This window comes from Aythya marila, assembly GCF_965140915.1.
Source record: "Aythya marila genome assembly, chromosome: W".
In the NCBI taxonomy this organism is placed as follows: Eukaryota; Metazoa; Chordata; class Aves; order Anseriformes; family Anatidae; genus Aythya; species Aythya marila.
The window spans coordinates 11,864,918-12,008,791 of record NC_139081.1 but is presented as its reverse complement, the minus strand read 5'-3'; the positions used below and the strand labels follow the sequence as shown (position 1 = coordinate 12,008,791).

Genomic DNA, 143,874 nt, shown 5'->3' with positions numbered 1-143,874 from the left:
TTTATGTTCCCCCTACTTGCGGTTACATACGGACATAGCTCCCTCATATTTCTGGCAGTTGTTTTTCCCCTTAGAAACCTCCTCTTCGACCCTCACTGTGTGGCGAGTCAGCACATAGCAGAGGGGCGGACATCAGGACCCTGCAGCCTGTCTGACGGAACCATGGAGGCAGCAGCGGCTGTGCTGCTTCACTCTGGCATTCTTTTTGTAAGAGGTTTATCTTGCAATGCAAAAAAGACTATTCGTCCCCAGATCGGTGTTATAACTATTACTAATGACGACTTAGCTCTGTTGCAGGGCAGGAGTGCAAAGACGCAGATTACACTGCCAAATGATCACCGGCAGGCTCTTTCACAAACCGCTTCTAAGGTTGCAACTGGCACTGCCTGCAGCCGTATAGCAGACGTTACACTCTCTTTCCTAACTAGTAATTATGTGTCTCATCCATTTGTGGTGAATGGTCAGTGGCAAAAAGAAAAGGAGGATGCCACTGACACTAACAGCATGGGTAATAGGAGTAGTATAACTGACACAGGTGACAGTGCAGGGCGGTGGCGGGCGCTGCCGCGCTGCGGGGCACTCTGCCTGCTGCTCGCCCTCGCCTGCCTGTGCACTGCTGCCGACGGTGCTAGAGCAAAATGTGAAGACTACTCAGATGGCAGTGATGAGAGTGCTTGTGTGAAGAAGATTTGTGCTGAATCTGACTTTCTGTGCAACAGTGGTCAGTGTGTGCCGAACAGATGGCAGTGTGATGGGGATTCAGACTGTGAAGATGGGTCTGATAAGAGTGCTGAGCTGTGTCATATGAGAACATGCTGGGTAAATGAAATCAGCTGTGGTCCTCAGTCAACCCAGTGTATCCCAGTGTCATGGAAATGTGATGGTGAAAAAGACTGTGACAGTGGAGTAGATGAAGAGAATTGTGGCAATGTGACTTGTAGTGCAGCAGAGTTCACATGCAGTAGTGGGCAATGTATTTCCAAAAGCTTTGTCTGCAATGGTCAAGGTGACTGCTCCGAACACTCGGATGAATCATTGGAGCAGTGTGGCCGCAATGTGACAGAGATCCTTATTGCAAGGATGGAAGAGATGAAATTAACTGCCCTTCTCGGACCTGCAGGCCAGACCAGTTCAGATGTGAAAATGGGAACTGTGTCCATGGGAGAAGGCAGTGCAGTGGTGTGAGAGACTGTCTGGATGGCACTGATGAAGCAAACTGTATTCAGTGCTCTGGACCTGGCAAATTCAAGTGCAGAAGTGGAGAATGCATAGATATCAATAAAGTGTGTAACCAGCAGAGAGACTGCAAGGACTGGGGTGATGAGCCCCTGAGGGAATGCAACATAAATGAATGTGACTGTCCAGCTGGGAAACTGTGGAGATAGTGATGAATGCCAAAACCCTGGTATCTGTAGTCAAATCTATATCAACCTGAAAGGCTATCAGATGAATCCTGCTACAGGAACCTGGAAAGGGCCATACGGCAAAGCAAATTAGATAACTGTTATTTAACTTGTCAGAAGATAAAAAAGAAAGTGTTTCAACAAGCAGCCACGGAAGGGAAGAATCACTGAACCCTCGATGTGAGGGACTGTACCTTGTTTTACTGACTACTGAAACAGCTGTGAGAACCGCAGAAAGGGACCCACGCATCCAGAATAAAAGGACCAGTAACTACTGAAACTTGGAGGGTTGAGTCCGCTCCTGGGAAACTGAAACTCAAACTAAGGAAGAACTAATGTTCTGGCAACGAGGCTATGCATGAATTAAGGATGCCAAATAAAGGGGACAAGCCTAAAGGGAGAAAAGGGAGAAGGCAAGACAGAGGCAGGACCCTCCACGGCGGTGTGTATGGTCTACCGAGGGAGGCAACCCCTATGGGTATTGACTGCCGAGTGAGAGGGCCTCGACCGGACTTCTCCCACACTAAGATCAGGTTGTCCAGGTTGTCCTGAGAAAATAACATAAGATCCTTTTTAAACCTATATAAAACTGTGATTCGTTTTTGTCCTGGTTTCAGTTAGAACAGAATTAATTTTCTTCCTAGTAGCTGGTGGAATGCTGTGTTTTGGCTTAGGATGAGAAGAGTGCTGATAACACCCCGATGTTTTAATTGTTGCAGAGCAGTGCTTATACTAAGCCAAGGACACCTCAGACTTTCGCTCTGTCCTGCCAACAGGCAGGCTGGGGGTGCAGTAAGAGCTGGGAGGGGACAGACCCAGGACAGGTGACCCGAACTAGCCAAAGGGGTATTCCATACCATCTGACGTCATGCTAAACAATATATAGGGGTGGCTAGCTGGGGGAGGGGGCCAGACTGCTCGGGGTTAGGCTGGGCATCGGTCAGCGGGTGGTGAGCAATTGCATTGTGCATCACTTGTTTGTACATATTATTAGTAGTAGTATTATTATCATCATTGTATTATTATTTTCCTGTCTTATTAAACTGTCTTTATCTCAACTCACGGGCTTCACTTTTCATTTCTCTCCTCCGTCCCAGAGAGGGAGGGGGGAGGGTGAGCGAACGGCTACGTGGTGTTTAGCTGCCAGCCGGGTTAAACCACGACAGTCTTTTTGGCGCCCAACGTGGGGCTCGAATGGTTGAGATAACGGCAGATCTGACCAGAGTGTGTTAAACTAAAATTGGTATAAGTATTAGACCTACTTAATAGTCACTTGTCATAATGCTGATTGCTTTAGTCTCAACTGTGCTGCGCCTGTTTTCCAAATTGAGTATTATAGCACGTTATTTTCCGTATTTGCTCTCTGTCATGTTGTTTATCCTCTCCGGGCCCTGGTTTCAGACCATTATGGTACTGTGTGTTGTATCAGTGGCTTATGAGATGATGAAATATCTGGCCATGACTCTAACCTGGTATTTGTACTCAGTAACATCTTCGATTCTAAACTTTGGAAACTGTATTTTGGAAACTGTTAGCAATTATATCTGTTGCCTTTTTTCATTAGGGAGTCAATCTGTGGAGGGGAAAGGGGAAGATAATTTTTCTTACTTGATCACTCTCCCTTTCTCCTTCACCACCCCTGTATCCTCCTTGATCACTCTCCCTTCCTCCTTCACCACCCTCTTATCCTCCGAGTTTATTACAATAGCTCTCCAAGATATTGAATATCCTTGGGATACTCAGACCAGCATAGTCCTGTTGTTCTGCCTCCTGAATGCGCTTCAGGTTCTGCTTAAAGTTAAACAACTGCTTAGGAAGCTGTCCTGGTTTCAGTTAGAACAGAATTAATTTTCTTCCTAGTAGCTGGTGGAATGCTGTGTTTTGGCTTAGAATGAGAAGAGTGCTGATAACACCCCGATGTTTTAATTGTTGCAGAGCAGTGCTTATACCAAGCCAAGGACACCTCAGATTTTTGCTCTGTCCTGCCAACAGGCAGGCTGGGGGTGCAGTAAGAGCTGGGAGGGGACAGACCCAGGACAGGTGACCCGAACTAGCCAAAGGGGTATTCCATACCATCTGACGTCATGCTAAACAATATATAGGGGTGGCTAGCCGGGGGGACTGCACTCTGCTGCTAGAGGGATGGAGAAAAATGCATTAGCGATATCAATTGTGGCGTACCACTTGGCTGCCTTCGATTCAAGTTCGTACTGAAGTTCCAGCATGTCCGGTTCCTGCAGCCGCTCCAGCTCCAGTTCCTGCAGCCGCTCCAGTTCCAGCTCCTGCAGCCGCTCCAGCTCCGGTTCCTGCAGCTGCTCCAGTTCAAGCTCCTGCAGCCGCACCAGTTCCAGCTCCTGCAGCCGCTCCAGCTCCGGTTCCTGCAGCCGCTCCAGCTCCAGTTCCTGCAGCCGCTCCAGTTCCAGCTCCTGCAGCCGCTCCAGCTCCGGTTCCTGCAGCTGCTCCAGTTCAAGCTCCTGCAGCCGCACCAGTTCCAGCTCCTGCAGCTGCTCCAGCTCCGGTTCCTGCAGCCGCACCAGTTCCAGCTCCTGCAGCTGCTCCAGCTCCGGTTCCTGCAGCTGCTTCAGCTCCTGCAGCCGCTCCAGCTCCTGTAGCTGGGTCAGAGAAACGAGCAGTAGCAGTGCAAGCTGCCCCTGTAGAGAAGGTGAAAAAATGGTATAGAGATTCAGGTCGTTTAGAACGCAGAGAATCTTCTGCCAAATCTAGGTATAGAGACGACGGAGACGACGACGACGCTGGGCCATCAAGGGTTCAGGAGGAGGAAGATGAGGATGCCGAAAAATCAACAGTAACTACCCGAAGCCTAAACGAGCGTGAGTTACGAGATGTGCGAAAAGATTTTGGTCGCTGTATAGGTGAGCAGCTTGTCACCTGGCTGCTCCGATGCTGGGACACTGGAGCCAATTGTGTGGAATTAGATGGCAGGGAAGCCAAGCGACTGGGATCCCTTGCTAGAGATGCAGGCATTGACAAAGCAATTGCAAATGGAGCACAATCTCACAGCCTCTGGAGGCGTCTCCTCTCAGCTGTGAGGGAAAGGTATCCCTTCAAGGAAGAACTTTTATGTCTACCAGGCAAGTGGACCACTATGGAGAAGGGAATCCAGTACCTGAGGGAATTAGCCGTACGGGAAGTGATTTATGAGGATCCAGACCTCAGACAAACATCCAAAGATCCAGATGAAGTCAGGTGTACGCGACCCATGTGGCGGAAGTTTGTACGGAGTGCACCATCATCATATGCCAGCTCATTGGCAATAATGGCCTGGAAAGAGGATGAGGAACCCACAGTGGATGAAGCGGCTAAACAACTCCGGCAGTACGAAGAAAGTCTCTCCTCTTCCTTACAGGCCTGCGTCTCAGCTGTGGAGAAACTTTCTGAAGAGTTCCACCAACTGGAAGAGAATCTATCTTCCTCCCCACCTGAACCAACCAGTGTCCACCGACCAAAAGAGAACACTGTGGAGAAACTTTCTGAAAAGGTTCACCAACATGAAGAGAGATTATTCTCCTCCGTACCTGTACAGAGCAGTGTCTCAGCTATCAGGGGTAGTCGTTCATCCACACAAGGAAGACGATATGGTGGGTACTCACCCCGTGCTACCCTGTGGTTTTACTTACGAGACCATGGAGAGGACATGAGAAAATGGGATGGAAAATCTACCGCGACCCTAGAGGCACGGGTACGTGAGTTGCAAAAGAAAACAATCAGGAAGAAGGGATTCCCTGAAAAGTTTGCTGCTCCAACTTCCAGCAGACAGTCCTTCAAAGACAGAAACGAAGAAGATTCCGACCAGGATTAGGGAGGCCCTGCCTCCAGCCAGGGGGAGGAAAGGGATAATCGAGTTTATTGGACTGTGTGGATTCGATGGCCTGGCACATCAGACGCACAGAAGTATAAGGCTTTAGTAGACACCGGTGCACAATGCACTATAATGCCATCGAGCTATAAAGGACCAGAGCCCATCTATATTTGTGGAGTGACAGGGGGATCTCAGCAGTTGACTGTATTGGAGGCTGAAGTGAGTCTGACTGGGAATGAGTGGGAAAAGCACCGTATTGTGACTGGCCCGGATGCTCCATGTATCCTTGGCATAGACTATCTCAGAAGAGGATATTGCAAGGACCCAAAAGGGTTCCGGTGGGCTTTTGGTATAGCTGCCTTAGAGACAGAGGGCATTAAACAATTATCTACCTTACCTGGTCTCTCAGAGGACCCCTCTGTTGTGGGGTTGCTGAGGGTCGAAGAACAGCAAGTGCCAATCGCTACCACAACTGTGCACCGGCGGCAATATCGCACTAACCGGGACTCCCTGATTCCCATCCATAAGCTAATTCGTCAATTGGAGAGCCAAGGAGTGATTAGCAAGACTCATTCACCTTTCAATAGTCCCATATGGCCAGTGCGAAAGTCTAATGGCGAGTGGAGACTAACAGTGGACTATCGTGGCCTGAACGAAGTGACGCCACCACTGAGTGCTGCAGTGCCGGACATGCTGGAACTTCAGTACGAACTTGAATCGAAGGCAGCCAAGTGGTACGCCACAATTGATATCGCTAATGCATTTTTCTCCATCCCTCTAGCAGCAGAGTGCAGGCCACAGTTTGCTTTCACTTGGAGGGGAGTCCAATATACTTGGAATCGAATGCCCCAGGGGTGGAAACACAGCCCTACCATTTGCCATGGGCTGATCCAGTCTGCACTGGAGCAGGGGGAAGCTCCTGAACACCTGCAGTACTTCGATGACATTATTGTGTGGGGTGACACAGCAGAGGAAGTTTTCGAGAAAGGGAAGAAAATAGTCCAAATCCTTCTGAAAGCCGGTTTTGCCATAAAACAAAATAAAGTCAAAGGACCTGCACGAGAGATCCAGTTTTTAGGAATAAAATGGCAAGATGGACGTCGTCAAATCCCAATGGATGTGATCAACAAAATAACAGCTATGTCTCCACCAACTAACAAAAAAGAAACACAGACTTTCCTAGGTGTTGTGGGGTTTTGGAGAATGCACATCCCAAATTACAGTCTGATTGTAAACCCGCTCTACCAAGTAACCCGTAAGAAGAATGAGTTTGAATGGGGCCCTGAACAACGACAAGCCTTTGAACAAATCAAGCAGGAAATAGTCCATGCAGTAGCCCTTGGGCCAGTTCGAACAGGACCAGATGTAAAGAATGTGCTCTACACTGCAGCCGGGGAGAACGGCCCCACCTGGAGCCTCTGGCAGAAAGAACCTGGGGAAACTCGAGGTCGGCCCCTGGGGTTTTGGAGCCGGGGATACAGAGGATCTGAGGCCCGCTATACTCCAACTGAAAAGGAGATACTGGCAGCATATGAAGGAGTTCGATCTGCTTCGGAGGTGGTCGGTACTGAAGCGCAGCTCCTCCTAGCACCCCGATTGCCGGTACTAGGCTGGATGTTCAAGGGAAGGGTCTCTTCTACGCATCATGCAACTGATGCTACATGGAGCAAGTGGGTTGCACTGATTACTCAGCGGGCTCGAATAGGAAACCCCAGTCGCCCAGGAATATTGGAAGTGATCCTGGACTGGCCAGAAGGCAAATACTTTGGGATATCATCAGAGGAGGAGGTGGGTCGTGCTGAAGAAGCCCCACTGTACAACCAGTTACCAGAAAATGAAAAGAAATATGCCCTGTTCACTGATGGGTCCTGTCGTATTGTGGGGAAGCATCGGAGATGGAAGGCTGCTGTATGGAGTCCTACACGACGAGTTGCAGAAGCTGCTGAGGGAGAAGGTGAATCGAGTCAGTTTGCAGAAGTGAAGGCCATTCAGCTGGCTTTAGACATTGCTGAACGAGAAAAATGGCCAGTTCTCTATCTCTACACCGATTCATGGATGGTAGCAAATGCCCTGTGGGGATGGTTACAGCAATGGAAGCAAAACAACTGGCAGCGTAGGGGCAAACCCATCTGGGCTGCTGCATTGTGGCAAGATATTGCTGCTCGGGTAGAGAACCTGGCTGTGAAAGTACGTCACGTAGATGCTCATGTGCCCAAGAATCGGGCTACTGAAGAACATCAGAACAACCAGCAGGTGGATCAGGCTGCTAAGATTGAAGTAGCTCAGGTGGATCTGGATTGGCAGCATAAAGGTGAATTATTTATAGCCCGATGGGCCCATGACACCTCAGGCCATCAAGGTAGAGATGCAACATACAGATGGGCTCGTGACCGAGGGGTGGACCTGACCATGGACGCTATAGCACAGGTTATTCATGACTGTGAAACATGTGCTGCAATCAAGCAAGCCAAACGGTCAAAGCCTCTTTGGTATGGAGGACGATGGCTGAAATATAAATATGGAGAGGCCTGGCAGATTGATTACATCACACTCCCTCAAACTCGCAATGGCAAGCGCCACGTACTTACAATGGTGGAGGCAACCACCGGATGGCTGGAAACATACCCTGTGCCTCATGCCACCACCCGGAACACTATCCTGGGCCTTGAAAAGCAAGTCCTATGGCGACATGGCACCCCAGAAAGAATAGAGTCAGACAATGGGACTCATTTCTGAAACAACCTTATAGACACTTGGGCCAAAGAACATGGTATTGAGTGGGTGTATCACATCCCCTATCATGCACCAGCCTCCGGGAAAGTTGAACGATACAACGGACTGTTAAAGACTACATTGAAAGCAATGGGCGCTGGGACATTCAAAAACTGGGATACGCATTTGGCAAAGGCCACCTGGCTAGTCAATACTAGGGGATCTGCCAACCGAGCTGGACCTGCCCAATCAAACCTGTTACGTACTGTAGATGGGGATAAAGTTCCTGTAGTGCATGTAAAAAATATGCTGGGTAAAACAGTCTGGGCTACTCCTGCCTCAGGAAAAGGCAAACCCATTCGTGGAATTGTTTTCGCTCAGGGACCTGGATACACTTGGTGGGTGATGCAAAAGAACGGAGAGGTCCTGTGTGTACCGCAAGGAGATTTAATACTGGGTGAGAATAGCCCATGAACTGAATTGTACCATGTTAATTACTATATAATACTGTATGTTACCATTACCATGACTACTATAGGTGACTAATTAGAATGTATGGAAAAGAGTGTAACCTGAGCATAACATAAATGGTATGGAATAAGGGGTGGATAGATGTCCTGGTTTCAGTTAGAACAGAATTAATTTTCTTCCTAGTAGCTGGTGGAATGCTGTGTTTTGGCTTAGGATGAGAAGAGTGCTGATAACACCCCGATGTTTTAATTGTTGCAGAGCAGTGCTTATACCAAGCCAAGGACATCTCAGCCTTTCGCTCTGTCCTGCCAACAGGCAGGCTGGGGATGCAGTAAGAGCTGGGAGGGGACAGACCCAGGACAGGTGACCCAAACTAGCCAAAGGGGTATTCCATACCATCTGACGTCATGCTAAACAATATATAGGGGTGGCTAGCTGGGGGAGGGGGGGACTGCTCGGGGTTAAGCTGGGCATCGGTCAGCGGGTGGTGAGCAATTGCATTGTGCATCACTTGTTTGTACATATTAGTAGTAGTAGTACTATTATCATCATAGTATTATTATTATTATTATTATTTTCCTGTCTTATTAAACTGTCTTTATCTCAACTCACGGGCTTCACTTTCCATTTCTCTCCCCCGTCCCAGAGAGGGAGGGGGGAGGGTGAGCGAACGGCTGCGTGGTGTTTAGCTGCCAGCCGGGTTAAACCACGACACTGGTGTGCGTCCTGGTGGAGCGGAGACTCCCGGTGCACCCAGGGCTGTTTGCTTACCTCTATTCCTTTATATTCTTTCAATAAATCCTATTTTTTTTTATTTAATCCTAATTTGAATCCTGAGCCTTTTATAACAATTTGGGGGCTCGTCCGGGATGGCTTTGGTTCCTGAATTCTGATTTAATCTAGGAGAGGCGCCCCACCATTTGGTGGCTCCTGTTTGAGTCAGATCGGGACTAATGCCATCCTGAACCTGAATAAAGGTAAGCAAAGAATTTGATTTTTTTTGAGCTCCCTTGCCGGCTGTTTTTTGCCCGTAATTCTGCGCGCGAAGATCCGGACGAAGACGTCAGGGTCGTTTGGATACTGTTCGGTTGGATTCCGGTGTCCGGAATCGAACTGGATGAAGACAACAGTCGTTTGTGGATACCGTCTGGTTCGATCCCAGACTAAGACAGCAGAGATGCTTGTGGATACCGTCCAGTTGGATTCTGGATGAAGACGACTGATTCGTAAGATACCGTCCGGTTGGGTAAAGGTGCGGTTGCCAGTTTCTGTGTGTGAGAGTGTAACTGAGACTTCTAAAGTCAGCGTGGAGGTTTTTTTGTTTTCTCACCGGTTCTAATCTCCTGTCGGGGGGGGCTGGGCCGGTGAAGAGAGGGATACGTGGGTGGGTGATAGGTCCTAAACCCCCTGCAAGACATTCTCACTGGGGGCAACCAAGGACTGTGGGAATTGCCACTAGTAAAATTTCCGGATGGGTCAGATAAAATCGAAGACCAAGGACCAGAAAGGGAGCAAATTACCAGATATATGACCAAAAAGTCCATTATGAATAATGATTAGAAATTGGAACAATAGGGGCCCCAGAAAATTAAAGAGTAAATTGAAAATGATCCAGTATTTTATGATAGAATGACCAAAAGAACCCTTAAGACCCCATGTATTTTGATCCACGGAGGACGGGGTCTGTCAGGCTTTGAACATTAATAATAGAATACCCGTGGATCCGGAAAAGAGCAAGCTGAAACATTGGAATTAGAAATTAGAGAGCAATTGATTAAGAATGAATATGTGCTACATTTGTGCCTGTGCTGCACTTATACCACCAGATAACAGGAGCCTCTCGGACCCCGAGAACCAGATCAAAAACAACCTCATGGTTCGGACTTTAATCAAGGGGTCTGAGATAAGGAGGACTGTTCACAAAGGGACAGGTTAGGAATATGTATAGGAATGTTCATGTATATGTAACTCTTTACTAAAGCAATTTGCCACATTAGGAGTGCATGACTTTGGTGGGACTACCCGCCCCGTGCTGCATGGAACTGAGTAAACATACCTACTTTACAATCTTACTGATTGTGGAGTCAGCTTTCTGTGAGTCATTTTGGTGAGCCAGGCAGGAGACACTCTGCTCGGCTGTGGGATCGGCTGCAGCGTGGACACCCCTAGGTGCACCCTGAGTGTTTTGCTCGGAGGGGACTCCACTCTCAGCTGCTCACCGCAGGAGCAAAGATCTCCTGAAACTGCAGACAAACGGTATGTTTTCGGCTGCTGGAGGGATACTAACTGGAGTGTTAATAATTGTATGTGTTTTTATGTATGTATTTTGTGTTGAAATTTTGTATATTGTAATATTTGCATATTGTATGTATTTTGTGTTGAAAGTATTTGTGTAAATGTAAGGGTTTGAAACAAAGTGTTACAAGTCACTTCACAAAGAACACAGTCAGAGACAATACTTGTTTGATTGGTTATCATTCTAAATTATATTCCTGTGGTATGAATGAGATGTGCTGGAGGCCTCCGTGTGCGATTGTGCTGTGTGAGTGAGACGCAGCGTTGCTGCAAAGCGAGTGCAGAGTTCCGATCCGTGGTTCTGTACTCTCCGCAAGGGGAGTGGGCAGAGATGAACGAAGTGCTTGACAGACTGAAAAGAAGTACTGTTTTATCCAAGTTTTGAGTGGTGGTGCCTAATATATGGGCCCGGTGTATCTTGTGTATCTTGTGTATCCTATTTTTTGCTCTTAAATGTTTTGACTGTGACAAGAAAAAGGCAGGAGCATGATATGACATGCTTCCTGCAACATACGAGGCCCGCACAGGCCGAGACCTGGACTCGCTGAGACCTGAACAGGCCGAGAGACCGGAGCGGCGCCGAGAGACTGGAGCGGCGCTGGGAGACCAGAGAAACTACGGAGGGACTACCGCTGGACGGAGAGAGCCCTGACGCTGCAGAGCCACGGACGGCTCTGAGAGACAAAGAATAGACCTGACAGAAGCTGCAAAACGCGAGGAAATTGAAGTAATTGCGGAACATCCGAGATCGAGTTGCTACGGGAGACCAGAGGCGTCAGTGGACACCGGCAGTCGACTCTCACCGTGAGGCGAGTCGGCACATAGCAGAGGGGTGGACATCAGGACCCTGCAGCCTGTCTGACGGAACCATGGAGGCAGCGGCAGCAGCGGCTGTGCTGCTTCACTCTAGCATTCTTTTTATAAAAGGTTTATCTTGCAATGCAAAAAAGTCTATTAGTCCCCAGATCGGTGTTATAACTATTACTAATGACGACTTAGCTCTATTGCAGGGCAGGAATGCAGAGACGCAGATTACACTGCCAAATGACCACCGGCAGGCTCTTTCACAAACCTAAGGTTGCAGCTGGCACTGCCTGCAGCCGTATAGCAGACGTTACACTCTCTTTCCTAACTAGTAATCATGTGTCTCATCCAGTTGTGGTGAATGGTCAGTGGCAAAAAGAAAAGGAGGATGCCACTGACACTAACAGCATGGGTAATAGGAGTAGTATAACTGACACAGGTGACAGTGCGGGGCGCTCTGCCTGCTGCTCGCCTTCGCTTGACTGTGCACTGCTGCCGACGGTGCTAGAGTAAAATGTGAAGACTGCTCAGATGGCAGTGATGAGAGTGCTTGTGTGAAGAAGATGTGTGCTGAATCTGACTTTGTGTGCAACAGTGGTCAGTGTGTGCCAAACAGATGGCAGTGTGATGGGGACCCGGATTGTGAAGATGGGTCTGACGAAAGTGCTGAGCTGTGTCATATGAGAACAGTGTCATGGAAATATGATGGTGAAAAAGACTGTGACAGTGAAGAAGATGAAGAGAATTGTGGCAATGTGACTTGTAGTGCAGCAGAGTTCACATGCAGTAGTGGACAATGTATTTCCAAAAGCTTTGTCTGCAATGGTCAAGGTGACTACTCCGACCACTCGGATGAATCTTTGGAGCAGTGTGGCCGCCAGCCTGCACCTCCGGTGAAGTGTTCTGTGAGTGAGGTGCAGTGCGGCTCAGGTGAATGTATCTACAGGAAGTGGTGATGTGACAGAGATCTTTATTGCAAGGATGGAAGTGATGAAATTAACTGCCCTTCTTGGACCTGTGGACCAGACCAGTTCAGATGTGAAGATGGGAACTGTGTCCATAGGAGAAGGCAGTGCAGTGGTGTGAGAGACTGTCTGGATGGCACTGATGAAGCAAACTGTATTCAGTGCTCTGGACCTGGCAAATTCAAGTGCAGAAGTGGAGAATGCATAGATATCAATAAAGTGTGTAACCAGCAGAGAGACTGCAAGGACTAGGGTGATGAGCCCCTGAGGGAATGCAACATAAATGAACGTGACTGTCCAGCTGGGAAACTGTGGAGATAGTGATGAATGCCAAAACCCTGGTATCTGTAGTCAAATCTATATCAACCTGAAAGGCTATCAGATGAATCCTGCTACAGGAACCTGGAAAGGGCCATACGGCAAAGCAAATTAGATAACTGTTATTTAACTTGTCAGAAGATAAAAAAGAAAGTGTTTCAACAAGCAGCCACGGAAGGGAAGAATCACTGAACCCTCGATGTGAGGGACTGTACCTTGTTTTACTGACTACTGAAACAGCTGTGAGAACCGCAGAAAGGGACCCACGCATCCAGAATAAAAGGACCAGTAACTACTGAAACTTGGAGGGTTGAGTCCGCTCCTGGGAAACTGAAACTCAAACTAAGGAAGAACTAATGTTCTGGCAACGAGGCTCTGCATGAATTAAGGATGCCAAATAAAGGGGACAAGCCTAAAGGGAGAAAAGGGAGAAGGCAAGACAGAGGCAGGACCCTCCACGGCGGTGTGTATGGTCTACCGAGGGAGGCAACCCCTATGGGTATTGACTGCTGAGTGAGAGGGCCTCGACCGGACTTCTCCCACACTAAGATCAGGTTGTCCAGGTTGTCCTGAGAAAATAACATAAGATCCTTTTTAAACCTATATAAAATTGTGATTCGTTTTCCAGGAGCTGGATCACCCTGACAGGCCGAACGGTAACACAAGCCTGAAGTGACCCTGAAAGCGGGCCTAACTCCTTGACTGAAGGTGTTTGCCTATTATGATCCAGATACGTGGGCAGAAGACAGATCCTGGGACTATAGGACCCCAGTATATATACTTAATAGAATAATTAGGTTATTAGCTGTAATAGAAAGTTATAAATAAAAATGGAGATGCACTTGGATTAATTGCAAAGCAAAATACCAAGGTGAGAGCTGCTTTGTATCAAAATTGCCTAGCTTTGGATTATTTACTAGCACAAGAAGGAGAAGTCTGTGGAAAATTTAGCTTTAGTAATTGCTGTTTAAAGATTGATGAAAAGGGTGTTTCTTCCTAGTAGCTGATAGAAAGTTATGTTCTGGTTTAGGATGAGAAGAATGTTAATAATATGCTGATGTTTTAATTGTTTTTAATTGTTACAGAGCAGTGCTTACACCAAGCCAAGGACCAAGCCAAATTCAGCTTCTCACTGTCCTGCCAGCAGGCAGGCTGGAGGAGGGCCGGACTACTCGGGGTTAGGTTGGGCATCGGACAGCAGGTGGTGAGCAATTGCATTGTGCATCACTTGTTTCGTACACATTATTACTAGTAGTACTATTATCATTGTTATTGTTATTATTATTATTATTTTCTTGTTTTTATCACAGGCTTCACTTTCCCATTTCTCTTTCCCATCCCAGAGAAGGAGGGGGGGAGGTGAGCGAGCGGCTGTGGTAAAAATCACAACAGAAAACAGTTAGCTGGGTTAAAAAAAACAGTTAGCTGGGTTAAATCACAACAGAAAGAAAAAGAGAAAGAAAAGCTGTAAATGAACAACAGAAAGAAAAGCTGTAAATGAACTTGTAAAGGAAATGAGAAAATTGGCCCACGTCCCAGCACAAACCTGGAAGGATATGGAATGGAATTTATTTTCACGGCTGCCTGGTGGACCATGGGTTAAAAGAGTGTTATTTTTACTGTTATGTGGTGTAATGATGTTATTGCTTATACATTGTATGATACCTTGCCTTACATTATTAATACACCGGGTGATAAATAGTACATTAGTAATAACTTCATTAAAAAAGGAAGGGGATATGTCAATTATGATGTTTAAGAATTGGACCCTCCAAGAACGGACTGATGAAATCCAGTTATTAACAACAGAAGAGACACGAATTGGGGATATTAAAAAGAAGATAAGGGATTGTGAGGAATGTTTTAACAATTCGTGTCTATAAAGAACAGTCCTGTCTGACTCTGGGCCCTGCACTGGCAATTTAATTCTTGAACCACAGATGCAGTGTGTCCCAGTCTCCCCCTCATTCTAGTCCATTTATCAAGTCTTCAGAAAATACTCCTCAAATTTATGAACCTGTTTGCTTTTGTTATTTCGGACTTCTATTTCTAACAGTTACAGCCTTTTTTCTGTCTTCTTTGAGATTAACTTAAGACGGCTATAGGTGTGACTGTCCCTGTGAATGGCTGGTGAGAAATGTTTTAATTACTCGTGAAGTGTCAATAAGAAAGCTATTTGTGTTTGTATGAAGTCTTTGATGTCTGGGGGTTTCAGAACAGCTGATACCAACTAGTGACTGTTATGGGATACTATGCAAGCCTCTGGTATCTGACCAGGTGGCCAAGAGATTAAGAAGAAGAAAAAAGAAGCTGAAGGACGGCTGGGAGACAAGACCTGCAGGAGATGTTCTATAAACTTGACACGGTGCCAAGGGAGTACAAAGGGGAAGGACGAGAAAAAAACTTGGAGAGGAAGACTACGAGCCTTCAGCATGAAAGACCCCTAGAGACCCCCAGAGGGACCACCGGAGACTGATGCGCATGCTCCAGTAGGAGGGACTGGACCCCGGAAGCTAATTATAATAACCTGTTTTTTTAGAAGTAGTAATGAATATGTATTAGTCTAGGAGCATAAAACTCAGCTACTTGATGTAACTGGTGTGCGTCCTGGTGGAGCGGAGACTCCCGGTGCACCCAGCACTGTTTGCTTACCTCTATTCTTTTAATAAATCCTATTTTTTTATTTAATCCTATTTTGAAGATTGAGACATTTCTAACACAGGTGAACTACATGGCCTCCACTCTTTTACTTCCCCGCCTACAAGGAAAAGGAGGAAAAATATGATGAAAATAGCTCAAGGCTTGAGGTCGAACAGGAGGTCACCCACCAAATATCCGCATGGGTACCAATTATCATCACAGGCAAGGCAGACCTAGCATAGGCAGATTAATATATTTTATTGCCTATCAGTGGCGGACTACAACCTTGAGGAACTACAAGCAAACTAAAAACACCATTCCCCCCATCCAGCCTCCTGTAACTCCTTCTCCTGGGTGGAACAGGAGATTTGGGAATTGCTGTCAGTCCATGACATTGTTTCCACTGCTCCTTGATGGTCAATCTCTGCCCTCTCTGGGTCCCTCCTGTGGGATGCCCTCCTTCCCAAATGAATCCTGTGTGGGGCCATAAAGGGCTCAGATAATGACAGATATGACCAGATCATGTTAAAATAAAGTTGTTATAAGCAATATATCAGCTTCATAGTTGCTGACCACAATGTTCATTTTTTATTGGTGTAGTAGTTGTGTTTGGTCTCAGAACTGTGTTGGGTAGCACATTACATATTGTGTGCGCTCCCTGCTGTGCTGTTTATCCTTTGTGGGGGCTGTTTTATGGTTATTAGTTTACTCTACGGCCTAACACTGCCTTATGTTGTGATAAAATTACTGGTCATGAGACAAATCTGGTAGTTGTACTCAGCATTACTGTCACCTCCATGCTTGAGGAACGGTCTCTCAGAAACTATTTATAATTACCAGTCTTTACTTTTCTCCTCGGGGAGCCAATCTATGGAAAGGATGAGGGGGGGGACACTTCTTCTCCCCACAGCTAGTTACAATAGCTCTTCAATACTTGGAATCCTTGGAATGTTCAAACCAGCCTGTACGTATTGTTATGTGTCCTGAATGTGTTTCAGGTTTTGTTTAAGGTCAGAGTAAACTATTTCAGAATCCACACAATGATCTGTCCTGAGGCAGGACAATTATGAGGGGCAGGGTGTGTGGCAGGATATGGGCAGGCACCTAGAACTGTGGGCACCTCCAATGCTTTCTAACTTCACCCCCTGAAGAAGTGCAGAATCATAAAAATAAAAAAATAAAATAAAATAAATAAATAAATAAAAAGGCAGAATGCTTGAAAAAGGAGTGTCATCACCGTGGCGATTCCAAAGAGAGAGAAATCATTGCAATGTGCTGGGGCTTGGCCTATGCTTTCTGAGTTGCAATCTACACAACTCCAGTCCCTGCGACTGGGCCAGAGAAACAACCTGTGCCTCTATCACTCATACATACATATGAGAAGACACAGGAGAGACAAAATCAGCTTGTTTAGCTAGGAAAGAAGCTCCTACTCATACAGGGAAGGAGGAACAAGAAGACGAGGCATGCTCGTCCCAAGTAGAGCCATCACAGGAAAAGGTGGATGAAGACAGCTATAATATAAAAGGAGCAGTAAGCTCCTGATCACCTTTCCTTGGGGTGCTGTGAGATGTGTGATTAGATTTCAGCCATCATCTAGGCCAGCACATTGTCACCTGGCTGCTCCGATATGGGGATAACAGGGCTGGTAGCCTCGAATTAGAGGGCAGGGAAGCCAAGCAGCTGGGATCCCTCTCCAGGGAAGGGGGCATTGACAAAGCAGTTGGAAAGGGGGCACAAATCCTCCCTCTCTTGAGATAACTCCTGTCAGGTGTAAAGGAAAGATATCCCTTCAAGGAAGATGTTGTATGTCACCCAGGCAAATGGACCACCAGGGAGAGAGGCAGCCCATATCTGATAGAATTGGCCATGCTGGAGGTGATCTATGGTGATTTATGCACATTCAACAGTTTTCTACCTTGCCCGGTGCCTCACAGGATACTTCAGTTGTGGGGTTGCTGAGGGTTGAAGTGCCAGTAGCTACCCAAATGGTGCACCAGTGGCAATATGGCACCACCCAAGAATCCCTGATTCCCATATATATGCTGATTCATCAACTGCAGAGCCAAGGACTGATCAGCAAAATTTTTGTATCCTTTAATAATCCCATAGGGTCAGTGCAAACATGTAATGGAGATCTGAGACTAAAGGTGGAGTATTGTGTCTAGAATGAAGTCACACCAAATACAATAGATCATCTATAGTCTTCTCTCCTTATAGTCTTACCTCTAAGAGCAGTTAAATGATCTCTTACAGCACCTGAATGCTGCTGTCTGATTCCTTCCTGGGATCATAAGGAGCCAGTACCTCCAGGCCAGAACACTCTCCCTGTACCCTTGGATGCAGGCCCTTAGGTCCCATGGACTGTTAAGGGTGTAGTTTGCAAAGTAACCACTGATTTTATCCCTACCCACCACCTGTTGTACCCCTGCAGAGTCCTGCCTCAAGGCACAAAGGACAGGAAGACCTTGCTGGTGAGAGCTGAGGCCCTGTGGAGATGTCCGAGACACAACAGCCATTACAGCCAAGGGTCATTTAGAACAGAAAGGAAAAAAGAGAACATTTAAAAGAGAACAGAATAGGTTTAGCTCTCCCTGTGACACATGACTCCTTTTGCTCTGCTGACAGCCTCTGCAGGCTGCCCTGCACATAAGGAGTAGGGACAGGTTCAGTTGTCCTACATGTGGCATCTGCTGCCATTTCATTTACCCAAGGGAATGCCTCCACCTGACTCGCAGAGGATCAAGCACAAATTTCAGCAGGTATTTCCATCTGAACAGCTCCTGCCTGTCCTCCATCTCCACTAAGGAGCTATTGTGGCTCAGTAATTCGCATTAAAGTGCCTATGTTGTGGACACCTGAACTGAGACCAGAGGAATCCCAGCTCCTGTGGGTCTGTGGCAGGCATGGGAGGGAGCTGAGCCCCATTCCAAACCCAGGAATAACAACCAGTATGAGATGCATCGACTGGCTCTGCTGAATTCCTTCCTGAAGTGGGGATGATGGAAATCAGTCTCTGACTTCATGTCTAAACTGATACTGGGACAAGAAGATGTGATTGTTACACTTAATTGGTTATCTGCTAGGAGAAATGATCCTGCTGTCAAGAAGTGCGTGTGCCGAGGGGAGGGAGGGAAGCCCAGGGATCCCTTCAGGCTGTTTCCCAGCAGGTTCCCCTGCAGCCCCAGGGCCATGTGCAGGGAACCTGGTGGGGGGCAGAGCAAGGGAGGCCTTGGGCTGGGCCTCTGCTGCTGAGCTGGGCCGGGCTCCTGGGCCCAAGGGGAGCTCCTGGCAAGCGGGCAGCGCTGCACAGAGACAGCTCTGCCCAGGAGCAGCTCCTCTGCACAGCACAGCAGGACTGGGAGCACTGCCTGCAGAGACACAGTGCTTAAAGGCAGGCAGCAGTGGCAGGATGCCCAGAGCTCACTGCGGGAGAAGACTTCCCAGCCCTGCACCCGGTAAGTCTCTGGCTGGAGGGCAATGCAGCCGCAGTTCCTGGAGGCAGGAGAAGCCGGGGGTGCAGGCAGGGGTGTCCAGGGCTGTGGTGCAGAGCAGGGTCCCTGCTGTGCCCCAGGGGCTGTGTGCCGGGGCAGGGCCTCTGCCGCCTGCCAGGCTCAGCACTCAGCCTGCCCGGGGAGCTGCCCAGGGCGCTGTGGGGAGAAGCTGCGGGTGGAAGGAGCCCCCCCGGCAGGGCATGGTCCTGCTGCTGGCAGGAGGCTACTGCCTTGGGCAGCCTGCTCACAGCTCCACAGCTCAACCAGGGTGTATCCAAGGGGACTTTGTAAGAGGACAGTCAGGGCAGGGTTTAGCTGCTTCAGGCTCAGCTCTCCTGAATTTCTGCTTTCTTTTTTTTTTTTTTTTTGACTCACTGGGAACAGAAGTATACGCTTTCCTGCCCCTCAGCCCCTAGAAAGCTCCACCACCACTCGTGCAGTGTCAGCAGGGTCTGTTTGAGACGGTCTGTAGGACGTGCCCCCGGTGAGTTGCCCCTGGGCAGAGTCCTGCTGCCAGGAGGTGTCTGCAGGGCAGAGCTGAGCACTCAGCTCTGATGGGGTGGGATGGGGGCTGTGAGCTGCAGGCAGGAGGCGTGGGGACAGAGACCCAGCTGCAGGCAGGGACAGCTGCAGGCAGCAGAGCCCTGGTCAGGGAGTGAGAGTGAGCTGCTCCCAGAAACTCCATGGCAGGGGTTATTTGGGCACCCCCTGCTATCCCTGCAGTGAAGACACCTTTCCCAGAGCAACCCCATTGTCTCCTGTTCCACCCAACACAGACACTTCCCTGAAGGAGATGGGGACCGGATCACATTCTCAGCTGCCCAACCCCTGAAGATGTGAAATTACCAAATACCCATCTGTCTGTATATGTTCTGCTTCTCTCTTCTGCAGCCTGGGAGCATTTATCTGCTTCCTCTCCTGCTGCTTTTGTTCTTAAACTTGGACTCACTGGGATGGAAAGAGCAGGCATTCACCTGGAGTTCTGACATTGACCCTGTGGTTCCTGCCATTCAGAAGCGTACAGGGCACTGAAGCGTCCAAGTGCTCTCATAAACTGGATTGTCTGGATGATGTATATCAATGTATTATTTCTGGGGCAGCTACTGGGTTTGGCTCCATGAGAAGAGTCCCAAAGCTGCCCACATTTGATAAGAGCCAGTTCCAGGTGGCTCTGAAATGAACCTGGTGCTGTCCAGAGGTGAGCCAATGAGCAATGCTGCAGGTTCTCTCATGCAGATATGTTAATAGCAGAAAAGCATGCATGTTCCCTCCTAACTTTTGGGCCTCTGAGAAATGCTATGTTTGGAGCAAAGAAGGAGCTGACTCTTCCTTCAGGAAACTACATTTAAGGACAATTGACTTTACATGGGGCTTCTGCTGGGCCGCAGATGTCCATGCACAGGGGCACAGCTCTGCCTTAACAGCTCTGTGTTATCTAGCAGTCCCATGGAGAAGACAAATCACTCCTAAGGCCATAGAAATGCTGTTGGATGGCTGTATGCGGGCAGCTGCTATGAACGCTCTGTTTCCATGGTGAAGAACAGAGAGCTGAGATCTTCTTCAGGTACAATGAGGTGGGAGAGGGGTTTGGAGACCTGCCCTTTGAACCTGGATTCCTTTGCTCTCAGCAGCATCCATGTTCTTTTCAGGGGAACACCTGATTGTGACCATCCTCCAGAGGTGCCCGCACAGGGCAGCAGGGAATAGGACTGACGGATACCCCAGCTGTCCTCACTCTGCCCTGAGGGACAGTCCCTTTGCCTGGCAGGACCCCAAGATTTTACTTGGTGAGCAGTACAAGCGCCAAGCATTTGTGCCTTAAATACACTCCTCAGGTGTAGGGGGGACAAGTGTAAAGTAACAAACCAAAGCACTATGCACAAAGCCCTGCTCTGCAGTTGGGTGAATTTTGAAAAAAATGCTCCAAAACTCCTTGTTACATCAAACACGGTTCATTTGAGACCACCTCATGTTCCATTTACTTACTGTTCTAGTACAGACTTGTCTCCTGCAGAGTCTCTTGCCCCCCATAGAACAATCAGGCAGCATCACTTTGAGATCAAGTAGAGGACCAGTCTTCCCAAAAGCAGAGGCATTTTTTTATGGTTTCTACAAAACAATAGGCTAGGTTTACCTCACAGAGGTCTACCCTAACATTTTAATTCTCTTTCCTCCTTGAACAGGCCTCCCTATCTAGAGGAGCAGATTGCAGTTTCCAGGAGGATCAGATGTCCAACAGCAGCTCCATCACCGACTTCCTCCTGCTGCCATTCGCAGACACGCGGGAGCTGCAGCTCCTGCACTTCGCGCTCTTCCTGGGCATCTACCTGGCTGCCCTCCTGGGCAACGGCCTCATCCTCACCGCCGTAGCCTGCGAGCACCGCCTCCACACCCCCATGTACTTCTTCCTCCTCAACCTCGCCCTCCTCGACCTGGGCTGCATCTCCACCACTCTTCCCAAAGCCATGGCCAATGCTCTCTGGGACACCAGGGCCATTTCCTATGCAGGATGTGCTGCACAGGTCTTTCTGATTGTCTTCTTATTTTCAGCAGAGCATTCTCTTCTCACTGTTGTGTCCTATGACTGCTACGTTGCCATCTGCAAGCCCCTGCACTACGGGAGCCTCCTGGGCAGCAGAGCTTGTGCCCAGATGGCAGCAGCTGCCTGGGGCAGTGGGGTTCTTTATTCTCTGTTGCACACTGCCAATACATTTTCCCTGCCCCTCTGCCAATGCAATGCTGTGGACCAGTTCTTCTGTGAAATCCCCTCCATCCTCAAGCTCTCCTGCTCAGACTCCCACCTCAGGGAAATTGGGCTTCTCACATTTAGTGTTTTTGTGTTTTTGGGGTGTTTTGTTTTTATTCTTTTTTCCTACATGCAGATTTTCAGGGCTGTGCTGAGGATACCCTCTGAGCAGGGACAGCACAAAACCTTTTCCACGTGCCTCCCTCACCTGGCTGTAGTCTTCCTGTTTCTCAGCACAGGCATGTTTGCCTACCTGAAGCCCCCCTCCATCTCCTCACCATCCCTGAACCTGGTGATGAGTGTCCTGTACTCGGTGATGCCACCAGCAGTGAACCCCCTCATCTACAGCATGAGGAAGCAGGAGCTAATGAATGCCATTAGGAAAGTGATTGCATGGAGATATTTAAGGATGTGCTGAGGGAACTGGCTGGACCTTTCTGCAGCTATAAGCTGCTTATTTTCTTCTTCTTCAGATGAATTAGAGTTTATGTAATGATAGAGCAAGCTGTCTTAACTTCTGGATGGATTCGTTTTGTTTTTCATTTCCCCTTGTGATATTGTTTTCCACAAATAAATGCTGTTCTTCATCCCCTCGTACCAACATATCTTTTGTGACCCTGAGGCTTTGCATAAACGAGGAGCCAGACTCTCTGTGTATTTAAACAAAATAAATGAAGCCACAGCTTCTTTGTCTGAGACCCGCTCTAAGCTGATCAGGAAGTAATGAGACCAGCAAACCCTTTCTGTCTGCAGCAGCTCGGGCCTGGCTGCCCTGGCCCTGGCACAGCAGGAGCTGCCTGAGAAACCCCAGGGATGGCACGGAGGGACTGCAGGCTTCTGAGAATCTGCTGCTGAAGAGATCAGGGGACACAACAGGGGACACTGACCTCTGTATGCTTCTGCCTCGGATGTTCCCCTCTGTGGCACTGAGCCCTCTGTGCCCCCAGGAGCTGCTGTGGCCTTCAGAGGGGCTGGAGCTGTGGTGGCAGTGCCCAGAGCCCTGCAGCAAGCTGCAGTGGGCACTGTCTTAGGGTCACCCCAGCCTGGGCTGCTGGGCTGGGCTGGGCAGAGGGCAGGGAGGTGGGCAGAAAGCAGGGAGTTGGGAGAGTTGGGGGGAAGCTGGGAAAGGCTGGAATGGGTGTTTGGCCATTGCTCATATATCTGCCCACCAAGGGCACGTGAGATGCTGCTGTCCCTCACAGCCCTGCCTGTACTCTCTCCCTTCTCACACTGTGCTCTGTCATATCCAGCACTTTCCCATTGTTAGAAATGGCTCATTCTTCAAAATAGGATTAAATAAAAAAATAGGATTTATTAAAAGAATAGAGGTAAGCAAACAGCGCTGGGTGCACCGGGAGTCTCCGCTCCACCAGGACGCACACCAGTTACATCAAGCAGCTGATTTTTATGCTCCTAGACTAATACATATTCATTACTACTTCTAAAAAAACAGGTTATTATAATTAGCTTCTGGGGTCCAGTCCCTCCTACTGGAGCATGCACATCAGTCTCCGGTGGTCCCTCTGGGGGTCTCTAGGGGTCTCTCATGCTGAAGGCTCGGAGTCTTCCTCTCCAAGTTTTTTCCTTGTCCTTCCCCTTTGTACTTCTGTGGTGGTTTTACCGTGCTGGGCAGCTAAATCCCACAACCGCTCTCTCACTCCCCCTCCTTTAGATGAGGAGGGGAAGAAGTAAAGCAAAGAACAACTCACGGGTTGAGATAAGGATAATTTAATTAAAGGGAAATAATTATAATAATTAAATAAAGACTACCATGAACTAAACAATTTAACTAAGGGGAAATAAAAAGGGAAAGGGGAAAAGGGAAAATAAAAAGAAGGGAGGAAAACAAACAAACAAAATAAATGAAGGCTATATGGAAGTGCAGAGGAAAGAAATTACTCTCTACTTCCCACAAATGAGCGATGATTGACCACGTCCTTGAAGCAAGGCCTCAACACACGCAGCCGGTGTTCGAGAGGAGGACCGACGTCTTCCCAACGAGAGCCCACCCCTCCCCTCTTCTTCCTGTTTCCACCTTTTATTGCTGAGTGTGACATCACATGGTATGGAATATCCCTGTGATTGGTTTAGGTCAGCTGCCCTAGTGATGTTTCTCTCCTCACTTTTTGCCCACCCCCTAGGGGGGTTAGAGAAAGGCCCAATGCTGTGCCACTGCTGCTCAGCAGTAGAAACAACACTGGTGTGATAACACTGCTGTTCCAGCTACAAGTACAGAGTACGGCACTGTATGGGCTGCTGCTGGGAAAGTTAACATTCCAGCCATACCCAGTACAACTCCTTGGCACCGTGTCAAGTTTATAGAACATTTCCTGCAGGTCTTGTCTCCCAGCTGTCCTTCAGCTTCTTTTTTCTTCTTCTTAATCTCCTGGCCACCTGGTCAGATACCAGAGGCTTGCATAGTATCCCATAACAGTCACTAGTTGGTATCAGCTGTTCTGAAACCCCCAGACATCAAAGACTTCATACAAACACAAATAGCTTTCTTATTGACACTTCATGAGTAATTAAAACATTCCTCACCAGCCATTCACAGGGACAGTCACACCTATAGCTGTCTTAAGTTAATCTCAAAGAAGACAGAAAAAAGGCTTTAACTGTTAGAAATAGAAGTCCGAAATAACAAAAGCAAACAGGTTCATAAATTTGAGGAGTATTTTCTGAAGACTTGATAAATGGACTAGAATGAGGGGGAGACTGGGACACACTGCATCTGTGGTTCAAGAATTAAATTGCCAGTGCAGGGCCCAGAGTCAGACAGGACTGTTCTTTATGGACACAAATTGTTAAAACATTCCTAACACCATGCCTTGTCCCACAGGCTCCCGTCCCATGTCCAGCTGGCATCACTGCAGGGCAGCCCTCCCCAGGGCCCAGGCATCTTTCTGCAGATTCCACAGCTGCTGCTCTTGATGGCCTTCTGAGGCCTGCCTGCTCCTGGCCCATTGCAGTGTTGTGAGGAGGTGACCTCAGCAGCAGCACCCCAGCCATGGTGGCTTGACAGAGCTGTCCCCTGCCTGAGCTGCCCCTGGTGTCCCGTGGGGTTTGTGATGCAATCGATGACATCACCATCTCTGCCTGCCTGCCACCAGGCAGTCGGGTCACTTCAGTAGGAATGGCATCACAACCCACCTCCCAGCCGTGTCACTGGGACCTTCCTCCACATCTCCTCTGTCCCCACCTCCCAGCACTGCTGGGTTGGTTTCCTGATAGTTCAGGTGATGTAAAATCCATGATTCCCAGCCATTTGCCCGTCTCTCTCCCAGTTATCTATGTGTACACATGTAACTCTGTATATACATTTACCTTTACTTGCACATATAGCTGTAGTTACAGCTGTAGCTACACAAATATATGTATAACTATACAGACAGAAAATGTGAATATTTCCACCAAGAAAGGCAGATAATACAGATATATATATATATATCTTCCACTGTACTTGCATTGACAGAATTTCTCTTACGCATTGCACTTCATCTCCTCAGTCTTTGAGGTATTTCCATCTGGCCTTATGATACAGCCCATGCTGGAAATCACCTTTCCAGCAGAATGTGTGGACGTGTGCATCCTCTGCTCTTCTGCAGAGTTCCCCTCCACTTGCTCTTGCTCTTTGGTCATTCAGATACTTCTCATATTTGCAGTTGCTTCTAGGGAGTTTGGGGAGGGAGTTTGGGCCTCCTTTAAGGTACCTGTAGAGAGCGATAAGGTCGCCCCTGAGCCTCCTTTTCTCCAGGCTGAACAATCCCAGCTCCCTCAGCCGGATCATAGAGTCCAGCTCCTGGCATCACACAGGTCTGCCCAAAATTTTAGACCATGTGACTAAATGCACAGTCCAATTGCTTCTTAAACTCCAACAGGCTTGGTGCCGTGACTCTGTATCTGGGGAGCCTGTTCCAGTGTGTAACTACCTCTCAGTGAAGAACCTCTTCCTGATATCCAGCCTGAACCTCACCTGTCACAGCTTGACACCATTCCCTCTGGTCCTATCACTGGTCACTAAAGAGAATAGAGGGGTGCCTGCCCTTCCACTCCCCCTCGTGAGGGAGCTGTAGACCATGACGAGGTCTCCCCTAAGCCTCCCCTTTTCCAGGCTGAACAGATCAAGTGACCTCAGCTGCTCCTCATACATCGTCCCCTCTAGGCCCTTCACCATCTTTGTAGCCCTTCTCTGGACACTCTCCAATAGTTTCATATCCTTTCTGTACTGTGGTGCCCAGAACTGCACACAGTACTCAAGGTGAGGCCCCAACAGTGCAAGGTAGAGCGGGACAATCACCTCCCTCGACTGACTAGCAATGCCGTGCTTGATGCACCCCAGGATGTGTTTGGCCTTCCAGGCTGCCAGGGCATACTGCTGGCTCATATTCAGCTTGCTATCAACAAAAACCCCCAGATCCTTCTCTGCAGGGCTGCTCTCCAGTGTCTCATCACCCAAGGAACAGAGGTCCCCTGAAGGAGAACAGTACAAGGGGAAGGGTTTCTGGCACACTCCTGAGAGGCCTGTGGGAGCTGCAGGCCACACCAGTCTCTGAGACACTAAACAACTTTCCACCAAGATCCAGATCCCAAAGAGGCACCAGCTCCCAGGGAAACCTGGCCCTGATTTGTCCCCCATCATGAGGAGACATTGAGCCATGCCCAGATGAGCACTAGGGCTCAGGGCAGCCCTAGCATGAGGACCCAGGAATCCTGACTGTCGCATTGTTCCCTAAGTCCAGCGGGACTCTCAGGCTGGGCTCCCACAGTAGCCACCAGCCCTGTCCAGCCTCCCCCACAGCCCAGGACTTGCACCTTTGGACAGCTGACAGCCCCTGTGTCACTCCTTCAGAAGGAGCTCCTGACATCCTTACCTTTCGAGGAGAGCTGCAGGAGACCTGAGAACATGGCAGTAAGGGTGGAAGTAATGGTCACTCTCCAGGAGCCCTTCATGCTGCTGGCCCTCATCTCAGGACAAGGGATGCCTGCCCTGGCTCCTGAACCACAACTCCTCTGCAAGGTGCCCCTGCTCCTCTGCCCATCAGTGAGGGTTCGGCAGCGAGGGTTTTGTGACATCAGGGCTCCATGCACAACAGAAAACTGTCATTTTATTGGTGTAAGCCTGAAGATTGCCTACTTTTTTTTTAAGAATTTCAAAAATTTCACTTCAATCAGCACACTGCAATCAGCTGAAATGATTGAACACTTCTAATACAATATTTGATGTGTCCCATGAAATCAAAATGATCATATTTAATGATGTCTATTACAGCAGGACAAAAATCTTCCCTTGGCATTGCCAGAACTCTGTCTCTTGAGCACTGCATTTCATCTTCCCCGTCAGTGAATCATAGAATCATAAGTCAACGTTGGAAAATGCCTCCACGATCAGCTGGTCCAACCGTTGCCCTACTGCCAATGTCACCCACTAAACTGTGTTCCTAAGCACCATGTCCAACTTTTCCTTAAACACCCCCAGGGACAGTGACTCCACCACTTCCCTGGGCAACCCATCCCAATGTCTGACTACTCTTTCTGAGAAGAAATGTCTCCTAATTTCTAACCTAACCCCACCCCCGGTACAATTTGAGGCCCTTCCCTCTAGTCCTATCACTAGTTTCCTGTGAGAAGAGGCTGACCCTCAGCTCCCCACCACTTCCTTTCAGATAGCTGTAGAGAGCAACAAGGTCTCCTCTGAGCCTCCTCTTCACCAGACTTAACAACCCCAGTTCCCTCAGCTGCTCTGTGGGATTATTCTGGGTTGTGCCTGCGCGCACGAAGGGAGGGGTTTGGGGGTGCCTGCAAGCACAGTGGGTGGGGTCCTGGGTTCCTGGGTGGGACACTTTGGCGCTATATATTGTCACGTAGCAATAAATTGGGCTTATGGCACACGACGCTGGTCGTTGTGTCCATTTGTCCTGGGGTTTTTGGTCGGGTTATCCGACATTTGTTGACCCTGACGTGATACAATTCTCAACGTGAAACCGGTTGGCGCGAGTTAGGCGCGATGCGAGTTAGGCGTGGTGCGTACGTGCTAGGTACGCGGGTGGCCATGGGGCCTGGAGTCGATGAGGTGGTGAGTACTGTTAAATCCTTGGCCAAGGAAGTAGAGATAACACTACGAAAGAAGGACGTACGGTCCCTCTTGTTCTGGGCAACACGCCGGAATCTGGCAGGGTCTCCTGTCCATTGCTTCAGACAGACTGTTTTAGAAACGGTGGGACGGTATTTATTTGATAGCGCCTGCATCGGGAACAAAGAGGCGCTGACTTTATTTCCGACGTATGGGTCGGTGTGAGCGGTTTTGGAAAAGGTAGCCAACGTGACATGCCTGTGGACTGTTGTGTACCGCATGCTTTTGTCTGATGAGGACGGTGAGGATAAGCGGGCTCCTATGAAGCTGCCAGTAAATAACAATCTAAAGGAGGGGTCAGTGCAGGCGAAGGAGGAGGCTCTATCGGGGGATGAAAATAATGTGGAGCAGGAGAAAGAAGAAGGTGGGAACCCCCTTGTGGCCCCCCTGCGAGTTCGGTTAGATCATGAAAAAATAGCAGTACTCCCCTGGCAGAAGGGAACGCGGTACATACTTCATCGGACGGGTCCTTTTGGGGGGTAAATAAGAAGGGCTCCCTTATCCTATTCCCTGCCGGGGGTCCTGAAGGGGTAGGGGTGGCGTCCGGGCAGGCGCTGGCGTTTTCGGGCTCTCTCCGGCCGCCGCTGTATGCCCCTCCGGCGTTTGACCCTGGAGAGCGGGAGGGGGGGCAAGCGCGGGTGGAATCTTTTTCGGAGAAGCCCCTACCATCGTCCGTGTGTCGCATTCCGGTTCCGTCGGGTGCTGCGCCCCGAGAGAGAGAACGAGCGGATAGTGATAGTTCAACAGATGAGGAGTCACGGGATCCTAGACAGGCTACCCCGCGGCAGCCGATGCACATCCGCGAGGAGATGCAGAAGGCAAGGGCAAAATGGACTATTAGTGCGCGAGAATGTCTTCTCTCGGGTTGTGAAATAACACCAAGTCCTGTGCGGATAGGGTGCTAACCTGTTTTCGCGGGGTCTCAGGGACATCAGTGGCAGCCAGTAGACTATAAGATGCTGCTACATTTAAAAAAGGCTGTACAGGAGGGTGGATTCTCTAGCCCACAGACACAGGTTTTGTTGGATGCGGTGGCTTTGCAAGGGCCCCTGATGTTTGACTGGCGGCAGGTTGCCCGAGCCTGCCTGACGGCAGCGCAGGTACCCATATTTGAGTCGTTGCTGGAAGAGGAAGGCGAAGTCTTAATGGCTCGTGCATGGGCGAACCCCCAGGATCCTTTACATGGATTGCCTGGGGAAGCGTTATTGGGACGAGGGCGGTGGAATACTCCACAGGAACAATTATTGCTGCCGCAAGCTGTGCTTATTGCCGCCGCCGATTTGGGCCGCAGAGCATTAGAGTGGATGAATGCTGTAGTCAGCCCGACTCCCAGTTATCTCCATATTCGGCAAAAATCTGAGGAACATTTTGGGCACTTTGCAGACAGGGTGCAGACAGCTGTGGCAAGCAGTAATTTACCACTGGAAGCGCAAGATGTTGTTTTGAGGGAATGCTTAAGAACAGGAGCTCTGCCTGAATTCAAGGCCGCTCTTGCAGCGCTTCCGGCTTCAGCAAGCGCGGGTGAGCTGATCGCTTGTGGCTGTGCATTTGGCAAGGCTCAGGAATTGCAACCTCTTGCTATTGCTCTCAGTGCGCAGATGAGGGGGTTGCGTCTGCCTTCCAGGCATTTGCCCTCCAGATGCATCCTGGTGGTTGTTTTCGCTGCAGACAGCGTGGTCACATAGCTCGTGAATGTCCAAGGAAAGGGAACCTGTGGTCGAAGTCAGCCGAGTTCGTTGTTGGGTGTGTGGGCAGTCTGGCCACCGTGCTCGGGAGTGCTCACAACGCAAAGGGGAAGTGACAGAGGAAAAAATGGGGAGGCAGTCCGGAGACGCCAACGCCGGGACGAAAAGGGACCTGCCGTCTCGGCCGCAAGCGTGGGTCCCAACCCCCATCGAGCAGGGGTGGACAGGTCCTCCGTCCAGTCTCGGGCCGGAAAACGATTGGTACAGGGAGCTATTATTGTTCTACATCAGGGCCAGCTGCAGCGCTGTCGTGGTTTAACCCGGCCGGCAGCTAAACACCACGCAGCCGTTCGCTCACACTTCCCCCTCCCTCTCTGGGACGGGGGAGAGAAATGGAAAGTGAAGCCCGTGAGTTGAGATAAAGACAGTTTAATAAGACAGGAAAATAATAATAACAAAATAATAATAATAATAATAATAATGATACAATGGTGATAATAGGAAAGTAATAATAATATGTACAAACAAGTGATGCACAATGCAATTGCTCACCACCCGCTGACCGATGCCCAGCCTAACCCCGAGCAGTCCGGCCCCCTTCCCCCGGCTAGCCACCCCTATATATTGTTTAGCATGACGTCAGATGGTATGGAATACCCCTTTGGCTAGTTTGGGTCACCTGTCCTGGGTCTGTCCCCTCCCAGCTCTTACTGCACCCCCAGCCTGCCTGTTGGCAGGACAGAGCAAAAGGCTGAGGTGTCCTTGGCTTGGTATAAGCACTGCTCTGCAACAATTAAAACATCGGGGTGTTATCAGCACTCTTCTCATCCTAAGCCAAAACACAGCATTCCACCAGCTACTAGGAAGAAAATTAATTCTGTTCTAACTAAAACCAGGACAAGCGCCTACTGCTTTTTGGCTACGTGTCTGTACCCAACATTGCGTTTCCACAATGGGATGAACTCCTTGCCCTCGCTATAGAGTGGGCTCGAACGAAGCGACTCCTGCTTGTCCTCTCCTTGTGCCCTGCAGTGTACGGGGGCTACTGGCAGGAGTATGCTGTGGGCTACCGGACTGCTCCGCTGTTTCCAACGCCATACGCTTACAACCTATGGTCTGCTGAGCCAGTACCCAACGGGATACTTCATGGGCTGTTCCTGCCTGTTACTTGCCGGGGAAGAAAGCTGACTACCATCCGTATCCATGCCACCATGCAGGCAGGTATCAATCTGACACATGAAACACACTTGTCATCGGACGGCACCACGCATGCGACGGAGGATGGAAAAGAAACCGTTCTGCCGGTGGCACAATTGTGCGGCTCCATTGACATTTGGGACAATGGGACAATAGGAGATGTGACCGTTCCGTCGTGGACAGTTAAGACCACGGTGCGCAATCAATCGGTGGTTGTGGGTGGGGCCACCGGGCCAAGCTCCTGCACTGGTGGACTTTTTCCCTGGGGATGTTTGGACTTTAAATAGCCATGCGACGGCCGCTTATCAATCGGTCCGCATCGCACATGTTTCGAATTCTGCTCATTGGCTCTTACCTAACCCCTATTGGTTGCTCTGTTCACAGAAACGTGCTTGGAAGGTGATCCCAGCTAACAGGACACTTGGTTTGTGCTCTATGGGTCTGATATTGTGGCCACATCGCTCTGTTCGCAGCCCACGAGCAACCCGAGGAGTCTGTAAAATTCCGGTGTTGTTAAAAATGAGAGATAAAAGGTCAGCTCAGTACACACAGCAAGCAAGGAGCAATCAAGAGGAAAATTTAATGATAGGGTTAATTAGAGATTTTGCAAAAATGCAGAATGCGAGTCAAGTGACCACTTGTTTACCTATACCTAAATCCACAGGTGATCCTATACCCTGGGGCATAATCACATCACCGATACCCCAGATTGAGAAAAACAAAACAGTCCAATGTGAATCGGAAACAATCATAGAGACAGAAATGCTGGGAGGGTATTATAGAGAATGTCAAATTCGCCGTTATCCTTGGTGTAAAAAGGAAAGAAATTACATATTTACGGACCTAGAAAACGAGGATGGATGACTAGGGATGTGTGAGTATGATGCACCACGCACACGACAAAAGGAAAAGGTTATATGGAAGTGCAAAGAAGGTAATGAGATAGGTGGATTAGAGGGTTGGGAGTCAGCATGGGCATTAAGTATACTGCAGAAATACCAATATGGGGGGAATACTCCTTGGTGTTTGCAATGGGTAGGAAGGACAAATAGTGACCAGAGTTTACTATATGAGATGGCTCAGAGGGAGACTAGTAGTCGGGAGAAGGTGAAGGCAGTCCCATGGTGGAATTGTACACAAATATTCAATTGTGACACTGCTTTAGAAACACTATCTCTGCTCCCGGTAAAGATAGCCTTAGCCAACGGATGTGCATGCAGAGGTCTACAAGTTAACATGAGTATCACCAATCGGAATATAGCCAGCCAGACCGGTAGGAAAAAGGTCTTAGTGGTGAGCAATTGCATTGTGCATCACTTGTTTGTATATATTATTATTATTTTCCTATTATCGCCATTGTATTATTATTATTATTATTGTTATTATTACTTTTCTGTCTTATTAAACTGTCTTTATCTCAACTCACGGGCTTCACTTTCCATTTCTCTCCCCCGTCCCAGAGAGGGAGGGGGGAGGGTGAGCGAACGGCTGCGTGGTTAGCTGCCGGCCGGGTTAAACCACGACAGTCTTTTTGGCGCCCAACGTGGGGCCCGAAAGGTTGAGATAACGGCAGATCTGACCAGAGTGTGTTAAACTAAAATTGGTGTAAGTATTAGACCTGCTTAATAGTCTCTTGTCATAATGCTGATTGCTTTAATCTCAACTCTGCTGCGCCTGTTTTACAAATTGAGTATTATAGCACGTTATTTTCTTTATGTGCTCTCTGTCATGTTGTTTATCCTCTCCGGGCCCTGGTTTCAGACCATTATGGTACTGTGTGTTGTATCAGTGGCTTATGAGATGATGAAATATCTGGCCATGACTCTAACCTGGTATTTGTACTCAGTAACATCGTCGACTCTGTACTTTGGAAACTGTATCTTGGAAACTATTAAGAATTATATCTGTTGCCTTTTTTCATTAGGGAGTCAATCTGTGGAGGGGAAAGGGGAAGATATTTTTTCTTACTTGATCACTCTCCCTTTCTCATTCACCACCCTCTTATCCTCCAAGCTTGTTACAATAGCTCTCCAAGATATTGAATATCCTTGGGATACTCAGACCAGCATAGTCTTGTTGTTCTGCCTCCTGAATGCGCTTCAGGTTCTGCTTAAAGTTAAGCAACTACTTAGGAAGCTCATCCGGAGATCTGCCCGGAGGCAGTATAGTTGTGGGTGGCAGGGAGTATGGGAGGATATGGGCAGGCATCTAGAGCAGTTGGCACCCCCAGTGTTTTGGAAATTCACCCCTGAACAACTGCAAAATCCTCAAAAACTGGCAGAATGCTTGAGAAAAAGGTGTCATGATTCTGGCAGTTCCAAAGTAACACAAATCATTGTAACATGCTGGGGCCTGGCTCATGCCTATCGAGCTGCCATGGATACTGCTATCAACTTAGTGACAGACCCTGCTGCCACTCCAAGTCCTGTGACAGATCCAATGGCCACTGTGACCCCTACGGTGGACTCTGCAGCCGCTGCAGTTCCAGCTCCTGCAGCCACTCCAGTTCCAGTTCCTGAAGCCGCTCCAGTCCCAGCTCCTGCAGCCGCTCCAGTCCCAGCTTCTGCAACTGCTCCAGCTCCAGTTCCTGCAGCCACTCCAGCTCCTGTGGCTTTGTCAGAGAAACGAGCTGTAGCAGTGCAAGTTGACCCTGCAGAGAAGGTGAAAAAATGGTATAGAGATTCAGGTCGTTTAGAACGCAGACAGTCTTCTGCCAAATCTAAGTATAGAGACGACGATGACGCTGGGCCATCAGGGATTCAGGAGGAGGAAGATGAGGATGCCGAAAAATCAACAGTAACTACCCAAAGCCTAAACGAGCGTGAGTTACGAGATGTGCGAAAAGATTTTGGTCGCTGTATAGGTGAGCAGCTTGTCACCTGGCTGCTCTGATGCTGGGACACTGGAGCCAATTGTGTGGAATTAGATGGCAGGGAAGCCAAGCGACTGGGATCCCTCCTTGCTAGAGACGCAGGCATTGACAAAGCAATTGCAAATGGAGCACAATCTCACAGCCTCTGGAGGCGTCTCCTCTCAGCTGTGAGGGAAAGGTATCCCTTCAAGGAAGAACTTTTATGTCTACCAGGCAAGTGGACCACTATGGAGAAGGGAATCCAGTACCTGAGGGAATTAGCCGTACGGGAAGTGATTTATGAGGATCCAGACCTCAGACAAACATCCAAAGATCCAGATGAAGTCAGGTGTACGCGACCCATGTGGCGGAAGTTTGTACGGAGTGCACCATCATCATATGCCAGCTCATTGGCAATAATGGCCTGGAAAGAGGATGAGGAACCCACAGTGGATGAAGCGGCTAAACAACTCCGGCAGTACGAAGAAAGTCTCTCCTCTTCCTTACAGGCCTGCGTCTCAGCTGTGGAGAAACTTTCTGAAGAGTTCCACCAACTGGAAGAGAATCTATCTTCCTCCCCACCTGAACCAACCAGTGTCCACCGACCAAAAGAGAACACTGTGGAGAAACTTTCTGAAAAGGTTCACCAACTTGAAGAGAGATTATTCTCCTCTGCACCTGTACAGAGCAGTGTCTCAGCTATCAGGGGTAGTCGTTCATCCACACAAGGAAGACGATATGGTGGGTACTCACCCCGTGCCACCCTGTGGTTTTACTTACGAGACCATGGAGAGGACATGAGAAAATGGGATGGAAAATCTACAACGACCATAGAGGCACGGGTACGTGAGTTGCAAAAGAAAACAATCAAGAAAAAGGGATTCTCTGAAAAGTTTGCTGCTCCAACTTCCAGCAGACAGTCCTTCAAACACAGAAATGAAGAAGATTCTGACCAGGATTAGGGGGGCCCTGCCTCCAGCCAGGGGGAGGAAAGGGACAATTGAGTTTATTGGACTGTGTGGATCCGATGGCCTGGCACGTCAGATGCACAGAAGTATAAGGCTTTAGTAGACACCGGTGCACAATGCACTATAATGCCATCGAGCTATAAAGGACCAGAGCCCATCTATATTTGTGGAGTGACAGGGGGACCTCAGCAGTTGACTGTATTGGAGGCTGAAGTGAGTCTGACTGGGAATGAGTGGGAAAAGCACCGTATTGTGACTGGCCCGGATGCTCCATGTATCCTTGGCATAGACTATCTTAGAAGAGGATATTGCAAGGACCCAAAAGGGTTCCGGTGGGCTTTTGGTATAGCTGCCTTAGAGACAGAGGACATTAAACAATTATCTACCTTGCCTGGTCTCTCAGAGGACCCCTCTGTTGTGGGGTTGCTGAGGGTCGAAGAACAGCAAGTGCCAATCGCTACCACAACTGTGCACCGGCGGCAATATCGCACTAACCGAGACTCCCTGATTCCCATCCATAAGCTAATTCGTCAATTGGAGAGCCAAGGAGTGATCAGCAAGACTCATTCACCTTTCAATAGTCCCATATGGCCAGTGCGAAAGTCTAGTGGCGAGTGGAGACTAACAGTGGACTATTGTGGCCTGAACGAAGTATGCCACCACTGAGTGCTGCAGTGCCGGACATGCTGGAACTTCAGTACGAACTTGAATCGAAGGCAGCCAAGTGGTACGCCACAATTGATATCGCTAATGCATTTTTCTCCATCCCTCTAGCAGCAGAGTGCAGGCCACAATTTGCCTTCACTTGGAGGGGAGTCCAATATACTTGGAATCGACTGCCCCAGGGGTGGAAACACAGCCCTACCATTTGCCATGGACTGATCCAGTCTGCGCTAGAGCAGGGGGAAGCTCCTGAACACCTGCAGTACATCGATGACATTACTGTGTGGGGTGACACAGCAGAGGAAGTTTTCGAGAAAGGGAAGAAAATAGTCCAAATCCTTCTGAAAGCCGGTTTTGCCATAAAACAAAATAAAGTCAAAGGACCTGTACGAGAGATCCAGTTTTTAGGAATAAAATGGCAAGATGGACGTCGTCAAATCCCAATGGACGTGATCAACAAAATAACATCTATGTCTCCACCAACTAACAAAAAAGAAACACAGACTTTCCTAGGTGTTGTGGGGTTTTGGAGAATGCACATCCCAAATTACAGTCTGATTGTAAACCCGCTCTACCAAGTAACCCGTAAGAAGAATGAGTTTGAATGGGGCCCTGAACAACGACAAGCCTTTGAACAAATCAAGCAGGAAATAGTCCATGCAGTAGCCCTTGGGCCAGTTCGAACAGGACCAGATGTTAAGAATGTGCTCTACACTGCAGCCGGGGAGAACGGCCCCACCTGGAGCCTCTGGCAGAAAGAACCTGGGGAAACTCGAGGTCGGCCCCTGGGGTTTTGGAGTCGGGGATACAGAGGATCCGAGGCCCGCTATACTCCAACTGAAAAGGAGATATTGGCAGCATATGAAGGAGTTCGATCTGCTTCAGAGGTGGTCGGTACTGAAGCGCAGCTCCTCCTAGCACCTCGGTTGCCGGTACTAGGCTGGATGTTCAAAGGAAAGGTCTCTTCTACGCATCATGCAACTGATGTTACATGGAGCAAGTGGGTTGCACTGATTACTCAGCGGGCTCGAATAGGAAACCCCAGTCGCCCAGGAATATTGGAAGTGATCCTGGACTGGCCAGAAGGCAAATACTTTGGGATATCATCAGAGGAGGAGGTGGGTCGTGCTGAAGAAGCCCCACTGTACAACTAGAGAATGAGAAGAAATATGCCCTGTTCACTGATGGGTCCTGTCGTACTGTGGGGAAGCATCGGAGATGGAAGGCTGCTGTATGGAGTCCTACACGACGAGTTGCAGAAGCTGCTGAGGGAGAAGGTGAATCGAGTCAGTTTGCAGAAGTGAAGGCCATTCAGCTGGCTTTAGACATTGCTGAACGAGAAAAATGGCCAGTTCTCTATCTCTACACCGATTCATGGATGGTAGCAAATGCCCTGTGGGGATGGTTACAGCAATGGAAGCAAAACAACTGGCGGCGTAGGGGCAAACCCATCTGGGCTGCTGCATTATGGCAAGACATTGCTGCTCGGGTAGAGAACCTGGCTGTGAAAGTACGTCACGTAGATGCTCATGTGCCCAAGAATCGGGCTACTGAAGAACATCAAAACAACCCGCAGGTGGATCAGGCTGCTAAGATTGAAGTAGCTCAGGTGGACCTGGATTGGCAGCATAAAGGTGAATTATTTGTAGCCCGATGGGCCCATGACACCTCAGGCCATCAAGGTAGAGATGCAACATACAGATGGGCTCGCGATCGAGGGGTAGACCTGACCATGGACGCTATAGCACAGGTTATTCATGACTGTGAAACGTGTGCTGCAATCAAGCAAGCCAAACGGTCAAAGCCTCTTTGGTATGGAGGACGATGGCTGAAATATAAATATGGAGAGGCCTGGCAGATTGATTATATCACACTCCCTCAAACTCACAATGGCCAGCGCCACGTACTTACAATGGTGGAAGCAACCACCGGATGGCTGGAAACATATCCTGTGCCTCATGCCACCGCCCGAAACACTATCCTGGGCCTTGAAAAGCAAGTCCTATGGCGACATGGCACCCCAGAAAGAATAGAGTCAGACAATGGGACTCATTTCCGAAACAACCTTATAGACACTTGGGCCAAAGAACATGGTATTGAGTGGGTGTATCACATCCCCTATCATGCACCAGCCTCCGGGAAAGTTGAACGATACAACGGACTGTTAAAGACTACATTGAAAGCAATGGGCGCTGGGACATTCAAAAATTGGGATACGCATTTGGCAAAGGCCACCTGGTTAGTCAATACTAGGGGATCTGCCAACCGAGCTGGACCTGCCCAATCAAACCTGTTACGTACTGTAGATGGGGATAAAGTTCCTGTAGTGCATGTAAGAAATATGCTGGGTAAAACAGTCTGGGCTACTCCTGCCTCAGGAAAAGGCAAACCCATTCGTGGAATTGCTTTTGCTCAGGGACCTGGATACACTTGGTGGGTGATGCAAAAGAACGGAGAGGTCCGGTGTGTACCTCAAGGGGATTTAATACTGGGTGAGAATAGGCCATGAATTGAATTATACCATGTTAATTACCATATAATACTGTATGTTATCACTACTGTCGTGGTTTAACCCGACCGGCAGCTAAACACCACGCAGCCGTTCGCTCACCCTCCCCCCTCCCTCTCTGGGACGGGGGAGAGAAATGGAAAGTGAAGCCCGTGAGTTGAGATAAAGACAGTTTAATAAGACAGGAAAAAAAAAATAACAAAAATAATAATAACAATAATAATAATGATGATACAATGGTGATAATACGAAAGTAATAATAGTATGTACAAACAAGTGATGCACAATGCAATTGCTCACCACCCGCTGACCGATGCCCAGCCTAACCCCGAGCAGTCTGGCCCCCTCCCCCCGGCTAGCCACCCCTATATATTGTTTAGCATGACGTCAGATGGTATGGAATACCCCTTTGGCTAGTTTGGGTCACCTGTCCTGGGTCTGTCCCCTCCCAGCTCTTACTGCACCCCCAGCCTGCCTGTTGGCAGGACAGAGCAAGAAGCTGAGATGTCCTTGGTTTAGTATAAGCACTGCTCTGCAACAATTAAAACATCGGGGTGTTATCAGCACTCTTCTCATCCTAAGCCAAAACACAGCATTCCACCAGCTACTAGGAAGAAAATTAATTCTGTGCTAACTGAAACCAGGACAACTACCATGACTACTATATACCCTACATGAAAATGGTGACTAATTAGAATGTATGGAAAAGAGTGTAACCTGAGCATGACATAAATGGTATGGAATAAGGGGTGGATAGATGTCCTGGTTTCAGTTAGAACAGAATTAATTTTCTTCCTAGTAGCTGGTGGAATGCTGTGTTTTGGCTTAGGATGAGAAGAGTGCTGATAACACCCCGATGTTTTAATTGTTGCAGAGCAGTGCTTATACTAAACCAAGGACATCTCAGCTTCTTGCTCTGTCCTGCCAACAGGCAGGCTGGGGGTGCAGTAAGAGCTGGGAGGGGACAGACCCAGGACAGGTGACCCAAACTAGCCAAAGGGGTATTCCATACCATCTGACGTCATGCTAAACAATATATAGGGGTGGCTAGCCAGGGGGAGGGGGCCGGACTGCTCGGGGTTAGGCTGGGCATCGGTCAGTGGGTGGTGAGCAATTGCATTGTGCATCACTTTTTTGTACATAGTAGTAGTAGTACTATTATCATCATTGTATTATTATTATTATTATTATTTTCCTGTCTTATTAAACTGTCTTTATCTCAACTCACGGGCTTCACTTTCCATTTCTCTCCCCCGTCCCAGAGAGGGAGGGGGGAGGGTGAGCGAACGGCTGCGTGGTGTTTAGCTGCCAGCCGGGTTAAACCACGACAGTCCACATAGCATCAATCAGGCTATGAGAAGTCTCTGGGAGACAAAGTGACAGGCCAAGGTGCAGGTAGACAGTGTCCCTTTCTTTCCCCTCCCCTATGGGTTCAGCAATCCTGTTTTTGTCCTTCAAGTGCCTGGAGGTGGCTGTGGAACAACTTGCCCCATCACCTTCTGAGGGACTGAGGTGAGGCTGACCAACCATAATTCTTTCCACCCTCTTTTCTCCTCTTCTGGAAGACAGGTTTGATGTCATTCCAAGTCTCCAGAAAGCTCTCTGTTCCCTCTGGCACATTTGCTGACATAGTCCAGGAAGGAAAGGGAAGGTGATGCAGCAGACAGGCAAGAACACACAAGTTTTTCCCTTGCACGCCCAAAGGCAGGGCATTGCAGTGGTTGTGGTGTCCCTCTGGCACCTGCTGCCTCTCCCAGATTCTGGGAGGCACCCCAGCCCTGCAGTGCATTGCCCTGCACTGCACTCATCTGAGATGCCCCACAGCATGAGGAATGGACACAGGCTGAGGGCATTTGTGCTCACTCAGGTTTACCTAAGTACACGCACAAAATGTACACACTGAAGCCTCATCTGTGCAAGGCATGCAGGTGGAGTTCTGACTGATTCATTCTGTGTCCTTCTGTGGAGGAACAAAACAACCTATCTGAGCTGGGTTAAGAGCCAAAAAAGTCATCCAAGACGTAACCAGGACAATATCCAGCCCTTGTTCTGTACTGTTTATATTATGACAGGTCCCAGACTTTCCAATAAGTCTTCATTAATCAGCACCCCGCAATTAAAACACAGATATCATTCCCTTAGTCTATGGGCCACCTCTCTGAAATCTTCATAAAATGTTCAAGGAGTCCATTTAGTCCATGAATTGGGTTCTATCTGTTGTTGTGACCCCAAAGGACAGGAGAAGACATATGTTACATGGAGTGACAGGGCACCAATGCCAGCTCAGGTTAGGTCACTGCTGCACTTGCACTGCTCCTTGTGAGGCTCCTCTGCTATTGGTTCGAGTGTTTCCTGCTGTGGAACATGGCTTCGTGGTGCTTATCTGCCTGCTGGGTTAAACCACAGCACAGACCAGGCCGCAGAATCTGACATTGCAATGAGCTCCTCCCCTCACCCCTGCTCCAGACTGGGCTCGTCCACCGGCCATAGTCCTTTAGAGGTGTATCTGTTCCAACACAGCCTTATTCATGAGCCACAGTCCCTTCAGAGCTTTACCTACTGTGTCATGGAATTATCAGCGGCCACGGATGCTTGCAGGTGTGCCTTCAGAGGTGTACACTTACCCATGGGCCACATTCACTTCACAGGCATACCTGATCTAGTGTGGCCTTTTCCATTCCAGAAGCATGATGTGGAGTTCTGTCCTGCAAATGTGGGTCTGGGACATACATGTATTGGCTGATAGAGGACCATTAGGATCAGGCATTGGAAGAAGCCTGATGTATTGTGAGGAAACCACGGGTATTGGTAAATCCTCAGAAAAATAAAGGGTTCTATTTCAAGATAAAGCCAGAAAGGATGGAGAGAAATTAGGACAGCTTTGGCAATCATGGGGTCAGAGTGAGCTGGGAAAGTGAGTGTGTGGTAATAGTATGCAGGGATGCAAGCACAGGTAGAGGAAAATTTGGGACAGGCTGTGGAGGGGGATGGCAAAGGGCCATAGTGGGGCTGGAGCCTCCCCAGTGGAACTGATGGCCTCAGGGCTACTGCTGCATCCTCTTCCACTGAGGCTTACCAGAGGACACTGGTCCCTTACTGCCCCAGGGCTTTGTTACCTCCTCAACCCCACAGAGCCTGGCAACTGTCCTACCAGTGCCCTACACTCGGAATTGCACACCCCACATCACATTGCCCTTGCCAGAGCCCTGAGCAGCCCAGGAAGTGCAGGATCCCCCTTCCCAGGGGATGTGCTCAGGCCTTGGCCATCCCCCTTGGTTGAACACATCAAGGGCTTTCAGAGTAACTTCTCCATTTGATTTTCCACCTGTAGCCAGTGTCTCTGATTTCCTCCTCCACCATCTCCCAGGGACGGGCACCTTGTCTGGTTATTTCCCTCGTGGTCTCTTCTGGGATGGCCCTCAGTGGGGCTGGCCAAGACCCTCCCTCAGACGTTTGCAGGCTTGCTTCTGTCTTTTACATCTTGCTCAAGCTTTCAGGATCTGCAGTTCAGGAACCTGGCAGCAGAGGGCAAATCAACATGCAAAACTCCCTCACAAGCCAAGGCTCTGGGCATAATTCTTCTGTCTTCAATTCTTATGGGGTTCATCAGGGAGATGCCAGGAGTCTCCTTAAAAGGACAGACTTCAAGAATAATTCAAACTATAGGAAAGGATTTATTCTTTCTGCTGTTTCTTTAGTTGTCTGCCTACAGTTAAAGTGATATCAACAATCTCCAACTGGTATTGATCCTGAATGTCTGCTAAGGGACTCTGAGCATGCAGGGAAATCAAGACCTTTTCTGCCAGGCAGTCTATGCACAGTCTTCATCCCTACTCCTCAGCCTCACCCTTTCTTTCCAGGCAGCCTCCTGGGACTGACACAGCTGCGATAAGCTCAGATTTTTCCACTAGCATTGCATTGGAATGTTTTCCAGCCCCTTGGCACCAATTCCCATCTGCTTTCCTCAGAGAATGAGCTACATGCAGGCACTAAAGGTAATGTCTTAATTGACAGCATTGAAAAATAAAAGACACAGTCCAGTAAAAAATAAAAGACACTCTTCAGCTCTATATTAAGACCTGTTCCAGTGTTTTGTCACCCTCTCAGTTAAGAACTGCCCTCTCATATTCAGACAGAACTTCCTGTATTTCAGTTAGTGCCGCGTTGCCTGAAGTCCTGTTGCTGGGCACAACTGAAAACATCTGGTTCCACCCTCTCGACACCCTCCCCTCAGATATTTATACACATTGATGAGGTCTCCCCTCAGTCTTCTCTTTTCCAGGCCAAACAGGCCCAGCACTGTCAACCTGTCCTCGTATGACAGGTGCTCCTCATCCTCTCTGTAGACCTCCTCTGGACTAGCTCCAGCAGTTCCATGTCCCTCTTGTACTGGAGAGCCCAGAATTGGGGCCACTGTGAGCCACTGTGAACCACTGTGAGCTGTGGTGCCAAGCGCTGATGCTCAGCCCTGGCTTTGGGGTCTCCCAGCAGGTGCTGCCAGTGCCTGCAGCCACCAGAGTCCCCCAGCCCTGTGGGCAGCACTGGGTCCTGTCCTGACCTTTGGGAGCTGCTCTGGCTGTAGAGGGGCTGCCAGGAACGCTGGGGCTGGTGCTGCCCACCCTCACATCCTGCTCCAGGTGTCTCTTGGTCCCTGCAGCCAAAACTGTGGCTGAGGGGAGAGGCCGGCCTAGCTGGGGCGTGGCAATAGTTTTGTAGTGGTGGCTGTGTGAGAACTTGCTGCAGTGCTGTGGCTCCTGTCCACACGTCTGACTCTGGGCTGGCCCAGCACTACTGCCCCACACACAGCCCCACGGCCCCTCAGTGTAGGCACGGCTTGGGGCAGAGGGCATCAGGGCTGGGAAATGTCCCCCTGGCATGGTCCCCATAACAGAGCTTGGTGCCTTGTCCCCCCACAGCCCTCCTGGTCTGGCTGCTTCCCCCAGTGCCAGCCCCCTGACCAGCCCCAGCCATGTCTCACACAGAGGCTCATGGACAGCCCCACTCTAGGGTCTGCTGGGGTCTGGGCATGGGTGACATAGCTGGTCATTCCCCAGTGCAGGCACAGATCCCAGCAGGAAGAAGGAGCCAGGCACATTTCCAGGACCAGCTCCCACCTGGGCAGTGGTGAATGGCCCTCCCTGTGCTCCCTGCAGGCCCGGAGCTGGCAGTGCTGCTCTGCTGTGGTGCCCATGGGGTGACTGCGCGTGGCTGTGCTAGTCCGGATGGGAAGCAGACCCTGCCAGCAGGGGGTCCCTGCTGTTAATCCCCTTCCCCGAGACCTGTGGATGTGGCAGGAGACTGAAGTGATGATGGTGCACCTCTCCTATGCAGAAAGGTTGAGGGAACTGGGCTTGTTTAGCCTGGAGAAGACAATGCTCCACAGAGTCCTCATTGCAGCCTTCCTGTACTTGAAGGGAGCGTATAAACAGGAGGGGAATGCCTGTTTACAGGTGTTGGTAGTGATAGGACAAGGGGGAATGGTTTTAGAGTAAAATGGAAGATTTAGGTTGGAAATTAGGAGAAAATTTTACACTCAGAGGGTGGTGGGGTACTGGAACATGTTGCCCAGAGAGGTTGTGGATGCCCCATCCCTGGAGGCATTCAAGGCCAGGATGGATATGGCTCTGGGTAGCCTGCTGTAGTGCTTGGCAACCCCGCTCAGAGCAGGGGGGGGTTGAAAGTAGATGATTTTTAAGGTCCTTTTCAACCCAGGCCATTCTGTGATTCTATGATTCTATGATTCAGTGTCTCTAGGTGTGGCCAGTTGGTACTTCACTAACAATGACATGAGTTACTGCCAGTCCTCCTTCCCTGTACCTGCTGGGTTCCCACTTTCTCCTCTGGGGTTGCATAGTCTTTGTTTACTTGTAAATACCTCAGATTAGAACTCACTTTATTCACAAAGATACCTGGATTTAGTACTCTCCCTTTGGTGACCCCACCTATTGTGACCTCTCAGTCTGTTGGGGCCCAGTCACTGCCCACCCCATGCACATGCTGTCCATAAAGATCCCCATGGGCTCTCAAAGCAAATTCAGATTCTTCTTCTGAAGAACATCATCTGGAAGTCACATGTGGCTATGTAATGCAGTGACCATTCACCATCTCCGCTGTCACTGCACACAACGGTCTTGTACCCAGCGATAAACAGCAAGTATTTAGGCCTATTGCTGGCACCATCTTTGGAGGAAGAGCCCAGCCTTCAGGCAGGACACTGAAGACATCCCATTTTATTACACAGCTGTCCTGGGAGAGTCCAGTCAGAGAAAGGTTTTAAGATAGACTTTGATACAGGCTTCAGGTGAGAGAATGCAAGGTCATTCCTCAGTATCAGCTGGAGGAAACCACGTATTTTTCTAGTAACAGCAAAAGAATAAATACTAAAATAAAGAATAAAACAATAAATAACATAAAACAATAAATAAATAAATAAATAAATAAAACAATAAATAATATCAAATACACAATTATTATTAAGGAAGCAATACCACACAAACCTGGAACAAGATATATTGGGAGTCATTTGGGAAGAGAGACAAGAACTTCATGAGCACTAAAAAACATTTATAAAAATACTTTCCAAATGACATTCTTGAGCTCCTGGTTCCTCTCCTGGTCCTATCCCCAGCCCTGGTCCGTTCCCCAGCTCTGGTCCCCTGCTCTGGTCCGGTCCCCAGCCCTGGTCCATAGCCCTGGTCCCCAGCTCTGGTCCCCAGCAATGGTTTGGTCCCCAGCCTTGTTTCCTTCACCTGGTCTCCAGACCTGGTCCTGTCCCCAACCCTGGTCCCCAGCCCTGGTCCCCAGCAATGGTTTGGTCCCCAGCCTTGTTTCCTTCACCTGGTCTCCAGACCTGGTCCTGTCCCCAACCCTGGTCCCCAGCCCTGGTCCCCAGCAATGGTTTGGTCCCCAGCCTTGTTTCCTTCACCTGGTCTCCAGACCTGGTCCTGTCCCCAACCCTGGTCCCCAGCCCTGGTCCCCAGCCCTGGTCTGGTCCTCAGACTTAGTTCCAAGCTCTGGACCCCAGCCCTAGTCCCCAGCCCTGGTCCAGTCCCCTGCCCCAATCCCCAGGTCTAGTCCCCAGCCCTGGTCCCCAGCCCTGGTCCTGTCCCCAGCCCTGGTCCGGTCCCCAGCCCTGCTCCCAGCATTGGTCCCCAAAACTGGTCCGGTCCCAATCCTGGTCCCCATCCCAGGTAACCAACCATTGTCCCCAGTCCTGGTCCCCAGCCCTGGTCCGATCCCCAGACCTGGTCCCCAGACTTGGTACGGTCCCCAGCCCTCGTTCCCAGCCGTGGTCCCCAGCCCTGGTCCCTAGCACTGGTCACCAGCCCTGATCCCCAGCCCTGGTCCGGTCCCAACCCTGGTCCCCAGACCTGTTCCCCAGCCCTCGTGCAGTCCCCAGCCCTGGTCCCCAGCCCTGGTCCAAAGCCATGGTCCCCAGCCCTGGTCCTGTCCCCAGCCCTGGTCCGGTCCCAAGCACTGGTCCCCCGTCCTGCTCCGGTCCCTAGCCCTGGTCCCTAGCCCTGGTCCCCAGCCCTGGTCCCCAGCCCTGGTCTGGTCCTCAGACTTAGTTCCAAGCTCGGGTCCCCAGCCCTGGTCCCCAGCCCTGGTCCTGTCCCCAGCCCTGGTCTGGTCCCAAGCACTGGTCCCCAGGTCTAGTCCCCAGGCCTGGTCCAGTCCTCAGGCCTGGTCTCCAGCCCTGGTCCGGTCCCCAACCTGATCCCCAGGTCTAGTCCCCCGGCCTGGTCTAGTCCCCAGCCCTAGTCCCCAGCCCTAGTCCCCAGCCCTGGTCCTCAGCCATTGTCCCAAGCACTGGTCCTAAGCCATGGTCCCCAGGCCTGGTCCAGTTCCCAGTCCTGGTCTGCAGCCCTGGTACCCAGCCCGGGTCCCCAGCCCTGGTCCTGTCCATGGTCCCCAGACTTGGTCCTATTCCCAGCCCTGGTCCAGTCCCAACACTGGTCCCCAGCCCTGGTCCTCAGCCCTTGTCCGGTCCCCAGCCCTGGTCACCAGCACTGGTCCAAAGCCATGGTCCCCAGCCCATGTCTTGTCCCCAGCCCTGGTCCGGTCCCAAGCACTGGTCCCCCGTCCTGGTCCAGTCCCTAGCCCTGGTCCCCAGACCTGGTCCCCAGCCCTGGTCTGTTCCCCAGACTTTGTTCCAAGCCCTTATCCCCAGCCCTAGTCCCTAGCCCAGCTCTGGTCCCCAGCCCTTTTCCTGTCCCCAGGCCTGGTCCGGTCCCCAGCCCTGGTCCCCAGGTCTAGTCCCCAGGCCTGGTCTCCAGCCCTGGTCCGGTCCCCAACCATTGTCCCCAGCCCTGTTCCCCAGCTATTCTCCGGTCCCCAGGACTGGTCTCCAGCCCTGATCCCCAGCCCTGAACTGGTCCCCAGCCCTGATCCCCAGCCCTGATCCCTGTACGTGGTCCAGTCCCCAGCCCTAGTCCCCAGTCCTGGTCCCCAGCCCTGGTCCGGTCCCCAGCCCTGCTCCCAGCCCTTGTCCCCAGCCTTTGTCCCCAGCCCTGGTTTGTTCCCCAGTCTTGGTCCTCAGCCCTGGTTTCCAGGCCTAGTCCCCAGCCCTGGACCTTAGCCCTGGTGTGGTCCCCAAGTCTGATCCCTAGCACTGGTCCCCAGCTCTAGTCCCCAGCCCTGGTACTGTCCCCAGCCCTGGTCCCCAACCCTGGTTCCCAGCCTTGGTCCCAAGCCATGGTCACAAGCCCTGGTCCGGTCCCCAGCCCTGGTTCGGTCTCCTGCCCTGATCCCCAGCCCTGGTCTACAGCCCTGGTCCCCATACCTGGTCCGGTCCCCAGCCCTGGTCCCCTGTCCTGGTCTGGTCCTCAGCCCTGGTCCCCAGCCCTGGACACCAGCCCTGGTCCCGTTTACTGCCCTGGTCCCAAGCCCTTGTCCCCAGACATGGTCCCCAGACCTGATCCCCATCCCTGGTCCTGTCCCCAGACCTGGTCCAGTCCCCCGACGTGGTCCCCAGCCCTGCTCCGGTCCCCAGCCCTAGTCCCCAGCCGTGCTCTGGTCAACAGCCCTGAACTTCTTGTCCTGAGAAACAGTCACCTCCCTTCTGCCCAGTTCATTCCTAGCAGTTCCTGGCCCAAAAACCAGGAGCATCTCTAAATTCTGACAAAGGCCACATAATAAAGGAAGTGGAGCGCTGGAGAAGTCACTGCTGTGTTCTTGCCTCAACACACCTGTGCTCTTGGGAGCCCTTCCAGGAAGGTGGGGTTTGAGGCCCAAACCGAATGTTTTCTCTTCCATTAATGTATCCTCCCAGCTTCCTCAGCAAATGGAAACAGAAAAGAGAGAGTCAAGAAAGCTCTATGTCTTTAAAATATTTGTTGCCTTGACAATGCTAATGAAAAACCTGTGGGAAATACCCTGTAGATGTGCTGTGTTGCTGTGAGCAGACAGCCTCAGGCCACAGCCTCCCACCAGCAGCAGGACCATGCCCTGCCGGGGGGGCTCCTTCCACCCGCAGCTTCTCCCCACAGCACCCTGGGCAGCTCCCCGGGCAGGCTGAGTGCTGAGCCTGGCAGGCGGCAGAGGCCCTGCCCCGCCACACAGCCCCTGGGGCACAGCAGGGACCCTGCTCTGCACCACAGCCCCGGACACCCCTGCCTGCACCCCTGGCTTCACAGCCTGCAGCCAGCCCGAGACAAGGGAACCCTCCGGGCCTGGACACTGACCCTTAAGCAGGGAACCTCTGCACTGGAGCTTGTGCTTTCCCACACTAAAGAAATACCAAGTGCATCTGGCCTGATCTTCTAAGGGAAGTTCTCAGTCTTGAAACCTTCCCTGATATTCCTGTGCACTGCACTGCAGAAAGAGACTTACCGTGTTATGTGCTAGTAAGAATTCTCCTCCTCTGAGCTTAGTATTCTCATATTCCACACAGCCCATAACCTCTCTTTCCCTTTTCCCCCCTCCCCGAGCCAACTGCAGGCAGTGCCCCCAGGCCTGCTGCGCTGTGCAGAGGAGCTGCTCCTGGGCAGAGCTGTCTCTCTGCAGCGCTGCCCGCTTGCCAGGAGCTCCCCTTGGGCCCAGGAGCCCGGCCCAGCTCAGCAGCAGAGGCCCAGCCCAAGGCCTCCCTTGCTCTGCCCCCTACCAGGCTCCCTGCACATGTCCCTGGGGCTACAGGGAAACCTGCTGGGAAACAGCCTGAAGGAATCCCTTTGGATCCCTTCCTCACCTGGCACACACACTTCTTCACACCAGGGTCATTTCTCCTTACAGATAACCAATTAAGTGTAACAATCACATCTTCTTGTCCCAGTATCAGTTTGGACATGAAGTCAGGGACTGATTTCCTTCATCCCCACTTCAGGAAGGAATTCAGCAGAGCCAGTCAATGCATCTCATGCTGGGTTTTTGTCCTGGGGCTGGAATGGGGCTCAGCTCCCTCCCATGACTGCCACAGACCCACAGGAGCTGGGATTACTCTGGCCACAGTTCAGGTGTCCACAACATAGGCACCTTAATGCGAATTACTAAGCCACAATAGCTCCTTAGTGGAGATGGAGGACAGGCAGGAGCTGTTCAGATGGAAATACCTGCTGAAATTTGTGCTTGATCCTCTGCGAGTCAGGTGGAGGCATTCCCTTGGGTAACTGAAATGGCAGCAGATGCCACATGTAGGACAACTGAACCTGTCCCTACTCCTTATGTGCAGGGCAGCCTGCAGAGGCTGTCAGCAGAGCAAAAGGAGTCATGTGTCACAGGCAGAGCTAAACCTGTTCTGTTCCCTTTTAAATGTTCTGTTATCTTTTATCATAGAATCATGGAATCATAGAATATCCGAAGTTGGAAGGTGTAATACACCATAAATATTTGTTCATTGTCTTTTTTATTATAAAAAATAAGGAGTTCTGTTTGAGGAGCGGGAGTTGTGAAAGCTCCCTGCTGAAGTAAGGAGCTGTATAATGCTTGGCTAGACACTATGAAAATTCTTTTGCTTAATGTAACAAAAAAGAGAACCCCCTCCCCTTCTCTCCTTCTGCATCTCAGTTGCCTCTTTTGTTCAAAGACACTGCTGCAAAGCTCATGTAACCATCTCCTGATAAGTTGCTAAACTAGTGTATCAACATCCTGCCTTCCTGTCTCACGCAGGGCCAACATGACCAAATAAAAAAAGAAGTTGAACCACAACACCGAGGAAGACTACGGCCTTCATCTTCACGACCACCAGAGGGACAGAGACGACCCCCTAGCAACAGTGCACGCAGTCGCAGAATATACCAGGATGTGCTGCATAATCCCGGAATTACCAAAATATAAAAAGGGACCCTGGCGGGGGTGAGGTGCACGCCGTTGGTGGAGCCGAGACTCCCTGGCCGCCCAGCGCTGTTTTGCTTGCTGTTGGCTTACCCAATAAATTCCTTTCTATGGTTAATACAGTGCTCTCTGAAAAATTAATTAAGGGGGCAACTTATAACAGAAGGGACCCATAAGGATCACAGAATCGCAGAATCACAGAATTGTCCAGGTTGGAAGAGACCTCAAGATCATTGAGTCCAACCTCTGAACTAACACTAACAAGTCCTCGACTAAACCATATCCCTAAGCTCTATATCTAAACGTCTTTTAAAGACCTCCAGGGATGGTGACTCCACCACTTCCCTGGGCAACCCATTCCAATGCCTAACAACCCTCTCAGTATAGTTCTTCCTAATATCCAACCTAAAACTCCCCTGGCACAACTTTAGCCCGTTCCCCCTCATCTTGTGACCAGGCACATGGGAGAATAGACCAACCCCCAACTTGCTACAGCCTCCTTTAAGGTACTTACAAAGAGTGATAAGGTCGCCCCTGAGCCTCCTTTTCTCCAGGCTGAACAAACCCAGCTCCCTCAGCTGCTCCTTGTAAGACTTTTTCTCCAGATCCCTCACCAGCTTCGTCGCCCTTCTCTGGACTCGCTCGAGCACCTCCATGTCCTTCTTGTAGTGAGGGGCCCAAAACTGAACACAGTACTAGAGGTACGGCCTCACCAGAGCTGAGTACAGGGGGACAATCACTTTCCTAGCCCTGCTGACCACACTGCTTTTTACACAATCCAGGCTGCTGTTGGCCTTCTTGGCCACCTGAGCACACTGCTGGCTCATATTCAGCTGACAATCCACCAATACTCCGAGGTCCTTCTCCACCTTGAAACTTTCCAACCACTCATCTCCCAGCCTGTAGCTCTGCTTGGGGTTATTGCACCCCAGGTGCAGGACCCGGCACTTGGCCTTGTTGAACTTCAAGCAGTTGACCTCAGCCCATCGGTCCAGCCTATTCAGATCCTCCTGCAGAGCCTTTCTACCCTCGAGCAGATCGACACACATACCTAACTTGGCATCATCTGCGACTTTACTGAGGGTGCACTCGATCCCCTCATCCAGAAATCGATGAAGATATTGAAGAGGACCGGCCCCAGCACCGAGCCCTCGGGAATGCCACTAGTGACCGGCCTCCAACTGGACTTGACTCCATTCACCATAACTCTTTGGGCCTGGCTATCCAGCCAGTTTTTAACACAACAAAGCGTATGCCAGTCCAAGCCCTGAGCAGCCAGTTTCCTGAGGAGAATGTTGTGGGAAACAGTGTCAAAAACCTTGCTGAAGTCAAGGTAGACCACATCCACAGCCTTTCTCTCATCCACCAAGTACTTCACTTTGTCATAGAAGGAGATCAGGTTCGTCAAGAAGGACCTGCCTTTCATAAATCCATGCTGACTGGGCCTGATCGCCTGCTTGCCCTGTAAGTGCCACGTGATAACACTCAAGATAATCTGCTCCATGAGCTTCCCAGGCACTGAGGTCAAACTGACAGGCCTATAGTTCCCCGGGTCTGCCCTCCGGCCCTTCTTGTACATGGGCGTCACGTTTGCTAGCCGCCAGTCAACTGGGACCTCTCCCGATAGCCAGGACTGCTGATAAATGATGGAAAGCAGCTTGGCCAGCTCCTCTGCCAGTTCTCTCAGTACCCTCGGGTGGATCCCATCCGGCCCCATTGACTTGTGCACATCCAAGTGCCGTACCAGGTCACCAACCATTTCCTCATGGATAGTGAGGGCTACATTCTGCTCCCCATCCCCTTCCACCAGCTCAGGGTACTGGGTATCCAGAGAGCAGCTGGTTTTGCTGCTGAAGATTGAGGCAAAGAAGGCATTAAGCACCTCCACCTTTTCCTCATCTTTTTTAACTAAGTTTCCCCCTGCATTCAGTAAAGGCTGGAGAAAGAAGGCTCCTTACTCCTCCGTTTTGCGTTGATGTATTTGTAAAAAAAAAATTTGTTGTCTTTAACGGCAGCAGCCAGATTGAGCTCCAGATGAGCTTTGGCCTTTCTAATTTTGTCCCTGCACAGCCTCGCAACATCGTTATAGTCCTCCTGAGTGGCCCGCCCTCTTTTCCAAAGATTATAAACCCTCTTTTTTTCTACTAAGCTCAAGCTGCAACTCTCTGTTCAGCCAGGCCGGTCTTCTTTCCCGCTGGCACGTGGGGACTGTCCCCACGTGCTTTGGGCACGTGGGGACAAACCACTCCTGCGCCATTAAGATTTCCTTCTTGAAGAGCGCCCAGCCTTCCTGGACTCCTCTGCCCTTCAGAACCACCTCCCAAGGGACTCTGCCAACCAGTGTCCTGAACAGCTCAAAGTCAGCCCTCCGGAAATCCAATACAGCAGTTTTACTGGTCCACTTCCTGGCTTCTCCAAGAATGGAGACCTCTACCATTTCATGGTCACTCTGTGTCCTGGTTTCAGTTAGGACAGATTTAATTTTCTTCCTAGTAGCTGGTGGAATGCTGTGTTTTGGCTTAGGATGAGAAGAGTGCTGATAACACCCCGATGTTTTAATTGTTGCAGAGCAGTGCTTACACCAAGCCAAGGACGTCTCAGCTTCTTGCTCTGTCCTGCCAATGGGCAGGCTGGGGGTGCAGCAGGAGCTGGGAGGGGACAGACCCAGGACAGGTGACCCAAACTAGCCAAAGGGGTATTCCATACCATCTGACGTCATGCTAAACAATATATAGGGGTGGCTAGCCGGGGGGAGGGGGCCGGACTGCTCGGGGTTAGGCTGGGCATCGGTCAGCGGGTGGTGAGCAATTGCATTGTGCATCACTTGTTTGTACATACTATTATTACTTTCGTATTATCACCATTGTATTATTATTATTATTATTGTTATAATTATTTTGTTATTATTATTTTCCTGTCTTATTAAACTGTCTTTATCTCAACTCACGGGCTTCACTTTCCATTTCTCTCCCCCATCCCAGAGAGGGAGGAGGGAGGGTGAGCGAACGGCTGCGTGGTGTTTAGCTGCCGGCCGGGTTAAACCATGACACTCTGCCCAAGACTGTTTCCAACCACCACATCTCCCACCACTCCTTCTCTGTTTGTGAAGAGAAGGCACCTCCCCTGGTAGGCTCACTAACCAGCTGCGTCAGGAAGCTATCTTCCATGCTCTCCAGAAACCTCCTAGACTGCTTTCTCTGGGCTGCGTTGTGCTTCCAGGATTTGTCCGGGAAGTTGAAGTCCCCCACAAAAACAAGTGCTGACGATTTCGCAACTTCTGTCAGCTGCCTGTCAACACCTCATCCATCTCCTCACCCTGGTTTGGCGGTCTATAACAGACCCCCACCAGGATGCTTGCCTATTTGGCCTTCCCGCTAATCCTAGCCCATAGGGACTCAACCTTATCTTTCCCAGCCTTAAGTTCCACGACGTCAAAACACTCTCTGATATAGAGAGCCACACCACCACCCTTTCTGTGCTGCCTGTCCCATCTGAAGAGCCTGTAGCCAGACATTGCAGCACTCCAGTCATGAGAGTGGTCCGACCACATTTCCGTGATGGCAACCAAGTTGTAGCCTGCCTGCCACACGATGGCTTCCAGCTTCTCCTGTTTGTTACTCATGCTGCGTGCATTAGTGTAGAAACACTTCAGCTGGGCCATTGCCTCATCTCCCAGCCTTGCCATTGCTACCCCTGTCACAGCTCCAACAAGCCTTGTTTCAGCCCCGCCCCCCTTCTTACCTAGTTTAAAGCCCTCTCAATGAGCCCCACCTGCTCCTGGCCTAGGATCCATTTTCCCCTTAGAGATAGGGACCCATTTGCAGCCATCAGGCCGGGTGCTGAGTAAAAGCGCCCCATTGTCAAAAACACAAAATTTCTGTGTTGGCACCAGCCTCTGAGCCACGTGTTTACCAGGTGGGCTTTCTGTGTCCTCTCTGTACCCCTCCCTGCCACCGTAGGGATAGCCGAAAACACCACCTGCACTTCCACTCCATCCACTAACCGTCCCAGTCCCCTAAAGTCCCGTTTGATAGTCTTCAGTCTTCTCTCTTTAATGTCATCACTGCCGGCCTGGACTATCAAAAGAGGATAATAGTCAGAGGGGCAAACCAGGTTGAGAAGCTTTCTGGCAATGTCCCTGACCCTGGCCCCAGGGAGGCAGCAGACTTCCCTACAGGTAGGGTCAGGCCGACAAATAGGGCCCTCTGTTCCCCTAAGAAGAGAGTCTCCCACAACAATAACCCTTCTGTCTTTCTTGGTGGAGGAAGTCCTGAGGCATGGAGTTGACCTCCTCACCCTAGGCATCCTCCTGGGAACACTTGCTACCTCTTCCTCACCCACCCGTCTTTCGAGCTCCAGGGCCTCAAACCTGTTGCGTAAGGGCACCTGGGAAGGCGGGGCAGGTAGGGGGTGGGTATCACCTGAGATGTTGAGCAGGGACCTCACTGTTTAGGTGCTCAGTGTTCTAGGAGCCAGCCCATATTCTCCCACACTCCCTGCCACTATGAAAAGTTTCCGAGAGAAGGGTCCTCAAGTATGGAGGTGACAGCAATGCTGAGTACAACTACCAGATTTGTCTCATGACCAGTAATTTTATCACAACAGAAGGCAGTGTTACACAGTAGAGTAAATTAATAACCATAAACCAGCCCCCACAAAGAATAAAAAGCACAACAGGGAACACACACAGTATGTAATGTGCTATCCAACACAGTGCTGAGACCAAACTCAACTACTACACTGAGATAAAACCAAAATGAAGACTATGGTCAGCAACTATGAAGCTGACATACTGCTTGTATGTCTGTGATGATAATTGGTGCCCATGACAATATTTGGTGGGTGACCTCCTGTTTTACCTCAACCCTTGAGCTCTTTTCATCATATTTTGTCCCCCTTTTCCTTGTAGGTTGGGAAGTGAAAGAGCAGTTGCTGTGGAGTTTGCCTGTGTAGCTGGGTAAAATCACCACATTAGGCATGTGGAAAGGATTCAGCACCAGGATTGTGGCCATCCAGGGATGGCATCTCAGCACCGAGGACATGCTCTGTCATCCTGGTGCAACAGGAGGGGCTGGTTCCCCTGAAGGAGAGCAGTACAAGGGGAAGGCTTGATTTCCAGCTCAGGCAGTTCTGGAACATTTGTGAGAGGCCTGTGGGAGCTGCAGGCCACACCAGACTCTGGGACACCAGAGGTCTTTCCTCCCAGAGCCACATCCCAAAGAGGCACCAGCTCCCAGGGAAACCTGGCCCTGGATTGTTCCCATCACGAGCAGGAGGCTGAGCCATGCCCAGAGGAGCCCTAGGGCTGAGGACAGCCCTAGCATCAGGACCCAGGAGTCCTGGCTGCCACATTGTCCCCTGAGCCCAGCGGGACCCTCAGGCAGGGCTCTCACAGCAGCCACCAGCTCTGTCCAGCACCACCACCACCCCGCAGCCCAGGACCTGCAGCTTTGGACAGCTGACAGCCCTTGGGCCACCCCTTGCGAAGGGGCTCCTGACACCCTTACCTTTGGGGGAGAGGAGTAGGAGCACTGGGAACAGGGAAACCATATCAGACGCAATGGTCACACTCCAGCAGCCCTCCATCTTGCTTGCTGCTGGCCCTCAGCTCAGGACCAGGGATGCCCGCCCTGGCTCCTCAACCACAGCTCCTCTGCAAGGTGCCCCTGCTCCTCCGCCCGTCAGCGAGGGTCGCCCAGTGCAAGCTTGCTGCCTGCTGACCCCACTCCTGGCCACAGAAGGACAGTGGTGGGGAGCACCCAAGCAGTGCCCAGCAGGGACCAGGCCTTGCAGGGAAGTGCCGGCACTGCCGCTGCTCCAGTGACGATATCCTGGTGATGCAGTGCACCCCCTGTGACATCGGCCCATGTCATTTGAAGGCCTATGAGGTCAGCAGCACGGAGATGGCACAGCCTAGGAGAGAAACGAGAGATTTCCCTTCTTGTCCTGAGAAACAGTCACTTCGTTTCTTCCCAGTTCTTTTCCACAGGATCCTGACAAATTTACCAGAAACATCTCCAAATGGTGACAAAGGTCATGGAATTTAGGAAATGGAGCAATGGAGAAGTCTCCAGTGTCCCCCTGCCCCAACATGCCTCTGCTGTTGGGAGTCCTTCCAGGAGGGTTGGGTTCAAGGCTTGTCCTGGGGCTGGGCTTTTTTCAAAAGGTGGGATGCAGCAGCCCCTCAGTGTTCCTGAACGCCTCTTCTGCACCAGTCTGGGATCTGTCTTGTAGCTTGACCAAGTCTCTCATTTCTGGAGGCCTGTGCTATGCTGAAGGCCAGACTACCGCCCCTGACTGTGCTGCACAGAGATACACGTGGTCCTGTGTCTATGCTGCCAGTGCACACTGCTGGGTCATGTCAACCTGGTCAGGGTGTCCAGGGCATGAGCTGCCATGTCTGCAACCAAAGCCCCAGAAGAGGAGAGGTGCATCTCTGTGGGCATGCTCCCCTTGCCTCTTGCATGACAGAGGGGTTGCCAGTGATTGCCCATCTGTGCCCATACCTGGAGGCTCTGCACAGCTGGGTGAGGCGCTCTGGGAGTTTTCTCTGACTCTTTGTCTTCCTCAGAGTGAGCACTGTGGTATTTCCCCACATTTCTCCACCTGTTCATCCTGTTCCTGCTATAGTGTTCAGGCTTCCTAGGGATGGGGGATTCAGGCACAGTTCCAAAAATGACCCTGAACATCCTGCCACAGATGTGTCAGCACAGCAATGAGGTGTTCCATCACCCATCTGACTTGTGGGGCCACAGTCAATGCAGTGCAAGGGGGTGTGCAATGTGCCAACTATCATTGCACAAGATGTATAGTGTCTTGTGCCTTTCTCCTGGGATCATAATGAACCAGATCATCCTGGTCACAACCAAGATTTCTTCAATGAAAGCCCTACTGTCCCATGCACTATAGGGAAGTAGTTTGCAAAGCACCAGTGATTTTATTCCCACCCAGCACGTCTTCTACCCAGGCAGAGTCTTGTGTCAGGGCATAAAAGGCAGATAGACCTTGCTGGTGTTGGATGAGGCCATTTGGACATGTCCATGACAAACTAAGTCTCAGAGAAGATGTGATTGTTACACTCAATTGTTTTTCTGCTCAGAGAAATGAGCCTGCTGTTAAGAAGTGTGTGCGCCCAGGGATTCCTTCAGGCTGTTTGCCAGCAGGTTCCCCTGCAGCCCCAGGGCCGTGTGCAGGGAGCCTGGTGGGGGGCAGAGCAAGGGAGACCTTGGGCTGGGCCTCTGCTGCTGAGCTGGGCCGGGCTCCTTTGCCGCTTGGGGAGCTCCTGGCAAGCGGGCAGCACTGCAGAGAGACAGCTCTGCCCAGGAGCAGCTCCTCTGCACAGCGCAACAGGGCTGGGGGCACTGCCTGCAGCTGGCATGGAAAGGGAGTGGGAGAGAGTTAACGGGCTCTGTGGAGAGGCAGAATGGTAAGAGCTCGCGGAATGAGGAGTGCTTATAGCCCTTAACAGGGTAAGTCTTGTAGCAGTGCAGTGCACAGGTATTATCCTGGAGGAATCCTATACCTGGAATATCCCATAGCAGATAAGGCTGGTGGCTCTTCATATTTCTTTATTGCAGAGAAGGATGTGCTGCAGAGAAGGGCTTCCCTGCTGCAGGGTCAGCAGCCAGACCCCGAGGGCTCCCTTGTTGTGGGCCGGCTGCAAGCTTTGAAGCCGGGGGTGCAGGCAGGGGTGTCCAGGGCTGTGGTGCAGAGCAGGGTCCCTGCTGTGCCCCAGGGGCTGTGTGCCGGAGCAGGGCCTCTGCCGCCTGCCAGGCTCAGCACTCAGCCTGCTCGGGGAGCTGCCCAGGGTGCTGTGGGGAGAAGCTGCGGGTGGAAGGAGCAGGGCAGGGTCCTGCTGCTGGCAGGAGGCTGCTGCCTGGGGCAGCCTGCTCACAGCTCCACAGCACATCCAGGATGTATCCGAGGGGACTTCGCAGGAGGAGAGTCAGGGCAGGGGTTAGCAGCTTCAATCACAGATTTTCTCAGCCTCTGCTTTCATTTTTTTCTTCTTTGTCTCAGCCAGAATAGAAATAGATGTTCTTATTTTCAAGAAGAGCCCGAGACTCCTTAAGCATCACTAGGAACATTATAAGGATCACAGCAAGTCCCTTTTCTGCCCCTCAGCCCATATAAAGCTCCATGACCACATGTGGCATCCTCCCCAATGCTGAACCTGGCGGCAGCAGTTCTGTACTCCATTTCGTGCCATCCCTGCACTGCAGACACCTTCCCCTGAGCAGCTGCATGGTCTGCTCTCCCATCCAGAAAAGCTTCTGCCCCCAAAATCATGGGGTCTCTAACTGTTACCCTTTGGCTGCCCAACCTTCAGAACAAGAGGACACTCCCAGTGCTCATCTCTCACTCTCATTCTTGCCTTCCTCAGCAGAAGCACTGCAGCATTTCTTTGTGTTTCCCCTCCCATTCATCCTGCCCTTACTATTCTCCTCAGACTCTGGACAGTGGGATAAAAGCCAGAGCTCAAACACCAGAACAGTGAGTCCTGCTCTGGAGATGTGTCACTGGGAGCAAAGTGCCCAAGCTGTTCTAGCCAAAATGTCTCAGGGCACTGCAGTGCATAGTGCTGGGAAGTGAGCTGACTCTGTTCAGGTCACTCTGGTTAAAGGTAATCCAGCAGTGTCCCTGAGGTTATCCTGCTGGAGGATGTTGAACGGCCTTCCTTTATTATAGGTGCACTACATCTGAACAAAAATATGTGTTTCAGAACTTCCCCTTCCCAGAACGTTCAATTCCTTTCCCAGGAACACACTGCTGTACAGAGCAGGTGGGAATGGGGGGGGGGGGTAAAGGATGGGTAAGGGAGAGTCCTTGAGAGCTCATGGGCATAGGCCACTGCTCCAAACAGTGCTCAGCCAGCCCAAACCAGAGCTCCAGCCAGAGAGGAGAATGAAGCTGCTTCTGAGAAAGCATGTGTTTGTGAGTGATAGGAACAACATCGTCACTGTTTGAGCTGCATTAGGGTTCATAATTCATATGCAGCTCAAACAGTGACGATGTTGTTCCTATTGCTCAGGTATATGCACGAACAAAAAGCATCCATGTTCCCTCCTAACTTTTGAGCCTCCAAGGTGTGTTGGGCTAGGAAGGAGCTCACTCTTCCTTCAGGACACCACATCTAAGGACATTTGACTCTTTATATGGGGCTTCTGCCGGGCTACAGGCTGCCATGCTCAAGGGCACAGATCTGCCCTAGCAGCTCTGTGTTATCTAGCAGCCCCATGGAGAAGACACGTCAGTCCTAAGGCCATACAAATGCTGCTGCATGGCTGAATGCGGGCAGCTGCTGTGGTCCCTCCATGTCCGTGGTGAAGAGCAGAGAGCTGAGATCCTCCTCAGGTACAATGAGATGGGTGAGAGGTTTGGAGATCTGCCCTTCGAACCTGGATTCCTCTGCTCTCAGCAGCATCCAGGTTGTTTTCAGGGGAACACCTGAGTGTGACCATCCTCCAGAGGTGCCTGTACAGAGCAACTGAGACCAGGACTGATGGATATACCAGCTGCCCCCACTCTGCCCTGAGGTACAGTCATGCTGAAACATTCTTTGATAGCTCAACTGTATTCTATCTGAGAAAAGCCCATGTTGTCATCTACCTAACTCTGTAGGGCAGGACTCCCTCCTCCAGAGCCCCTCTGATCCTGATGGCACCGTCAACCAGTACCAGTCACAGCTCATGAAAGGGACCTGCAAAGGCCTTCATGAAAGGGGAGAGGCAGTCTGTGAGGTTTCTGCAAGAAATGGAGTAGGGTGGATCACAGAGTTCTGGCTTAATATTTTCCTGTTTTTTTCCTCCTCAGACAGCTCTCCATACCCAGATTACTTCCCTAGCTCTGATCTAAAGGACAGAGTTGTTGCCTCGCAGGACCCACAAGATTTCACCTGGAGTGCAACCGAAATACAAAGGGTTTCCATAGTTGGCTGCTCCCAGTAGCACTCTCTGGCATCACCAAGCAAGACCCTAGCAAGACACCTGCAGAGGTCTTCCTGAAAGGGGAGCATCAATTTTGAGTTTTAAGAAGTGGGGTATATTTTTCTCACACAGTCTAGCCTAGCATTTTGCTGTATTTTCCTCCTCAGACAGGTCTCCATGCCCAGAGGAATCAAATACCCAACAGCAGCTCCATCACCGAGTTCTTCTTCCTGCCATTCGCAGACACACGGGAGTTGCAGCTCCTGCACTTCGCGCTCTTCCTGGGCACCTACCTGGCTGCCCTCCTGGGCAACAGCCTCATCCTCACCGCTATAGCCTGCGAGCACCACCTCCACACCCCCATGTACTTCTTCCTCCTCAACCTCACCCTCCTTGACCTGGGCTGCATCTCCACCACTCTTCCCAAAGCCATGGCCAATTCCCTCTGGGACACCAGGACCATCTCCTATGAAGGATGTGTTGCACAGGTCTTTTTCTTCTTTTGTTTGTTTTTAGCAGAGTATTCTATTCTCACCATCATGTCCTATAACCGCTATGTTGCCATCTGCAAGCCCCTGCACTATGGGAGCTTCCTGGGCAGCAGAGCTTGTGCCCAGATGGCAGCAGCTGCCTGGGTTACTGCTTTTCTCAATGCTTTGTTACACACTGCCAATTCATTTTCACTGCCCCTCTGTGGAGGAAATACCCTGGACCAGTTCTTCTGTGAAATCCCCCAGGTCCTCAAGCTCTCCTGCACAGACTCCTACCTCAGGGAAGTTTGGCTTCTCCTGGCTGGTTTCTGTTTAGTATTTGTCTGTTTTGTTTTCATCATACTGTCCTATGTGCTGATCTTCAGGGCTGTGCTGAGGATGCCTTCTGAGCAGGGATGGCACAAAGCCTTTTCCACATGCCTCCCCCACATCTTTGTGGTCTCCCTGTTTCTCAGCACTGGCTTTTTTGCCTACCTGAAGCCCCTGTCCGTCTCCTCCCCATTACTGGATCTGGTGGTGGCAGTTCTCTATTCAGTCATGCCCCCAATATTCAATCCTCTCATCTACAGCATGAGAAACGAGGAGCTCAAGCGTGCTATCAGGAAAGTGATTACATGGATTTTTCTTAAGATGGATACATTTTTCACTTTTCTCCACAAATGACATTGTTTGTTTTCCATTGCAGGCCTGAGTGGTACTTTCTTTCTCATTACTTTACAATTACCTTCTGTGTCATTTCCAATTACTACTTTCTTAGAAAAAAAAAAGTATTTATTCATCCCACGTCTCCTGAGGTATGAAACTGCTCTGTTTACTCTGGACATTATTTGACTACCTGTTTGTAAGCACTCTTCCTTGGCATCTGCTTAATAAAACAGGATCTTCCCCAATGCACTACCTGAAATCATGCCTCTTCTTTCAAAGGTGTTGCCAGCAATAGGGCAGAACATTATGGTGGTTTCACACTGATGAAAGGAGTGGTGGAGGCTCACCTCCACCATTCCTTTCACCCCCACTCCTGAAAGAAATAGATGGAGTTGAAAAGGACTCCAGGGTTGTTTTAAGGGACAAGCAGATCAGTCACCAATTGCAATCATGAGCAAAGCAGACCCAGTGTAGGGAGATTAAGATAATTTATTGAGCATTACTAACAGTCTGGAACGGTGTGTACTGGGTCTGGCTGGCACAGCATCAGGACTCTCTCTAACCCTCCTCCCAGAGCCAGCAGTCTGGGGGTGGGCAAAAAGTGAGAAAGGAACATCACCAGGGCAGCGTACCTAAACCAATCAAAGCGATATTCCATGCCATATGATGTCACACTCATCAATAAAAGGTGGAAAAAGGAAGCTGAGGGGAGGGGTGGGCTCTCGTTGCAAAAACGTCTGTCTTCCCGAACAGCTACGTTCATTGAGGCCCTGCTTCAAGTACGTGGCCAAGCATCGCTCATTTGTGGGAAGTAGAGAGTAATTTCTTTCCTCTGTACTTCCACTCAGCCTTTACTTTTTTTTTTTTCCCTCCCTTTTCCCCTTTCCCTTTTTTCCCTTTAGTTAAATTGTTTAATAATAATAATCTTTCCTTAATAATTATTTGTCCTGGTTTCAGTTAGGCTAGATTTAATTTTCCTCCTAGTAGCTGGTAAGGTGCTATGTTTTGGATTAAGATGAGAATAATGTTGATAACACCCTGATGTTTTAATTGTTGCAGAGCAGTGCTTACACCAAGCCAAGGATGTCTCAGCTTCTCTCTTTGTCCTGCCAGCGGGCAGGCTGGGGGTGCAGAAGGAGCTGGGAGGGGACAGGCCCAAGACAGCTGACCCGAACTGGTCAAAAGGGTATTCCATACCATCTGACGTCATGCTAAACAATATATAGGGGTGGCTTGCCAGGATGGGAGGAATGGCTGCTTGGGTATAGGCTGGGCATCGGTCAGTGGGTGTTGAGCAACTGCATTGTGTATCACTTGTTTCGTACACATTATTATTATTAATGATTATTATTATTTTCTGTCTTAATAAACTGTTTTTATCTCAACCTACAGGCTTCATTTTCCTATTTCTCTTCCCCATCCCAGAGAGGGCAGGGGGAGGTTGAGCGAACAGCTGTGTGCTGCCTAGCTGCTGGCAGGGTTAAACCACGACAGTCCTTTTGGTGCCCAACGTGGGGCACAAAGGGTTGAGATAACAACAGATCTGACCAGAGTATGTTAAACTAAAATTGGTATAAGTATTAGACCTGCTTAATAGTTGCTAGTCACGATGTTGATTGCTTTGATCTCAGGTCTGCTATGCCTGTTTTCCAAATTGAGTTTAATAGCACGTTACTTTCCGTATGTGCTCCCTGTTGTGCTGTTTATCCTTTCTGGGGCTTGGTTTAAGATCATTATTTTACTGTGCAGTGTGACACTGGCTTATGATATGATGAAATTGCTGGTTATGAGACTAACATGGTTCAGACCAGCATGTTCTTATTGTCATGTCTCCTGAATGTACTTCATATTTTGTTTAAGGTTAAACAACTACTTAGGAATGCCATCCAGAGATCTGCCCTGAGGCAGGATAGCTATGAGTGGCAGGGAGTGTGGGAAGATATGGGCAAGTTTCTAGAGCAGTGGGCACCTCCAGTGCTTTGGAAAGTCACTCCTGAACAACTGCAAAATCCTAAAAAACTGGTAGAATGCTTGAAAAAAGGGTGTCATGACTCTGGTAGTTCCAAAGTGACACAAATCACTGCAACGTGGTGGGGTCTGGCCCATGCCTATTGAGATGCAATGGATGTTACTATAAACCTAGTGACAGACCCTGCGGCCACTCCAAGTCCTGTGACAGGCCCAGCAGTTGTTCCAGCTCCTGTGACAGGCCCAGCGTTTGTTCCAACGCCTGTTTTGGGCCCTGTGGCTGGGTCAGAGAAATGAAATGCAAATTGCCTCTGAAGCCGAGGTGAAAAAAATGGTTTAGAAAGTCAGATCATTTAGAACGCAGAGAAACTCCTGCTAAGACTAAGTATGGAGAAGACGAAGCCAGGCCATCAGAGGAACAAGAGGAGGAAGATGAAGATGTCGCAGAAACGATAACTACCCAAACCCTATTCCAGTGTGAGCTACAAGATGTGTGAAAAGATTTTGGTCATTGTATAGGTGAGCAGCCTGTCACCTGACTGCTCCAGTGCCAATTGTCTGGAATTAGAGGGCAGGGAAGCCAAGCGACTGGGATCCCTTACTAGAGCTGCAGGCATTGACAAAGCAATTGGAGATGGAGCACAATCTCACAGCCTCTGGAGGTGTCTCATCTCAGCTGTGAGGGAAAGGTATCACTTCAAGGAAGAACTTGTATGTCTACCAGGCAAGTGGACCACTATGGAGAAGGGAATCCAGTACCTGAGGGAATAAGCCTTACAGGAGGTGATTTATGAGGACCTAGACAATGAACAAATATCCACAGATCCAAATGAAGTCAACTGTACGTGACCCATGTAGTGGAAGTTTGTACGGAGTGCACCATCATCATATGCCAGCTCATTGGCAATAATGGACTGGAAAGAGGATGAGGAACCCACAGTGGATGAAGTGGCTAAACAACTCCGGCAGTACGAAGAAAGTCTCTCCTCTTCCTTACAGGCCTGCGTCTCAGCTGTGAAGAAACTTTCAGAAGAGGTCCACCACCTTAAAGAGAATTTATCTTCCTCTCTACCTGAACAAACCAGTGTCCACCAACTAAAAGAGAATACTTTGGAGAAACTTTCTGGAAAGTGCCACCAAGTTGAAGAGAGATTTTTTTCCTCCGCCCCTGTACAAACCAGTGTCTCAGCTATCAGGGGTAAGCGTTCATCTGCACAAGGAAGACGATGTGGTGGGTACACACCCCATGCCACCCTGTGGTTTTATTTACAAGACCATGGAGAGGACATGAGAAAATGGGATGGAAAATCTACCGCGACCCTAGAGGCATGGGTACATGAGTTGCAAAAGAAAACAATTGGGAAAAGGGGGTTGTCTGAAAAGTTTGCTGCTCCAACTTCCAGCAGACAGTCCTTTAAACACAGAAACAAAGAAGATTCTGACCAGGACTAGAGGGGCCCTGCCTCCAGCCAGGAGGAGGAGAGGGATAATCGAGTTTATTGGACTGTGTGGATTCGATGGCCTGGCACGTCAGACACACATGTTAGGAATGTTTTAACAATTCGTGTCCATAAAGAACAGTCCTGTCTGACTCTGGGTCCTGCACTGGCAATTTAATTCTTGAACCACAGATGCAGTGTGTCCCAGTCTCCCCCTCATTCTAGTCCATTTATCAAGTCTTCAGAAAATACTCCTCAAATTTATGAACCTGTTTGCTTTTGTTATTCCGGACTTCTATTTCTAACAGTTACAGCCTTTTTTTTTTGTCTTCTTCGAGATTAATTTAACACTGCTATAGGTGTGACTGTCCCTGTGAATGGCTGGTGAGAAATGTTTTAATTACTCGTGAAGTGTCAATAAGAAAGCTATTTGTGTTTGTATGAAGTCTTTGATGTCTGGGGTTTCAGAACAGCTGATACGAACTAGTGACTGTTATGGGATAATATGCAGGCCTCTGATATCTGGCCAGGTGGCCAAGAGATTAAGAAGAAGAAGAAAAAATAAGATGAAGGGCGGCTAGGAGACAAAACTTGCAGGGGATGTTCTATAAACTTGATACGGTGCCAAGGGAGTACAAAGGGGAAGGACGAGAAAAAAACTTGGAGAGGAAGACTACGAGCCTTCAGCATGAAAGACCCCTAGAGACCCTCAGAGGGACCACCGGAGACTGATGCGCATGCTCCAGTAGGAGGGACTGGACCCCAGAAGCTAATTTTAATAATCTATTTTTTTAGAAGTAGTAATGAATATGTATTAGTCTAGGAGCATAAAAATCAGCTACTTGATGTAACTGGTGTGCATCCTGGTGGAGCAGAGACTCCCGGTGCACCCAGCGCTGTTTGCTTACCTCTATTCTTTTAATAAATCCTATTTTTTTATTTAATCCTATTTTGAAGATTGAGACATTTCTAACACACAGAAGTATAAGACTTTAGTAGACACTGGTGCACAATGTACTCAAATGCCATCAAGCTATAAAGGGCCAGAGCCCATCTGTATTTATGGAGTGATGAGGGATCCCAGCAGTTAACTGTATGGGAAGCTGAAGGGAGTCTAACTGGGAATGAGTGGCTAAAGCACCGTATTGTGACTGGCCCAGATGCTCTGTGTATACTTGGCATAGACTATCTTAGAAGAGGAAATTTCAAGGACCCAAAAGGGTTCCGGTGGGCTTTTGGCATAGCTGCCTTAGAGACAGAGGGCATTAAACAAATATCTACCTTACCTGGTCCCTCTGTTGTGGGGTTGCTGAGGGTCGAAGAATAGCAAGTGCCAATCGCTACCACAACTGTGCACCAGTGGCAATATCACACCAACCGAGACTCCCTGATTCCCATCCATAAGCTAATTCATCAATTGGAGAGCCAAGGAGTGATCAGAAAGACTCATTCACCTTTCAATAGTCCCATATGGCCAGTGCGAAAGTCTAATGGCGAGTGGAGACTAACAGTGCCTGAATAAAGTCACGCCACCACTGAGTGCTGCAGTGCCGGACATGCTGGAACTCCAGTACGAACTGGAATTGAAGGCAGCCAAGCGGTACACTACAACAGATATCGCTAATGCATTTTTCTCCATCCCTCTAGCAGCAGAGTGCAGGCCACAATTTGCTTTCACTTGGAGGGGAGTCCAATATACTTGGAATCGGCTGCCCCAGGGGTGGAAACACAGCCCCACGTTGGGTACCAAAAAGGACTGTCCTGGTTTAACCAGCTAAACACCACACTGCCGTTCGCTCACCCTCCCCCCTCCCTCTCTGGGATGGTGGAGAGAAACGGGAAAGTAAAGCCCGTGAGTTGAGATAAAGACAGTTTTTTAAGACAGGAAAATAATAATAACAACAACAATAACAATAATGATGAAAATAATACTACTAATAATAATGTGTACAAAACAAGTGATGCACAGTGCAATTGCTCACCACCCACTGACCGATGCCCAGCCTAACCCCGAGCAGTCTGGCCCCCCTCCCCCGGTTAGCCACCCCTATATATTGTTTAGCATGATGTCAGATGGTATGGAATACCCCTTTGGCCACTTTGGATCAGCTGTTCTGGGTCTGTCCCCTCCCAGCTCTTGCTGCACCCCCAGCCTGCCCATTGGCAGGACAGAGCAAGAAGCTGAGAAATCCTTGGCTTGGTGTAAGCACTGCTCTGCAACAATTAAAACATTGGTGTGTTATCAGCACTCTTCTCATCCTAAGCCAAAACATAGCATTCTACCAGCTACTAGGAAGAAAATTAACTCTGTCCTACCTGACACCAGGACAAGGACTTTCCTCAGCTTGGTACAGATCCATGCTGAAGAACATCTTGAAGAGCTGCTGTTTGTGGGGAGGTCATGTAGGATCAGTTTGGGAAGGATGGCATCCTATGGGAGTGACTGTGGTGGTTTTACCATGCTGGGCAGCTAAATCCCACAACCGCTCTCTCAATCCCCCTCCTTTAGATGAGGAGGGGGAGAAGTAAAGCAAAGAACAACTCACGGGTTGAGATAAGGATAATTTAATTAAAGGGAAATAATTATAATAATTAAATAAAGACTACCATGAACTAAACAATTTAACTAAGGGGAAATAAAAAGGGAAAGGGGAAAAGGGAGGGGAAAAGGGAAAATAAAAAGAAGGGAGGAAAACAAACAAACAAAATAAATGAAAGCTATATGGAAGTGCAGAGGAAAGAAATTACTCTCTACTTCCCACAAATGAGCGATGATTGACCACGTCCTTGAAGCAAGGCCTCAACACACGCAGCCGGTGTTCGAGAGGAGGACCGACGTTTTCCCAATGAGAGCCCACCCCCCCCCTCTTCTTCCTGTTTCCACCTTTTATTGCTGAGTGTGACATCACATGGTATGGAATATCCCTTTGATTGGTTTAGGTCAGCTGCCCTAGTGATGTTTCTCTCCTCACTTTTTGCCCACCCCCTAGGAGGGTTAGAGAAAGGCCCAATGCTGTGCCACTGCTGCTCAGCAGTAGAAACAACACTGGTGTGATAACACTGCTGTTCCAGCTACAAGTACAGAGTACGGCACTGTATGGGCTGCTGCTGGGAAAGTTAACATTCCAGCCAGACTCAGTACAGTGACCCCTCACTTGAAGGGGGGGAGAGTAATCCCGCACTTGAAAGGGGGAGAAGGGGAAGAGAGAAACATGGAGGGAGCAGCGGAGACGAAGCATCATGGACTGATGCCCCTATTCCTTATCACCCTGCACCTCTTGGCGGGAGGAGGTAGAAGAAGTGGGGTGGTGGTAAAGTTGCTTCTAGTTGTCTTTTAGTTGTCACTGCTCTGCACTGCTATGTGCTGGCAATAAATGATGTTAATCTTCCCCAAGTCTGTCCTGTCTGGGACAGTAGTTGTGAGCCTTGGTCCTTACCTCAGCCCATAAGTTGTTTCTTTGTATTTTCTTCCTGTATCCTGCTGAGGAGGGGTGTTGAGAGAGTAGCATGGTGGGCACCTGGGAGACAGCCAAGGTTAACACACCAAAGCTGGGCATTGAGTTTGGGAGTAATTTGGAAGTCCTGGCACAGTGGAAGCTTCCTGTACTGTTATTGCTTTATGTGCATTCCCCTCTGCAGGGTAACCAAACCCCACTGCCCCTCCTGTGGCTCTCTGGGACCTCTCTGCAGTCACCGCATGAGGCAGCATGCATGCAGGGGTAAGGAAATGTTCCCCCAGCACAGCCCCCTGCCAGCCCTCACTGCCCTGGCCCCCACTGCCCTTCTGTTTTAGCAGCCTCCCCCCTTCTCCCAGCCCTGCCCCAGCCCTAGCATGTCCCTCACAGGGATAGACAGCCCTGCCCTGGGGCCTGCTGGGCTCTGGGCTTGATGAGGGACCAGGCTGGGCTGGCCGTTCCCCCGGTACAGGCCCTGAGCCCAGCAGGAGGATGGAGGTGCTCACGTTTCAGTGATCGGCCATCCCCAAACCATGGTGGAAAGCTGGTGCTGGGAACTACTGGCATGAGGGGCTAGGCCTGGTGGTAATTTTCCTGGGCAGTTTCTCCTTCTTTCCTGCTACAAGTAGCAGAGCAAATCATGTCTGACCAATCTGGTGGCCTTCTATAATGGAGTGATTGCATCGGCTGACAAGGGAAGATGGCACCTAGCTGGACTTCTACAAGGCCTTTGACTCAGTCCCACATGACATCCTGATCTGCAATTTGGCAAGTGGCGGATTTGAAGGGGGGATCATTCAGTGGGTAATGAATTGGCTTGAAGGCTGTGCCCAGAAGTGTTGGTCAATGGCTCCATGCCCAGGTGGAGGCCAGTGGCAAGTGGTGTTCCTCAAGGGTCTGTCTTGGGACTGGTGCTGTTTAGTATTAATATCAACGACACAGACAGTGGGATCGAGTGCACCCTCAGCAAGTTTGCAGATGACACTAAGCAGAGTGGTGCAGCGATACACCAGAAGGAAGGGATGCTATCCAAGGGACCTGGACAAGCTAGACAAGTGGGCCCATGTGAACCTAATGAGCTTCAACAAGACTAAGTGCAAGGTGCTGCACCTGGTTCAGGCAATCCCAGACATGAGGACAGACTGGGTGAAGAACTCATTGAGAGCAGTCCTGCAGAGAAAGACTTGGGAGTTCCAGTGGATGGAAATCTCAACATAAGCCAGCAGTGTGTGTGTGCTTGCAGCCCAGAAGGCCAACTGCATCCTGGGCTGCATAAGCAAAAGATAATGGCAGGACAAGGGGGAAGGTTTTTAAAGGAAAAGAGAGGAGATTTAGATTAGAGATTGGGAAGAAATGCTTCACTCAGAGGGTGGTGAGGCACTGGAACAGGTTGCCCAGAGAAGCTGTGGATGCCCCATCCCTGGACGTGTTGAAGGCCAGGTTTGACGAGGCTCTGGGCAACCTGATCTAGTTGTTGGCATCCCTGCCCATGGCAGGAGGGTTGGAACTAGATGATCTTTAAGGTCTCGTCGAACCCAAGCTGTTCTATGATTCTGTGATTCTATGATCTCTGCCTTGAGGTATGCTGCTTGAGAACCCCTTGGGCATGGGGATGGTCGGCAGGGTCCCAGGACCTCCTCTGCCTGCTCCCTCCTCCCATGGGGCTCATGGAGGCTGCCAGCCCTGCAGAGGACCCAGAAGAGGGCTTGTCCTGCCCGTGGTCACAACTGGACCATGGCCCTCCAGATTCACCCCAGCACCTCCAGCCTTGCCCAAGGGTTATGTTTGGGGTACTGGGGTACTGGCAAGCACTGAGGGTGGGGAGATTGTCTCAAGGACATGTGCTCAGGACAGGGACTGAGGAACAGCATGGGTCCTGGGTCATGCTTGCCTCTTCAAGGCAATTTCCAGCCCAGATTATGCCTTCAGTCTCCATCCCTCCTCGGATCTTTTTGGATACTCCTGGTTAACTCTGTTCTGGCTGTTCTGGTCAGAGTGGGAAACACGCAGTGTACTGGGTCTGGCTGGGATGTTAGCTTTCCCTGCAGCAGCCCATACAGTGCTGTGCTCTGCACTTGTAGCTAGAACAGCAGTGGTATCACACCAGTGTTGTGTCTGCTGCTGAGAAGTGCTGGCACAGCATCAGGACTCTCTCCCACCCTCCCAGAGCCATCAGGTTGGGGGTGGGCAAAAAGTGAGAAAGGAACATCACCAGGGCAGCTGGCCTAAAGCAACCAAAGGGATATTCCATACCATATGATGTCACACTCAGCAATAAAAGGTGGAAAAAGGAAGTAGAGGGGAGGGGTGGAATCTCGTTGGGAAAACGTCAGTCCTCCTGAAAAACAGCTACTGAGGCCCTGCTTCAAGGACGTGGTCAAGCATCACTCATTTGTGGGAAGTAGAGAGTAATTTCTTTCCTCTGCACTTCCACACTGCCTTTACTTGTTTTGTTTTCTTTTCCCTTTTCCCCTCCCTTTTCCCCCCTCCCCCATTTTCCCTTTAGTTAAATTGTTAAATTAATAATAATATTTTATTTTTCCCTTTAATTAAATTACCCATATCTCAACCTGTGAGTTGTTCTTTCCTTTACTTCTTCCCCTCCTCTTCTGAGGGGAAGTGAGAGAGTGGTTGTGGTGGAGTTCAGCTGCCTAGCATGGTAAAACCACCCCACCCAAATGGATAGGAATGAGTGCTACCAAAACTCCTTCCCCAGGGGTCTTTAGATATGCAGGATGCTTGGAAGGATTATGGAGCATTTCCAAAGGTACTAGGTATGTTCAGATATGCCTGAGGACGACCTGAATCCCCCCGCAGTCTCCCTTGCCTGTGCCTGCTGCATCCCCATTGCTTCCACAGAGACTGCAGACACCTCCTTTACCTCAGATACAGAGATATCACACAGAGGCTATGAGAGAGTCGGCTCACACCCAGATACATACTTTATGTGGGCTCCAGGAGAAAGAGAGCAGGTTGATGCCTCAGCAGAAGTGGAAGGAATCCAAACAGTTGTGAAGGAACAGGGTAACCACTTATAACAAAAGCAACAGAAAAAAAATGTATTCGTGTATATTAATAAATCATACATATTATATGCATAAAAAAACAGTAACAGCAACTAAAAACAAACAGGTCTGTCATGGGACAGACTGTGAGTCATTTGTGGAGAGAGAGGAAAAGTTTATCACTTCTGAAAAATGTCCATGAAATCACTTTCCTCAGGGCATCCTTCAGCTCCTGGTTCCTCATGCTGTAGATGAGGGGGTTCACTGCTGGAGGCATCACCAAGTACAGAACTGCCACCACTACATTCAAGGATGGGGAGGACAGGGAGGGCGGCTTCAGGTAGGAAAAAATTCCTGTGCTGATAAACAGGGAGACCACGGCCAGGTGAGGGAGACATTTGGAAAAGGCTTTGTGCCTTCCCAGCTGAGATGGGATCCTCAGAACAGCCCTGAAGATCTGCACATAGGAGAGCACAATGAAAACATAACACCCCAAAAACGGAAAACCACTCAATATGAGGAGTGCAACTTCCCTGAGGTAGGAATTTGAGCAGGAGAGCTTGAAAATCTGGGGGATTTCACAGAAGAACTGGTCCACAGCATTGCCTTGGCAAAGGGGCAGTGAAAATGTATTGGTAGTGTGCAACAGAGCATTGAGAAAAGCAGTAACCCAGGCAGCTGCTGCCATCTGGGCACAAGCTCTGCTACTCAGGAGGGTCCCGTAGTGCAGGGGCTTGCAGATGGCAACATAGTGGTCATAGGACATGACAGTGAGAAGAAAATACTCTGCTGACATGAGAAAGGGGAAAAGAAAGACCTGTGCAGCACATCCTGAATAGGAAATGGCCCTGGTGTCCCAGAGGGCATTGGCCATGGCTTTGGGCAGAGTGGTGGAGATGCAGCCCAGGTCGAGGAGGGCGAGGTTGAGGAGAAAGAAGTACATGGGGGTGTGGAGGCGGTGGTCGCAGGCTACTGTGGTGAGGATGAGGCCGTTGCCCAGGAGGGCAGCCAGGTAGATGCCCAGGGAGAGCGTGAAGTGCAGGAGCTGCAGCTCCCGAGTGTCTGCGAATGCCAGCAGAAGAAGGAACTCGGTGATGGAGCTGCTGTTGGACATCTGGTGGTTCGGGGAATGGTGACCTGTCCAAGAAGAAAACAGAAGGAGATATTAAGACAGACTTCAGAGGACTCATTCCTGTTCACATTGGACTCATGGGGCTTCCTGTATGTGAAGGGAGACGTTTTCAGTGGTTGGGTCCCTGAATAGCATGAGTGGCATTTGGTCCATTGAGGGTTTTCCCTATTTAGCATCATGAGAGATTATGGCATATTGGTCATCAGCCAGTATATGGGAAGAAAGACAGATTCATCTCATCCTAGTTTACCCTCCTTCACAGATGATATCAGAACCAAAAGCAGGCTCATGAAGGCACAACTGGCCTAGTCATTTGCATACCTCTTTTTTTTGATAAGTTAGACTGTCTTCACATCAATTTCCCTTTATCACACCTTTTACCCAGGTACTGTATGTGTAATGGTATTTTAAAAGCTTGGAAGTACCCTTTCTGCCTTAGATGAAAGTAAAACTTCACTCTCTGCTCTCCAGAAGACAAAGTGCAACAAAAGTGTCTTCTTCTGTACCTCTTTAGGATTCCCCTGTAACATCAGAGAAATGGTAGAAATGCTTGGAGGCAAAATGCTCTGGTGTGGGGTGACTGCCCCAGAGGTTGCTCTGAAAAAGAGCCTGGACTGTGCTGAGTGAATGCACAACTCCTCTGTTTCCCTGCCCAGCTATGGGGAGAGGGAGGAGAGGGACAGGACGAGGCTCCTAATTCATGTGGCTGAAATAAGGGCTCTGAGAAATGCAAAAGGGCACAAAGAAGCAGTGCCCTTCTTGGGGCCTGTTGTAGCTTTCCAGGGATTACCTCAAGCTGACATCTCCTCAGGAGAATGACCTCATTGCCCAAACTGAAAGGACTGCATTGCACAGAACATGAAATTTTCAAAGGGGACTTGGACACCTGTGTCCAACGAAAACACCTCCAGGGCAGGGGCAGTGCCAGAACAGGAGCTTAACATCCCCCATCAGCACTGTTACTGCCAAAGAGTGCCACAGCGAGAACAAGAGCAGTGCACACAAATGGAGAAAGAAGGAAATGTACTGTCTTCCTCCAGCTGAGAGGAGACAGCCAGACACTCAAGAAAGCCTTCTCCCTAGCAGAGGCCCAGCCCAAGGCCTCCCTTGCTCTGCCCCCCACCAGGCTCCCTGCACATGGCCCTGGGGCTGCGGGGGAACCTGCTGGCAAACAGCCTGAAGGAATCCCTGGGGCTCCAGCCCTCACCTGTCACACACAGCACTTGACAGCAGGCTCATTTCTTCTTACAGAAAACCAATTAAGTGTAACAATCACATCTTGTCCCAGTATCAGTTTGGACATGAAGCTATGGTCAGGGACTGATATTTTTCATCCCCACTTCAGGATGGAATTCAGCAGAGTCAGTTGAGGCAGCTCATGCAGGTTATTCCTGGGGCTGGAAGGGGTCTCAGCTCCCTCCCATGTCTGCCACAGACCCACAGGAGCTGGGATTCCACTGGCCTCAGTTCAGGTGTCCACAACATAGGCACCTTACTGCGAATTACTGTGCCTTTATAGCTCCTTAGTGGAGATGGAGGATGGGCACAGGAGGGTAGACCTGTGACGGTCCAGGAGTTAGACATGGTGATCCTTATGGGTCCCTTCGAACTCGGGATATTCTCTGAAATACCTGGTAAAATTTGTGCTTGATCCTCTGCGAGTCAGGTGGAGGCATTCCTTTGGGTAACTGAAATGGCAGCACATGCCACATGTAGGACAACTGAACCTGTCCCTACTCCTTATGTGCAGGGCAAAAGGAGTCATGTGTCACAGGAAGAGCTAAATGTATTCGTTCCTCTTCTACATGGCCCTTGGCTGTAACGCTTTTGTGTCACGGACACCTCCACAGACCCTCAGATCTCACCAGCAAGGTCTCTCTGCCCTTTGTGCCTTGAGGCAGGACTCTGCAGGGGTACAAGAGGTGGTGGGTGAGGATAAAATCAGTGGTTACTTTGCAAACTACACCCTTAACAGTCCATGGGACCTAAGGGCCTGCATCCACGGGTACAGGGAGAGTGTTGTGGCCTGGAGGTACTGGCTCCTTATGATCCCAGGAAGGGATCAGACAGCACCATTCAGGTGCTGTAAGGTGTTGGGAATCGGCACAAAGGGCGTGGACACGAGTCCGTGGAACAGTTGTTCGATCTGGCTATTCGGGCAATAAAATGGAGCATGATCTGACTCTACTGGTGTCTGTCGTGCTTTCGGCCGTGCTTCTTGCAACGCGCTCTAACATATGGCGCCCGAACAGGCTGAGACCCGAACAGGCTGAGACCCACACAGGCAGAGGGATCGGAGCGGCGCCGGGACATCGGAGCGGCGCCGGGAGACCTGAGGCACACGGCAAGCCTACCACCGCACAGAGAGAGCACTGACTGACGCTGCAGGGCTACGGCCAACTACGAGAGACAAGGACAGACCTGGCGGACGCCGGAACACTTGAGAGACGTTGAAACACTCTACACACCGACCTGAACAACGGAACCGCGCAGGGACGCGGGAAAAAGGAGCCGTGGAAAACGCAGGGAATTGAAGTAATCGCAGTGCGATGCGGGACATCCGAGATCGAGTTGCTACGGGAGACCAGAGGTGTCAGTGGACAACGGCAGCTGACCCTCACCATGTGGCGAGTTGGCACATAGCAGAGGGGCGGACATCAGGACCCTGCAGCCTGTCTGACAGAACCATGGAGGCAGCAGCGGCTGTGCTGCTTCACTCTGGCATTCTTTTTGTAAGAGGTTTATCTTGCAATGCAAAAAAGACTATTCGTCCCCAGATCGGTGTTATAACTATGTTTCTGGATAACATTCCGTGGGGTTGCCACATTCTACGGATTACTAATGACGATTTACCTTTATTGCAGGGCAGGAGTGCAGAGACGCAGATTACACTGCCAAATGACCACCGGCAGGCTCTTTCACAAACAGCTTCTAAGGTTGCAGCTGGCACTGCCTGCAGCCATATAGCAGACGTTACACTTTCTTTCCTAACTAGTAATCATGTGTCTCATTCATTTGTGGTGAATGGTCAGTGGCAAAAAGAAAAGGGGGAGAGTAAGGGGCGACAAAGACAGAAACGGTACCAGGAGGATGCCACTGACACTAACAGCATGGGTAATAGGAGTCACAGGTGACGGTGCGGGGCGGCGGTGGGCGCTGCCGCGCTGCAGGGCACTCTGCCTGCTGTTCGCCCCTGCCTGCCTGTGCACTGCTGAGCTGTGTCATATGAGAACATGCCAGGTAAAAATCAGCTGTGGTCCTCAGTCAACCCAGTGTATCCCAGTGTCCTGGAAATGTGATGGTAAAAAAGACTGTGACAGAGATCCTGATTGCAAGGATGAAAGTGATGAAATTAACTGCCCTTCTTGGACCTGCAGGCCAGACCAGTTCAGATGTGAAGATGGGAACTGTGTCCATAGGAGAAGGCAGTGCAGTGGTGTGAGAGACTGTCTGGATGGCACTGATGAACAAACTGTAACAATGTTATTCAGTGCTCTGGACCTGGCAAATTCAAGTGCAGAAGTGGAGAATGCATAGATATCAATAAAGTGTGTAACCAGCAGAGAGACTGCAAGGACTGGGGTGATGAGCCCCTGAAGGAATGCAACATAAATGAATGTGACTGTCCAGCTGGGTTTGAGTTTGTAGACAAGAGAAACTGTGGAGATATTGATGAATGCCAAAACCCTGGTATCTGTAGTCAAATCTGTATCAACCTGAAAGGTGGCTACAAATGTGAATGTAGCCCTGGCTATCAGATGAATCCTGCTACAGGAACCTGGAAAGGGCCATACGGGTACAAAAATACAAATAACACCTGTGATTACAATGACGCTGCTAAGCAGAGTTTAGTGGTTTATAGCATGGAGACAAGGGGTAACAACTACAGTGTTTGGAACAATTGTACAGCTTTGGCCTTACCTCCTGATGTTTTTCTGATTTGTGAGGATAGGGCCTGGCAAGGTATCCCTGCAAATGCTATCAGATGTCCATGTTACTTAGATAAACTCATTGTATTTGCTTCTAGCTTGTTACAGTTGCATGAGATCACCAGACATAAATGGGCATTGCTTGCACTGGATTGTAATGATAATGTTGAATTATGTGGGGTTGCAGCTAGAGCGGCATTGGCAATTTTAGTGCCTGGAGTGGCATCTGTGGCCGCACATAACAACTGCTCGGCTGCGGGGATCGGCTGCGGTGTGGACGCCCCTAGGTGCACCCTGAGCGTTTTGTTTGGAGGGGACTCCACTTTCAGCTGCTCACCGCAGGAGCAAAGATCTCCTGAAGCTGCAGACAAACAGTATGTTTTCGGCTGCTGGAGGGATACTAACTGGAGTGTTAATAATTGTATGTGTTATTCTTAAATGTCCAGGTATTTTGTGTTGAAAGTATTTGTGTAAGGGTAAGGTTTTAAAACAAAGTGTTGCAAGTCACTTCACGAGGAACACAATGAGAGACAATACTCGTTTGTTTGCTTATCATTCTAAATTATATTCTTGTGGTTATTGCCATAGTGCAGGATATTGCCATAGTGCAGGAAGGAAGGTTGCCATAGTGCAGGATATTGCCATAGTGCAGGAAGGAAGGTTCCCGGGATATTGCCATAGTGCAGGATATTGCCATAGTGCAGGCTGAAATCATAGGAAATTAGTGCCAGCAGGAATCATAGGAAAATGGAGGACGAAGTAGCCTTAGATTTATTACAGCGCTTTTTAGAAAAACAGGGAGTAGACTGAAAACAACTAGCGGGACTAGTTGTGATCGGTCGAGCAAAATCATGTTTCACAAGTACGGAGTCATTGTTTGAAGTAGCCGCTTGGAGAAATTTAAGGGAATGTACTGTTTAAACCTTTTTGATCATAATGAGTCAATTCACAAATCCATTACTTTCCTGAAAGAGCACATGAGAAAGATTCAATATGGTATCAATCCTTTCAATCAATGGTTCACTGATTTGTTTGAAACAATGCATAGATGGTTACTGAGATTAGTCAAAGAGGGATTAAGGATTCTGTTTGCTGTGGTGTCACTCATCATTGCATGTGATATTGTGATAAATGTGGTTAAAAGGTCTATTGCAAAGTGTTTTCATGCTCTTGATTATAGTAATTGTAGTGTTAGCAAAGTGGACTAAAGCAGCCATAGAATCTGCACACGCCGAAGACGACCATGAAGAGGTTCCTGATAATCATTCTGACAATGACATGGGCTGCGATACCTCAAGGACTGCCAAGGACAGCCTTCGATTCAAAGGAGAATGTCTGGGTATCTCTAGCTAGGGAACTGAATAACACCACCTTCTGTGCAAGTCTAGCCAGCCCTAGCACACCTTCTGTTACATACCTTGGCAGGGTACCATTCATTGACTATAGTAATTGTAGTGTTATTAGGTTTAAGTTGTGTTACCATTAAGTGAGTAGGTTTAAGTTGTGTTACCATTAAGTGATTACAGTAATTGTAGTGTTATTAGGTTTAAGTTGTGTTATGTCATTGTAGTTGTGTTAGGTCATGTATTCAACATCTGATGGAAAACACCTTCGGCCAAGTACTGCTCGTACTAAAAGAAAAAGTGGGAATTGTTGGGAATCGGCACAAAGGGCGTGGACATGAGTCCGTGGAACAGTTGTTCGATCTGAGCTTGTTTTAAGCAACCAGGAGTAAGCCTCAGCAAATCCTATGGCTTGCTGTAGCTGAGCAAACCAAGCTACCAGGGTAACTATGAGAAGTTCCCATGACAGTGTTCCCACATCGCCCAATTGAGGAATTCAGAAAAATATTGTTACCAGCAGCTGGCTTCAAGGACAAGGTCTGCGTGACTGCTAATCACAAGGGGGTTGTTTTCTTGCAGGTGTGGTTGTTTTCTTGTAGTTGTTTGTCTGAGTGCTTTTGACCAATAATCTTGTGTGAAACACTGTCCGCCCCTGTTAAGTTCACTATAAAAGTTAGGCTATTCGGGCAATAAAATGGAGCATGATCTGACTCTACTGGTGTCTGTCGTGCTTTCGGCCGTGCTTCCTGCAACGCGTTCTAACAGTAAGGGATCATTTAACTGCGCTCAGAGCTAAGACTATAAGGAGAGAAGACTATAGACGATCTATTGAATTTGGTGTGACTTCATTCTAGACACAGTACTGTTAGTCTCAGCTCTCCATTACATGTTTGCACTGACCCTATGGGATTATTAAAGGTGAGCGAGTTTTGCTGACCCATCTTGGCTCCCCAGATGATGAGTCAGCATATATATGTTCATTAGGGAGTCTGGGATAGAGCCATATTGCCACTGGTGCACCATTTGGGTAGCTACTGGCACTTTGACCCTCAGCAACCCCACAACTGATGGATCCTGTGAGGGACCGGGCAAAGTAGAAAAATGTTGAATGTGCATAAATCAGCATAAATAACCTCCTGCATGTCCAATTCCATCAGATATGGGCTGCTTCTCTCCCTGGTGGTCCATTTGCCTGGGTGACATACAACATCTTCCTTGAAGGGATATCTTTCCTTTACACCTGACAGGAGTTACCTCAAGAGAGGGAGGATTTGTGTCCCCTTTCCAATTGCTTTGTCAATGCCCCCTTCCCTGGGGAGGGATCCTGCTGCTTGGCTTCCCTGCCCTCTAATTCCAGGCTACTGGCCCTGTTATCCCCATATCGGAGCAGCCAGGTGACAATGCGCTGGCCTAGATGATGGCTGAAATCTTTACACATCTCACAGCTACTCAAGGAATCAGGTGCTTACTGCTGCTTTTATATTATCCCTGTCTTCATCCACCTTTTCCTCTGATGGCCCTACTTGGGAGTAGCCTGCCTCATCTTCTTCCTCCTTCCCTGTATGAGGAGGAGCTTCTTTCCTTGCTAAACAAGCTAATCTCTCTCTCTCTCTCTCTCTTTTTTTTTTTCTTTTTTTTTTTTTTTTCTCTCATATATACATATGACTGATAGAGGCTCAGGTTGGTTCTCTGGCCCAGTCTCAGGGATTGGAGTTGTGTAGATTGGAGCTCAGTAAGCATAGGCCAAGCACCAGCACATTGCAGTGAATTCTGTCTCTTTGGAATTGCCAGGGTGATGACACTCCTTTTTCAAGCATTCTGCCACTTTTTTTAGGATTCTGTACTTGTTCATGGGTGAAGTAACAAAGCATTGGAGGTGCCCACAGTTCTAGGAGCCTGCCCATATCCTCTCTCACTCCCTGCCACTCATAATAATCCTGCCTCAGGGCAGATCTTTGCAAGGCATTATGAAATACTTTACTCTAACCTTAAACAAAACCTGAAACACATTCACAAGAAATAGGAATAGGAACAGACTGGTTTGAACATCCCAAGAACATTCAAAGTTTTGAAGAGCTATTGTAACTAGCCTGGAGGAGAAAGGGGCAGGTGAAGGAGAAAGTAAAAGGGAAGAAGTGGGGAGAAGTGTCCCCCCTCATCCCTCCCACAGATTGGCTCCCCGAGGAGAGAAGGCAAAGACTGTCAATTACGAAGCGTTTCTGGGACAAGATTCCTCAAGTATGGAGGTGACAGCAATGCCATACAACTACCAGATTAGTCTCATGACCAGTTATTTTATCATAACACAAGGCAGTGTTAGGCAGTAGAGTAAACTAATAACCATAAACCAGCCCCCACAAAGGATAAACAGCACAACAGGGAACACACACAGTATGTAATGTGCTATCTAACGCAGTTCTGAGACCAAACACTACTACACCAACAAAAAATGAACATTGTGGTCAGCAACTATGAAGCTGATAACTGATGAAATCTGATAACTATGAAGCTGATAATGCTTATAAAAAAATTATTTGAACATGATCCAGTCATATCTGTCATTATCTGAACCGTTTATGGCCCCACACAGGATCCATTCGAGAAGGAGGGCATCCCACAGGAGTGCCCCAGGGAGGGCAGAGATTGACCGTCGAGGAGCAGTGGAAACAAATGTCATGGACTGACTGCAATCCCCATTATGTCATGGACTGAGTGCAATCCCCATTCCCCTGCACTGCTTAGGGGAAGGAATTACAGGAGGCTGGATGGGGGGAATGGTGTTTTTAGTTTGTCTGTGATTCCTGATGGTTGTAGTCCATCGCTGATAGGCAATAAACTATATTAATCTGCCTATGCTAAGTCTGTCTTGCTCGTGATGATAATTGGTGCCCGTGAGGATATTTGGTGGGTGAGCTCCTGTTCTACCTCAAGCCTTGAGCTATTTTCATAATATTTTTTCCCCCTTTTTCCTGTGGATGGGGAAGTGAAAGAGCAGTTGCCGTGAAGTTCACCAGCGTAGCTGGTTAAAACCACCACAGTAGGGACATGGGAAGGGTTCAGCACCAGGGCTGTGGCCATCCAGGATGGCATCTCAACACCCAGAACATGCTATGTCAGACTGGCTGCACAGGAGGGAAGGAAGAGAGGTTCCCCTGAAGGAGAGCAGTCTAAGGGGAAGGATTGATTTCCAACTCAGGCATTTCTGGAACATCCCTGAGAGGCCTGTGGGAGCTTCAGGCCACAACAGTCTCTGGGACACTGGACGTCTTTCCTCCCAGAGTCAGATCCCAAAGAGGTACCAGCTATCAGGAAAACTGGCCCTAGATGGTCCCCCATCATGAGGACATGCTGAGCCATTCCCATAGTAGCCTTGGGTCTCAGGCCAGCCAGGAATCCTGGTTGCCACATTGTCTCCTGAGCCCAGTGGACCCTCAGGCAGGGCTCTCACAGCAGCCACCAGCCCTATCCAATCCCCCCAAACCCAGGACTTGCAGCTTTGGACAGCTGACAGCCCCAGGCCAGCCCTTGGGAAGGGTCTCCTGACACCCTCATCTTTGGAATAGAGCTGCGGGAGCACCGGGAACAGGGAATTAAGGCCACTGATGGTCACTCTCTTGCAGCCCTCCATCTCACTTGCTGCTGGCCCTCAGCTCAGGACAAGGGATGTCTGCCCTGGCTCCTTACCACAGCTCCACTGCAAGGTTCCCCGGCTCCTTCGCCCATCAGCAATTTGTCACCCAGTACAACCTTGCTGCCTCCTGACCGCACTGTGATATCAGCTCTTGTCATTGGAAAGCTTATCAGGTCACCAGCATGGAGATGGCACAGCTCGGGATACAGAAGAAAGATTTCCTTTTTTTTTTGTCCTGAGAAACAGTCACCTCCCTTCTGACCAGTTCTCTTCCAGCAGTTCCTATAATCATAGAATGGCACAGGTTGGAAAGGACCTCAAAGATCACCTAGGATCAACCCCCCTGCCAGATGCAGGGATGCCACCCACCAGATCAGGTACTCAGGGCCCCATTTCACCCTGTCTTGAAAACCTCCAGGGGTGGGGCACCCACAACCTCTCTGGGCAACCTGCTTCAGTGCATCACTACCCTTACAGGGAAGAATTTCCTCTCAATGTCTAATCTAAACCTCCCCTCTTTTAAACCATTCTGAGTTGTCCTCTCATTATCTGATTGTCATCTTCCATCTTTTTTATTAGTCCCCCTTTAAGTATTGAAAAGCTGCAGTGAGGTCACCTGGAGCCTTCTCTTCTCCAGGGTGAACATCCCCATCTCTCTCAGCCTTTCTTCACAGGAGAGGAACTCCAGTCATCTGATCATTTTTGTAGCTCTCCTCTGGACTCGCTCTCACAGGTCCACATCTTTCTTAGGCAGGGGGCCCCAAACCTGGATGCAGTACTCCAGCTGGGGCCTCACAAGGGCAGCGTAGAGGGGAATAATCACCTCCCTTGACCTGCTGGTCACGCGTCTTTTGATAAAGTCCAGGATGCAGTTGGCCTTCTGGGCTGCAAGCACACACTACTGGCTCATGTTGAGTTTTTTGTCCACCAGCAGGGCTGCTCTCAATGAGTTCTTCTCCCAGTCTATCCTCCTGTCTGGGATTGCACTGACCCAAGTGCAGCACCTTCCACTTAGACTTGTTGAACCTCATTAGATTCGTGTGGGTCCACTTCTCCAGCCTGTCCTGTCCCTTTGAATGACGTCTTTTCCTTCTGTTGTATCAATTGCACCACTTAGCTTGGTGTTGTCTGCAAACTTGCTGAGGGTGCACTCAATCCCATTGTCTGTTTCATTGATGAAGATATTGAAAAGTACCTGTCCCAAAACAGATACCCAAGGGAAACCACTCATCACTGGCCTCCACCTGGACATAGAATCATTGACCACTCCTCTCTGGGTGCAGCCAGCAAGCCACTTTCTTATCAGCCAGATGGTCCACCCTTCAAATACATCTTTCCAATTTAGAGATTACGATGTTGTGTGGGACAGTATCAAAAGCCTTACAGAAGTCCAAATAGATGACATCATTTGCCCTTCACTTGTCTACATTTGCAGTTACTCCATCAGAGAAGGCCACCAGATTGGTCAGGCAGGATTTGCCCTTGGTGAAGCCATGCTGCCTGTTCCGCATCACCTCCTTGTCCTGCATGTGCCTTAACATTGTGTCCAGGAGGATCTTTACCATAATCTTGCTAAGCACAGAGGTGATGCTCATCTGTCTGTAGTTCCCTGGGTCTTCCTTTCTACCATTTCAAAAAATGGAAGTGATATTTCCCTTTTTCCATTTAACAGGGACTTTGCCTTACTGACATGATTTTTCAAATATGATGGATAGTGGCTTGGCAGCTACATAAGCCAATTCCTTCAGGGATGCATGTTTTCAGGACCAATAGTGTTGCCCAGTCCCTCAGGGTTCCTCCATTAGAGCTTCCAGATGCCTGGACATACAACTGTCCCCTCACATATCACCAAGTGTTTGCAACCATCTGATTTTCTCCATCTCCATTAATCTGGAACTGACCTGCAGGTGCCCATGAAGTGGAAACCTGAAGTGAGGGCACAGGAATCCAGCCCCAGTGGGTATGCAGAATGGCAGGAGGGATCTGAGAACCCAGCTACCCTAGGACTAGAAATGCAGGATGAGATTGTTATATATGGAGTGGTAATTCATGTTGAGAAAATGGTTGATATTAACAAAGGGGGAGATTTGGGAGTGTGGCCATGGGGGTCAGCAAGCCCCATGGTTGATGATAACATTAGACTCTTAACAATGAGGCCATCAGGAATGTAAAAGAGTTTAGAGGGAACAAAGAAGGGTGATTCAGGAGATGCCATGCAGTCTCTAGTTGCTTGTTCTCCAGCCATTAAGGCATGGAAGTTTCTGGGTGTTTGCTGTTGCTGTTTTATGCAAAGTTGTTTGACCAATGAAAAGTTGTTTTTGAAAAGGACTGCTGTGGGGCGAAGGGTATAAGAGGGGAGCCTACCCTCAAGATAAAAAAGGCAACACAATATAATGAAGTTATGTAAGAAGAAATGAAAAGGAACAGGCTAGCAGAACAGAGACCAGGATGGGAACAGGCACTTTGATCTCCTCATGAAGATAGGTTTGGCTAAACTCAGCAAACCGCTCAAAGAGGCTCCCTCAGAAAGTCACTGGAAATACATGTAGGTGCACCGGAGCTGGGAAGAAGCTCGAGCTGAGAGAAGCGGACCCGCACACACAACTGCCCCTCGCTGGTAAGCAGTTGCGCATTATGGGGAATCATATGTCCTTAGGAACAAAGACTGTCCCGGTAACCTCACAACTTATTCTCCTTCTTAACAATCAGACAGTTTATGAGCCTGAAATATGGGACCAAACTGAGGTCAAGGTGTGGGACTCTGCAACTAAAACTGACAACGTTGCAGTGGGATTGCTCAGCACCTGGCAAGCAATCTCTGAGGCCTTAAAGAGCCCTGTGGGACCACAGTCAGAAACGTGTGGTCTGCCAGATAGTGAGGGTGCTGCGGGCTCCTTTACTGATCTGACTGCTACGCCATGGGCCCCTCTGCTGCTACAGCCATCAAAGGCTTTTGCTGTTACGCCCCCTGGTAACCTGGATGTGCCTTTTGACCCAGGCCTATTGGCCTTGAAAAGGAGATGGATATTCTTTTCTTCAATCTGGGAAGATTAGGATACATAAGGCCCGAAGACCGAGTTGCTTGACAAATTAAAGCGAGACATATTGTTCAAAAGGAATGGAAAATGGAGACTTGTTTGTAATCAAGAAAAGGAATGGAAAATGGAGACTGTTAAGTCATGGAACTTAAAGGATTGTTTGTTACCTTTTCTGATCGTGAATATGTATAGGTGTACTCGAGTTTAGTAAGTCATGGAACTTAAAGGATTGTTTGTTACCTTTCCGGATTGTATGTTTGTATAGGCATACTTGGGTTTAGCATGTAAAGCAATGTTCTATATATTTAGAATGTTTGATGTTCATGTGTGCATGTTGGTGGAGCGTAGACTCCCCGCACACCCAGCACTGTTTACTTGCCTTTTATACCTTTTATACCATTTATAAATATTCTTTTATAATTATTACTAAATTCAGATTGAGTTGAGACTTCATTTATAAAATCCACCATGACTTCATGTCCAAACTGACACTGAGGCTTAAAGATGTTATTGTTACAGCTAAATCATCCTCCGCTAGGAGAAAAAACACTGCTGGTGAGAAGTGTGTGCCCAGGGGAGGGAGGGAAGCCCAGGGATTCCTTCAGGCTGTTTCCCAGCTGGTTTCCCTGCAGCCCCTGGGCCATGTGCAGAGAGTCTGTCAGGGAGCAGAGAGACAGCTTTGCCCAGGAGCAGCTCCTCTGCACAGCGCAGCAGGGCTGGGGGCACTGCCTGCAGAGACACAGTGCTTAAAGGCAGACAGAAGTGGCAGCATGCCCAGAGCTCACTGCAGGAGAAGACTTCCCAGCCCTGCACCCGGTAAGTCTCTGGCTGGAGGAAGGAGAAGCCAGGGCTGCAGGCAGGGGTGTCCAGGGCTGTGGTGCAGAGCAGGGTCCCTGCTGTGCCCCAGGGGCTGTGTGGCGGGGCAGGGCCTCTGCCGCCTGCCAGGCTCAGCACTCAGCCTGCCTGGGGAGCTGCCCAGGGCGCTGTGGGGAGAAGCTGCGGGTGGAAGGAGCCCCCCCGGCAGGGCAGGGTCCTGCTGCTGGCTGGAGGCTGCTGCCTGGGGCAGCCTGCTCACAGATCCACAGCATAACCAGGGTGTATCCAAGGGGGCTTTGCAACAGCTGGGATAAGGTAGGGGATTTCAGCTTCAGTCACAGCTTTCCTGAACCTCCTGAACTTTCAATCTTCTCTACTTGCCTCAGTTGTAATAGAAATATATGCTGTTAATTTCAAGTGCCTGAGACTCCATAATGGCTGAGAGGTTACAAGGATCTTTTCCTTCCCCTCAGCCCCTAGAAATCTCCACCACCCCTTGCACAGTGTCAGCAGGGACTGTGTGCCCTGGGCTCTAGGACGTGCCCCCAGCGAGCTGCCCCTGGGCAGAGCCCTGCTGCCTGGAGGTGTCTGCAGGGCAGAGCTGAGCACCCAGCTCTGATGGGGTGGGATGGGGGCTGTGAGCTGCAGGCAGGAGGCGTGGGGACAGAGACCCAGCTGCAGGCAGGGACAGCTGCAGGCTTCACAGCCATGGGCAGGGAATGGTAGGACACTGCTAATGGAGTAGTCTGGCACCTCTCTGTCTGTGCTATAGCCCACAGGATTCAGGAATGTTAGCCAAGCTTAATCTCTGTCCAGGATGTTCCTGAGGCCATGCTAATTGGGAGCTCCTTATGGGCAACTATCCTGAGCTATAGAGGACTGTGCCTGAGACCAGAACAGCGGACAGATTGGCTGTCCTCACTGCACTAAGGAGAGTGCCTTTGCCTACTAAGACTCACAAGGTCTCACCTGGAATACATTACAATGCCAGTGATTTCTACCCTCCAGAAATGCTCCTGATTGTGACACATGCAGCTGGAAGAAAGTAAACCACCAACACAGTTCTTGCAGAGCCCACAGCAGAGACTCCCTCCTCCAGTGGTATTCTAAACCAGCAAAAAACAGAGGTCAAGCAAGGGAGCAACAGAAAGTTCTCAAGAAGGGGAAAGTCACTGGGGGGGGGTTCAATGAGAAGTGGAGTAGTTTTTCTCAGACATGTCTCTCCTAATTATCACTGTCTTTTCCTTCTTGGATTGTCCCCTTTGTCCAGGAGGATCAGATGTCCAACAGCAGCTCCATAACTGAGTTCCTCCTCCTGCCATTCGCAGACACGCGGGAGCTGCAGCTCCTGCACTTCGCGCTCTTCCTGGGCATCTACCTGGCTGCCCTCCTGGGCAACAGCCTCATCCTCACCGCCGTAGCCTGCGACCACCGCCTCCACACCCCCATGTACTTCTTCCTCCTCAACCTCGCCCTAATTGACCTGGGCTGCATCTGCACCAGTGTCCCCAAAGCCATGGCCAATTCCCTCTGGGACACCAGGACCATCTCCTATGAAGGATGTGTTGCACAGGCCTTTTTCTTTGTCTTCTTGATATCAGCAGAGCTTTATGTTCTCACTGTCATGGCCTACGACCGCTATGTTGCCACTTGCAAGCCCCTGCGCTATGGGAGCCTCCTGGGTAGCAGAGCTTGTGCCCAGATGGCAGCAGCTGCCTGGGGCAGTGGGGTTCTCAATGCTCTGCTGCATACTGCCAATACATTTTCCCTGCCCCTCTGCCAAGGCAATGCTGTGGACCAGTTCTTCTGTGAAGTCCCCCAGATCCTCAAGTTCTCTTGCTCTGACTCCTCCCCCAGGGAAGTTGGGCTTCTCACATTTAGTAGTTCTCTGTTTTTGGGGTGTTTTGTTTTCATTCTTTTCTCCTATGTTCAGATCTTCAGGGCTGTGCTGAGGATGCCCTCAGAGCAGGGATGACACAAAGCCTTTTCCACGTGCCTCCCTCACCTGGCTGTGGTTTCCTTGTTAATCGTAACTGGCATGTTTTCCTACCTGAAGCCCCCCTCCTTCTCTTCCCCATCCCAGAATCTGGCAGTGGCAGTTCTTTATTCAGTGCTGCCTCCAGTATTGAACCCCTCATCTATAGCATGAGGAGCCAGGAGCTCAAGAAGGCCATCAGGAAAGTGATATCATGGAGATATTTAAGGATGTGCTGAGGGAACAGATTGGACATTTCAGCAGCTATAGACTGCTTAATTTCTTCTGCAGATGAATTTTAATTTATGTCATGACAGGCCAAGGCTTTCTTCAATTTTAGAAGGGAAGAGGTTTGGTTTCATTAGTTTTGTTTCATTTTCTCCTTGTGATAACATTTTCCACAAAGAAATGCCCTTATTCAACCCTTTGTACTTGGGTACCTACATGTATTTTTTGAACTCGAGAGTTCATGGAAATAAGGAGCCAGGCTCCCACCCCATGTCTGGGTGGCATCACTGCAGGGCAGCCCTCCCCAGTAGCCCAGGCATCTGTGGTGCAGTTGCCTAAACTAGTAAACCTAGGGGAGAGCAGTGAGCCACCCTGCTCACGGGTATTAGCAATTCAATGGCTCTCTAATGAACATTCTGACCCTATCATTGCCATTCCTGTTGGACCATGATAAATATTGGTAAATTTTCTTATTGACACCGGGGCCCAAATGTCAGTAATTACACATGAGACAGCACAAACCCTGAGTATAACACCTGGTCGACACAGGGTTAAATTCACGGGAATCAATGGTGTGGAAAAACAATGCCATACCGCAAAAATTTCACTCTGGCTGCCAGAAGAAGAAAAATTAACCAGGGTAGAAGTATTAGTCAGTGCCACATATACTAATATTTTAGGATTTGACATACTGTGTGGCCGTATGTGGGAACTCCCTGACGAAACTGTGTGGAGTTTCGCGACACATCAAAGGGATTCAGGCACAGTAAGAATGAGTCTGTTACAAACATCTATAACCTTACCCCCCACTAAAATCACTAATGTTCAGCAATATCTGTTGCCAGCAGCAGCACTTACGGGGATTGACGAGGAGGTAACAGAATTGGAAGAAAGAGGCATTATTAAAAGGACTCATTCACCTTACAAATCACCAGTGTGGCCAGTAAAGAAACCAACCAGGCAATGGCATTTTACAGTGGATTACAGACAGTTAAATGCTGTGAGGAATGTTTTAACAATTCGTGTCCATAAAGAACAATTCTGTTTGAATCCTGTCTGCCTCTGGGCCCTGCACTGGCAATTTAATTCTTGAACCACAGATGCAGTGTGTCCCAGTCTCCCCCTCATTCTAGTCAATTTATCACTTCTTAAATTTATGAACCTGTTTGCTTTTGTTATTCCGGACTTCTATTTCTAACACTGCTATAGATGTGTCTGTGAATGGCTGGGGAAGAATGTTTTAATTACTCGTGTGTCTGGGAGTTTCAGAACAACTGATAACAACTAGTGACTGTTATGGGATACTATGTGGATCTTTGGTATCTGGTTAGGGGGGGCCGAGAGATAAAGAGGAAGGAGAAAGAAGCTGAAGGGCGGCTGGGAGACAAGACTTGAAGAAGATGTTCCGTAAACTTGGGATGGTGCCCAGTAAGTACAAAGGAGGAGAGGAAGACTGCGAGCCTTCAGCATGGAAGACCCCTAGAGACCCCCAGAAGAGACCCCAGAGGAGACTGCGCATGCTCCAGTAGGAGGGGCTGCACCCCGGAAGCTAATTTTAATAATCTATTTTTTTTAGAAGTAGTAATGAATATGTATTAGTCTAGGAACATAAAAATCAGCTGCTTGATGTAACTGGTGTGCGTCCTGGTGGAGCGGAGACTCCCGGTGCACCCAGCGCTGTTTGCTTACCTCTATTCCTTTATATTCTTTCAATAAATCCTATTTTTTTATTTAATCCTAATTTGAATCCTGAGCCATTTATAACAATTTGGGGGCTCGTCCGGGATGGCTATAGTTCCTGAATTCTGATTTAATCTAGGAGGGGCGCCCCACCATTTGGTGGCTCCTGTTTGAGTCAGATCGGGACTAATGCCATCCTGAACCTGAATAAAGGTAAGCAAAGAATTTGATTTTTTTTGAGCTCCCTTGCCGGCTGTTTTTTGCCCGTAATTCTGCGCGCGAAGATCCGGACGAAGACGACAGGGTCGTTTGGATACCGTTCGGTTGGGTTCCGGTGTCCGGAATCGAACCGGATGAAGACGACAGTCGTTTGGATACCGTCTGGTTCAATCCCAGACGAAGACGCTTGTGGATACCGTCCGGTTGGACTCTGGACGAAGACGACTGATTCGTAAGATACCGTCCGGTTGGGTAAAGGTACGGTTGCCCGTGTTTGTGTGTGAGAGTGTAACTGAGACTTCTAAAGTCAGCGTGGAGGTTTTTTTGTTTTCTCACCGGTTCTAATCTCCTGTCGGGGGGGGCTGGGCTGGTGAATGGAGTGATACGTGGGTGGGTGATAGGTCCTAAACCCCCTGCAAGACACTGTCACTGGGGGCAACCAAGGGCTGTGGGAATTGCCACTAGTAAAATTCCCGGATGGGTCAGATAAAATCGAAGACCAAGGACCAGAAAGGGAGCAAATTACCAGATATATGACCAAAAAGTCCATTATGAATAATGATTAGAAATTGGAACAATAGGGGCCCCAGAAAATTAAAGAGTAAATTAAAAATAATCCAGTATTTTATGATAGAATGACCAAAAGAACCCTTAAGACCCCATGTATTTTGATCCACGGAGGACGGGGTCTGTCAGGCTTTGAACATTAATAGTAGAATACCCGTGGATCCAGAAAAGAGCAGGCTGAAACATTGGAATTAGAAATTAGAGAGCAATTGATTAAGAATGAATATGTGCTACATTTGTGCCTGTGCTGCACTTATACCACCAGATAACAGGAGCCTCTCGGACCCCGAGAACCAGATCAAAAACAACCTCACGGTTCGGACTTTAATCAAGGGGTCTGAGATAAGGAGGACTGTTCACAAAGGGACAGGTTAGGAATATGTATATGTATAGGAATATTTATGTATATGTAACTCTTTACTAAAGCAATTTGCCACGTTAGGCGTGCACGACTCTGGTGGGACTACCCGCCCCGTGCTGCATGGAACTGAGTAAACATACCTACTTTACAATCTTACTGATTGTGGAGTCAGCTTTCTGTGAGTCATTTTGGTGAGCCAGGCAGGAGACACTCTGCTCGGCTGCGGGATCGGCTGCAGCGCGGACGCCCCTAGGTGCACCCTGAGCGTTTTGCTCGGAGGGGACTCCACTCTCAGCTGCTCACCGCAGAAGCAAAGATCTCCTGAAACTGCAGACAAACGGTATGTTTTCGGCTGCTGGAGGGATACTAACTGGAGTGTTAATAATTGTATGTGTTTTATGTATGTATTTTGTGTTGTATTTTGTGCTGAAATTTTGTATATTGTAATATTTGCATATTGTATGTATTTTGTGTTGAAAGTATTTGTGTAAATGTAAGGGTTTGAAACAAAGTGTTACAAGTCACTTCACGAAGAACACAGTCAGAGACAATACTTATTTGGTTGCTAATCATTCTAAATTATATTCCTGTGGTATGAATGAGATGTGCTGGAGGCCTCCGTGTGCGATTGTGCTGTGTGAGTGAGACGCAGCGTTGCTGCAAAGCGAGTGCAGAGTTCCGATTCCTGGTTCCATACTCTCTGCAAGGGGAGTGGGCAGAGACGAACAAAGTGCGTGACAGACTGAAAAGAAGTGCTGTTTTATCCAAGTTTTGAGTGGTGGTGCCTAATATATGGGCCCGGTGTATCTTGTGTATCTTGTGTATCCTATTTTTGCTCTTAAATGTTTTGACTGTGACAAGAAAAAGGCAGGAGCATGATCTGACTCTACTGGTGCTTTCGGCTGTGCTTCCTGCAACATATGAGGCCCGCACAGGCCGAGACCTGGACTCGCTGAGACCTGAACAGGCCGAGAGACCGGAGCGGCGCCGAGAGACCGGAGCGGCGCCGAGAGACTGGAGCGGCGCTGGGAGACCAGAGAAACTACGGAGGGACTACCGCTGGACGGAGAGAGCCCTGGGACGCTGCAGAGCCACGGACGGCTCTGAGAGAAAAAGAATAGACCTGACAGAAGCTGCAAAACGCGGGGAAATTGAAGTAATTGCGGAACATCCGAGATCGAGTTGCTACGGGAGACCAGAGGCGTCAGTGGACACCGGCAGTCGACTCTCACCGTGAGGCGAGTCGGCGCAGAGCAGAGGGGTGGACATCAGGACCCTGCAGCCTGTCTGACGGAACCATGGAGGCAGCGGCAGCAGCGGCTGTGCTGCTTCACTCTAGCATTCTTTTTATAAAAGGTTTATCTTGCAATGCAAAAAAGACTATTAGTCCCCAGATCGGTGTTATAACCATTACTAATGACGACTTAGCTCTATTGCAGGGCAGGAATGCAGAGACGCAGATTACACTGCCAAATGACCACCGGCAGGCTCTTTCACAAACCTAAGGTTGCAGCTGGCACTGCCTGCAGCCGTATAGCAGACGTTACACTCTCTTTCCTAACTAGTAATCATGTGTCTCATCCAGTTGTGGTGAATGGTCAGTGGCAAAAAGAAAAGGAGGATGCCACTGACACTAACAGCATGGGTAATAGGAGTAGTATAACTGACACAGGTGACGGTGCGGGGTGCTCTGCCTGCTGCTCGCCTTCGCTTGACTGTGCACTGCTGCCGACGGTGCTAGAGTAAAATGTGAAGACTGCTCAGATGGCAGTGATGAGAGTACTTTTGTGAAGAAGATGTGTGAAGAAGATGTGTGCTGAATCTGACTTTGTGTGCAACAGTGGTCAGTGTGTGCCAAACAGATGGCAGTGTGATGGGGACCCGGATTGTGAAGATGGGTCTGACGAAAGTGCTGAGCTGTGTCATATGAGAACAGTGTCATGGAAATATGATGGTGAAAAAGACTGTGACAGTGAAGAAGATGAAGAGAATTGTGGCAATGTGACTTGTAGTGCAGCAGAGTTCACATGCAGTAGTGGACAATGTATTTCCAAAAGCTTTGTCTGCAATGGTCAAGGTGACTACTCCGACCACTCGGATGAATCTTTGGAGCAGTGTGGCCGCCAGCCTGCACCTCCGGTGAAGTGTTCTGTGAGTGAGGTGCAGTGCGGCTCAGGTGAATGTATCTACAAGAAGTGGTGATGTGACAGAGATCCTTATTGTAAGGATGGAAGTGATGAAATTAACTGCCCTTCTTGGACCTGTGGACCAGACCAGTTCAGATGTGAAGATGGGAACTGTGTCCATAGGAGTAGGCAGTGCAGTGGTGTGAGAGACTGTCTGGATGGCACTGATGAAGCAAACTGTAACAATGTTATTCAGTGCTCTGGACCTGGCAAATTCAAGTGCAGAAGTGGAGAATGCATAGATATCAATAAAGTGTGTAACCAGCAGAGAGACTGCAAGGACTGGGGTGATGAGCCCCTGAGGGAATGCAACATAAATGAATGTGACTGTCCAGCTGGGAAACTGTGGAGGTATTGATGAATGCCAAAACCCTGGTATCTGTAGTCAAATCTGTAACAACCTGAAAGGCTATCAGATGAATCCTGCTACAGGAACCTGGAAAGGGCCATACGGCAAAGCAAATTAGATAACTGTTATTTAACTTGTCAGAAGATAAAAAAGAAAGTGTTTCAACAAGCAGCCATGGGAGGGAAGAATCACTGAACCCTCGATGTGAGGGACTGTACCTTGTTTTACTGACTACTGAAACAGCTGTGAGAACTGCAGAAAGGGACCCACGCATCCAGAATAAAAGGACCAGTAACTACTGAAATTTGGAGGGTTGAGTCCGCTCCTGGGGAACTGAAATTAAAGCTAAAGAAGAACTAATATCCTGGCAACGAGGCTCTGCATGAATTAAGGATGCCAAGTAAAGGGGACAAGCCTGAAGGGAGGAAAGGGAGAAGGCAAGACCGGGGCAGGACCCTCCACTGCGGTGTGTATGGTCTACCAAGGGAGGCAACCCCTATGGGTATTGACTGCCGAGTGAGAGGGCCTCGACCGGACTTCTCCCACACTAAGATCAGGTTGTCCCGAGAAAATAACATAAAAAAACCCTTTTTTTTAAACCTATATAAAATTGTGATTCGTTTTCCAGGAGCTGGATCACCCTGACAGGCCGAATGGTAACACAAGCCTGAATTGACCCTGAAAGCGGGCCTAACTCCTTGACTGAAGGCATTTGCCTACTATGATCCAGCTACGTGAGCAGAAGACAGATCCTGGGGCTATAGGACCTCAGTATATATACTTAATAGAATAATTAGGTTATTAGCTGTAATAGAAATAGTTATAAATGATGAGAACTGATTTAAATGAGTTTTAAAGATGAGAACTGCTTTGTATCAAAATTGCCTAGCTTTGGATTATTTACTAGCACAAGAAGGAGAAGTCTGTGGAAAATTTAGCTTTAGTAATTGCTGTTTAAAGATTGATAAAAAGGGTGTTTCTTCCTAGTAACTGATAGAATGTTATGTTCTGGTTTAGGATGAGAAGAATGTTAATAATATGCTGGTGTTTTAATTGTTTTTAATTGTTACAGAGCAGTGCTTACACCAAGCCAAGGACCAAGCCAAATTCAGCTTCTCACTGTCCTGTCAGCAGGCAGGCTGGGAGGAGGGCCGTACTGCTCGGGGTTAGGTTGGGCATCGGACAGCAGGTGGTGAGCAATTGCATTGTGCATCACTTGTTTCGTACACATTATTATTAGTAGTACTATTATCATCATTATTGTTATTGTTATTGTTATTGTTATTATTTTCTTGTTTTTATCTCAACTCACAGGCTTCACTTTCCCATTTCTCTCTCCCATCCCAGAGAAGGAGGGGGGAGGTGAGCGAGCAAACACAAACCTGGAAGGATATGGAATGGGATTTATTTTCATGGCTGCCTGGTGGACCATGGGTTAAAAGAGTGTTATTTTTATTGTCATGTGGTGTAATTATGTTATTGTATATACCTTGTATGATACCTTGCCTTACGTTATTAATACACCGGGTGATAAATAATACTTTTGTAATGACTTCATTAAAAAAGGAAGGGGATATGTCAATTATGATGTTTAAGAATTGGACCCTCCAAGAACGGACTGATGAAATCCAGTTATTAACAACAGAAGTGACACGAATTGAGGATATTAAAAAGAAGATAAGGGATTGTGAGGAATGTTTTAACAATTCGTGTCCATAAAGAACAATTCTGTTTGAATCCTGTCTGCCTCTGGGCCCTGCACTGGCAATTTAATTCTTGAACCACAGATGCAGTGTGTCCCAGTCTCCCCCTCATTCTAGTCAATTTATCACTTCTTAAATTTATGAACCTGTTTGCTTTTGTTATTCCGGACTTCTATTTCTAACACTGCTATAGATGTGTCTGTGAATGGCTGGGGAAGAATGTTTTAATTACTCGTGTGTCTGGGAGTTTCAGAACAACTGATAACAACTAGTGACTGTTATGGGATACTATGTGGATCTTTGGTATCTGGTTAGGGGGGGCCGAGAGATAAAGAGGAAGGAGAAAGAAGCTGAAGGGCGGCTGGGAGACAAGACTTGAAGAAGATGTTCCGTAAACTTGGGATGGTGCCCAGTAAGTACAAAGGGGGAGAGGAAGACTGCGAGCCTTCAGCATGGAAGACCCCTAGAGACCCCCAGAAGAGACCCCAGAGGAGACTGCGCATGCTCCAGTAGGAGGGGCTGCACCCCGGAAGCTAATTTTAATAATCTATTTTTTTTAGAAGTAGTAATGAATATGTATTAGTCTAGGAGCATAAAAATCAGCTGCTTGATGTAACTGGTGTGCGTCCTGGTGGAGCGGAGACTCCTGGTGCACCCAGCGCTGTTTGCTTACCTCTATTCCTTTATATTCTTTCAATAAATCCTATTTTTTTATTTAATCCTAATTTGAATCCTGAGCCATTTATAACAATGCTAACACCACACCTTTGACTGCCACAGTTCCAAACATGGCAGAGATAGTGAAAGCCTTCTGTGCATCTAACAGTAGCAATGGTGCTAACTACTCCCAAATATGGAAAGTCACATGGGAAGTCAAAGATTGCTATTTCACCTTCTTTCTAACCCTGCCGGTTGAGTACAGCCGAGCATATTTTATTTTCTTTGTGCTCATAGGAATCCTGAGTGAACTGCATGTGGACAGCTGGAGAAATGCAAACCAACAGTTTGGATTAATAATGCTATGCTTTAGCCTGACCTTGATGCAATTACAGACTTTAAAGGAAACTTAGCTACTGTGGTTGTGCATGGAGCTGAGGTGTTTCACCATGGCATCTAACCATGCATTGTCACAGTACAGTGCAATCATTGGAACATCTCAAAACAAAAAGGACCTAAACCTCTCTACTTTAGTTCTACATGGAAACAAAATATTTTCAAAAGATGAATGGAGTTGGAACAATTCTCTAAGAATGGCTGAACTTCAAGCCATGTCTGCTCAGACAATACAAATCAGTTGCCGAATAACCAAATTTTATTGCTGGTACAAATTTACTTTAACCAAACCTATAATTGTGTACTGTCTTTGGGGTTACAAAGGCACAGAATTGCTATTTGAATTTATGCAATACAGAAACATCCTCATCGACTACAAAGGATAAGAAGCCTCTGCCCCTGCAGATATTTGAAAATGAACCAACTCAGCCTCCCATTGGTCTAACTCCTTCCATCTTCAGCACAGGTCCTTATATGATAAAAAATGTGGAACAACAACAAATTCTCTTTCACCCTAGCTGGTCTCTAAAAAGGGTAGATGTTAAATAACTGCTACTACAGATGACCTAAAGAAATTGGAACGACCAATAAAATCATCCTTATTGGCCTTAGGAGCAAGTCAATGGCTTCTATCAGACATTTTACCCCATTGGGAACAAACTGAAGAAAATGATCATCAATTAATTGTAAACACCCTTGGAAAAACTCAAGGCAATACCTCCCTTGCCTTGAACTACATCCAAGCGCAGTTATGGAAACAATCTGTAGCAACAGCTATTATTAGAGCAGGAGAAATAGGAACTTTACCCACTGAAATTCAAGAACTGATTTGGGATAATGCTTCAGAATTTGAAAAGGAGTTTCAAGCATGGTAGCAATTAGTCAACTTTACCTAAAGAAAATGATAAAATTGTTGCCTTTATACTTACCATAAGTAATGCTGCCGCATACAATGTATATCCAATCAATGCATTACAACTCAATCATAATGGAACTATACTTTATCCTAAGGAGCAGAAAGTATGGGCCCATCAAAAGGGAGGAAAGTGGCAAACAATTGATGTAAATGCATGTATTTACAGGCTTCATCTGTGAGAGTAACACACTCGAATCCCAAGATATTTGTCTTGACACTGAACAAAATACATGTATTTGCCACTTTGAGAGAAATCCTAATGAAAACCTTGAAAGCGGCTGATGGAACAAGTTCAAGAAAATGGACAAAAGACTCTGATTACTGTCCATCATGATGTACAAGAAATACATTGAGTGATGGAAAGAGTAAAGAGAGATGAAAAACACCATTGGTGGAACACTTTGGATGGTCACCAGCTGCCACGGGAATCTTCAACAAGATGCTTCACCCTGTTGTTGTTCTGTTAATACTCACTGTATTATGCTTTATGCTGACAATTAGTTTGTATGTTAAATGATGGATTATGATGCAACATTTAGCATCCCTACACAATGTACATACACTCAATAAACCTCATCTTGAGAATATATGTGATATCCCCAACACATTCCAAATGTCATGAAGTTTAAGTGACTACAGTCATGGGATGGATTATGTGGTATAACTGCCTAAAGTAACTAGTAAAATAAAACTAATATTCACATTGTAAAGAAAATGTACAGCACTGAAGAGGCTTTCAGGGTCTGAAAAATCACCTACTGAAATCTGCAGGTGAATGCTACAGCTTCTTTGCACCAACGCCCAACTCCTTTTCACAGACAACTGGTTGCACACAGACTCAGTTGTTATTGTTTTGTCAACATTTAACACCAAACAAGCTAACAAGCAAACTCCACAGTCCTCAACAGTGAGCCAAATCCAAGTTGCTTCCAATAAGATGCACCTTCTGCAAGGGATGACTGTACAAGAAATGTTTGACATAGGTAGGAAATTATTAAATAGAAACACAATTAGAGTGTTGTCTGTAGCAAAGATGTGATAGAAAACTGAAATACAGGCAAGCTTGAAGGTCCCCCTAGTTCTGAGAACCAACTGTGTAAGTGTCTGTATAATCAAAGAGTAAGGGGAAGGCTAAAGCCCACCTAGAGATGAGACTTGCAAAAGAGATAAAGGATAATAAGAAGGGTTTTTTCGAGTATGTTAACAGCAAGAGGAAGACTAGGAATAATGTGGATCCCTTGCTGAATGAGGGAGGTGTCCTGGTCACGGGAGACGCTGAGAAGGCAGAGATACTGAATGCTTTCTTTGCTTCAGTCTTTGCTTCAAGGACAGTCCCCCGGGACTCCTTGCCCCTGGCAATAGGACAATGTGTCTGGGAAATGGAGGGCTTCCCCCTGGTAGACGTGAGAGTGGTTCGGGAGCATCTGAGTGGGAACAACGCACACAAATCCATGGGTCCCGATGGGATGCATCCGTGTGTGCTAAGGGAGCTGGCAGACGTGATCGCTGAACTGCTCTCTATCATCTTTGAAAGGTCCTGGAGAACAGGAGAGGTGCCTGAAAACTGGAGGATAGCCAATGTCACTCCGGTCTTCAAGAAGGGCAGGAAGGAGGATCTGGGAAACTACAGGCCAGTCAGTCTCACCTCTGTCCCTGGAAAGGTATTGGAGCAGCTTGTTCTGGATGCCATCTCCAAGCAATTGGAAGAGAAGAAGGTTATGAGGAGTAGTCAGCATGGATTCGCCAAGGGGAAGTCGTGCTTGACCAACCTTGTTGCCTTCTATGATGGCATCACCAGCTGGGTAGATGGGGGGAGAGCGGTGGATGTCATCTACCTTGACTTTAGCAAGGCTTTTGATGCTGTCTCCCATGGCATCCTACTAGCAAAGCTGAGAAAGTGTGGGATAGAGGAGTGGACAGTAAGGTAGGTTGAGAACAGGCTGACTGGCCGTGCTCAGAGGGTGGTGATCAGAGGAGCAGAGTCTGGCTGGAGGCCTGTGACTAACAGTGTTCCCCAGGGGTAGGTGCTGGGTCCGGTCTTGTTCAACATCTTCATCAATGACCTTGATGAGGGAATAGTGTCTGCCCTCAGCAAGTACGCCGATGACACAAAGCTGGGAGGAGTGGCTGATGCCAGAAGGCTGTGCTGCCATTCAGCGAGACCTGGACTGGCTGGAGAGATGGGCAGGAAGAAACCAAATGAGGATTAATAAGAGCAAGTGTAGAGTCCTGCACCTGGGAAGGAACAACCCGAAGTATCAGTACAGGCTGGGGGACGACCTGCTGGAGAAGAGCTCTGCGGAGAAGGACCTGCAGGTCCTGGTGGACGACAGGTTGACCATGAGCCAGCAGTGTGCCCTCATGGCCAAGAGGGCCAATGGGATCCTGGCATGCATTAAAAGGAGCGTGGCCAGCAGGTCAAGGGAGGTGATCCTCCCCCTCTACTCTGCCCTGGGCAGGCCTCACCTGGAGTACCGTGTCCAGTTCTGGGCTCCCCAGTACAAGAAAGACAGGGATCTCCTGGAAAGAGTCCAATGGAGGGCCACAAAGATGATACGGGGACTGGAGCATCTTCCTTATGAGGAAAGGCTGAGAGACCTGGGTCTGTTCAGCCTGGAGAAAAGACTGAGAGGGGATCTCATCAATGTGCATAAATACCTGAGGTGTGGGAGACAGAGGGATTTGGCCAACCTCTTTTCAGTGGTTTGTGGGGACAGGACAAGGGGTAATGGCCACAAGATAGAGCACAGGAAGTTCTGCTCCAACATGCAAAAGCACTTCTTCACAGTGAGGGTGACGGAGCACTGGGACAGGCTGCCCAGGGAGGTTGTGGAGTCTCCTTCTCTGGAGATGTTCAAGGCCCGTGTGGATGCTTACATGGGCAGCCTGCTCTAAGGAATGTGCTTTGGCAGGAGGGTTGGACCTGATGGTCTTTCAAGGTCCCTTCCAACCCCTTCAATTCTGTGATTCTGTAACTCTGTGATTCTGTGAATGGCTAAATTTCCTCCAATCATACCTGTATTATCTGCCTTTCTTGGTGGAAATATTCACATTTTCTGTCTGTATAGTTATACATATATTTGTGTAGCTACAGCTGTAACTACAGCTATATGTGCAAGTAAAGGTAGATGTATATACAGAGTTAGATGTGTACACATGGATAACTGGGAGAGAGATGGGCAAATGGCTGGGAATCATGGATTTTACATCACCTGAACTATCAGGAAACCAACCCAGCAGTGCTGGGAGGTGGGGACAGAGGAGATGTGGAGGAAGGTCCCAGTGACACGGCTGGGAGGTGGGTTGTGATGCCATTCCTACTGCAGTGACCTGACTGCCTGGTGGCAGGCAGGCAGACACGGTGATGTCATTGAGTGCATCACAAACCCCACGGGACACCGGGGGCAGTTCAGGCAGGGCACACCACTGTCCACCATGGCTGGGGTGCTGCTGCTGAGATCACCTCCTCACAACACTGCAATGGGCCAGGAGCAGGCAGGCCTCAGGAGGCCATCAAGAGCAGCAGCTGTGGAAGCTGCAGGCAGATGCCTGGGCCCTGGGGAGGGCTGCCCTGCAGTGATGCCAGCTGGACATGGGGTGGGAGCCTGTGGGACAAGGCATGAAAAAGTGCTGGATATGACAGAGCACAGTGTGAGAAGGGAGAGAGTACAGGCAGGGCTGTGAGGCACAGCAGCATCTCACGAGCCCTTGGTGGGCAGAGATGTGAGCAATGGCCAAACGGCACAGAGAGATGGAGGGGAGCAGTGGGGACCCTCTGGGCATCAAGTCTAGCAAAGGCATCCGTGCCCAGGGAACCCATGTGTGATGCCACTGAAGGCACAAATGACTTAGGCAATGGTATCTGAACTACCAAATGAGGGGACAGGTACAGCAAACCAGGGATCAGTGTGTGAAATATAGTTAGAGAGAGTTGATAAGTGGGGAAGTGACTATGGCCGAGAAAGGAAGGGATCAAAATGGATTGAGGAGGAAGAATCCTGTGGAAGAGGAGAAGAGGGGATGCACGTGGGCAGCTGCATGTGGACAGGGGGCTGGTCAGGGCTGGTCTGTCCAGACCCTGTGCCCAGTCACTGGGCTCTGTCCTGCCTTCTTATTCAGCTCTGGTGATGGCTATTTGCTGAATACTCCTGGTGTGTTGGGGATGAATGTATGTGCCTGCTTTGCTGGCCAAGCTCAGGTGAGGCTGGTTGGAGAAGAAGGAGAAGAGCTGGCTCTGAAGAGAGCCAGGGTTGGAGCTGCCAAGTGGGGAACAGCTCAGAGCCTGGGCAGGACATTGAGGTGGTCCCAAAGCCCAGGCCCACAATCAAGGAGCCGTGGGTGCGTCTGTGCCCATGGGTAAATGCTGCAGGGGATGCATGGAGTACTGGTGACCTTCACAGCAGAGCAGGCTGAGGTGGGGAAGGGGATGAAGCCAGGTGTGTTGCTCATGGCTCTGTGTGTGCTGCTGGTGGTGTGGTGGCTGTGAAGGTGCTGTTCCCTTATGGAGTTGGTTTGTGTCTGGTTGGCTGTGTCTATGCCTTATGTGCACATCTTTGTGTGTGGATGAGATGTGTGTTTGTGTGTTTGGACATGCATATTTTTGTGTGTTTGTGTGTATTTGCCTGTGTGCACCAGAGTGTTGAGACTTCTGGGGCAATTTCTCCAGGTTCCTGATGTAAGAAGAAGCTAGGCTGTATCTTAAGACTGAGGTTCATTTTTGAGGGCCCAATGGACATGGAGATGGTGAACAGGGCATCAGGATCTCTTATATAATCTCCCACCTCACATGGAGCATGAAGAGGCTTCCACCCATGCAGCAGTCCAAAGAGAGGGCTCATCCTTCCCGCGGTTATGGCTTTACTCCAGTCCTCCAGGTGGACCCAAGCTAAGGACTTGCTGAGGAGTTTTGGCCTCAGGTGCAGCACACAGGTTGGGGGAGACTGTCTCACAGACATGTGCTGGACATGGATTCAGGAACATTAGCAATCTGACATGGGTCAAGCTTCCCTCACTGTGTACTGGATTTACATGGCAAGGGTTTGGTAGCAGGGGGACTGCAGATTTGGGCTCTGCGAGAAGTCAGGAAGCTGCCCCATGTCAGATCAGAGCCAGTTCCAGATGGCTCCAAAAGGGACCTGCCGCTGACCAGAGCCAAGCCCATGAGTGATGTTGTTTGTGCCTCTCTGAGAGCAGATTTAAGGTGAAAAAAACCTTTCCCTTTCTTTCCCCATGGGTCTGTTTTGCCTGTGACAGTAAGTGGTGGGTGATCTCCATGTCCTTGTCTCAACCTTGAGCCTTTTTCTTCATATTTTCTCCTCCTTTTCCTTTCAGGAGGGGGACTGAGAGAGGGGTGGTGGTACAGTTCAGCTGTGTAGCAGGTGAGAACCACCATACTGTAATCCTGACACAGGGTCACAGCCTTGCTTTTGAGGCCAGGCTTCAGGAACAACAGTGGGCACTTTTCTTTCTTCAGCCACTGCCCAGGCCAGGTGATGCACCAGGAAACCATGGATATGTGGCTCTGCATGATGAGTACAAGTTAGGGTACCCACAGTCTGACCTTGTCTTGGATTAGGTGAGCACCAGTATTTGAGGCACCTTCCAGCCAAGCTCAGCTCCCATCTGATCTCTCCCCATCCCTCCTCTCACCTCTCCAGATGTTTCTGGCCATCTCCCCATGTTCCCCACAGGGCCCTGAGCTGGTGGTGCCATGAGTAGACCAAGCAGGCTGTGCTGCCCAAGAGGTGACTGCACACTGGCTGTGCTGCACAGGCAGGGAAGCAGACCCAGCTGGGTCACTGCTGCTGATGCCCCTCGCTGGGGTCAGTGGCTGTGGCACATACCTAGAATGCCTAGGGAACATTTCAGCCCAGAAATCCAGCTGTATCCTGGGCTGCAGGAAGTGTGCCTATCAGGGCAAGGGAGGTGACTCTCTTCCTCCACTCTGCTTTTTGGAGATCCCACCTGGGGTATTGCATTCAGCTCTGGGCCCCAGAACACAACAAGGGCATGGACCTATTAGAAGGAGTCCAGAGGAGGGCCACAAAGATGAACAAAGTTCTGGAGGAACTTTACTATAAAGACAGCATGAAAGGAGAGCAGTAATGAGTATAAGCCATATTTTTAATAACATGATATATGCAATTGATACTGAAGATAACCACAACACTCAGGAAAATGTAACGAAGAGCATGCCCACAAGGAAGTCATTCGTGGAGAAGTAAGGGAAATTTATCACTATTCAGAAATATCCTTGAAAACACTTTCCTAAGAGCACCCTTGAGCTCCTGGTTCCTCATGCTGTAGATAAAGGGGTTCACTGCTGGGGGCACCACTGAATAGAGAACTGCCACCACATAGTCCAGGGATGAGGAACTGGTGGGGGGCGGCTTCAGGTAGGCAAACTGTAGTGGGTTTACATGGCAAGGTTTTGGTAGCAGGGGGCCATAGGGGTGGTTTCTGTGAGAAAGATCTAGAAGCTGCCCCATGTTTGGGAAGGGCCCCATTGTTTTCCAGAGCTGAGCCAATAAGCGATGTTGTTTTGCGCCTCTGTGAGAGCATATTTAAGACAGGGAAAAAAACGCTGCAACACACAGCAGCCGGGAGAGTGAAGGGAGTGAGAAACAGCCTTGCAGGTGCCAAGGTCAGTGTAGAAGGAGGGGGAGAGGTGCTCCAGGCGCCGGAGCAGAAGTCCCCTGCAGCCTGTGGTGAGGACCATGGTGAAGCAGGCTGTCCCCCTGCAGCCCATGGAGTACCACGGTGGAGCAGGGTTCCACGCTGCAGCCCGTGGAGGAGACCACGGTGGAGCAGGTGGCCCTGCACCGACGGAGGCTGCCGCCTGTGGAAGACCCCTGCCGGAGCAGATTCCGGGCCAGACCTGTAGCCCGTGGAGAGGAGACCACGCAGGAGCAGGTGACCTGGCAGGAGCTGCTGCCCGTAGGGGAGCCAGGTTGGAGCAGTTTTCTCCTGAGGGATGGACCCCGTGGTACGGACCCATATCCGGAGCAGTTCTGGAAGAGCTGCTGCCTGTGGGAAGCCCACGCCGGATCAGTTCATCAAGGACTGCATCCCGTGGGTGGGACCCCACAGCACAGGGGACGAGAGTGACCGAGAAGGAGCGGCAGAGAAGAAGTGCTGTAGACTGACCATAACCCCCATTCCCCCGTTCCCCTGCGCCGCTCGGGGGGAGGAGGTGGAAGAGGGTGGATGGGGGGGAAGGTGCTTTTGTTTTTTTTTCTTTTGTTTCTCACTTCTCTAGCTTGTTAGTAATGAGCAATAAATCTTACTATCTTCTTATGCTGAGTCTGTTTTGCCTGTTACAATAATTATTGCGTGATTTTCTCGTCCTTATCTCAACCCTTGAGCACTTTTCACATATTTTCTCCCCATTCCTCTTTGAGGAGGGGGAGTGAGAGAGTGGCTGTGGTGGAGCTCGGCTGTCCACTCGAGCGGAACCACGACACAAACATGCCAGTGCTAATAACCAGAGAGACCACGGCCAGGTGAGGGAGGCACGTGGAAAAAGCTTTGTGCCGGCCCTGCTTAGAGGGCATCCTCAGCACAGCCCTGAAGATCTGCACATAGGACAGCATGATGAATACAAAACACACCAAAAAAACAAAAATACTAAGCATGAGGAGCCTGATTTCCCTTATGTAGGAGTCACAGCAAGAGAGCTTGAGGATCTGGGGGATTTCAGAGAAGAACTGGTCCACAGCATTGCCTTGGCAGAGGGGCAGGGAAAATGTATTGGCAGTGTGAAGCAGAGCATTGAGAACCCCACTGCCCCAGGCAGCTGCTGCCAACTGGGCACAAGCTCTGCTGCCCAGGAGGGTCCCGTAGTGCAGGGGCTTGCAGATGGCAACGTAGCGGTCGTAGGACATGACAGTGAGAAGATAATACTCTGCTGATATCAAGAAGACAAACAGAAATACCCGGGCAGCACATCCTTCATAGGCGATGGCCCTGGTGTCCCAGAGGGAATTGGCTATGGCTTTGGGGACACTGGTGCAGATGCAGCCCAGGTCAATTAGGGCGAGGTTGAGGAGGAAGAAGTACATGGGGGTGTGGAGGCGGTGGTCGCAGGCTACGGCGGTGAGGATGAGGCTGTTGCCCAGGAGGGCAGCCAGGTAGATGCCCAGGAAGAGCACAAAGTGCAGGAGCTGCAGCTCCCGTGTGTCTGCAAATGGCAGGAGGAGGAACTCGGTGATGGAGCTGCTGTTGGACATTTGATGTCTCTTGACCTTGAGGCCGGTCTAAAAGGAAATAAAAACAACATTTGTGTAGACATAATATATAAAGGAACTTTTCATCATTGTTGCAGAAATTCACTCAAGTGCAGGGCTTGGTGCATAATGTTTTGTGTATTTTTTTGTACTTGTCCTACACACCTGAGAAGTCCTTAAAGGTAGAAATCGTTGGTGTACTGCCCACCAAGTGAAATCTTGGGGGTCCTGCAAGGCAAAGGGACTGTCCCTCAGGGCAGACTGAAGGTGTATCAATCAGTCCTGGTCTCAGCTGCCCCGTGCAGGCACCTCGGGAGGTTGGTCACACTTAGGTGTTCCTCTGAATAGACCCTTAATGCTACTGAGAGCGGAGGAATCCAGGTTCAAAGTGCGTATCTCCAAACCCCTCACCCAACTCATCATATCTGAGGAGGATCTCAGCACTCTGCTTTTCCCCAGGGACACACAGGGATCACAGCAGCTGCCCATATACAACCGTTCAGCAGCATTTGTATGACCTCAGGACTGACGTCTCTTCTCCATGGCGCTGCTAGATAACACAGAGCTGCTAGGGCAGAGTTTTGCCCTTCTGCATGGCAGCCTGCAGCCCAGCAGAAGCCCCACGTAAAGAGTCAAACGTCGTCAGATGTGATGTCCTGAACAGAGAGCCAGCTCATTCCCAGCCACACAAACATTTCCCAGAGGCCCAAAAGTTTGGAAGAAACATCGATGCTTTTTTCATGGACATACCTGAGTGACAGGAACATCATCAGTGTTTGAGCTGCACCTGAATTCTCATCCCCAAAACCGCAGTGAGTACAAAGCAGCTAATAAAATTTCAATGACATTATGGCTGGAGATCTATGCTCGATGAGAAAGGAGACCAGGAGATTGCTAAGAGGAAGGTGTCTGCACTGCAGGGATGGCAGGGAGGTGCCCAAATCCCCCCTCCCATCTTGCTGCTGGGAGCAGCTCCCTCCCACCCGCTGGGTGCTCAGCTCTGCCCTGCAGACACCTCCTGACAGCAGGGCTCTGCCCAGGGGCAGCTCGCTGGGGGCATGTCCTAGATCCCAGCTCACACAGACCCTGCTGACATTGCAAGGGTGGTGGTGGTTACAAGGAAAGTGTCCTTGTAACCCTCACTCTGACAGATTGTGAGTCTCAGACTCTTCTTAGAAATAACAGCATCTATTTCTGCACTCATTGAGCCAAAGCAGAGAAGACTGAAATCTCATGAAGCTCAGGAAAGAAAAGACTGAAGCCAAAATCCCCTTCCTTCTCCCAGTTCTTTTAAAGTCCCCTTGGATACACCCTGGTTGTGCTGTGGAGCTGTGAGCAGGCTGCCCCAGGCAGCAGCCTCCAGCCAGCAGCAGGACCCTGCCCTGCCGGGGGGGCTCCTTCCACCCGCAGCTTCTCCCCACAGCGCCCTGGGCAGCTCCCCAGGCAGGCTGAGTGCTGAGCCTGGCAGGCGGCAGAGGCCCTGCCCCGGCACACAGCCCCTGGGGTACAGCAGGGACCCTGCTCTGCACCACAGCCCTGGAAACCCCTGCCTGCACCCCCGGCTTCTCCTTCCTGCAGGAACTGCGTCTGCATTGCCCTCCAGCCAGAGACTTACCGGGTGCAGGGCTGGGAAGTCTTCTCCTGCTGTGAGCTCTGGGCATCCTGCCACTTCTGCCTGCCTTTAAGCACTGTGTCTCTGCAGGCAGTGCCCCCAGCCCTGCTGCGCTGTGCAGAGGAGCTGCTCCTGGGCAGAGCTGTCTCTCTGCAGCGCTGCCTGCTTGCCAGGAGCTCCCCTTGGGCCCAGGAGCCCGGCCCAGCTCAGCAGCAGAGGCCCAGCCCAAGGCCTCTCTTGCTCTGCCCCCCACCAGGCTCCCTGCACATGGCCCTGGGACTGCAGGGGAACCTGCTGGCAAACAGCCTGAAGGAATCCCTGGGGCTCCAGCCCTTACCTGGCACACATGCTTCTTGACAGCAGGATCATTTCTCCTAGCACAAAAACAATTATCTGTAACAATCACCTCTTCTCACATCAGCTGATGGTGGGACACCTAGATAAGGTCATAGAAGTAGCTCCTTTAACCCCCTGCTTAGGGAAAGGGTTCAGCAGAGTCAGTTAAAACATCTCATGCTGGGTTTTTGTCCTGGGGCTGGAATGGGGCTCAGATCCCTCCCATACCTGCCACAAACCCACAGGACCTGGGATTCCCCTGCACTCAGTTTAAGTGTGCATAACATGGGCAGCTGCAGATGAGCTCCTTGTCTCATCTCCAGGAGTTAGAGAATATCTGGGGGTTGCAAACACCTGGTGACATGTCAGGGGGCAGAGGTACGTGCAGGCATCTGCAAGCTCTCATGGAGGAACCCTGAGGCACAGGGCAGCACCTGGGGGCATCCCCTTGGAGGCTGGTGAGGAATGCCTTTGGCCAGCTGAAATGACAGCAAATGCACCCATTTAGGACAACTAAACCTGTCCCTCCTCAGTAGGCTCAGTGCAGCCTGTAGAGGCATCCACCTGACCCAATGGAGAACTGTGCCACAGGGAGAGCTGAGTCTCTCTCTCCCTCTAGTTTTCCCTCCAACTCCAGGGACTGTAATGGCACTTGTCTCATGGACATCCCTACATTATCTAATGAAATTCGGGGCAGCTGCTCCATGTAATAGCCAATTCCAGGCCTGCAGTGCTACCTGAGATGCCAACGCTGCCCAGCACCACTGGAGCATGCAGCTGACACGGGCAGCACAGGACCCACAGGACACCTCTGGCCATCTACAGCTGGTACTTAACGGGTACCCCTGAAGGCATCTCTGACAGACCTGGTGCTTATGAGCAAGTGACCACTTCCCAGGGCTGCAGAAAGCAAAGGTTTATCCCTCCTCTATCCAGGCAGTGCATGGATATGAGGCACATCACACCGGGGTTTCCACTTGTGTCCTTTGGTTTGCAAACACTGCTGCTGCTTCTTACCCCCATCCCTTACTCAGTCAAGACACAGCCCAGTGATTTTCTGTGTCCCTTTATCACAGGATGTGCATAGCCAAGGACATTTTCAGCAGCCCCTTCTCCTGCCTGGAGATCAGCCCCAGCTCCAGCACTGGCCCTCAGGGCTGCACCAACACCACAAAAGGCCCTCTGCTGTCAGGGCAGCACAGCCCAGGCCTATTTCCTTCTGGCCTCAGGAACACCAGGGCGTACTGTGCTTCAGGCCCCTCATTTCATTCTCCTAGGGCCATCTGCCATCCACGGCAGCAGGTCTCTGTTGTGAAGGAAAGCCTCTTCATGCCCAGGCTCTTGGGTACAAGATCTGGGACAAGTCTGAGTTTGGCCCTTGTGCCACAGCTGAGGTGCTGCAGCCCAGATGTGCCCCAATGCCCTCAGGCTGGGGCACAGGCAGGAGGAGCTGGATCCCCGCCTGCTGTCACAGGGCTGGGACATTGATGGAAGAGCTGCTGAGGTGTGGGGGGACAGGTCCCTCAGCTTGGGGTGCTGTGCTGGATGGGGGCAGATTCTTCAGAAGAGAAAGCCAGGGGTGATCAACAGGGGGTTGCCCTCCATGTGAAGGATATGTCTGGATGCATGGAGCTCCTCTATGGGATGGGCAGTAGAGTGGGGGAGCCCTTGTGGGTGAGGGTCAGAACAGAGCCAGTCAGGGTGACCTTGTGGTCAGAGGTAGATGCCTGCAGTCAGGCTGAAGAAGCAGACAGTCTTCTGGAAGCCACTGGACTAAGATGAATTCAATGACCCCATGTCACCCTGGGGGCCTTTAATCACTCGGACAGTCACAGGAAAGGGACACTGCTGGGTGCAAACATTCCCGAGGTTTCTGTGGGTTCTTGGAGACAGATTCTGTGCACAGCTGCCAGGTGGACCGACCTAGGTGATGTTCACCAGGATCTGGGACTTGCAAACAGGAAAACCTGTGTCTTGACACTCCTCCTGCAAAATGCATGTCGTAGTCCAGCTGCTTTTCAGCACATGGAAAGAGATGAGGTTTCAGGGCCCAGCCCTACATCCAGCACTGCACAGGCACACTCATTCATAGTCCCTGGGAGGCCTGCAGCCCCTCCGTGCCATCCCTGGGTGTCTTCAGGCAGCTCCTCCTGCCACAGGGCCAGGGCAGGCGGGCCCGAGCTGCTGCAGCCAGAAAGGTTTGCTGGTCCCATTACTTCCTCATCAGCTGAGATCGGGTCTCAGAGAAAGAAGAGGCTGTAGCTGCATTTATTTTGCTTTAATATGCTGAGAGCATGGGGATGGCTTCTGCCGAGAGGCAAAACCCCTCTCATTTATACGCAGGAACATGGTGGAGGCTCCTCGGTCAGTCACAGAAAGGCGTGACATATGTTGGAGAAATAATCCACTAAACACACAAAAATCCACTGCTGAGGGGCAGGCACCTGGAGAGTATTGGCAGATTGACTTTAGCGAACTGCCTAGAAAAGGGGGGCTGAAGTATTTGTTAGTCCTCGTGGACTCGTCTGCAGGCTGGCCCGAGGCCTTTCCATGTCGTACCAGGAAGGCGAGAGAAGTAGTACAAGCTCTGGTAAAAGAGAGAATTCCGAGATTTGGGGCATCTTTGGGAACGCCATCGGACAGAGGTCCACATTTGATAGGCAAGGGAGTTACTGAAAGAAGCAGACTATTAGGTATTGGTTGGGATCCGCATAGCCCTTACAGACAGACCCCAGTCTAGTGGCAGAGTGGACAGAATGAATCATACTCTCAAGACTCAGGCAAAGCGTGTCAAGAAACTTCAGTGATCTGAAGACAGGTTTTACCCTGTCTTTTGCAAAAGGCCCAGCCCCAGGACAAGCCTCAAACTCCACCTTCCTGGAAGGGCTCCCAAGAGCAGAGGCGTGTTGAGGCAGGAACACAGCAGTGACTTCTCCTGCGCTCCACTTCCTCTATTCCGTGGCCTTTGTCAGAATTTGGAGATGCTCCTGGTGGATGGGCCAGGAACCGCTAGAAATGAACTGGGCAGAAGGGAGGTGACTGTTTCTCAGGACAAGAAGGGAAATCTCTCGTCTCTCTCCTGAGCTGTGCTGTCTCCATGCTGCTGACGTCATAAGCCTTCTTATGACACGGGCTGATGTCACGGGGATGCCCTGCATCACCAGCATATAAGCACTGGAGCAGCGGCAGTGCTGGCACTTCCCTGCAAGGCCTGGTCCCTGATGGGCACTGCTTGGGTGCTCCCCAGCACTGTCCTTCTGTGGCCAGGAGTGGGGTCAGCACGCAGCAATCTTGCACATTGCTCCTGCCCTGGACCCCAGTCCTGGTCCAGTCCCCAGCCCTAGTCCCAAGCCCTCGTCCCCAGCCCTGCTCCGGTCCCCAGCCATGGCCCCCAGCCCAGTTCAGGTCAACAGCCCTGGTTCCCAGCCTTGGTCCCCAGCCCTGCACCCCAGCTCGGGTCCAGTCCCGAGCCCTGTTCCCCAGCCCTGGTCCCGAACACTGGTCCACAGTCCTGGTCCAGTCCCCAGCCCTAGACCTGAGCCCTGGTCCCCAGCCCTGGTCCGCAGCACTGGTCTGGTTCCCAGCCCTTTTCCCCAGCCCTGGTCCAGTCCATAGCTCTGGTCCCCAGCCCTGGTCCCCAGCCTTGGTACCCAGTCCTGGATCCCAGCCCGGGTCCGGTCCCCAACCCTGGTCCCCAGCCCGGGTCCGGTCCCCAACCCTGGTCCGCAGCCCTGGTCCAGTCTGTTAGAAATGGCTCAGGATTCAAATTAGGATTAAATAAAAAATAGGATTTATTAAAAGAATATAAAAGAATAGAGGTAAGCAAACAGCGCTGGGTGCACCGGAAGTCTCCGCTCCACCAGGATGCACACCAGTTACATCAAGCAGCTGATTTTTATGCTCCTAGAGTAATACATATTCATTACTACTTCTAAAAAAAACAGGTTATTATAATTAGCTTCCGGGGTCCAATCCCTCCTACTGGAGCATGTGCATCAGTTTCCTCTGGGGGTCTCTAGGGGTCTTTCATGCTGAAGGCTCATAGTCTTCCTTTCCCCTTTGTACTCCCTTGGCACCATATCAAGTTTATAGAACATCCCCTGCAGGTCTTGTCTCCCAGCCGCCCTTCAGCTTATTTTTTCTTCTTCTTCTTAATCTCTTGGCCACCTGGCCAGATATCAGAGGCCTGCATAGTATCCCATAACAGTCACTAGTTGTTATCAGTTGTTCTGAAACCCCAGACATCAAAGACTTCATACAAACACAAATAGCTTTCTTATTGACACTTCACCAGTAATTAAAACATTCTTCACCAGCCATTCACAGGGACAGTCACACCTATAGCAGTGTTAAGTTAATCTCGAAGAAGACAGAAAAAGGCTGTAACTGTTAGAAATAGAAGTCCGAAATAACAAAAGCAAACAGGTTCATAAATTTGAGGAGTATTTTCTGAAGACTTGATAAATGGACTAGAATGAGGGGGAGACTGGGACACACTGCATCTGTGGTTCAAGAATTAGATTGCCAGTGCAGGGCTCAGAGGCAGACAGGACTGTTCTTTATGGACATGAATTGTTAAAACATTCCTAACAAGTCCAAAGCCCTAGTCCCCAGCCCTGGTTCCCATTCCTGGTAGACAGCCCTGGTCCCCAGTCCTAGCCCTATCCCTAGCCCTGGTCCCCAGCCCTGGTCCCAGTGCTGTTCTGGTCAACAGCCCTTGTTCCCAGCCTTGGTCCCTAGCCCTGCACCCCAGCTCAGGTCCAGTCCCGAGCCCTGTTCCCCAGCCCTGGTCTCGAACACTGGTCCACAGTCCTGGTCCAGTCCCCAGCCCTAGACCCAAGCCATGGTCCCCAGCCCTGGTCCCAGTGCTGTTCTGGTACCCAGCCCTGGTCCCCAGCCTCTCCTGAGCTCTGCTGTCTCCATGCTGCTGACATCATAAGCCTTCTTATGACACAGGCTGATGTCACAGGGGGATGCCCTGCATCACCAGCATATAAGCACTGGAGCAGCGGCAGTGCCGGCACTTCCCTGCAAGGCCTGGTCCCTGCTGGGCACTGCTTGGGTGCTCCCCAGCGCTGTCCTTCTGTGGCCAGGAGTGGGGTCAGCAGGCAGCAAGCTTAGATTGGGTGACCCTCACTGACGGGCGGAGGAGCAGGTGCACATTGCTCCTGCCCTGGTCCCCAGCCCTAGTCCCCAGCCCTGTTCCCCAGCCCTGTTCCGATCCCCAGCTTTGGTCCCCATCACTGGTCCGGTCCCCAGCATTGGTCCCCAGCCATGGTACTCAGCCCTGGTCTCTAGCCCTCGTCCCCAGCACTTGTCTGATATGAAGCCCTCATCCGGTCCCCAGCCCTGTTCCAAAGCTCTGGTCCGGTCCCCATCCCTGGTCTGGTCCCCAGGTATAGTCTTGTCCCAAATTGTGGTCCCCAGTCCTGGTCCATTCCCCAGCCCTGGTCCCCAGCCTTGGTCCCCAGCCTTGGTCCCCAGCCCTGGTCCTTTCCCCAGCCCTGGTCCCCAGCCCTGGTCCCCAGCCAAGGTCCCCAGCCCTGATCTGGTCCCCAGCCCTGGTCCCCAGCCCTGTTTGGGTCCCCAGCCCTGGTCCCCAGCCCTGGTCCTGTCCCCAGCCCTGGTCTCCAGCTCAGGTCCACAGAAGTGATCCGGTCCCCAGACCTTGTTCCCAGCCCTGGTCCCCAACCTTTGTCCACAGACCTGGCCCCCAGCGCTGGTTCAGTCGCCAGCCCTGGTCCCCAACCCTGGTCCTTTTTCCAGCCCTAGTCCCTAGCCCTGGTCCCCAGCCATGGTCACCAGCCCTGATCTGTTCCCCAACCCTGGTCGCCAGCCCTAGTCTCCAGCCCTGTTCCGGATGCCAGCCCTGGTCCCCAGCCCTGCTCTGGTCCCCAGAACTGGTCCCAAGCCATGGTCCCCAGCTGGTCCCCAGTCCCGGTCCTGTACCCAACCCTGGTGGCCAGCCCTGGTCCCCAACCCTGGTCCAGTCCCCAGCTCTGGTCAGGTCCCCAACCCTACCCCTGCCCTGGACCCCTGCCCTTGTCCCCAGCCCTGGTCCCAGCCTTGGTCCCCAGACCTGGTTCCAAGCCATGGTTCCCATCCCTGGTCCTGTCCCCAGCCCTGGTCCCCAGCCCTCATCCCCAGCCGTGGTCCCCAGCCCTGATCCCCTGTCCTAGTCCGGTCCCCAGCCCTGGCCCCCAGCCCTTGTACTGGGTCTGGCTGGAATGTTAACTTTCCCGGCAGCAGCCGTACTCTGTACTTGTAGCTAGAACAGCAGTGGCACAGCATTGGGCCTTTCTCTAACCCTCCTAGGGGGTGGGCAAAAAGTGAGGAGAGAAACATCACTAGGGCAGCTGACCTAAACCAATCAAAGGGATATTCCATACCATGTGGTGTCACACTCAGCAATAAAAGGTGGAAACAGGAAGAAGAGGGGAGGGGTGGGCTCTCGTTGAGAAGACGTCGGTCCTCCTCTCGAACACCGGCTGCGTGCGTTGAGGCCTTGCTTCAAGGACGTGGTCAATCATCGCTCATTTGTGGGAAGTAGAGAGTAATTTCTTTCCTCTGCACTTCCATATAGCTTTCATTTATTTTGTTTGTTTGTTTTCCTCCCTTTTTTCCCCTTTCCCTTTTATTTCCCCTTAGTTAAATTGTTTAGTTCATGGTAGTCTTTATTTAATTATTATAATTATTTCCCTTTAATTAAATTATCCTTATCTCAACCCGTGAGTTGTTCTTTGCTTTATTTCTCCCCCTCCTCATCTAAAGGAGGGGGAGTGAGAGAGCGGTTGTGGGGTTTAGCTGCCCAGCACGGTAAAACCACCACAGGGGAGAAGCTGCGGGTGGAAGGAGCCCCCCCGGCAGGGCAGGGTCCTGCTGCTGGTGGGAGGCTGCTGTCTAGGGCAGCCTGCTCACAGACACACAGCACAACTGGGTGTATAAAAGGGGACTTAGCAAGAGCTGTGTTAAGGGAAGGGATTTCAGCGTCAGTCTCAGCTTTCCTGAGACTCGTGACCTTTCAATTTTGTCTTATGTGGCTCAGTGGAAATAGAAATAAATACCGTTATTTCCAAGATGAGTCTGACACTCCTAATTCATCCCATGGAAGGTTACAAGCAACCCAGCAAGTCTCTTTCCTGCCCTTCAGCCACTAGAAAGCTCCACCACCACACGTGCAGTTTCAGTAGGGTCGGTGTGACCTGGGCTCTAGGACGTGCCCCCAGCGAGCTGCCCCTGGGCAGAGCCCTGCTGCCAGGAGGTGTCTGCAGGGCAGAGCTGAGCACCCAGCGGGTGGGATGGGGGCTGTGAGCTGCAGACAGGAGGCGTGGGGACAGGGAATCAGCTGCAGGAAGGGACAGCTGCAGGCAGTACAGCCACGGTCAGAGGGTGGGAGGGAGCTGCTCCCAGCAGCAAGATGGGAGGGGGGATTTGGGCACCTCCCTGCCATCCCTGCAGTGCAGACACCTTCCTCTTAGCAATCTCCTGGTCTCCTTTCTCATCGAGCATAGATCTCCAGCCATAATGTCATTGAAATTTTATTAGCTGCTTTGTACTCACTGCGGTTTTGGGGATGAGAATTCAGGTGCAGCTCAAACACTGATGATGTTCCTGTCACTCAGGTATGTCCATGAAAAAAGCATCGATGTTTCTTCCAAACTTTTGGGCCTCTGGGAAATGTTTGTGTGGCTGGGAATGAGCTGGCTCTCTGTTCAGGACATCACATCTGACGACGTTTGACTCTTTACGTGGGGCTTCTGCTGGGCTGCAGGCTGCCATGCAGAAGGGCAAAACTCTGCCCTAGCAGCTCTGTGTTATCTAGCAGCGCCATGGAGAAGAGACGTCAGTCCTGAGGTCATACAAATGCTGCTGAACGGTTGTATATGGGCAGCTGCTGTGATCCCTGTGTGTCCCTGGGGAAAAGCAGAGTGCTGAGATCCTCCTCAGATATGATGAGTTGGGTGAGGGGTTTGGAGATACGCACTTTGAACCTGGATTCCTCCGCTCTCAGTAGCATTAAGGGTCTATTCAGAGGAACACCTAAGTGTGACCAACCTCCCGAGGTGCCTGCACGGGGCAGCTGAGACCAGGACTGATTGATACACCTTCAGTCTGCCCTGAGGGACAGTCCCTTTGCCTTGCAGGACCCCCAAGATTTCACTTGGTGGGCAGTACACCAACGATTTCTACCTTTAAGGACTTCTCAGGTGTGTAGGACAAGTACAAAAAAATACACAAAACATTATGCACCAAGCCCTGCACTTGAGTGAATTTCTGCAACAATGATGAAAAGTTCCTTTATATATTATGTCTACACAAATGTTGTTTTTATTTCCTTTTAGACCGGCCTCAAGGTCAAGAGACATCAAATGTCCAACAGCAGCTCCATCACCGAGTTCCTCCTCCTGCCATTTGCAGACACACGGGAGCTGCAGCTCCTGCACTTCGCGCTCTTCCTGGGCATCTACCTGGCTGCCCTCCTGGGCAACGGCCTCATCCTCACCGCCGTAGCCTGCGACCACCGCCTCCACACCCCCATGTACTTCTTCCTCCTCAACCTCTCTGTGATTGACCTGGGCTGCATCTCCACCACTGTCCCCAAAGCCATGGCCAATTCCCTCTGGGACACCAGGGCCATCTCCTACACAGGATGTGCCATACAGTTCTTTTTTTTCCTCTTCTTGTTTTCTGCAGACAATTCTCACCATCATGTCCTACGACCGCTACGTTGCCATCTGCAAGCCCCTGCACTACGGGACCCTCCTGGGCAGCAGAGCTTGTGCCCAGATGGCAGCAGCTGCCTGGGGCAGTGGGGTTCTCAATGCTCTGCTTCACACTGCCAATACATTTTCCCTGCCCCACTGCCAAGGTAATGCCATGGACCAGTTCTTCTGTGAAATCCCCTCAGTCCTCAAGCTTTCCTGCTCAGACTCTTACCTCAGGGAAATTGAGCTTCTCACATTTAGTGTTTTTCTCTTTCTGGGGTGTTTTGTTTTCATTCTTTTCTCCTATGTGCAGATCTTCAGGGCTGTGTTGAGGATGCCTTCTGAGCATGGACGACACAAAGCCTTTTCCACGTGCCTCCCTCACCTGGTCGTGGTCTTCCTGTTTCTCAGCACAGGCATGTTTGCCTGCCTGAATCACAGAATCACAGAATCACAGAATTTCTAGGTTGGAAGAGACCTCAAGATCATCGAGTCCAACCTCTGACCTAACACAAACAGTCCCCACTAAACCATATCCCTAAGCTCTACATCTAAATGTCTCTTAAAGACTTCCAGGGATGGTGACTCCACCACTTCCCTGGGCAGCCTGTTCCAATGTCTAACAACCCTTTCGGTAAAGAAGTTCTTCCTAACATCCAACCTAAATCTCCCCTGGCGCAACTTTAGCCCATTCCCCTTCGTCCTGTCCCCAGGCATGTGGAATAACAGACCAACCCCCACCTCACTACAGCCTCCTTTAAGGTATCTGTAAAGAGCAATAAGGTCGCCCCGAGCCTCCTTTTCTCCAGGCTGAACAAGCCCAGCTCCCTCAGCCGCTCCTCGTAGGACTTGTTCTCCAGGCCCCTCACCAGCTTTGTTGCCTTTCTCTGGACCCGCTCAAGCCCCCCTCCATCTCCTCACCTTCCCTGAACCTGGTGATGGCAGTTCTGTACTCAGTAGTTCCTCCAGCAGTGAACCCCCTCATCTACAGCATGAGGAACCAGGAGCTGAAGAATGCCATTAGGAAAGTGATTTCATTGAGATATTTAAGGATGTGCTGAGGAAACTCACTGGACCTTTCTGCAGCTATAAACTGCTTCTTTTCTTCTTCCTCAGATAAATTACAGTTTATGTGATGATAGGACAAGCTTAACTTCTGGAGGGATTTTATCCTGGTTTTCATTTTCCCCTTGTGATATTATTTTCCACAAATAAATGCTGTTCTTCATCCCCTCGTACCAACATATGTTTTGTGACCCTGAGGCTTTGCATAAATGAGGAGCTAGACTGTCTGTGTATTTAAATGAAATAAATGAACCTACAGCAACTTTTTTGTCTGAGACCCACTCTCAGCTGATCAGGAAGCAAACCCCTTTCTGGCTGCCGCAGATTGGGGCAGGCTGACCTGGCCCTGGGGCAGCAGGGAATTCCTGAGGACCCCCAGGGATAGCACGGAGGGTCTGCAGGCCTCTTGGGGATCTGCTGTTGAGGAGAGCAGGGGACACAACAGGGGACACTGACCTCTGTATGCTTCTGCTTTGGATGTTCCCCTCTGTGAGGCGGAGCCCTCTGTGCCCCCAGGAGCTGCTGTGGCCTTCAGAGGGGCTGGAGCTGTGGTGGCAGTGCCCAGAGCCCTGCAGCAAGCTGCAGTGGGCACTGTCTTAGGGTCACCCCAGCCTGGGCTGCTGGGCTGGGCTGGGCAGAGGGCAGGGAGGTGGGCAGAGAGCAGGGAGTTGGGAGAGTTGGGGGGAAGCTGGGAAAGGCTGGAATGGGTGTTTGGCCATTGCTCATATCTCTGCCCACCAAAGGCACGTGAGATGCTGCTGTCCCTCACAGCCCTGCCTGTACTCTCTCCCTTCTCACACTGTGCTCTGTCATATCCAGCACTTTCCCATGCCTTGTCCCATAGGCTCCCACCCCATGTCCAGCTGGCATCACTGCAGGGCAGCCCTCCCCAGGGCCCAGGCATCTGCCTGCAGCTTCCACAGCTGCTGCTCTTGATGGCCTCCTGAGGCCTGCCTGCTCCTGGCCCATTGCAGTGTTGTGAGGAGGTGACCTCAGCAGCAGCACCCCAGCCATGGTGGCTTGACAGAGCTGTCCCCTGCCTGAACTGCCCCCGGTGTCCCGTGGGGTTTGTGATGCACTTGATGACATCACCATCTCTGCCTGCCTGCCACCAGGCAGTCAGGTCACTGCAGTAGGAATGGCATCACAACCCACCTCCCAGCCATGTCACTGGGACCTTCCTCCACATCTCCCGTCTCCCCAGCTCCCAGCACTGCTGGGTTGGTTTCCTGATAGTTCAGGTGATGTAAAATCCTAGAATCCCAGCCACTTTCCTGTCTCTCTCCCAGTTATCTATGTGTACACGTGTAAATCTGCAAATACATTTACCTTTACTTGCACATATAGCTGTAGTTACAGCTGTAGCTATACAAATATATTTCACTGTACAGACAGAAAGATGTGAATATTCCCACCAAGAAAGGCAGGTAATACAGATATGTATGTATATATATATATATGTATATATATCTTCCCCTGTACTTCCATTGCCAGAATTTCTCTTATGCACTGCACTTCATCTCCTCAGTCTTTGAGGTATTTCCACCTGACCGTATGAAACAGACCATGCCGAAAATCATCTTTCCAGCAGAGTTTGTGGTCATGCGTATTTTCCGCTCTTCTGCAGAGTTCTCCTCCACTTGCTCTTGCTCTTTGGTCATTCAGATACTTCTCATATACCCAGTTGCTCCTAGGGATTTCGGGGAGGTTGAATTTGCCTGTATTTCAGTAGTCCCTCTCATCATCCCTGTAGCCAACTCTGTATTTCTCTTTTACCATTTCCTATCTCTCTGTGTCAAAAATTTCTTGTACAGTCATCAATGGTGGATGGTGCACCTCACTGGAGGCAAGTTAGAGTTGACTCACAGTTGTGGACTGTGGTTTTTGTTTGGTTGCTTCTTTTATTTTTTAATTTTTGTTGGTGTTTGTTTCTTTTTAATATACTTTTTAGTAAATATTAAAAAAAAAAAAAGACACCCACTCACAAAAATAACAACAAAAAGCTATGTGCAGCCAGATGTATGAGGAAAGGAGGCGGGAGTTGGTGCAAAATTCATAGAATCATAGTATATCCCAAGTTGGACAGGACTCATAAGGATCATAGAGTCCAGCTCCTGGCACCACACAGGTCTGCCCAAAATTTTAGACCATGTGACTAAGTGCACAGTCCAATTGCTTCTTAAACTCCAACAGGCTTGGTGCCGTGATTCTGTATCTGGGGAGCCTGTTCCAGTGTGTAACTACCTCTCAGTGAAGAACCTCTTCCTGATATCCAGCCTGAACCTCACCTGTCACAGCTTGACACCATTCCCTCTGGTCCTATCACTGGTCACTAAAGAGAATAGAGGGGTGCCTGCCCTTCCACTCCCCCTCGTGAGGGAGCTGTAGACCATGACGAGGTCTCCCCTAAGCCTCCCCTTTTCCAGGCTGAACAGATCAAGTGACCTCAGCTGCTCCTCATACATCGTCCCCTCTAGGCCCTTCACCATCTTTGTAGCCCTTCTCTGGACACTCTCCAATAGTTTCATATCCTTTCTGTACTGTGGTGCCCAGAACTGCGCACAGTACTCAAGGTGAGGCCCCAACAGTGCAAGGTAGAGCGGGACAATCACCTCCCTCGACTGACTAGCAATGCCGTGCTTGATGCACCCCAGGATGTGTTTGGCCTTCCAGGCTGCCAGGGCATACTGCTGGCTCATATTCAGCTTGCTATCAACAAAAACCCCCAGATCCTTCTCTGCAGGGCTGCTCTCCAGTGTCTCATCACCCAAGGAACAGAGGTCCCCTGAAGGAGAACAGTACAAGGGGAAGGGTTTCTGGCACACTCCTGAGAGGCCTGTGGGAGCTGCAGGCCACACCAGTCTCTGAGACACTAAACAACTTTCCACCAAGATCCAGATCCCAAAGAGGCACCAGCTCCCAGGGAAACCTGGCCCTGATTTGTCCCCCATCATGAGGAGACATTGAGCCATGCCCAGATGAGCACTAGGGCTCAGGGCAGCCCTAGCATGAGGACCCAGGAATCCTGACTGTCGCATTGTTCCCTAAGTCCAGCGGGACTCTCAGGCTGGGCTCCCACAGTAGCCACCAGCCCTGTCCAGCCTCCCCCACAGCCCAGGACTTGCACCTTTGGACAGCTGACAGCCCCTGTGTCACTCCTTCAGAAGGAGCTCCTGACATCCTTACCTTTCGAGGAGAGCTGCAGGAGACCTGAGAACATGGCAGTAAGGGTGGAAGTAATGGTCACTCTCCAGGAGCCCTTCATGCTGCTGGCCCTCATCTCAGGACAAGGGATGCCTGCCCTGGCTCCTCAACCACAACTCCTCTGTAAGGTGCCCCTGCTCCTTTGCCCATCAGCAAGGGAGGGTTTTGTGACATCAGGGCTCCATGCACAACAGAAAACTGTCATTTTATTGGTGTAAGCCTGAAGATTGCCTACATTTTTTTTTAAGAATTTCAAAAATTTCACTTCAATCAGCACACTGCAATCAGCTGAAATGATTGAACACTTCTAATACAATATTTGAGGTATCCCATGAAATCAAAATGATCATATTTAATGATGTCTATTACAGCAGGACAAAAATCTTCCCTTGGCATTGCCAGAACTCTGTCTCTTGAGCACTGCATTTCATCTTCCCCATCAGAGAATCATAGAATCATAAGTTAACGTTGGAAAATACCTCCAAGATCAGCTGGTCCAACCGTTGCCCTACTGCCAATGTCACCCACTAAACCATGCTCTTAAGCACCATGTCCAACTTTTCCTTAAACACCCCCAGGGACAGTGACTCCACCACTTCCCTGGGCAACCCATCCCAATGTCTGACTACTCTTTCTGTTATAAATGGCTCAGGATTCAAATTAGGATTAAATAAAAAAATAGGATTTATTGAAAGAATATAAAGGAATAGAGGTAAGCAAACAGCGCTGGGTGCACCGGGAGTCTCCGCTCCACCAGGACGCACACCAGTTACATCAAGCAGCTGATTTTTATGCTCCTAGACTAATACATATTCATTACTACTTCTAAAAAAATAGATTATTAAAATTAGCTTCCGGGGTGCAGTCCCTCCTACTGGAGCATGCGCGGTCTCCTCTGGGGTCTCTTCTGGGGGTCTCTAGGGGTCTTCCATGCTGAAGGCTCGCAGTCTTCCTCTTCCCCTTTGTACTTACTGGGCACCATCCCAAGTTTACAGAACACCTTCTTCAAAACACCTTCTTCAAATCTTGTCTCCCAGCCGCTTTTCAGCTTCTTTCTCGGCCCCCCCCTAACCAGATACCAAAGATCCACATAGTATCCCATAACAGTCACTAGTTGTTATCAGTTGTTCTGAAACTCCCAGACACACGGGTAATTAAAACATTCTTCCCCAGCCATTCACAGACACATCTATAGCAGTGTTAGAAATAGAAGTCCGGAATAACAAAAGCAAACAGGTTCATAAATTTAAGAAGTGATAAATTGGCTAGAATGAGGAATGAGGGGGAGACTGGGACACACTGCAGCTGTGGTTCAAGCATTGAATTGCCAGTGCAGGGCCCAGAGGCAGACAGGATTCAAACATTTCAAACAGAATTGTTCTTTATGGACACGAATTGTTAAAACATTCCTCACAATCCCTTATCTTCTTTTCAATATCCCCAATTCGTGTCTCTTCTGTTATTAATAATTGGATTTCATCAGTTTGTTCTTGGAGGGTCCAATTCTTAAACATCATAATTGACATATCCCCTTCCCTTTTTAATGAAGTTATTACAAATGTACTATTTATCACCCGGTGTATTAATAATGTAAGACAAGGTATCATACAAGGTATATACAATAACATAATTACACCACATGACAATAAAAATAACACTCTTTTAACCCATGGTCCACCAGGCAGCCATGAAAATAAATCCCATTCCATATCCTTCCAGGTTTGTGTTTGCTCGCTCACCTCCCCCCCTTCCTTCTCTGGGATGGGAGAGAGAAATGGGAAAGTGAAGCCTGTGAGTTGAGATAAAAACAAGAAAATAATAACAATAACAATAATAACAATAATGATGATAATAGTACTACTAGTAATAATGTGTACAAAACAAGTGATGCACAATGCAATTGCTCACCACCTGCTGTCCGATGCCCAACCTAACCCCGAGCAGTACGGCCCTCCTCCCAGCCTGCCTGCTGACAAGACAGTGAGAAGCTGAATTTGGCTTGGTCCTTGGCTTGGTGTAAGCACTGCTCTGTAACAATTAAAAACAATTAAAACACCAGCATATTATTAACATTCTTCTCATCCTAAACCAGAACATAACATTCTATCAGTTACTAGGAAGAAACACCCTTTTTATCAATCTTTAAACAGCAATTACTAAAGCTAAATTTTCCACAGACTTCTCCTTCTTGTGCTAGTAAATAATCCAAAGCTAGGCAATTTTGATACAAAGCAGTTCTCATCTTTATAACTCATTTAAATCAGTTCTCATCATTTATAACTATTTCTATTACAGCTAATAATTCTATTAAGTATATATACTGGGGTCCTATAGTCCCAGGATCTGTCTTCTGCCCACGTAGCTGGATCATAATAGGCAAACGCCTTCAGTCAAGAAGTTAGGCCCGCTTTCAGGGTCACTTCAGGCTTGTGTTACCGTTCGGCCTGTCAGGGTGATCCAGCTCCTGTAAAACGAATCACAATTTTATATAGGTTTAAAAAAAAGTTTTTTTTTATGTTATTTTCTCGGGACAACCTGATCTTAGTGTGGGAGAAGTCCGGTCGAGGCCCTCTCACTCGGCAGTCAATACCCATAGGGGTTGCCTCCCTCGGTAGACCATACACACCGCAGTGGAGGGTCCTGCCCCGGTCTTGCCTTCTCCGTTTTCTCCCTTTAGGCTTGTCCCCTTTATTTAGCATCCTTCATTCATGCAGAGCCTCGTTGCCAGAATATTAGTTCTCCCTTAGCTTGAGTTTCAGTTTCCCAGGAGCGGACTCAACCCTCCAAGTTTCAGTAGTTACTGGTCCTTTTATTCTGGATGCGTGGGTCCCTTTCTGCAGTTCTCACAGCTGTTTCAGTAGTCAGTAAAACAAGGTACAGTCCCTCACATCGGGGATTCAGTGATTCTTCCCTCCCATGGCTGCTTGTTGAAACACTTTCTTTTTTATCTTCTGACAAGTTAAATAACAGTTATCTAATTTGCTATGCCGTATGGCCCTTTCCAGGTTCCTGTAGCAGGATTCATCTGATAGCCACGGCTACATTCACATTTGTAGCCACATTTCAGGTTGATACAGATTTGACTACAGATACCAGGGTTTTGGCATTCATCAATACCTCCACAGTTTCTCTTGTTTACAAACTCAAACTCAGCTGGACAGTCACATTCATTTATGTTGCATTCCTTCAGGGGCTCATCACCCCAGTCCTTGCAGTCTCTCTGCTGGTTACACACTTTATTGATATCTATGCATTCTCCACTTCTGCACTTGAATTTGCCAGGTCCAGAGCACTGAATAACATTGTTTCATCAGTGCCATCCAGACAGTCTCTCAGACCACTGCACTGCCTACTCCTATGGACACAGTTCCCATCTTCACATCTGAACTGGTCTGGCCTGCAGGTCCAGGAAGGGCAGTTAATTTCATCACTTCCATCCTTACAATAAGGATCTCTGTCACATCGCCACTTCTTGTAGATACATTCTTGTAGATACAAGTCACATTGTCGGGCGAAGGTGAGCAGCAGGCAGAGCGCTCCGCACCGTCACCTGTGTCACTTATACTACTCCTATTACCCATGCTGTTAGTGTCAGTGGCATCCTCCTTTTCTTTTTGCCACTGACCATTCACCACAAATGGATGAGACACATGATTACTAGTTAGGAAAGAGAGTGTAACGTCTGCTATACGGCTGCAGGCAGTGCCAGCTGCAACCTTAGGTTTGTGAAAGAGCCTGCCGGTGGTCATTTGGCAGTGTAATCTGCGTCTCTGCACTCCTGCCCTGCAATAGAGCTAAGTCGTCATTAGTAATGGTTATAACATCAATCTGGGGACTAATAGTCCTTTTTGCATTGCAAGATAAACCTTTTATAAAAAGAATGCTAGAGTGAAGCAGCACAGCCGCTGCTGCCGCTGCCTCCATGGTTCTGTCAGACAGGCTGCAGGGTCCTGATGTCCGCCCCTCTGCTCTGCGCCGACTCGCCTCACGGTGAGAGTCGACTGCCGGTGTCCACTGACGCCTGTGATCTCCCGTAGCAACTCGATCTCGGATGTTCCGCAATTACTTCAATTTCCCCGCGTTTTGCAGCTTCTGTCAGGTCTATTCTTTGTCTCTCAGAGCCGTCCGTGGCTCTGCAGCGTCCCAGGGCTCTCTCCGTCCAGCGGTAGTCCCTCCGTAGTTTCTCTGGTCTCCCAGCGCCGCTCCAGTCTCTCGGCGCCGCTCTGGTCTCTCGGCCTGTTCAGGTCTCAGCGAGTCCAGGTCTCGGCCTGTGCGGGCCTCGTATGTTGCAGGAAGCACAGCCGAAAGCACCAGTAGAGTCAGATCATGCTCCTGCCTTTTTCTTGTCACAGTCAAAACATTTAAGAGCAAAAATAGGATACACGAGATACACAAGATACACCGGGCCCATATATTAGGCACCACCACTCAAACTTGGATAAAACAGCACTTCTTTTCAGTCTGTCAAGCACTTCGTTCATCTCTGCCCACTCCCCTTGCAGAGAGTACAGAACCACGGATCGGAACTCTGCACTCGCTTTGCAGCAACGCTGCGTCTCACTCACACAGCACAATCGCACACGGAGGCCTCCAGCACATCTCATTCATACCACAGGAATATAACTTAGAATGATAACCAACCAAATAAGTATTGTCTCTGACTGTGTTCTTCGTGAAGTGACTTGTAACACTTTGTTTCAAACCCTTACACTTACACAAATACTTTCAACACAAAATACGTACAATATGCAAATATTACAATATACAAAATTTCAGCACAAAATACAACACAAAATACATACATAAAAACACATACAATTATTAACACTCCAGTTAGTATCCCTCCAGCAGCCGAAAACATACCGTTTGTCTGCAGTTTCAGGAGATCTTTGCTCCTGCGGTGAGCAGCTGAGAGTGGAGTCCCCTCCGAGCAAAACGCTCAGGGTGCACCTAGGGGTGTCCACGCTGCAGCCGATCCCACAGCCGAGCAGAGTGTCTCCTGCCTGGCTCACCAAAATGACTCACAGAAAGCTGACTCCACAATCCGTAAGATTGTAAAGTAGGTATGTTTACTCAGTTCCATGCAGCACGGGGCGGGTAGTCCCACCAAAGTCGTACACGCCTAACATGGCAAATTGCTTTAGTAAAGAGTTACATATACATAAACATTCCTATACATATACATATTCCTAACCTGTCCCTTTGTGAACAGTCCTCCTTATCTCACACCCCTTGATTAAAATCTGAACCATGAGGTTGTTTTTGATCTGGTTCTCGGGGTCCGAGAGGCTCCTGTTATCTGGTGGTATAAGTGCAGCACAGGCACAAATGCAGCACATATTCATTCTTAATCAATTGCTCTCTAATTTCTAATTCCATTGTTTCAGCTTGCTCTTTTCCGGATCCACAGCTATTCTACTATTAATGTTTAAAGCCTGACAGACCCCGTCCTCCGTGGATCAAAATACATGGGGTCTTAAGGGTTCTTTTGGTCATTCTATCATATAATACTGGATCATTTTCAATTTACTCTTTAATTTTCTGGGGCCCCTATTGTTCCAATTTCTAATCATTATTCATAATGGACTTTTTGGTCATATATCTGGTAATTTGCTCCCTTTCTGGTCCTTGGTCTTCGATTTTATCTGACCCATCCGGGAATTTTACTAGTGGCAATTCCCACAGCCCTTGGTTGCCCCCAGTGAGAGTGTCTTGCAGGGCGTTTAGGACCTATCACCCACCCACGTATCACTCCATTCACCAGCCCAGCCCCCCCCGACAGGAGATTAGAACTGGTGAGAAAACAAAAAGACCTCCACGCTGACTTTAGAAGTCTGTTACACTCTCACACACAAACACGGGCAACCGTACCTTTACCCAACCGGACGGTATCTTACGAATCAGTCGTCTTCGTCCAGATTCCAACCGGACGGTATCCACAAGCGTCTTCGTCTGGGATCGAACCAGACGGTATCCAAACGACTGTCGTCTTCATCCGGTTCGATTCCGGACACCGGAATCCAACCGAACGGTATCCAAACGACCCTGTCGTCTTCGTCCGGATCTTCGCGCGCAGAATTACGGGCACAAAAACACAGCTGGCAAGGGAGCTCAAAAAAAATCAAATTCTTTGCTTACCTTTATTCAGGTTCAGGATGGCATTAGTCCCGATCTGAGTCAAACAGGAGCCACCAAATGGTGGGGCGCCCCTCCTAGATTAAATCAGAATTCAGGAACTATAGCCATCCCGGACGAGCCCCCAAATTGTTATAAATGGCTCAGGATTCAAATTAGGATTAAATAAAAAAATAGGATTTATTGAAAGAATATAAAGGAATAGAGGTAAGCAAACAGCGCTGGGTGCACCAGGAGTCTCCGCTCCACCAGGACGCACACCAGTTACATCAAGCAGCTGATTTTTATGCTCCTAGACTAATACATATTCATTACTACTTCTAAAAAAATAGATTATTAAAATTAGCTTCCGGGGTGCAGTCCCTCCTACTGGAGCATGCGCGGTCTCCTCTGGGGTCTCTTCTGGGGGTCTCTAGGGGTCTTCCATGCTGAAGGCTCGCAGTCTTCCTCTTCCCCTTTGTACTTACTGGGCACCATCCCAAGTTTACAGAACACCTTCTTCAAAACACCTTCTTCAAATCTTGTCTCCCAGCCGCTTTTCAGCTTCTTTCTCGGCCCCCCCCTAACCAGATACCAAAGATCCACATAGTATCCCATAACAGTCACTAGTTGTTATCAGTTGTTCTGAAACTCCCAGACACACGGGTAATTAAAACATTCTTCCCCAGCCATTCACAGACACATCTATAGCAGTGTTAGAAATAGAAGTCCGGAATAACAAAAGCAAACAGGTTCATAAATTTAAGAAGTGATAAATTGGCTAGAATGAGGAATGAGGGGGAGACTGGGACACACTGCAGCTGTGGTTCAAGCATTGAATTGCCAGTGCAGGGCCCAGAGGCAGACAGGATTCAAACATTTCAAACAGAATTGTTCTTTATGGACACGAATTGTTAAAACATTCCTCACATTTCTGAGAAGAAATATCTCCTAATTTCTAACCTAATACCCACCCCCGGTACAATTTGAGGCCCTTCCCGCTAGTCCTATCACTAGTTTCTTGTGAGAAGAGGCTGACCCTCAGCTCCCCACCACTTCCTTTCAGGTAGCTGTAGAGAACAACAAGGTCTCCCCTGAGCCTCCTCTTCACCAGACTAAACAACCCAAGTTCCCTCACCTGCTCCTCATAGCACTTGTTTTCCAGGCCCTTCACGAGGTTTATAGCCCTTCTCTGGACATGCTCCAGCACCTCAATATCCTTCTGGAAGTGAGGGGCCCAAAACTGAACACAGTACTCGAGGTGCGGCCTCACCAGAGCCACTCTGCTTTAAGCCTGTAGCATTGCATAGGGTTATTTTGAGCAAAGGGCAGGACCTGGCAATTAGCCATGGTGAACCTCATCCCACTGGCTTCTGCCCATCAATCCAACCTGCCCAGGTCCCCCTGCAGGGCCTTCCTACACTCCAGCAGTTCGACATTTCCCCCCAACTTGGTGTCATCTGCAAACTTACTGAGGGTGCACTCAATTTCCGTATCCAAATCATCAATAAAGATATTAAAGAGGACAGGCCCCAACACCAACTGCTGGGGAACACCACTGGTGACTGCTCGCCAGCTGGATTTCACTCTTTTCACCACTACTCTCCTGGCCGTCCAGACAGCTTTTAACCCAGCATAGAGTGTACCTGTCCAAACCATGGGCTGCCAGCTTCTCCAGGAGAATACTATGGGAGACTGTGTCAAAGGCTTTGCTGAAGTCTAGGTAGACTATGTCAACAGGCTTTCCCTCATCCCCCAGGCAGGTCACTGGTCATAGAAGGAGATGAGGTTGGTCAGGCAGGACTAGCCTTTCAGGTTTTTCCAGCTGGCCTGATTAAACAGACCATATCAGAAGTCACCTTTCCAGCAGACTATCTGGACACGTGCAGTTTCCATTGTTCTGCAGAGTTTCCCTCCACTTGCTCTTTGGTCATTCAGATCCTTCTCATACATCGAGTTGCTTCTTGGGACTTGAGGGGAATTCAGCTTGCCTGTATTTCAGTAGTCTCTCTCATCATCCATGTAGACAACTTTGTAGCTGTATTTCTCATTTACCATTTCCCATCTATTTGAATCAAATGTTTTTGTACGCTTATCCCCTGTGCATGGTGCAACTTGGATATGGCCCACTGCTGTGGACTTTTTTTTTACTATTTTTTTTTAACATGTGTTTCTTTGCTGTATTTTCTGTTAAGTATTAATAACAAAGACACACACATAAATAACAAGAAAAAACTGTTTGCATATACTTTTCTCTGGTAAGGAGGCAGCAGCTGGTGCAAAGAAGCTGTAACATCCACCTGCAGACTTCAGTGGAGAAGTCTGGTGTAATTAAAAGTGATGCAAGTCACAGTGGCTGATGAGAGAAGTGGTGGGGATGGAGAGATGAGCAGCAAGGTTGTCCATACAGTCTAGGACTTCAAGGGAATGCGTCTCCTATCCATCCAGACCTCCTTAGGAGACACTTTGGATCAATGTCAACTGGTAAATACTACTAAGTTAAATAAGCTTACATATGAAAACGTTGTTTTGTAAAGTGGTCATTGAAAACTTCCTCTTTAACTACACTTTTGAAAACTCACTAATTAATTGTACAAGTCTGGAAGACCAGATAAAAAAGGATGAATTGTAATGAGCCCCATGGTGCATTTGGTGCTTAGTCCATGAACCTCAGGTAGTGAAAGGAGAATGATGTAACTGCAGAAGTTTAAGTCAGAAGGAGACTTTGAAGTGTCTAGGAGTATTAATGGGCCCCAGTGAGGGTCATTACTGACAAAGCCTCCCCATGGACTTGTTAGAGCAGACAATTGGAGGCCATGATTGCAGGTAGGCAAAGGCACTGGGCAGGAGACTGATGCTGAGTAAAGGCCTTGGTTTGTTTGGTGAAGCAGAAAGGCCAAGCCCTGTCCCCCAGCCCCTGAGCAGGGAGGTCCTGTCCCTCACCCATGGCTCAGGGCTCTTCCTGGGGCAGTGGGATGTGGGGTATGTCATGCTGTGTGAAGGACAACGCTATGACACCTGCTGGCCTCCCCACTGGGTTGCTGCCCTGCACTGTCCTATCCCTTCCCACTTTTTCCTGCAGGCACCCACCTTGCTTATCCACATTGCTCTCACCCTGGCATTTCCATACTTTCACTGCTGTCTGCCCACCCACCGTGGCAGATCTTTGAAACACAATGGCATGGGTTGACCACTGACTCTGTAGGGGTGACCTCTGGCACCACAGCACTACCCTTTCAGTGACATTTCCTCCTCCTCATGCCCACTCTTCACCTTCCAAGCAGCACTTCGTAGCAGTTTTGACACTATTCTGCTGTTTCTCAGCACCAGAGAAAGCTTTATCATCAACAAACCACTTTTTTTAGCAGATGTCCAGAGATGTCAGCCTTCTGGAGACCTATGGCCTGACCAGACAGAAGAAACCTCACCATGATCTTCCAAACCATATACCTGCTGCTGGCCTTCCAGCTTCTCAGGTAGATGTTGTGTGCCCATTGCTGTCCAACCATGTGCTCAGGCAGAAGGGATGTGAAAACCCACACCCAAGGCCTCTTCCTGCATGGGGCCTGTCAGGCTCTCAGACAGAGGGCATCTCACAACCAGTGTGCCAAGCAGGTGTGTTCTGCTGCCTTATCAGGGATGCTGGCAGGTGTGAGCTGAAAAGCACAGATGTTAGCCAGGAGGCAAGGGCTGACACGGCAGCTGCTTCAGGAAGAGGTCACCTCACAGGCCCTGTCCCCAGTCCTGTCACTGCTGCTGGCCTGTGTGCTCCAGAGTCAGAGGTGACCAGATGGTCCCAATGGATTTGAAGTTTCTGCGGCACAACAGACCTCCAAATAATACACCCACATAGCAAGCTGGTTGTGGGCCTGGAACTGACCTGATTAAAAGGAAAAAAAATAAATGGAATTTATCAATATTTTGGAATGGAATTTTATCAATATACCATTGCTTCAAATATGGAAACCATCTTCAAGTGAAATGCGCTAATTTTCAGAATTTTTAGGCTTGTCTATGAATTCTCATCCAAATTTGCACACATTCCTTCCCAAAACCTTGAATAGTGTAACTGTGTTCCCAGGACATGCGTGTATTGGCACATTGCACATCTCCACCTCAGATCTAAATGGAGCAGAGAGCAATGAAGGTTAGAGGGGCTGGATCGATCCTGCCTTTAGGTCTTTGCTGTCGACCCATGGCCACACCTGCTAGGACTTCCCTTTCGTCCTTCCTCTTTATGAGCTGGCCAAATCTTTATGGGGTGTACAGTTGCATAGCACCATGGCTCTCCATGTGCCAGACTCCAAGCAATACCCAGAAACCCAGAGCACAGCCTTAGAAAGAGGCCTAGAGCACAACTGAGGAAGGCAAATGTGACTCCTATCTTGCATAAAGGCAAGACAGAGGTCCCAGGGAACTAGAGGCCAGACAGCCTTTCCTCAGATCCTGGGAAAGTGATGGAGCAGCTAATCCTGAAAAGCATTTCCAAGCACATGGGGGATAACAAAGTGATCAGGAGTGGTCGGCATGGATCCATCAAGTATTTGTTGAGACTTAACTACTGGATAACCTTCTCCAATGAAAAGACTGCCTTGGTAAATGAGGGGAGAGGAGGAGATGCTGTCTGCCTTGTCTTCAGAAAGGCTTTTCACATGTTTCCCATAATATCCTGATAGAGAAGCTGATCAAGTCTGGTCAGAATGAGGAGGCAGTGAGGTGGACTGGAAAGTTCCCACACGGACGGGCTCCAAGTCCTGTGGCATGTAGTCTAGTTGGAAGTCAGTCACAAGCAGGACACTGTGAGGGCAATATTGGGTCCTATCCTATCCATTCATACTCCAGCCATTCTTTAATGTTGTGATCCTGTGTGGATGATATGGACTGGAATTTTGATAAACATCTGGGTCCAGAGGGTTGTAGCCAGATTTACACACTCCATCAGGAGGTCGTTCAGTACTGTGCAAACAGGGAGTCAATACTGGACCAATATTATTTAACAAGTTTATTCATGACTTGTACAATGGGGCAAGCTGGCAGATGATATGAATCTGAGAGCAGTGGCCGACACACAAGATGGTTTTGCCGTCATTCTGAGGGACCTCGCAGGCTAGAGAACTGGGCAAAGATGAATCGCATGAAATTCAACAAAGTGAAATGATCCTGCAGGAATAACATTATGCACAAAGAAATTGCTTGGGGCCAACCAGCTAGAAATCAGGTTGGTAGAGAAGGACCTGGGTTTTCTGGTGGTCAACAAGATGAACAGGTGCCAGCCATATGGAATTACATCAAAGAAGGCCACCAGCACCTTGGGCTTCATTATTACAAACCTTGCCAGTACATTCAGGGAGTTGGTCCTTCCTCTCTACTGACCTCTGCTGAGACCAAACCCAGTGTGCAGTGTCCAGTTCTGGGCTTCCTTTGTGCATGAAAGACCTGGATGTAGTGCAGTAAGTCCAGTAAATGCCACAAAGGTCATTAAGGGACTGGAGAGTCTTCAGATGAGGAGAGGCTGAGAGAGCTGGAGTGTTCAGCCTGGAGAAGAGAAGGCAAGGGCGAGATTTTTACCAAAGAATCACAGAATGGCCGAGGTTGGAAGGGACCTCTGAAGATCGTTTAGTCTAATCTTCCTGCAAGCAGGATCACCTAGAGCACATTGTGCAGGATGGCATCCAGGCAAATTTTGAATATCTCAAGCGAAGGAGACTCCACAACCTCTCTGGGCAACCTGTTCCAGTGTTTTGTCACCCTCTCAGTAAAGAAGTGTTCTCTCATATTCAGACAGAACTTCCTGTGCTCCAGTTAGTGCCCCGCTGCCTGAAGTCCTGTTGCTGGGCACAACTGAAAACATCTGGTTCCATCCTCTCAATACCCTCCCCTCAGATATTTATACACATTGATGAAGTCTCCCTTCAGTCTTCTCTTTTCCAGGCCAAACAGGCCCACCTCTCTCAGCCTGTCCTTGTATGACAGGTGCTCCTCATCCTCTTTGTAGACCTCCTCTGGACTAGCTCCAGCAGTTCCATGTCCCTCTTGTACTGGGGAGCCCAGAATTGGACACAATACTCCAGGTGTGGCCACATTAGGTGAAGACATGATGGGAGGAATTAAGACAAAGCAGCCTGACTCTTTTCTGAAGTGCCCATTGACAGGACATGAGGGAATGGGCACCAAAGGAAACGTTGGTAAAACCTCCTGGAAATAGGAAAGCTCTTCTGTACTGTGAAGTGGGTTGATGAGTGGCACAGGTTGCTCAGAGAAGTTGTGGAGCCAACATACCTGGAGATATTCAGAACCTGTCTGGACATGGACATGAGCATGGACAACCTGCTCAAGCTGGCCCTACTTGAGCAATGGGGTTGGCCTAGGCAATCTCCAGAGCTCCCTTCCAACCTCAAACATTCTGTAGTTCTGTGATAGCTGGCAGTGTTTCTGAAAACTTTTCTGTGCTACCTCAAACCAGTCTGAGTCCTGGTGCCCACAGAACAGAGCTTGCTTTTAGGATGACTTAACTCACTAGGTAACCCTGATGAACAGAGATTACAAAAGCAGGCACTGTCTCAGCCCACAGCAGTGTTCCCAGGTCCTGACTCCACTGAACAGCTCCTTCTTCCTTGAGGATTATGAGCTGGAAGGAACCTGTGGAGGTCTGTACCTTGGCCTGGCCTCAGCTGGGATAACTTGAGAGTTAGATCACATTGGTCAGTACTTGGTTCACCTCTCATGTTCAGATGTGTTTTTTTTTTTCCTTAACCTCTTTTGAAATTTCTTTTTCTACCTTTCCTCCTCGTTGTCTGTTGTCCTTTCTGCCCCTCCTTGTGCCCCAGCCAGATCACCGTATGTACTGAGACCAAGGGCAATCACAGACTGCTCTTGAAGCGCTGCCTCACCAGGATTCTCTGGGACTGTGCAGGCAGGCTGTGACAGCCTGCCAAAAGAAGACTCATTGCTTGAGATCAGGGGAGATCACAGGGAAAATCCCAGCACCTAGTGCAGAGGGACAGTGGCAGTAATTGTAGGCTGATATGGGGCCGGGGCCTGAACCAGGGCATGGGTGACAGGGCTGGTCATTTCCCAGTGCAGACACAGATCCCAGCAGGAGGAAGGACCCAGACATTTCCAAGACCAGCTCCCTCCTGGGCAGTGCTGAATAGTGGTGCTGCTCTGCAGAGCAAGTGGGCTGTGGTTTATCTCTGGACCAGATGGTGGTACTTCACTAAGGATGACATTGGTCATTGCCAGCTCCCCCTCCCTGTGCCTGCTGGGTTCCACTCTCTCCTCTGGGGCTGCACAGTCCTTGCTTACCTGGAAATAATCCAGTTTAGAACTCAGTTTAAACATATGGATGCATTGATTTATTGTTTTTGTCTTTGGGGACCCCACCTTGTGTGATCTGTCACTTTGTGGGGCCTGTTGGGTATGCACACACTGGGTATGTTATGCAGTAACCATTCACCATCTCCACTGTGTCCTAATTTCAGCTAGGATAGAGTTAATTTTTCTCCTAGTAGCTGGTAAGGTGCTGTGTTTGGGATTTAGGATGAGAATAATGTTGATAACACACTGATGTTTTAATTGTTGCAGGGCACTGCTTACACTAAGCCAAGGACTTTTCAGTTTCTCGATTTGTCTTGGGAGGGGACAGAACCAGGACAGCTGACCCAAACTGGCCAAAGGGGTATTTCATACCATCTGATGTTATGCTGAGCAATTAATATGGGAGGGGCTGGCTGGGGTGGAAGGACTGGCTGCTCAGGGATAGGCTGGGCATCACTCTTCAGGTGGTGAGCATGTGATTGTGCATCACTTGTTTTGTAGACATCATTATTAGTAGTACTAGTATCATTATTATTACTTTTCTTTCTTTTCAGTCCTAATAACATGTCTTTTTCTCAACCCACAGGCTTTATTTTTTTTCCAATTCTCTCTCCCATCCCAGAGAGGGAGTGTCTGTGTGGTGCTTAGCTGACAGCTGGGTTAAACCATAACAGTCCTTTGTCACAGTCCACTCCCACTAGACACAACCAGGAGCTATTTGGTCTTGCACCCAGGGAGAAACAGCAAGTACTTAGGCCTATTGCTGGCACCATCTTTGAAGGTGTACTGGGTCTGGCTGGAATGTTAACTTTCCCGGCAGCAGCCCATACAGTGCCGTACTCTGTACTTGTAGCTGGAACAGCAGTGTTATCACACCAGTGTTGTGTCTACTGCTGAGCAGCAGTGGCACAGCATTGGGCCTTTCTCTAACCCTCCTAGGGGGTGGGCAAAAAAGTGAGGAGAGAAACATCACTAGGGCAGCTGACCTAAACCAATCAAAGGGATATTCCATACCATGTGGTGTCACACTCAGCAATAAAAGGTGGAAACAGGAAGAAGAGGGGAGGGGTGGGCTCTCGTTGAGAAGACGTCGGTCCTCCTCTCGAACACTGGCTGCGTGCGTTGAGGCCTTGCTTCAAGGACGTGGTCAATCATCGCTCATTTGTGGGAAGTAGAGAGTAATTTCTTTCCTCTGCACTTCCATATAGCTTTCATTTATTTTGTTTGTTTGTTTTCCTCCCTTTTTCCCCTTTCCCTTTTATTTCCCCTTAGTTAAATTGTTTAGTTCATGGTAGTCTTTATTTAATTATTATAATTATTTCCCTTTAATTAAATTATCCTTATCTCAACCCGTGAGTTGTTCTTTGCTTTACTTCTCCCCCTCCTTATCTAAAGGAGGGGGAGTGAGAGAGCGGTTGTGGGGTTTAGCTGCCCAGCACGGTAAAACCACCACAGAAGGAAAAGCCCAGCTTTCAGGCAGGACACTGAGGACATCCCATTTTATTACACAGCTGCTCTGGGAGAGACCAGTCAGAGAAAGGCTTTAAGATAGACTTTGATACAGGCTTCAGGTGAGACAAGGCAAAGTCATTCCTCAGTATCAGTGGGAGGAAACCACGTATTATTCTAGAAACAGCAGAAGCACAAGCATCAATTAATAATTGCAGGTTCGAGACCCTCTGATTAACAGTGCGGGGAAGCAAGTGATCGACTCAATATGAGTGGTAATACAAGCTTCAAAGATACAATACTGGCCAATTTTCTCTTTCGGCTAGTTGTATGGCTTTTACTTCTGCATACTGACTCGACTTGCCTTCCCCTTCCATGGCCTCCACAACTCGTCGTATGGGATTCCACACAGCAGCTTTCCATTTCCGATGGCTCCCTATCACATGGCAGGATCCGTCAGTAAACAACGCATACTGCTTTCTGTCTTCTGGCAACTCATTGTATGGTGGTGCCTCTTCAGCACGTGTTACCTCTTCTGTTGGCACTCCGAAATCTCTGCCTTCCGGCCAGTCCATAATCTCTTCCAGGATTCCTGGGCGATTGGGTTTTCCCATTCGACCCCGCTGTGTAATTAACGCTATCCACTTATTCCATGTAGCATCAGTTGCATGGTGTGTAGTGGGAATTTTCTCTTTGAACATCCAATGTAACACAGGTAGCCGCGGTGCCAAGAGGAGCTGTGCCTCTGTACTCACAACTTCTGAAGCAGCTCGAACACCCTCATATGCTGTATTTCTTTTTCAGTTGGGGTGTAATTGGCTTCTGATCCTCGATAGCCCCGACTCCAGAAGCCCAGAGGTCGACCTCGAGTTTCTTCTGGGGTTTTCTGCCAAAGGCTCCAGGTGAGCCCATGCTCCCCAGCTGCAGTGTACAGTATATTTTGCACAGCTGGTCCAGTACGGACAGGCCCAAGGGCTATTGCACGAGTTATTTCTTGTTTGATTTGTTCAAATGCCTGTTGTTGCTCAGGGCCCCACTCAAAATAGTTTCTCTTTCGAGTCACTCGATATAGAGGACTCACAAGCTGACTATAGCCTGGCACATGCATTCTCCAGAATCCCACAAGGCCTAGGAAAGCTTGCGTTTCCTTTTTGCTAGTTGGCGGAGACATTGCTGTTATTTTATTGATCACATCCATTGGAATATGGCGACGTCCATCCTGCCATTTTACCCCCAAGAACTGGATTTCCTGTGCAGGCCCCTTGACCTTGTTCTGTTTAATGGCAAAACCAGATTTCAGGAGAATTTGGATTATTTTCTTCCCTTTCTCAAAAACTTCTTCTGCTGTGTTGCCCCACACGAGGATGTCGTCAATGTACTGAAGGTGCTCAGGAGCTCCCCCTTGCTCCAGTGCAGACTGGATCAGTCCATGGCAAATGGTAGGGCTGTGTTTCCACCCCTGGGGCAGCCAATTCCAGGTGTATTGGATGCCCCTCCAAGTAAAAGCAAACTGCGGCCTGCATGCTGCTGCCAAAGGGATGGAGAAAAATGCATTAGCAATATCAATTGTGGCGTACCACTTGGCTGCCTTTGACTCTAGTTCGTACTGAAGTTCTAGCAGGTCCAGCACTGAAGCACTCAGTGGTGGTGTGACTTCATTCAGGCCTCGATAGTCCACTGTTAGCCTCCACTCGCCATTAGACTTTCGTACTGGCCATATAGGACTATTAAAGGGTGAGCGAGTCTTGCTGATTACTCCCTGATTCTCCAGTCGGTGAACCAACTCATGGATGGGAATCAGGGAGTCTCGGTTGGTGCGATATTGCCGTCGGTGCACCGTTGTGGTAGCAATTGGTACCTGTTGTTCTTCAACCTTCAGCAATCCTACAACAGAAGGGTCTTCTGAAAGGCCAGGCAGGGTAGACAGCTGCCTAATCTTCTCTGTGCTCAAAGCAGCTATGTCAAAAGCCCACCAGTATCCTTTTGGATCCTTGAAGTACCCTCTCTTGAGATAGTCTATGCCAAGGATACACGGAGCCTCTGGGCCAGTCACAATGGGATGCTTTTGCCACTCATTCCCAGTTAGACTCACTTCAGCTTCCAGTACAGATAGTTGTTGGGATCCCCCTGTCACTCCAGAGATACAGGTGAGTTCTGTCCCTTGGTAGCCTGATGGCATTAAGGTACATTGTGCGCCAGTGTCCACTAGAGCTTTGTATTCTTGTGGTTCTGATGTGCCAGGCCATCGGATCCACACAGTCCATTAAATCCGGTTATCCCTCTCCTCTACCTGGCCAGAGGCAGGGCCCCTCTAGTCCTGGCTGGAGCGTCTGCCACTTAATTCTTGCAAATGAGAGGCAGAGGTCCCTTCATCAGGGTCAAGAATAACATCAGCTCTTCTACTGCCTCTGGGGTACTGCCCAATAGAAACTGGAGCAGCATTTCTCTTAGGAGCCCCTCTTCTTGCTGCTGTATTTCCTTTCAGTTCACATACCCGAGCAGCTAGGGTTGAAGTAGGTACACCATCCCATTTCCTCATATCTTCCCCATGGTCACGCAGATAAAACCACAAGGTGCCACGTGGTGTACGTCTTGGGTACTCTCTCTTGAGCAGACGAATGCTGATTCTTAGTGGCTGAAGTATCACTCTGTCTAAATGAGGGGGAATATACTTGTTCCACGAGCTTGTCAAGTCCTTTAGACAGTTTCTCCACAGCTGAGACACGGGACTGTAGCGGAGCAGAGAGATTGTCTTCATATTTTTGAAGCTGGCAGGACACATCATACATTGTTGGTCCCATCCCCTCCTCCCAGTGAATTGCTGCCAGTGTACTGGCATGTGCTGATGGTGCACTCCGCACAAATTTACGCCACATGTATGTTGTGCACTGGACTTCATCGGGGTCTTGAGGTGTCTGGGCATTGTCCAAATCACTATAAATCATCTCCCGCACAGCTAATTCTCGCAGATGCTGGAGACCTTTATCCATATCCATTTATCCATATCCATTCTGGAGAACAAGTCCTATGAGGAGCGGCTGAGGGAGCTGGGCTTGTTCAGCCTGGAGAAAAGGAGGCTCGGGGCGACCTTATCGCTCTCTACAGGTACCTTAAAGGAGGCTGTAGTGAGGTGGGGGTTGGTCTGTTCTCCCACGTGCCTGGTGACAGGATTAGGGGGAATGGGCTAAAGTTGCGCCAGGGGAGATTTAGGTTGGATGTTAGGAAGAACTTCTTTACCGAAAGGGTTGTTAGACATTGGAACAGGCTGCCCAGGGAAGTGGTGGAGTCACCATCCCTGGAAGTCTTTAAAAGACGTTTAGATGTAGAGCTTAGGGATATGGTTTAGTGGGGATTGTTAGCGTTAGGTAGAGGTTGGACTCGATGATCTTGAGGTCTCTTCCAACCTAGAAATTCTGTGATTCTGTGATTCTGTGATAGTGGTCCACTTGCCTATGTGATATACAATATCTTCCTTATGGGGATATCTTTCTCTCATAGCTGCCAGGAGTCGTCTCCAGAGGCTGAGGGCCTGTGCTCCTCTCCCGATTACTTTGTCGATTACCCTTTCTCTAGAGAGGGATCCCAGCTGCTTGGCTTCATTGCCTTCTAATTGTAGGCTATTGGCCCCAGCATCCCAGCATCGAAGCAGCCAGGTGAGGATGTGTTCACCTGGGCGTCGACCATAATCCTTTCGTATTTCTTGCAACTCACTCAGGGATAGGGATCGAGTGGTTTCTTATTCCTTTATGATTTCCATCTCTTCTTCCTGCTGTTTTTGTGACGGCTCTGCTTTAGAGGTGCCTGCCATTTCCCCTTCTCCCTCCTTCTTAGGAGAGCCTTCTTCCCTTACTAAACGAGCGGACCTCCGTTTCCATTGTTTTGATTTGACTATGGGGGCGACTGATACCATAGTTGGTTGGTCCTCTGGGTCAGCCACAGCATGTGTTACTTGGTCATCAGACTCAGAGACTTCCTCCCTCTCTTCAAGTTGCTGGATGATGTTAAACAGTGTTTGATAGGAATAAACCAGGACCCAGCACAATGCTGCAAGCTGTCGTTCTCCGGCATTATCAGGGTCAGGACATACAACTCTCAAATATTCTACCAAGTTTTTAGGATTTAGCACTTGCTCAGGGGTGAAGTTCAAAAGTATTGGAGGAGACACTCGTGACAGGTATCTGCCAACATCATCCCACACACCTTGCCACTCACCACAAGACTGTTTCGGGACAGATTCCCAAGTAAGTTTTCTAAACAATCGACTAATCTTAGAGAGAAAATGAAACCTGTTATTCAGAATTAGAAATAGCAATACATGGGTTACAGATGGATCTTCAAAATACTCCCAAACTGTTGTAATTAGCCCACTGTGAAAGAAGGGAAAGGTACCATTCCTGATATTATTAATAAACTCGTGTCCAGATGAGAAAAGGAAGGCAGTGTAGTTCTGAATATTCTCTGAAAGATAGTTTCCATGGGACCCAAATGATAACAGCGCAGAGCCTGAATTCCAGAGTAAACCCAAGGTCAGTTCTTGGCAGCACAGCGAATTAAAAAAAGTGAACACAGATTGTAGCACTTTGTCGGACCGGATATATAGGAGAAAGGAGAATATGACACGGATTGCATGACATATGAACAAAGCTATTATTAACAGGACAATGGACATGGTTACTAGCAAGCAAGTGTGTTAGTTGTATGCGTTTAATCAATTCTATTGTTATCTCAACCCTTCGAGCCCCACGTTGGGCACCAAAAAGGACTGTGGTGGTTTTACCGTGCTGGGCAGCTAAATCCCACAACCGCTCTCTCACTCCCCCTCCTTTAGATGAGGAGGGGGAGAAGTAAAGCAAAGAACAACTCACGGGTTGAGATAAGGATAATTTAATTAAAGGGAAATAATTATAATAATTAAATAAAGACTACCATGAACTAAACAATTTAACTAAGGGGAAATAAAAAGGGAAAGGGGAAAAGGGAGGGGAAAAGGAAAAATAAAAAGAAGGGAGGAAAACAAACAAATAAAATAAATGAAGGCTATATGGAAGTGCAGAGGAAAGAAATTACTCTCTACTTCCCACAAATGAGCGATGATTGACCATGTCCTTGAAGCAAGGCCTCAACGCATGCAGCCGGTGTTCGAGAGGAGGACCAACGTTTCCCAACGAGAGCCCACCCCTCCCCACTGTATGGGCTGCTGCCAGGAAAGTTAACATTCCAGCCAGACCCAGTACACTATCCAAAGACAAAGGGACATGCACTGGGTACCTATGAAAGGTGGTGACACATTTTGAAACCCATCGTTTAGTTCAGATTCAGTGCACCTGTAATACAGAGGGGCTGTTTATCATCCTCCAGCAGAAAGGGCCATTGTCCAGGGCCAATGCTGGATGTCCTTAAACCAGAGTGACCTGAACAGAGACAGCTCATTTCCGAGCCCAACGCACCACAGTGCCCAGAGCCATATTGACTAGAACCGCATGGGCACTTTGCTCCCAGGATGCAGCACCTGAGCAGGACTCAGTATTCTGGTGTTTGAGATCTGGCTTTAATCCCATTGTCCAGAGAGTCTGAGCGAAATACTAAGGGCAGGAAGGTTGGAAGGAGAAACACAGAGAAATGCCCCAGTGTTCCTCCTGAGGGAGGAAGGAAATGGAGTGAGAGATGGGCAACTGGGGGGGTTCTCTTCTGAGTGTCCTCCTGCCAAAGGGAAAATGCAGCCTGAGATCCCATGGATGTGGGGACAGAGGCTTTGCTGAATGGGAGAAGACACCAAGTGGTTGGTCAGGGGAAGGCACCTGCAGTACAGCGATGGCAGGAAGGTGACCAAATTCCCCCTGCCAATGAGTTTCTGGGAGCCGCTCCCTCTCACTCCCTGCCCATGGCTCTGCTGCCTGCAGCTGTCCCTGCCTGCAGCTCACAGCCCCCATCCCACCCGCTGGGTGCTCAGCTCTGCCCTGCAGACACCTCCTGGCAGCAGGGCTCTGCCCAGGAGCAGCTCGCTGCGGAAACATCGAAGAACCCAGGTCACACAGACCCTGCTAACAGTGCATGTGTGGTGGTGGAGCTTTATCAGGCCTGAGGGGCAGGAAAGGGTCATTTTATCCCTCCTTATGATGGCCTCTCAGCTCATCATGGAGTCTCAGCCTCTTCTTGGATTAACTATTTCTGTTTGTATTACCAACGAGCCAAAGTAGAGAAGATTGAAAAAGTTCAGGAGACTCAGGAAAGCTGAGACTGAAGTCTAAATCCCCTACCCGGCTCTTGCAAAGTCCCTTTGGATACACCCTGGTTGTGCTGTGGATCTGTGAGCAGGCTGCCCCAGGCAGCAGCCTCCTGCCAGCAGCAGGACCCTGCCCTGCCGGGGGGGCTCCTTCCACCCGCAGCTTTTCCCCGCAGCGCCCTGGGCAGCTCCCTGGGCAGGCTGAGTGCTGAGCCTGGCAGGCGGCTCCTGGGCAGAGCTGCCTCTCTGCAGCGCTGCCCGCTTGCCAGGAGCTCCCCTTGGGCCCAGGAGCCCGGCCCAGCTCAGCAGCAGAGGCCCAGCCCAAGGCCTCCCTTGATCTGCCCCCCACCAGGCTCCCTGCACATGGCCCTGGGGCTCCAGGGCTCATGGCTCCTTGAAGACAGCAGGGTCTCTCCTGGGGAAAACACTTGGAAGCAGACAAAGCAAACACTGACTGGCCCTCTCTAAAATGTGCTGACTGATTCCTGCAGCAGGAATTGCCCTACCTGTGTGCAGGGCTACAGCACATGCCAAAGTTCCTCTCTGTTGTTCAACTTATTCATCACTGAAGTGGATGATGTAACAGAGTGCACTCTCAGCAACTTTGCTGATGACACAAAGCTGGGAGGAGTAGCTGATACCCCAGAGGGCTGTGCTGCCATTCAGAGGGACCTTGACAGGCTGGAGACACAGGCTGAGAGGAACCCCATGAAGTTCAACAAGGGCAAGTGCAGGGTCCTGTCTCCTTCCTAGGGAGGAATAACCCCCAGCACCAGTACAGGCTGGAAATGACCTGCTGGAGAGCAGTTTTGCAGAGAAGGACCTGGGATTCCTGGGAGACAGCAGACTGCGCACGAGTCAGCAGTGTGCCCTTGTGGCCAAGAAGGCCAACGGGATCCTGGGTGCATTCGGAAGAGTGTTGCCAGCAGGTCAGTGGAGGTGATCCTTCCCCTCTACTCAGTCTGTACTGGTGCTTGGCGTTATTCCTCCCTCAGAAGGAGACACCACCTTTTCTTTGTGATGTCAAATGCATGAGAATCCTGACAGGGTCAGAAAAGTGGCCATTTAGTTGCAGAATAAGTAATAGGGCTGAGTTCTCCTGAAATGCTGCTTGTTGCTTGACACTGTGACAGTCATGGTGACAGCCTGGCAGCCTTGTGCCTGGGTATGACTGTGAGATCAGTCCAACAGGATGAAGGCTTTGTTCCTCATCCTTTGTGCCAAGAGAGGGGTTTTGCCTCTTGGCAGAAGCTATTGCTGCCACATGTCACCTGGGCAACCTCTGTGATTGGCATCTGCACTTGGGGACAGAGATACACAAAGCCCCGGTTCCACTGGCATTCATTCCAAGCTAAGCAACCCAAGGCCTTCACCAGATCTGGTCACCGGGGAAGGCACTTCCAGGACTCCTTGCAACAGGCTGCAATAATTCTGCCATTGCTTATGTCAATTGTGAGTGCCTGGAGGGTTTTGGACTCTTCTAGAGGTGAATTTGGAGTATGGGAATGCTCTATACAAATACAAAAGAGCTTTGATATTTTAGCTTGTGCTCAGTGACTTCTGTCCTAGAGCATGGCAGGTTATTGAATGAAAGCCTGGAATATCTGGAGTGCGTTCTTGTCCTAGAGCCACTCACACACTGGCTGCTAATGGCTTGGTTACTGAAAATACAGTCTGGTGGGGGAATTCATCTTCCCAGATGTCTGCTTGAAATACAACGCAGCAGAGAGGAAACAGTCTAGGAGGTCTTTGGAGCGGGTAGAAGATAACTTCCTGACGCAGCTGGTCAGTGAGGCAACCAGGGAAGGTGCCCTGCTGGACCTTTTGCTTCTTAACAGAGAAGGACTTGAGGGGAATGTGAAAGTTGAAGGGCAAATCTTGGGCATAGTGATCATGAATTAATAGAGTTTTTGATTCTTGGAGAGGTAAGTAGAGGGGTTAGAAGAATTGCCACCCTGGAATTCCAAAGGGCTGAGTTTGGCCTGTTAAGGAGCTGGGTTGGCAGAGTCCCTTGGGAGGCAGTCCAGAAGGGCAAAGGAGTCCAGGAAGGCTGGACTCACTTCAAGAACGAAATCCTAAAGGCACAGGAAAAGGTCATCCCCATGTGCTGAAGGATGAGCCAGCAGAGAAGGTCAGCGTGGCTGAACAAATCTTTGGCTAGAGCTGAGGAAGAAAAAGAGAGTTTATGATCTTTGGAACAAGGAGCAAGATGCTCAGTAGGACTAACTATAAAGACGTTGTGAGGCTGTGCAGGCAGAAAATTAGAAGGGTCAAAGCCCAACTGGAACTCAGTCTGGCTACTGCCATAAAGGAGAATGAAAAATGTTTTTATAAATGCCTTAGGAACAAAAGGAGGACTAAGGAGAATCTCCATCCATAATCAACTCAAGGGTATTGAAGAAGCTGGCAGAAGTACTTATCAAGACATTTTCAGTAATTTATCAGCAGGCCTGGCTGTCAGGGGAGGTCCCAGTCAACTCTCCCCTAGCAAATGTGATGCCCATCTACAGGAAAGGCCAGAAGGAGGACCCAGGGAACTACAGGCCTTTCAGTCTTATATTGGTGCCAGGGAAGGTTATGGTGCAGATTATCTTGAGTGCCATCATACGACACATACAGGATAACCAGGTGATCAGGCCCAGTCAGCATGGTATGAAAGGCAGGTCTTGCTTAACAAACCTGTTCTCCTATGGAAAGGTGATGCACTTAGTGGATGAGGGAGAGGCTGTGGATGTTTTCTACCTAAGGTTTAGTAAAGGTTTTGACTCTGTTTCCCAGAGTTAAATCCAATTGGCAGCAGGTCAGTACTGGGGCCAGCAACAGGACAAGAGGAAATGGCCTCAAGTTGCACCAGGGGAGATTTAGGTTGAATATTGAGAAAAATGTTTTCCCTGAAAGGGTTGTGATGCACTGGAACAGTCTGTCCAGGGATGTGGTGGAGTGGTCATCCCTGGAGGTGTTCACAAGACATGTAGATGTGGTGCTTAGGGACATGGTTTACTGGTAGATGTGGCACTGTTAGGTAAATGGTTGAACTTGATGATTTGAGAGATCTTTTCCAATCTACATGGCTCTATGGTCCTATGGTTCTATGAGTCTAACATAAGTCACAATCATTGGAAGGCAGCCACTGCAGTCTGGGAATTCAAGACAATGGCCTGGACAAGTCTGTAGGTTCTGCAAGGGATTCCTGTGGGCTGGCACCACACGTCCTGGAAGACTTTCCAGTGGATTCCTGGAGTTCACTACACTTGAAATTGCCATTGAAACCCGAAGATATTCATGTTTGTCCATGTGTGATAAACTCAGGCTGAAAGACTCAAGAATAGGCGACTTTAAGTGGTTGTGGCAGAGCCCAGCAGCTTGTCCCAGTCTGGAAATATGTTACATTCCAATTTGGGAAAGTAAAAGGGATTAGTGTAAACAGACCCATCAGGTCAATCCGCACAGTAAGGGAAAGTAATAGTTATTGTGTGGTGCATTCGGGCATCAGGAGACTCAAGCAGATGTAATCCAGTTCATCCGTCAGCTAAGACAAACACCGTGAGCAGAGCAAAGGACATGGAGTGGTGCCCTACCATGAAGGAGGATGCAGAGTGCATCTGTAAGAGGCGTCTTGCTTGTGCCACAACCAACGCAGATTCAGCTGATGTGAAAGCCCCAGCCCAGGACCAATGGAGTGAAGGTCCCTGGGCACAACTGCAGAAAGACTTTGCAAGACCTCTGCCAGTGACAGCTTGAAACACCAAATGCATCTTGGTGGTAGTAGGTCCTTTTGGCACATGGGCAGATGTCCTCCCTGAAATTGTCCTGCACATCAAAGAGCCCCCTGGGCAGCAATGACGTCACTGCAGAGGGGAGGGCGAGGGGCTGGCAGAGCCCCATCGAGGGGCTGGCTGGGGGTCCCCTCTGCTACAGCCACCTGCCGGTGCTAGGCAGGAAGGAGGGCAGGCAGGGCTTGTGGCCGCCTTGCTCAGGATGAGCCCTGGGTGAGCTGGGTGAGAAGTCTGAGCCTTAGCTCCAGCAAAAGCTCTTCTCTTTGCTCTTGACTTTTCTTGATAACACCACTTCCAGGTGAGCTCTGCCCTTGCTAAAACCATATCTCAGTCTCCACCATAATTTCCTGTTTTGGAGCCTGTCCTTGTTGTTACCCCCTACCAGCTCATTCATGGCCCCTCTCAGAGCCCTGTCCCTGCAGCGTCCCAGCCCCACTGCCCCACACATGGTTCCACAGCTGTGCCACCACGGCACATGGCAGTGCACATTCAGGGCTGGGAGGAGCTCCCCCCATTACAATCCCAATGGCACCCTCAGGGTCCCTTCCTGCTATGGCCTTCCTTCCTTTGCAGCCTCCTCCAGTCCATGGCCCCTGCCCTGACCCAGCCACCTCCCATGGGGGCCTCTGCAGACAGCCCTGCTCCAGGTCGGCAGGGCTCTGGGCCAGGACAGAGGCCAACAGAGCTGGCTGTTCCCCCAACACAGACCTCGAGCACGGCTCTTCCACCTCCCTGATCTCTGCCCACCTCCCTGCCCTCATCCCAGCCCAGTGGCAGTGGTCCTCAGGGTAGTGCCCACTGCAGGCTGCTGCAGGGCTCTGGGCACTGCCACCACAGCCCCAGCCCCTCTGAAG

The 143,874-nt window shown here is 49.6% G+C and overlaps 3 protein-coding genes and 1 pseudogene across 4 annotated transcripts; 2 read left to right on the top strand and 2 right to left on the bottom strand.

Moving 5' to 3' along the window:
* Positions 1-21,150: 21,150 nt before the first annotated feature.
* LOC309889506 (olfactory receptor 14J1-like) lies at positions 21,151-22,086 on the top strand (the record flags this gene model as incomplete). Its single annotated transcript, XM_082782355.1, has 2 exons — positions 21,151-21,444; positions 21,805-22,086. 2 exons carry the CDS (start codon positions 21,151-21,153, stop codon positions 22,084-22,086), a joined length of 576 nt encoding a protein of 191 aa, XP_082638481.1.
* A 47,933-nt stretch (positions 22,087-70,019) lies between these two features.
* LOC309889505 (olfactory receptor 14A16-like) lies at positions 70,020-70,982 on the bottom strand (the record flags this gene model as incomplete). The annotated part of the gene is made up of 1 exon (XM_082782354.1): positions 70,020-70,982. The coding sequence occupies one exon, from the start codon at positions 70,980-70,982 to the stop codon at positions 70,020-70,022; it is 963 nt and encodes a 320-aa protein (XP_082638480.1).
* A 30,218-nt stretch (positions 70,983-101,200) lies between these two features.
* On the bottom strand, positions 101,201-103,222 carry LOC309889504 (olfactory receptor 14A16-like; the record flags this gene model as incomplete). Its single annotated transcript, XM_082782353.1, has 2 exons — positions 101,201-101,398; positions 102,458-103,222. The coding sequence occupies 2 exons, from the start codon at positions 103,220-103,222 to the stop codon at positions 101,201-101,203; spliced, it is 963 nt and encodes a 320-aa protein (XP_082638479.1).
* A 10,314-nt stretch (positions 103,223-113,536) lies between these two features.
* Positions 113,537-114,933, top strand: LOC309889503 (olfactory receptor 14J1-like; annotated as a pseudogene). Its single transcript has 2 exons — positions 113,537-114,314; positions 114,775-114,933. The product of its transcript is annotated as an olfactory receptor 14J1-like (transcript).
* Positions 114,934-143,874: the final 28,941 nt, after the last annotated feature.